A 144,179-nucleotide genomic window follows, 5' to 3' on the forward strand; every position below is an offset into this window, starting at 1 on the left:
TCGATGTAGTCTGAGCTGGGCAGCATTCGATTTTGTAAATACTTTTTAGTACTTATTCAAATCCTTTAAAGTATTCAAATACTTTGCAATTAAATACTTTTATGGAAGCAGTATTTGTATTTGTAACTCAAATACTTTCACAAATATTTAGTATTCGAATACTTCGCAAGGTATTTGAATACTTTGAGAACTATTCGAATACTTCGCATAGTATTTGAATACTTAACCTTCCTTTTTTACCAAAAATTGACTGCACCAAAATTTCTCGGAAAACACTTTTTCTTATTAATTTTGGTGCGTAGAATCCAAAACAATTCGTACTTTTTCGATCAGACTTCTCAATCAAAAGTTATAGACTAGAAACCAATTTCGAAAGAAAAGTCAAAGGGCTGTAATTTTTGAAATAGTAGCCCAATCTTGGAACTGTTTAAAATTATGGATTCTACAGGCCACATTCTATAAGAAAATTTTTTTCCGGGTCGATCTGAGACAATTTTTTTTTCGGGGCTCAAAAAAAGCAGTGTATACTGTGAAGTGGGGTAAGTGTAATCAAAATAACAATAGATGCATTTTAATCTCTTATAGCAAGAGAACCAAAAGAGATAGCGGGTCCGTTTTGTTTTTAAAACACAGCTTGATTCAGCGCTAAATAGTTATTGTATCTACCAATTTTTTACTAGCCTTAGTTGTTTTTGGAAAAAATAAAATAAAAATAAATGTCCGCTGATTACACTTGCCCCGGAAAATGGGGCAAATGTAATCACGGCTTGGCATCGCCATATGCATACTGTGCATATCGATCTGGGGCAAGTGTAATATAGAATGAAAAATTCTGGTTCGAACAAAACCAAAATGTGCATGATATCTTGATTTATAAGCAAGCTATGAACTTTTTTGTGGGGCAATGATGAGAAATAAAACTCAAATAGGTTTGTACGAATAGTATATTATGCGGATATTTGAACAAAATAGAATGGAAAACTATATTTTTTTTTATTTTACATTATATGAGGCAAAGGATATTGGAAAAATTAGTTCTCCTCTTCGTCCCAAAGTGGGTTCAGGTAAAACTATCTCTATATCCGATCCAGCTACTGTGTGATGATCCTCTTGTTCGGGCCATTGAAAAACTGAATTTTGCGACTTTCGGTCTGATTTTTTTAAAAACATAATGGTGGGTTGCGATTCTTCATCCAGCGATGTTATTTGGCCAACATAGAACATTATACTTTTCTTTCCTTTAAATGATACTAAAACCCAGCTTCCAACTTTAAGAGTTTTTGGTCCTTCATCTTCTTTTAAAGATTTCTCATCTTCCTCCAAACTTTGTACAAAGTCCTCAAAGGTGCCTTCGTCTGATTCACTGACTTAACATTTGCAGTTCATCTTCATCTGAAGAGCTCGATAAAATGGTAGTTTTTGCTGTTCTTTTACTGTTTTTTTTACTAAATCTTTTGCTTTCTGATCTTCATTTTTTGCTTTCTGTTCTTCATCTTTTGCTTTCTTTGCTTCATCTCTTGCTTTCTTTGCTTCATCTTTTGCTTTTTTTTCCTCTTCTTTTTCTTCCGCAGCTTTTTTCTGTCTTTCAATGTTGTCTTTCGCTGTAATAATTTCAGCTCCCGGAGCTACCCTTCTTCTTCTTTCTTTTTCATGAGGGCGGGGTGATTGTCTAACGGTATCTAGTAACAATTCCTCAAATGATACACGACAATGGTTACTTGGCCCTGCTATTTGTTCTGGTTGCGTTGCTGATGGTGCTTGCTGCAAATGTTGGTTGGTCTCTTGATTGGTCTTCATTATTACTGGGCTCATTACAATGTTCTTGTGTGGCAGATTGGGGATTTTTCATTTGTTCGTATCTTCTTAAAGCTTCTGGGTCGTATTTCGAACGATCTATAACGGATCTATTAAAAGGACAGATACCTCCTTTACGGAAGCCTGATGTTAATAAACCTGGTTCGGTATCTTTCCATATAGTGCTCACAAGTATCGAAAAATCTTTCTTGGGTATTTTAAGGCCTACATGTTTTCTCTGGTATTCTGCTAGTTTTGAATCCCACCGGGACTTAAGACTTTTGAAGACAGCTAGGTCCATGGGCTGCAATAGGTGACTCGAATGTGGAGGTAATTTTAGAACAATTATATCATTTTCAACTGCCGTCGCGATTAGTTTCTGATCTAGGTGCGTTGAATGTCCATCATACAGAAACAGGATTGGCCTTTCAAGTACTGCTTTGGGAATGAAAGTTTTTGTAAAATAATTTACAAAAATTTCGGTCTCCATCCAGCCATTTGGCGAGGCCGCGTATGAAGTGCCAGGAAAGGTGTATTCAGCGGGAGCCATCCAGGTATCCCAAATATGCTTCCCTTTGAAAACTATTAACGGAGGCAACTTATCACCATTGGCGTTGCCACCCATGAGTACTGTGGTACTTTCTCTTCCTGGTCCGGTAGTTATTCTTGAGGAAGGCGCATTTTTCTGTCCAACAATTTTAGTTTTGCCAGAACCAGTCCTCACCGGGGATGCCATCTTTAAATGGTGTTTTTATCTCATTTTTCTTAACATACTTTCCCACTAACTCTTGTCCTTTCGGGTCAGCCCCCAGCCCCACTTCTCCATAGTTTTTATAGCTTTGGCTAATTTTTCCTCATCAGCAGAAGGTATTGCGGTAGGTCTTCCTTTGGAGGTGGTTTTTGACCCTCGGGTTCCTCGTAGGTGTTTTTGCAGAGTAGAAAATGGGATTTGATACCTCTTGGAAGCACTACGAATACTGTTCGATGTTAGTAAGCGCCTCTTTTAAAAGTTCAGCACTATACGAAGGATCTAGTTTCTTTTTCTTGTACACTCTTACCATTTTGAATAAATAACTCACTAGAAACACTGTAACACTACAGTCTTGAGTCTTTGGTAAGTATTTACACTAATGGTTTAAACACTGCGGTTACTGCTCTTATAAGCGAGATTCAACAGACAATATGAGGTTATGTATAAACTGAAAGGTCAATGTGGGCGTGGAGACTGGGGCAAATGTAATCAGTGATTACATTTACCCCAGTCTCGTGATTACACTTACCCCATATGCGCATTTTGGTGGGGTAAATGTAATCGCTGGTAAAAAAAATCAAAATCAAAATGGAAATGCATTTCTGACGGCAGAATCAGATTCCTGGGCAAAAATTACCTAAGAGAGCAAACTATCACAACTATATTGTAATATATGCGGTAATAACAGGGAATTAAAAATCGTAGACGACACTCTCAAAATGAGTATAAATGCAGACACAATAAAAATGTTGTAAATATTTCTAAACTGGAACTAAAAGAGCTTGATAAAAAGTAATAAGGGTATAAAAAGGGTGATATTTTCGAATTTTAGACAATAAAAGTTCAAAATATTTATTTAAAAAAATACAGATCGCCTGATTACACTTGCCCCATGATTACAATTACCCCACTTCACCTGAAGTCACTTGTTTTTCTTCTGGTTCCTGATCAAGCCCCGACGCCATCCGGTATCTTTCGAATCTTTTAAACCATTTTTAACCTTCCTTTTTTACCAAAAATCGACTACACCAAAATTTCTCGGGAAAACACTTTTTCTTATTAATTTTGGTGCGTAGAATCCAAAACAATTCGTAATTTTTCGATCAGACCTCTCAATCAAAAGTTATAGACTAGAAACCAATTTCGAAAGAAAAGTCAAAGGGCTGTAACTTTTGAACTAGTAGCCTAATCTTGGAACTGTTTGAAATTATGGATTCTACAGGCCACATTCTATAAGAAAATTTTTTTTCCGGGTCGATCTGAGACAATTTTTTTTGCGGGTCTCAAAAAAAGACAGTGTTTAACCTTCCTTTTTTACCAAAAATCGACTACACCAAAATTTCTCGGGAAAACACTTTTTCTCATTAATTTTGGTGCGTAGAATCCAAAACAATTCGTACGTTTTCGATTAGACCTCTCAATAAAAGGTTATGGACAAAAAACAAATTTCGAAAAAAAATTCAAAGGGCTGTAACTTTTGATCTAGTAGCCCAATCTTCAAACTGTTTGAAATTATGGATTCTACGGGCCAAATTCTAAAAGAATATGTTTTTTCCCGGTCGATCTCAGACATTTTTTTTCGACCTCAAAAAAAGGCAGTACTTTTAAGTTAAGTATTCAAATATTTGAGAACTATTTAGAAATGTTTAGGAAAAGTTTCCATTGTCACAAAATCAAATATAAAAATCCGATACATCTGAATACCGAACTCGATAGTCTACATAACTTAAAAACAATAGGGACCTTTCTTATATCCTTAAAACCATGTGTACCAATTTTCAAAGCGATCGCACGTTTCTAAACAAGTTATCATGCACACGGACAAACGGATGGTCAAAAATGGATCTGTTCCAAAATCGCTAGGATTAATTTCAGAAAGGCGTACCATGTGCACGACGCTTTGAAAACTGGTACACGATTTCTTAAGGATATAACTGGTATAAGAAAGGTCCTGGTAGGTACCTCCTATATAATAATATAATAATAATAATACGCTTTTGCTCCCTTTAAATTTGTATATAACAATAGAAATATAAAAAAAGCTAACTCCATACAAAATATAACTTAATTTTTTAAATAGTATTAAGCCTTTTATCTAGAAAATTATTTTAAATTTTTAATGTATTTGAGTGAGTATACTTTTTACTGTATTCGAATACTTTTCAAAGTATTCGAATACTTTTGAAAGTATTCGAATACATTCTAAAGTATTTCAATACTTTTCAATGTATCTGTATCTAGTATTCGCTTGTGCTGGACGTAAAAGTATTTAGTATTCAAATACTTTTTGAAAGTATTCTGCCCAGCTCTGGATGTAGTCAATCAAAAAACAAGGTTTAACTTGACCATATTTCACTAAATTAAGTGTTCGCCGGTAAACATTTACTTTTTCAACTAAGGTTAATGCTAGAGCGGATTTTCTGTCAACGAATGAGACGAGACCTCCCTATTTTTTGCGTGAAATTCTTATCAAAATTGTGAGAGTTCTCAAACTAGGTTAATTTGTGCGACCTTTTCCAACAGACAGCTGCACGAATGCTCGATCAAAATTCTCGCCGAATTTACAAATTAAGACACTTCCACGTTTTCCCATGGGATTTTGTTTAGAGTTTTAGACTAAGCGCAGTCAGAAATATAACGAACGACTTTACGGCGTCTCGAAGACGGATTTAAGTTAATGGCCCGAGAGTAGTTCGACAATCTTGTTTACGTTTACGAGATCCATAACGTACGGGATGCTCGTATGGGTTAAATTAATTTCAGTTAGCTTCGTGCCTGTGAAATTTAATTAAGTTCGCTCTAAGACGTTACAATCCGTTTCGCTTTAAAAACCATAATCTCCAGCGCGTTGATGATTTGGCCGGATCAATACCACTTGCGTTTTCCAAATCCTCTGCGAGACGTGTACCTATAAAGTCGATAGCGCTAAAGAAAATATTAATGCGGCATGTGTTTCAAGTCACATCGTAGACAATGATGGCCTTTATTAAATAGGCCAAAGACATATGGAATATTTATTAGTGGAGACTAATGAATTTTTATAACGACGTTCGAGTTAATAACCACTTTGTTATAGTATCATCAAATTACACGTTTCGACGAGGAGGTTCTCTATCGGTTTACGAAGTTCGTAGAAAGTTTCGATTGAGTTTTATTAATTTTTAAAAAGTTGTCCGACGTTTAACTCGTCGCTTGAAAAACGGATTGTAGTAGCAAAATCGGAGACAGGTACTTACCATACAAGTTGATTACATCTAGATATTTTCAATGGACCAAATGTTGAAAAAAAGGTACTCGTTTTGGTACCCTCTACTTTTGTCACCAGTGTTGGGAGTGGGGGAGGAGATTCCCATCCGTCTAGGTGAGGTTTACCCACTAAAACCATCGTACTTTAAGAAGCTAGGTGACGTCGAGGGCCCCTCGCTCGAGAGGTAACTCGGAGACAGGTGGTTTATCCACGTTAATCCGCGTCGCGTCTCTGTCTCCCGGGCCCTCGCTCTTCCTTCTACTTCCATCACCAGTTTCTTCACGGCGTTCCACTCTTCCGGTGCACTGAATATCATGGGGACCACCGTTTCCATTGTCAGGCGTTCCCCTACTTCTACTTCGGCCGCGAGTCTGCGCGCGTGCCATCTCTCGCACTGCGTGTCCTGACTGGTCCAGATTTGCGCCGGATTGATTTTCCCGTTAAGGCAACTTGCATCTTCGCTGTAGTAAGGCAGAAACTGGGTTAATTCATTCCCTGACAACCGTTATCAAGGTGCTTGTCCTAGGTTCTCGCTTCTCCCATCTCTCCTGTAATGATCCCATCAAACCGCCAACGTCCCAAGTCTCCCCTCTCGCTTTCGCCGTGATCCCATCTGCTGGAGGTGCTTGATGTTGTTCAAATTTGTGTCGAGCATTATCCCTAGCACCTTGATATCGCACCTCTACCGTACCTTGCCTCCCCCCGTCCTCATCGCCACTTTTGGACTACCTTCAATTTCCGATATCTTGAAATATCGTGATGGCCAGCATTTCGAGCATTTGCGGCATTAAAAGCTTCTGATCTTCTGATCGATTCGATGTGAAAAATTTGGGTCAGCGGTACCGACCTGTTCATATTATACCTTCGATACTGCAATCATTCTAATGGAAAGCTCTTTGACATTAAGAATGGGATCGCTGCACGAAGTTGTACAGAGAAAGGAAAGAAAAATGAAAAAAAAGCGCGCGTTGTGTAATGGATTAGTTTTTCTCAAATTATTAAAATCGCTTCTACCTAACCTTAAATACAAAACATTATTTTCTGCCCGAGTACTTACTAAAGCAAATCGATCCCTTTTCAATTGTCATTTTTGATTATCAGGTTGAACATCGCTTATTATTAATATTTTAATAATTATTTTAAATTATTTATTATTATTAGGCAATATCATATTCAAATTACATTTATTACACGCCGGAGCCTCTATATTTGCCAGTTACATGACCATGATCCTTAACCCTGTATATCATTTCTCAAACTGTTTCTCGAACTTGTATAAATCACTATCAATTATTTATATGTAATGAAAACACGTCGTTCCCACCTATGCATAATGCAGGTGTTTCCCTTAGGTGGCGAAAACGGAGCATAACTCTACAGCAATTCCTCGGGCCTGCAATTTTCCATTGCACTATGTGTTGCAGATCGAGATCGCTGTCCTGATTCTGCCAAAGTGTTGCGGCAATCCAATCGTCATCAATTGCCCCGGCGCGTCTCACCTGAATATTCCTCTGCTTGTCGACCACATTGCCAACATATCACCGTGTGTCTGGGAGTATGAAACCCAGTACACGAAGGTTTTATGACGTAATGGACTTTAAATCCCTTTCGTTTTCCTGGGGGGGTATTCCATACACCCATGATCCCGCGGTTATATATTTTTTTCCGCACCCTTGCCACGTAACATTAGCATTTTTGGAAAGCGTCCTTATAGCTCAACGTTTTGGGGGAGAACCTATTACCCGTGGGCCTGGGGAGTATGGAATTCATTTCCTTCTCCTGTGGGGTTTTCCATACGCCCAGACCCCCCCGTTATATACATGTTTAGCACCCTTACCACATAACATCATGAATTTTGGGTTCTTATAGCTGAACGTTTTGGGGGTGAACATATCGCCGGGGGGATATCGCCGGGCTCTCGCTTTCGCCGTGATCCCATCTGCTAGAGGTGCTTGATGTTGTTCAAATTTGTGTCGAGCATTATCTCTAGTACCTTGATATCGCACCTCTACCGTACCTTGCCTCCCCCCGTCCTCACCGCCTCCTTTGGACTACTTTCAATTTCCGATATCTTGAGATGGCCATCATTTCGAGCATTTACAGCGGCATTAAAAGCTTACTTTTTTAAATCGATCCCCCTTAGGGCCACACATTATATAATAAAAATAATTCCGGAAAAATTAGCTTAAAAAAATAAAATTTTGAGGGTACAAAATTTTCTTTAGCCTAAATTTTAGGTTAGGAACAAGATATCGAGATGCGGTTTTCGCGAGCTTGTTTAAGCATCATTTAGCTACTTTTTCATGAAAAAAAAGCAAACCAACATATTTAATTTTTTTGAGAAAATTAACCATTTCTGTCGGAATGTTGAAAAAAGCCCTCAAGCGGCGATATGTGAAACTAACAAAACTTCAAATATTATAATATTTGTAGCCGAAGTATAACTCTTTTCAATTAACCCGAGTTTGTTAAAATCGGCTCAGTCGTTTCGAAGATACAGGGTGTTCTTTGCGGAAACCTTTGAATACCCACCACTTCATTTTTAGAGATACAGGAAAAATTGTCAAACAAAAAAGGTTCAAATTATCGTCAACTTCAAAGACCGGACATTTTTTTGTTAGGTTAATATAGCGGAATTCACAGAAAAATCAATTTTTTAGATTCCAGATTGCAGTTACGCCCCCTAGCGGCCATTGCAGAAGCTTAAAAATATTTTCCAGGTTTTTCTCGTGGCCGTTTTAGTAATAAATTTTTTTACCGCAAGCCTCTACGATGGACAGGTTCCCAGATACAGTACCTCGCATCCTTATTTGGCCACCCTGTACACCTAACTGGTCGAATGCGGCCGCTCGCGCGTTCCTTGCACGGCTAGGTCGTACACGTCCTTGCTGTTACTAATGTTTCTCTGAATCATTTCCACCATTGGTCGCAACGGTATCTGACTCACGTTATCCTCGCACAAGTTGTTACCCCGTTGCTCGCCATCGCTATGTTACGCCAGTGCCGCTTGCATCTTCGACATGTGGCTTCCACTCTACAGTCCCACGCGCAGTGTCCGGAGTTCCCGCAGTTAAAACACTAGTCGCTGCGGTCCACTCCTTTACATTGGTCCGAGACGTGTCCTGACTCACAGCATCTATCTGGTCCACGTTGATTTTCACCCCGCATGAGGTCAAGCCCAAGCCTGCATACTACCTCGGCTGCCTCTCTGTTAAGGTAAACAGATGCTGGCCCCTCCCTACCGTGGTCACATTCTTTATTCTGCACCTGGCATTGGCGGTTCTAGTGTACTCTCAATGAAGATATGCTGTACCCTGCGTCGGCTCCTTTGAGTACCACCCTTGCCTTAAGTAATTCATGCTCAAATGCCAGCCTTCTGGGTTAATTTAACCTGAAGTGCCGCTTGTCGTTCTTTTGTACTGCTTCAATAAATAAAGCTCCTTGCGGTAGCTTCCTGCGACAGGGCGTTATCCTGGTCCGCTGAATCCTGTATTTCGACCCTAGTCGTAAACGTTTCGACCTTTTTTGTTGGTTTCGGGGCGGAGTGGGCGATTATTTTTACCGCCTGGGTGAGGGAGGTCGATGAGGATGATTTGGCGTTTCTCCACTCGTTCTTTCAGGGAGGGAGGGGTCCGTACTGTCATCGAACTACGGGTAAAAACCTGTCTCGTCCTTGCCTCCCGTGTTCTTGTATCAAGTATAACGTCACACTAAAACAAATCAAAATTGTTGAGGATACTTCCTTTTGTTAACGGATCCAGTTAGTGCCGGATTTGTAGGGGGGAGGGGGGGGGGCTGTTAGCACCGACTGGGCTGGGGAAAATACTGAATCACTATTTATTGTCCTGTAACGTGAACTGGGGGAGGGGGAGGGATACTTTTTCTGCGTAACTTTGGATTTCAACTCATAATCGATTTTGTACCGTACAGATTGGTTGCATCTAGATACTTTCCCGGTCTTGTTTCCAAGAAACCGAGCGCTAGCGTAAATAATTCTTCCTAGTATTAAGTAATTTGTGTAATGAATACCTTACGACGACTACAGATTCAAAGAGTCAAAGATTCAAAGATTCAAAGGGCTGTAACTTTTGAACTAGTAGCCCAATCTTGGAATTGTTTGAAATTATGGATTCTACAGGTCACATTGTATAAGAACATTTTTTCCGGATCGATCTGAGACAATTTTTTCTTCGGGGCTCAAAAAAAGGCAATTACCTTCCTTTTTTACCAAAAATCGACTACACCAAAAATTCTCGGGAAAACACTTTTTCTTATTAATTTGGGTGCGTAGAATCCAAATCAATTTGAACTTTTTCGATCAGATTTCTCAATCAAAAGTTATAGACTAGAAAAGAATTCAAAGGGCTGTAACTTTTGAACTAGTAGCCCAATCTTGAAACTGTTTGAAATTATGGATTCTACAGGCCACATTCTATAAGAAAATTTTTTTTCCGGGTCGATCTGAGACAATTTTTTCTTCGGGGCTCAAAAAAAGGCAGTTATTACCTTCCTTTTTTACCAAAAATCGACTACACCAAAATTCTCGGGAAAACACTTTTTCTTATTAATTTGGGTGCGTAGAATCCAAATCAATTTCGTACTTTTTCGATCAGACTTCTCAATCAAAAGTTATAGACTAGAAAAAAATTCAAAGGGCTGTAACTTTTGAACTAGTAGCCCAATCTTGGAACTGTTTGAAATTATGGATTCTACAGGCCACATTCTATAAGAAAATTTTTTTCCGGATCGATCTGAGACAATTTTTTCTTCGGGGCTCAAAAAAAGGCAGTTAATTACCTTCCTTTTTTACCAAAAATCGACTACACCAAAAATTCTCGGGAAGATACTTTTTCTTATTAATTTGGGTGCGTAGACTCCAAATCAATTTGTACTTTTTCGATCATACCTCTCAATCAAAAGTTATAGACTAGACTAGAACAATATTCGAAGGGCTGTAACTTTTGAACTAGTAGCCCTATCTTGGAACTGTTTGAAATTATGGATTCTACAGGCCACATTCTATAAGAAAATCTTTATCCGGATCGGAGACAATTTTTTCTTCGGGGCTCAAAAAAAGGCAGTGTTTTACCTTCCTTTTTTACCAAAAATCGACTACACCAAAATTTCTCGGGAAAACACTTTTTCTTATTAATTTGGGTGCGTAGAATCCAAATCAATTTGTACTTTTTCGATCAGACTTCTCAAACAAAAGTTATAGACTAGAAAAAAATTCAAAGGGCTGTAACTTTTGAAATAGTAGCCCAATCTTGAAACTGTTTGAAATTGTGGATTCTTCAGGCCACATTCTATAAGATCATTTTTTTCCGGATCGATCTGAGACAATTTTTTCCTCGGGGCTCAAAAGAGGGCAGTTCCTTTTTTACCAAAAATCGACTTCACTTACGTAATAAAAACTTAAAATGAAAAAGCTATAACGAACGTAGGCCAGTTTGGCATTACGTGCGCGTATCTGATACAAACCCGGTTCAAAGCCTCCTTTTAGAACCTTCCCCGCTTTGTTACAGAGCAAATACCACTGAATAGATGAAATGACAGGCAATTTGTAGCGACAGATAGGCCCACGAATGCTTCCTTTGTTACATAAAGCGGGAAATGTCGATATCTTGAACGGTTTTACCGTCCCAACTGACCGCAATCTTTTGTTTCAGGAATTCAGATGACTCAACGAGAATGCGGTCCGAGCGTCAGGTCTAGGTGATCCCTGCTAGCTATGGCGACGCGGCGCTCAAGCCTGAGCCCGCGCGCTTACATAGCAAAGGGGCCGACCCGCTAGTGGTCATGTTTCGTGCGAGCGACACCTCTACTATGATCATACTCAGCGACGCCGACGACGACACGGAACTCGTGTTTACGCTGGAGTCCCTCACACAGGCCGGAATCATCTTCATCATGGGCATCGCGATCATCGTCACCAACGTTCTCATAATCGCCACGTTTCTCAACTTTAGAGGTGAGTGCGAGTGAGTCCATCCGTCACCGTCGGAGAGAGGTTTAATGGCTAATCGATCGGGGAGGTCGCGTGATTTGGCAATTTTTGTTCGCGGGGACGCTCGTAAATATGCTCACTTGGACCGTAACGTTCGTGATGATGTCCAAATCAACGGACACGCCCTTAACGTCGACAAACGTGACCTTTGATTTTAATTAATTTGGACACGAAGACGACTCACGCTAATTAGTTGTTGTAGCTTGTCGCTTTGAGTTAGACAAGCTCGATTAACAAAGGCAGTCATCCGCGTTCCAATTTGAAATGCTGTCTAGAACGAAATCCTGCTTAGTATCGATCGGGTACGGAGAATCCGGTGCTCGTAATTCAGCTATTTGTTTTCATAAACGGCGTGGGGATTTGTAAGGATTAAAATTTGTGCAATCGAACTTTGGCACGAAAATAAAAGTATTTTTTATCTTGTCCAATTTATTTTAAATAATCCGGATTTGCTGAAATTTATTCCTATACTCTAAAATTTTAATGGAAGAACTCTAACTTACCGAGGTACTTCACTTCGTGCGTTTTCTGAATGAAAATCCTGAGAGCCGCTTTTGCAGGATTAATTTTAAATTTTTTCTGCTAAGCACCACCGTTACTTTTAGGGGTGCAAATGAAGTGAAATAATTTTTGTAAGGTGGGGGGCACTCCTCCAAAGTGGAGGAGATGGAGGACCTCAAAATAGAGCAAATTTTGGCCTTCTTGACGTGTTTAATCATTTTTTCTAATTTAAAACTTTCGACTCAGTTAGAACATTCTCACTATTTAGTATTAAATTCAGAAAAAGAAAACAAAAAATTTATTTTTTTCTAACTGGGTTGGACGTAATATTGTGGGAAAATTCCCTTTCCCGTTAAGGTAGAATTTATCTTTACAAAAATACACGACAAAACTCTAAACCATCAAATTCCACAAAGGAAGCGGTATGTACTAATTACAATGGGAAGAAAAACTGTATACCTTATGTATGCAGCATTAAAACTACCCTTAGTTTCGTTCAATCTTGTGATTATGGGTCGCCTCCAACGCACAATGGAAATGAGAAGAGCGGGTCCGGAATTTTGACCCTTAAAAATCTGCTAACTTTTAAAAATCTAGATAATTTGACACTTCTCAGAAAACAAACAGCCTTAAATGACGCAAAAATCTGCAAAGTAGCTTTAAGGCTCTCCCCAATGTTCGTTCAATGTATAAAACTCGATTGCCTAAGCTTGTCACAAATCGGGAAAGAGATCCCAGTCGGTCAAACCACTAACGCCTTTCCCCCACCAGAAATTCTACGCTCTTAATCGCCTTGTACAGCGCGTAGTGAAAGAGGTAAAGAAAAAGAGACAGAGGCAGAGCTGGCCATATTAAAAACTAGGCTATTTTTTAAAAAAATGACAAATTATCCATTTCTAATTTTACAAGGAAGAAAAGCTAAATCGTTCAAGCAAAAGTTTTTCAGCTTTTCATTTAATGTCTAAGAATGTGTATACCAAATTTGGTTCAGTCGTTTAGCCGAAAATGAGAGCGCAGAGCGACAGACTGACAGATAGACCGACGGACCGACAGACATAATTGGGATTTTTGGTCCTTTAAACGTTACCCTTGGCCCCCCACTGAGAGATTTCATAGTCGTATTATTTTAAAATGAATGCGCTCGTTATGCGCTCATATGCGCCACCGATAATAACTCTTGCGCCATTATCGTTTTTTAGAAATCCGAAAAAACATTGGGGGGGGGCAAGTGAACGTAGCCCCCCCCAGTACGTATTTTGTCCCTTGTAACTAGGTCACCTGATACATTTGGTTATGCGCTCAATTGCGCCACTTGAATTAAAGCTAGCGCCATTACGGTTAAGCCATAAAAAATTTTTAAAAAGTGGAGGGTCTAACTTAGCGTTTTCAAAAGTTATTTCCGGAAGTGCGTCCATTTTGAAAATATTTTACATCGATTCGGCCTTCGGAGTAACTCCTAAATACAAATTTTTAAAAACCTACCTATTTTACTTTCTCAGAATCGTTTAACTAAAGCTCCCAAAAAAACACCCTGTATAGTGTTTCTGAAACACTATAATGGCGCCAAGATTTTTGTTTACGGCGCATTTTAGCGCATGATGAAAGGTACGATGTAGTAGAAAAAACATGTTAAAAAACGTAACTTTTGAAAACGTTAAGTTAGCCCCCCCCCCTTTTTAAAATTTTTTTATGGCTTAACCGTAATGGCGCTAGCTTTAATTCAAGTGGCGCAATTGAGCTCATAACCAGATGTATCAAGTGGCACAAATACCGGTAGCAAAATGCGTTATGGGGGATTCCGTTCACTTGCCCCCCCCCCCAAATATATTTAAGGATAACCAAAAAACAATAATGGCGCAAAGATATCTTTTTACGGCGCATTTCAGCGCATACCTGAGAGTACAATTTCGTATGAAAAGATGTTAAAAAAAAGTAACTTTTAAAAACGTTAAGTTGCCCCCCCCCCACTTTTTGAAAATTTGTCACGGCTTAACCGTAATGGCGCTAGCTTTAATTCAAGTGGCGCAATTGAGCGCATAACCAAATGTATCAGGTGACCTAGTTACAAGGGACAAAATACGTACGGGGGGGGGCTACGTTCACTTGCCCCCCCCCCCAAATGTTTTTTTCGGATTTCTAAAAAACGATAATGGCGCAAGAGTTATTATCGGTGGCGCCTATGAGCGCATAATGAGCGCATTCATTTCAAAATAATACGACTATGAAATCTCTCAGTGGGGGGGGGGGCAAGTTAACGAACCCCCCAATGCAATACCTCTCGTAGCAAAAACGGCATGCGAAATATTTATATCAGTCTCCTTGTTGTCACCAAAAACCCCCGTGTTCCATTTAAAACCCTAAAGGTCATAAGGGCAGAAAACTACGTGAACTGTTGTGCCCCTAATACAGGTACCACGGGCACATAAGCCATACACTTCCTATCGCATTGTCAATCCTGATAAAAATATGGTTTAGAGATTGTTGTGTGAAAATCACAGATACAAATTAAGAAAAATGCTGTTCTCCTGATAAACACCTTGAAAACTGTTCGATTAAGACCACATAAAGGTAAGGATGTTTATTAAATTCCATTGGCCCTTCGGTTACTTCCTTCTGACAAATTTTGGTGTAAAAACTATTGTAATCCTGTTAAACAAATTGCTATAAATCGTGGTATCAAGACCACGTTTATTGTGTTAGGGGAGGAGCTGTTAATGAAGATGCTTTTTCTTTCGAATGCGTTGGCGACAGTAGCGTGGTATTTGTTTCTGGTACACGGATAAAGTTTTAGTAGTAATAACTCAGTATCAGGAGCACATGTAAGTTCCAATGCCAACTGTCAATGAAATTGTCTTCTGTTTCAAATGCAATGGTGGCAGGAGCCTATAAGATACTAGAGGCAGGTAGGTATCACTACTATTGATGTGCTCCTGATACACGCATATATATGTGGAAACAATGTTAGTAAGAACATAAAGTGCCAGGAACGCATGTATGGGTTAGATCAGCTGCTAATAATAAATTGCCTTCATTTTCGAATGCGATGGTGACAGGAGGGTAAACAGTATGCTAGAATGTGCTCCTGATACATTTGTCGAAACAGTTTTAGTATAAAATTAAGCGGTTTAATATATAAGTTTGATGTATTTTCTCTTGATGTACACAACTATATTTTGTAAATTTGTCGAAAAAGTTTGAGTAGGAAAATAAACTACTATCAGGAGCGTATGTCTCCTTCTTGGTGCCTCCTTCACTTCCCCTTCAGATCTTTTTTACCCCTCCGCCAGGTTTCTCCTCATGTCTCAAAACAGACATAAATGTAGAGATGCCAAAATCATGTAGCAACGTAAAAACGTTCTTTACACTTCCTTCACTTTCCTTCCGGTTTCTTCTCACGCATCAGGTATTGGTTAAAGATCTTTCTTCGGTTTTTGAACCAAAGTCAAGGTCTACGGTTTTCCGGTTAAGTAAGTGAGGAGTGACCTTGTTTTGTGGTGCAAGTTCGTGGCCTGGATTTTCCTTAGCGACGTAACTAAGGAATGGCCCTGTTTGTGGTGCAAGGTCGTTCAAAATGAAGAAAAGGTTATTGCAATGAAATTAATTCAATTATATCTCACAGATCAAATATCGTGCGTTTCTGATTGCACAATATTTAAGTGATTTGATAAAAAAGAAGTGCGAGGGTCATAGGAAAAGAGCGAAGAACTAACAGAAAAAAAAGAAGGGGTTGGATCAAATGGGAAGAAGAAGAAAGGAGTAACGTCACAAACGAATGGCGAGTTCTAGAGAGGCAGTAGGGAAAATGATAAAATAAATACCATCAGAACTGGACAGGATGTAAAAAACGGCGTATCAGAGGAGTGGTCAGTGAGGACCAGAGGGGGCACAAAGAATAAATAAATGAAAGAGACCAAGGTTGTAAGAGGGCGAGGGAGCAAAAAATGAGCAAGGGGGCATAGTGTCACGAAAAGGCGAAAAAGAGAAAAACCGTTTCTATCCATTGGCGGAAAAAGGCAAAGGCAGAGCAAGGCGGGAGAAAGTACGAGCGCGGGAAGTGTATTGAAAATGTAATGAGGGAATAGAGGAGAGAAGGGCGTAAAGCATAAGGGAGGCGGAAGAATAAAAGGCGAGCGAAAAGAGTCAAAATCAAACGAACAAAGGAGAAAAAAGCTGAACCAAAAGGGGGCCATAGGGGTATAGAAATAGGGGATTAAATTAGGAGTACCAAAGTGGCAAAAAAATAAATGCGCCAGTGTGGCAGTAGAAAAAATGCCAAAAAAAGAAGAGGAGAGTACAGGGTTAAGAGCGAACGGCGAGCAGAAGAGGTAAAATAGGGGAAAACTGAAGATGAGCATTAAACATTAGACCAGTAAAGAAGGAAAAAGAAAGGCGCAATAGACATATTGGAGCAGAAGAGCAAGAGATGAAGAAAAGGAGACAAAAGTAGCAAAAAGTAGGAGGGGGAGAAGTGCGACATAGTACAAATAAAGGTCTAAAACGAGTCCAAAAAAAAAACCATAAAAGTGGCAATAATATGTGGACGTGGGCCGTACAGAAGAGGGTGAACGAGAAGTGGACAGGATAAGAAACCGAAGAGAAGAAGGATAAAAAAAGGCAGTTCCAAGATTGGGCTACTATTTCAAAAGTTACCGGCCTTTGAATTTTCTTTCGAAATTGGTTTCTAGTCTATAACTTTTGATCTACGCACCAAAATTAATAAGAAAAAGTGTTTTCCCGAGAAATTTTGGTGTAGTCGATTTTTGGTAAAAAAGGAAGGTTAAACCCTGTCTTTTTTTGAGGCCCGCAAAAAAAATTGTCTCATATCGACCCGGAAAAAATTTTCTTATAGAATGTGGCCTGTAGAATCCATAATTTCAAACAGTTCCAAGATTGGGCTACTAGTTCAAAAGTTACAGCCCTTTGAATTTTCTTTCGAAATTGGTTTCTAGTCTATAACTTTTGATTGAGAAGTCTGATCGAAAAAGTACGAATTGTTTTGGATTCTACGCACCAAAATTAATAAGAAAAAGTGTTTTCCCGAGAAATTTTGGTGTAGTCGATTTTTGGTAAAAAGGAAGGTTATACACTGCCTTTTTTTGAGGCCCGCAAAAAAAATTGTCTCAGATCGACCCGGAAAAAAAATTTTCTTATAGAATGTGGCCTGTAGAATCCATAATTTCAAACAGTTCCAAGATTGGGCTACTAGTTCAAAAGTTACAGCCCTTTGAATTTTCTTTCGAAATTGGTTTCTAGTCTATAACTTTTGATTGAGAAGTCTGATCGAAAAAGTACGAATTGTTTTGGATTCTACGCACCAAAATTAATAAGAAAAAGTGTTTTCCCGAGAAATTTTTGTGTAGTCGATTTTTGGTAAAAAAGGAAGGTTATACACTGCCTTTTTTTGAGCCCCGAAAAAAAAATTGTCTCAGATCGACCCGGAAAAAAAAATTTTCTTATAGAATGTGGCCTGTAGAATCCATAATTTCAAACAGTTCCAAGATTGGGCTACTATTTCAAAAGTTACAGGCCTTTGAATTTTCTTTCGAAATTGGTTTCTAGTCTATAACTTTTGATTGAGAAGTCTGATCGAAAAAGTACGAATTGTTTTGGATTCTACCCACCAAAATTAATAAGAAAAAGTGTTTTCCCGAGAAATTTTGGTGTAGTCGATTTTTGGTAAAAAAGGAAGGTTAAACCCTGTCTTTTTTTGAGGCCCGCAAAAAAAATTGTCTCAGATCGACCCGGAAAAAAAATTTTCTTATAGAATGTGGCCTGTAGAATCCATAATTTCAAACAGTTCCAAGATTGGGCTTCTAGTTCAAAAGTTACAGCCCTTTGAATTTTCTTTCGAAATTGGTTTCTAGTCCATAACTTTTGATTGAGAAGTTCGATCGAAAAAGTACGAATTGTTTTGGATTCTACGCACCAAAATTAATAAGAAAAAGTGTTTTCCCGAGAAATTTTGGTGCAGTCGATTTTTGTTAAAAAAAGGAAGGTTAAGTATTCAAATACTATGCGAAGTATTCGAATACTAAATATTTGTGAAAGTATTTGAGTTACAAATACAAATACAAAGTATTTAAATACAAAGTATTTGAATATTTTAAAGGATTTGAATACTAAAAAGTATTTACAAAATCGAATACTGCTCAGCTCTGAGCACAGCTGGGGCAGAGGATTAGCAGGGTAATGCATAAAAAAATGGAAAATCAGGAAAAGAAGACAAGGAGAGAAGTAGTCGAATAGCAGGAGAAGAATTAATAGGGAAAACTAAAGGGACATAAAGTAGAAGAAATGCGGTGACCGGATGAACGTGAGAGGAGCTCAAAAAAAACAAACGGAAACGTAAAAGAATCAGTTAATAAGTGGACGTAGGAAAGAGAAATGGAAGAACGGGTGTAGAAGATTAATGGGGAGTAGGTGGATAAAGATGGCAGACCATTGTAATGAGAACTTTTTTAGAATTTTTCTCAACAAAACAGGTAAATTCGAGTTTTCGTGTTTTCAAGGGTGAACACCTATTTTAGGAATGTTCAGAGATCGTACACACAGAAAAAAAACTATTCCTAAAATATCCGTCGCATTCTAAATCTGACTATTCGTAAGCGTTACTTTAGATTGTCCGCGATCAAAAAAAAATTATTTTTCCAACCTTTCTAATTGGCAACCTTCCACGAGACAATTCAACTGTGTTGACGCACATTGACCAAAGATTAATTACTCACGACCAGCGAACGAAAGTCGCATTTGTATTTTTTTTAGGCATTTTTTTTCTGTTTACAGCCCACAATATATCATCCCCTCAAGACAACGCCCTAAATCTATAATATACTGCACTAGTTTCGCGCCGATGGGAAGGGCGGCTGTTTATAAATTGAAATTAACTAATTCTATTGAATGGAAACTCAGTAAGTTTGCAGGTTGGTAATCTAAGAATAGACTTTAATTTCCTCTAGAGTCTTTACGGGAACGCCATCGGTTTAGGAATGAATACAAATGGCGAATAAGAAATTGCATTCTATTGCCATTAAATTGCAAATAAATGACAATTTATTTTAGGATTAGTTCGAACTATTCAACCGATAATTTCTTCTTAGTTTATTGGATAGATGCGTCTCGCATATTTTAGACCTGATGCTTTGATTTTAGCATCGGAAACACACCCTGCCGGCAATGATGGGTTGATTAATTGCAAAAAGCAAACTGAGAATAGGAACATGGATCGTTATATCAAAAGTTAGATCCTCTCCTTCTATTCCTCTTCTACTATTCGACTTCGTGCTTTTTTCGTTTTTTCTTTTCCTGGTCCTCTACTTTTTTAATTTTTTATGCTCTAACATCTGGTGCCTTTTTACTCATTGCTAAGGTTGCTCGTTTCTTTTTGTGATGTGATCTATTACTCTTGCAATTTTCTGCAGTTCTTCTGCTCTTTCCCTTTTCCTCCCCGCCACTCGTCTGCTACACTTCTCGTTTACCCTCTTCTGCTCGTTCTCCGCTCCCTCTGTTTTTTGTTATTTTTTTACACTTTATGCTCCTGCACAATCGCTCCTCTCACCATACACTGCGCTTCCTTCTTTTTATGTTGTTTTTTGCTCTTTTGTTTTGCGTTATTTTTCTGTATACTTCTTCTTGTCTGTGCTTCTACTCCCTTGTCTCTTCTTTCAAACACTATCCTATCCCCTGCTCCTACTTTGTTTTCCACTCATGTGCTTTCCTGTCCATTCTCTGTTTATTCTATGCTCTTCTTTAAGCTTTTGCTTTTCTTTTGATTTATTTGTACCCTGCTCCTTTATTCTTGTTTATTTGTCCTATGACCCACATCCACTTTTCTTTTGCACGCGTCTTAGACCTTTATTTTATCTCTTATTGCGTCACCTTTAATGTCCCTCGCTTCTTGTCCTATGTCGCACCTCTCCTTTTTTGCTTTTTGCTACTTTCCTCTTCCCCTTGCTCTTTTGCTCCAATATTATGTCTATGACTCCTCCCTTTTTCATTCTTGACTGGTCTTCTAATTTTTAAATACCCAATCCTCTGCTCCAGCTCTGTTCATAATGTGCCATCCTCATCATCTGATGCTTTTTCTGGGCGTTCCTTTTGCTCCTCTGCCATTTACATTAACCCTCCTCCATCGCACGCCGTCTCCTCCACTACTTTTCTTTGCCCATCCATGTAATATGGTCTGATCATCTACAGCTTTCCGCTATTTTGCCTCTTCTGCTCGTCGTTCGCTCTTCATCCTGTACTTTCCTTTTCTTTTTCGGTATTTTTTCTACTGCTACACTAGCGCCCTTATTTTTTTGCGACTTTGCTCCTCCTACTTTACGCCCGTAAGTCTCTGCGATTTCTGAACCCCTTATATGCTCCCCTTTCGGCTCAGCTTTTATCTCCTTTCTTCGTTTGATTTTGACTCTTTTCGCTCGCCTTTTATTCTTCTGTCTCCCTTATGCTTTACACCCCTCTCCACTCTTCCTGTGTTCCCCAATAGTATTGTCAATACACTTCCTATGCTCATACAATCTCCCGTATTGCTCTTCCTTTGCCTTTTTCCGCCAATGGATAGAAACGGTTCTTCTCTTCTTCGCCTTTTCCTGACACTATGCTCCCATACTCATTTTTTGTGCCATCAGAAGCACACGATATATTTTTATCTGTGAGATTTTACAATTGACTCGGGAATTAAAGTACTCGGCCCCAAAGGACCCTCGAACTTCAATATTTTCTCGCCAGTAATGTGTCATTTTCCTGACTTATGTAAATAACTATTTCTACTCAAACTGTTTCGACAAATGTAGAAAATATAATTCTGTATCAGGAGCACATCAAACTTTTACTTATCGAGGAAAACTTTATCGACAAAAATGTTAACGTATCAGGAGCGCAACAATAGAAAACGATACTTCTCTACTCATATCGTGTACCTACCCTCTCACCACACTATCCAAAATTTCATGAAGAGGTACATGTGCTCCTGATGCCAAATTTTTACTGCCTATTTCCTACTACAACTTTTTCGACAAATATGTTTGTATATTTGATGCCCATCAATGGAAAACTATACATTCTTACTCATATCGTCTACCTCCTATCACTATCCTGTCACCATCGCATTCGAAATTGAAGGCAACTTTCTTATTATAGCAGCTGCTCTAACCCATACCCTTTATGTTCTTACTAAGACTCTTTCGACATATATATTCGTGTATCAGGAGCACATCAATGATAGTGATACTTGCCTCTTAGACACTCCAGCCACCATTGCACTTGAAATAGAAGGTAATTTCATTAACAGCTGCCATTGGAACGTGCATGTGCTCCTGATACTGAGTTATTACTATTAAAGCTTTTTCCTTAAATTTATCCGTGTACCAGGAGCAAATGAGAAAAAATACGTGTTCACTTATATTGTCTGCGCCACTGTCACCAACGCATTCGAAAGAAAAGACAACTACATTAACAACTGGTCTCCTAACACAATAAATTTGGTCATGTTGGTGTATGCCAATAAATTATAACTTGCATTTATCTGGTCTTGACACCAGGATTCAAAGGAGAACAGTTTTTACACCAAAATTTATGGCAGAAGGAAGTAGCCTAAGCGCCAATGGATTTTAATAAACTTCCTTATCTTTATATGGTCTCAATCGAACAGTTTTCAAAAGAGAAGTCTATCAGGAGAATGTTAGCATTTTCTGAGACAAATTTTGTATCTCTTTCACATCCTTTCCGCGCTTCTTTTCCAATGATTTACATCTCCTTGAACACATCCACCCCTTTACATTTCCACCACTCCCATATAACCTTCCTTTTTTACCAAAAATCGACTGCACCAAAATTTCTCGGGAAAACACTTTTTCTTATTAATTTGGGTGCGTAGAATCCAAATCAATTCGTACTTTTTCGATCAGACCTCTCAATCAAAAGTTATAGACTAGAAACCAATTTCGAAAGAAAATTCAAAGGGCTGTAACTTTTGAAATAGTAGCCCAATCTTGGAACTGTTTGAAATTATGGATTCTACAGGCCACATTCTATAAGAAAAAATTGTTTCCGGGTCGATCTGAGACAATTTTTTTTCGGGGCTCACAAAAAAAGGCAGTGTATAACCTTCCTTTTTTTACCAAAAATCGACTACACCAAAATTTCTCGGGAAAACATTTTTTCTTATTAATTTGGGTGCGTCGAATCCAAATCAATTCGTACTTTTTCGATCAGACTTCTGAATCAAAAGTTATAGACTAGAAACCAATTTCGAAAAAAATTCAAAGGGCTGTAACTTTTGAACTAGTAGCCCTATCTTGTAACTGTTTTAAATTATGGATTCTACAGGCCACATTCTATAAGAAAATTTTTTTCCGGGTCGATCTGAGACAATTTTTTTTCGGGGCTCAAAAAAAGGCAGTGTATAACCTTCCTTTTTTACCAAAAATCGACTGCACCAAACTTTCTCGGGAAAACACTTTTTCTTATTAATTTTGGTGCGTAGAATCCAAAACAATTCGTACTTTTTCGATCAGACTTCTCAATCAAAAGTTATAGACTAGAAACCAATTTCGAAAAAATATTCAAAGGGCTGTAACTTTTGAACTAGTAGCCCACTCTTGGAACTAGTTGCCATCTACATCTCTTGATCTCCACACTATTTCACATTTCCCCTTAGGAGGCAACTTCTTTAACAAATTCCTCATCATCCTCGCCCCAACTCTTCCCGATTGATAATAGTCTTGCGCATTGCAGAACCATTGTTGGCCATAGATATCCCTTGCCAGCCGCTACTATAGAAATCGAGTCGCCATTGAAGCGCCATCCAGTTCATAAAAGATTAGTCACCGTCGACAAGGAAGGAAAGTGGATGTGACGCGTTCTTACCGAAAAATGTGATGTGCCTACATCGCAGGAAATTCTCGAGAACATTCCGTGATATTTCTAGAAACCTTCTATATTGCTGTGAGCAACAAACGGTCAATAAAGTCACTCGCAACAATAATATTAAGATGAAAGGATCGTAATTTGTGCTCAGTGATACAAAACTGTTCATTTAAACACAAAACGAATTTATTCGATAATTGCTGCAATAAAAAGGGACAAGTACCGCGCATGCAAGCGCTCGATCTAAGTTTTCTCTTATTACACTTTATAATCACAAAAGTCTTTAGCATCTACATTCGAAAACCCGGAAGCAGTGCTATAACCCGCGCGCACCTGCTTAATTAACCTTTAGCGATAAGCGCAACTCTTATCTACGACCGGAGAAAAACATGAGATACACTTTTTAAATATTACGTGTATTCAAAACCAGCGACCAAAATTACGCCGAAAACTCGAAGATTCTCTTATGGACTTTACTTTCAGGTCACGCCGAAGTAATCAACTGTTACCTGCTGTCGCTGGCCGTCGCCGATCTGCTATGCGGACTACTCGTCGTGCCGCTTTCGGTCTACCCGGCGCTGGTACAACGATGGGTCTACGGGGACATCCTCTGCAGCCTCGTCGGCTACCTGGAGGTAACGCTTTGGGCGGTGACCGTGTACACCTTCATGTGGATAAGCGTCGATCGGTACCTGGCCGTACGAAAACCGCTGAGGTACGAGACGATCCAGACGAAGACGCGCTGCCAGTGCTGGATGGCGTTCACGTGGATTTCGGCCGCGATGCTCTGCTGCCCGCCGCTGCTCGGTCTGGAGAAGCCCGTCTTCGATCACGACGGTCACATCTGCATGCTGGACTGGGGTACGATGGCCGCGTACACGGCGACGCTGGCGATCCTGGTCCTCGGTCCTAGCCTGATAACGATCGTCTACACGTACGGATACATCTTCAACACGATGAGAAAGCTGCGGAACGGCGCCCCGCTGCACGACAAAGAATACGTGACCGCGTTGTCGGAGAATCTGTCGAATCCTAGCCATATTATGTCATTTGTGCTCGTTGTGACATTTTGGTTCTCGTGGACTCCGTATTTAGGTGTGAAGTTGTACGAGTATTTTACCGGTATCAAATTTCAAGTGCCATTTTTACATTTCGGTATCGTATGGTTGGGTTTTTTGAATTCGTTTTGGAAGTCGCTGATCTTGGTATCGCTAAGTCCACAATTCCGTCTCGCTCTGCGAATATTTTGCATGTCGATCTGCTGTCGGTACAAGGGGGGACGCATGCAGGCCGAACTGATCGGAATGGACGTCGACGACTGACTACTCCTCTCCTCCATCAGTACATACTTGCCGCGTTTCCGCATACCGATCACTGGCGTCGCGGTGACCGACTACGAATTCATCTTGGACAAAGTGAGGGAGCAGTTGACCGGAAAGTCGAAGAGAGACTCGAATGGACAGTAGTAAGTGGGACGCTTTTAGTGCGATCTTGTGATAATTGCTGAGTATCAGTATTATAACTGAAGAAATGCTTAGCGCGTGCTTGTATTCCCTGCGACATTCCAGTAGACGAGATGTAGCGTTCGGGGTCCTTTCGTTGATCTTCCACGACTTTCAAAACTATACCAGATCCATCTAAAATTGGGCTCCGCTAACTTAGCACCACCATTTCACATTTTTGACTAAAGACAGATTGCGCTAGAATCTCTATGGCTAGCGCCACTTTGAGTTCAGCTAGCGCCAGCTAGCGGCACAAATTTTAGAGCTAGCGCCACCCCCCAATAGTGCAGGGGGCAATTTTTCCTAGCACCACCATTTTGTTTTTTCGGGTAAAATTTTGACGTTTTGTGTTCTGCTGACCTAGCGCCAGCTAGCGCCACAAATTTTAGAGCTGTCATCAGCCTCCAATAGTGTGGGGGGAGGGGGCACCACCATTTTGTCTTTTCGGGTAAAAATTTGATGTTTTCTGTTCTGTAGACCTAGCGCTCAAGTTAACCTAGCGCAATTATAAATTTTGCAAAAAGCCACTTTTGGGGGTGGTTTATTAGCCTCTAACACCACCATTGTGCTCGATGACGACCAAAAGCAAGCGCTGCGCTGTGTTCTTTAAACGTAGCGCAGAGCTGGCGCCCAATCCCCAACATTGTGGGGGTCCTTTTTTTTTTATAATACCACCGGTTTGTTTTTTCGTGTACAATTTTGCTGTTTTGTGTTTTGCCGATATCTCCAGATAGAGTCAAAATCTTAAGAGTAGGCGCCACACCCAAGTAGTCTGGGACAGTTTTTCCTAGCTTTATGACTTGGCACCACTGAAATATTTTGGATTAATTTTCTAGTAAAACGAGTGGTGTGGTAGCTGAATCTGCGGCAAGTATTAAAATAAGGAAATACACTTCAATTATTATAGAACAGAACCATATTTTTATACGTTTCGCAGTAGAGACATTGGGACCTTGGTGTAGAGAAGCTCGAAAATTTTGTGGAATACCTGGGAAAACGCATTACCAATATTACTGGGGAACCCAGAGCTACCACTTACTTACGACAAATTTAAGTATTGCCATACGTGCAGGTAACGTGGCCAGTCAGTGTAATGGGGACCACGATCCCCATGGAAGAAAATTATCATTTATTAACGAGCTCCTAGCGAGTTTATAATTTTGCGGTGTCTGTCCGTCTGTCCATCCGTTAGCACGATATCTCGATAACGAATGGAGCGATTACGATAAAATTTTGTAGGTGGATTCTTTATCAAATTTGTAGATCGGAGTTCGTGAACTGGCAATGTAACCCAAAAAATAAGGAAGGCCCTTTCGACATCTCCGTGAGTTATGAACCGAATTGCATGAAATTCAATATGCGTATAGCTTTAGCCATATAAAACGCAATTCCAAAAATTGAGCCTAATCGATCAACATTCACAATGCTCTTTTCGCATTTCGACGATTTATAAACCGAATTGCAAAGTTTTTTTTTTATGAAGGATTTAAATGAAATTTGACACATAACCACTTGGAATAAAAGCAAATATAACACTAGTTTCAAAATTTGGTTTTGCGCATGCGCAGTGTTAACTTTCTTATTTATGGAGGCATTCAAATGAAATTTGAAACATAACCGCTTGGAATAAAAGTAAACGTTGGAAAATTAGTAGTAAGTTTTTCTTAAATATTTAAAAAAACTATACTATTTAGCGCGAAATAAAATAAATAATCTACAGTAAATTGCGAACAAAAATGGCCTCATATATAATCTTGCTAAATTGAACCATTCCAGAGTTACGGAGGGTGTAACAGTAGAAATTTTTCATCTTTTTTTTTTAGATTCTTTTGGAAAAAATATGAGATTATCACTAAGGAAACTATTTTTTTTGTTAAAACCGGTTAAAACAAATTGCGCTTTAGTGACCGGTGGTATGTTACTGATAAGTCCTTGAAGGAACGATAACCTTACCACCTTCTCAAGGGGGGCAATTTTTTCAAGAGACTTCCACTATGAGGGATAGTAATTCCTGGGGAGTTGTAGGATGTGTTGTTATTGCTCTCGAGTGTTCCACAATCTTGCATTCCCACTTCATCGGGTTCTTCTTCTCATGCAGCCACTGCTGCACCTGATGGTAAGTTCTAAATGAATGTTCTACCTGGTAGCTGGTGAAGTGGGGAGAAGCGAAGCCAACTTGAACGTATAGGATGCTTTGAAATAGCTTGCAAGTAACACTGGTAACGAAAACAAGCCAGATCTTCAGTGTTCTGTACTTCAAACATGATTTCATTTGTCCAGAAAATCGAAAAAATACGAAAAATGCCTACTTTTACACCCTCCGTAACTCTGGGATCGTTGACTTGAGCAAGATTATACACAAGACCATTTTTATTCACAATTTAATGTAGACTATTTTGGATATGGTACTTTTCTCGCCAAACCCCATAGTTTTCTAAATATTTAAGAAAAACACCAAAAACTACTAATTTACCAACTGGTGTAACTTTTTACCAAACAATATGTGGACTGTATAGAACAATTTGCAGTTAATGGGAAACTTTTACTTTTGATGTTTAGGTTAAGCCGTTTTGTCGACTAATTGCACCGTACTATAGTATGAATTTTTAATTTTAATATTTCCATATTAGGTACTGTTTCTTGTGAAATTTTTCTGTTTTGTGCTCTACTCACTAAACAATTCTTTTTGTAAGTCACAGTATTAATTTCACTACCACAGTATCGCGAGCTAAATCGTTTAGAACACAGCGCAGTGCAAAATTTGAAAATGTCAACAAACGTACCTACTCATAACCTATATAAAGTCGTTAAATCAATCAGCATATTTGTTAATTCTGCTAAAAAACAAAGAAGTAGTTCTTATATACTTATGTGTAATTTCCGTAGCTAACTAATTTTTATGGTGGAAATAAGGCATATGTATTTTATATGATTAATACACTCCATTAATATACGACCAATCAGCTAGGTGATTGTTTCAAATTCTAACCAATCAGATGATTTTTTATCTGATTAAACGCCACGTAGCTTTTTAACAGCGATAAAAATGCGTGTAGGAATGCGTAAAATATGTAGTGGTTGTAAAATTTACTGTCTTTAATTAATCTCCCTAAAATACACTCGATCTTGGTCAGGATAATTTTATTTTTAATTCACTCAAATTTTGTTGTCTCCTGGAGAAAACTCTCGATCAAAAGCATAATATTAATAAAATCGCTCCAGCTAAAACTGTCGCGATTTTCTCACACTTTTGGTTTCGAGTTTTTTCCGTTGCAACAAAACTTTCGTGTAAAAATAAAATTATGCGATTAAAAATCAAGCTCTTGTGTATTTACTCTCGATAAATTATATACCTATGTACGTCACGTGGACTACTATCTAAAGGTGTTTTTTTAACAATACAGATTTACCAACATTCACACAATTGACGCGCCTGTAAACCCTTGATGTGACAAATAATTTACAACTTTTGGGCATTCATAGAGGATTTAAGTAAGTTTGTACCTGCATACCTCACCGTCAGTTTACTTAGAAATGAAGGGTTACAATCTTGCTACTTTATATACAAATTTTAGTATGTTTATTGGAACTTTTTACTTTAAACAGAACGATCAATCCAAAAAGTAAAGGATTTCAAATTGAAATAATTTGATTATTATTTCCGACCCTAAGAGGGACAGATTTGCACATTGGGGTTTAAAAAAGGTAAAGAGTTTGACCATCCCAAATGCGGTGTCTGTCCGTTAGCACAATAGTTCGATAACGAATGGACCGATTACGATGAAATGTTGTAGTTGGATTCTTTATCAAATTTGTAGATCGAAGTTCGTGAATTGGTAATGTATCCCAAAAAATAAGTAAGGCCCTTTTGACATCTGCGTGAGCTTAAGCTATATAACACACAATTCCAAAAATTGAGCCTAATCTATCAACATTCACAGTGCCCTTTTCGCATCGACGTGTAAATAAATATAGAAAACGAGCTCCTGGGTATGGCTACAGCATGTGCAAAACCAAATTTTGAACTTGGTGTTAGTTTTGCTTTTATTTAAAGTGTATATGAATGAAATTTCATTTAATTGCTTCCATAAATAAGAGAGTTTTCAATCCGGTTTGTAAATGGTCGAGATGCGAAAAGAGTACTGTGAATGTTGATCGATTAGGCTCAACTTTTGGAATTGCGTTTTATATGGCTAAAGCTATACACATATTGAATTTCATACAATTCGGTTCATAATCACAGAGATGTCAAAAGTGCCTACTTTATTTTTTGGTCTACATTGCCAATTTACGAACTCCGATCTACAAATTTGATAAAGAATCCATCTACAGAATTTCATCGTAAACGGTCAATTCGTTATCGTTATCAAGATATCGTGCTAACGGACAGACGGACAGACACCGCAAAATTATAAACTCGTTATAGGTTACACACAGGTTAACTTGAGCGCTAGGTCTACAGAACAGAAAACGTCAAATTTTTACCCGAAAAGACAAAATGGTGGTGCCCCCTCCCCCCACACTATTGGAGGGTGATGGCAGCTCTAAAATTTGTGGCGCTAGCTGGCGCTAGGTCAGCAGAACACAAAAAGTCAAAATTTTACCCGAAAAAACAAAATGGTGGTGCTAGGAAAAAATGCCCCCCGCACTATTGGGGGGTGGCGCTAGCTCTAAAATTTGTAGCACTAGCTGGCGCCAGCTCTGACGAACACAGCGCTTGCTTTTGGAAATGATCGGACGCAATGGTGGTGCTAGCGTTAATATAGCACCCCCCGAAACTCAAAGGCTTTTTTGTAAAATCTATAATGGCGCTAGCTGCACTCAAAGTGGCGCTAGCTGGCGCTAGCCATAGAGATTCTAGCGCAATCTGTCTTTAGTCAAAAATTTGAAATGGTGGTGCTAAGTTAACGGAGCCTCTAAATTGTGCAGGTATGTGTAGAGTTGCATTCCTATAGTGTAAATTTAAGAATATGTAATTACAATTGCAGTCAATTAAAGTAGGTTGTAATCCCATATAGCGAAAATAAATTAGTGGGCATCGAGTATTGTTGAATTAACGATTAAGCCTCCATGTAGAGCTTATAACACCAAAATTTTTCAGGTTTGCATTTGTGCAAACAATGTATTATAGCTGATTACATGTTTTTTTATATATAGTAACTACTTAGATATGTAGTTGTAAATGCAACGAATGTAAGCGCGACTGTGGAAGGCAAACAGTCAATCGTACGGCTCGCTATTGGACAGAGATTATGTACCACGGAAGCAATATAGTCACTTTAACGCCGGTGTCACGACGGAGGTGCATAATGTAGCCGAGCGAAAAACAATCACACAATTTTTGCGCAAGTTTAGCCTTTATAATAGTATTTTTATATGGTAGGTAGAGTGTAAGTATAAGATTTCACTTATTAAAATAGCAACTATTTGACGTTCCATTATACTAACGCTTTTGTATTCTGATGTATCTATAACACTTTCAACGAGCATTTGTACGTTATGTCTTTAAGAAGTTCGGCCACGCACCCCCTGCGCGATAAGTGGTGAATTTTGTAAAATGTATTATCCATGTAACAGACGGCAAGCCAACGCAAATTGGCTACCTTTACGCCGTCTTCGTATATTTCTCTCGATGTCTGTTTTTTAAAGTTATATTGCTTATCAACGTTTAGGTTAGTCTAATTGTTCTAGCCGTTCGCATAATGCAATCCATTATTATGTATCCAGTTGGGTAAAGTATCCTGCTGAATCTATGGTGCAGGCGGCGATGTTTCCAAATGGCCTATTTTCAACAAGATGGTGTAAACTTGCTTGCAGATGCGTAATAACAGCTCGCTTGCTTTGTACAAATCACGTCTTTGTTAATAGTTATCCATTGGCGAGATTATTTTTGGTTTTGGATAATATTAACTATCGACGCCCTGGCCAAAAGTTGTCGACTGTTCCCTCTGCAAGTTATGCTTTCATTGTACGGATTTAGAACAGTATCTAACAATTGTTTACCTACTATTATAATATTGTACGTAGGTTATTTATAATGAATTATATTGAAGTTGGATGATGTGTGTAGTACATATATGATAATACTAAGGTTGTTATGCTCACGACAGTCTAATTTTGTACGTAGTTTAATAGTTTTGTATAATAGTTTTATATTATGAGTATATATTGAATTATTAAAAAGGTGTTCACGTTGTGTAGTAGCTTCAAATAAATATTTTCAATAAAAGGACAACAGACCTTGGCGTTATAATCTACAATGAACTGTTTCCCATGTCCCCACCCACTCCTTTACAATGTTGATATAGAATTTGGTTCTTCCGTGACAATGAATTACCGGTGCCGCATCGTGTACATTGCAATCTCCTCGACGGTAACACGAACTTTCAAATGTTGAAAAACTTCACGAAATACTGTCTTTTCTGGTGTATCCTTGCATTTTAAAAAAGTTACGAGCAAACCACAAATTAATACAACTGTTTGAATTTTGTTTAATGCGTGAATTAGGATGATTTTACGATTACGAACAGTCACATCTACACAGCATGGCGACAGTCTAAAATCAAATTCCACCTGTTATTTAGTTGTACCTAACCGAGGTTGTAACTATAAGGGGAAGAGCCGGCCCTGGGCCATAAAATATTTGTATGGAGGCAAGTCGGGCTAACTCAATGGCTTTGTCGTTACCTTTCGTTCCAACGTGCCCTTTGACTTATGCAAGTTCAAGCGTGTTGCTGCTTGCTCTAGGGGGAAACAAGTACCATTTTTGGTGTACACCAAAAATTCAAATTCAAAATAATTCACGTAAATTCAAATTAATTTACGTTAATTCAAATTGATTCACGTTAATTGACATTAATTCACGTTAATTCTAATTAATTCACATTAGTTCAAATTAACACAGGGGGGTACACCAAACATTCAAAGTTGTTTCCATGTAGAATTTTTCCAAGGCAAATTTTTACCACGACTAGAGTTTGGGAGTAAAATATTTCAACGGCGGATTTTTTCTGGGGACAAATTTTTTACACAAGTATACCAGGGAAAAATTTTCCAAGAGCAATTTTATCAATCTTAAATTTTCAAGACGAGAATTTTTCCAGGGCGAATTTTTCGGAGACGAGATTTTAAGTGCCAAATATCCCAAGGCGGCCTATTTTATTGGAGGCTAAATTTTCCGTATGCGAATTTTTCCCCGACAAATATTCCCAAGACGAATTTTGAGGGGATAATTTTTGTGGGTCAAATATTTCAAGGGCGATTTTTTTACGTTTCTGGAGACAAGTTTTCCACGCAAGTTTCTTGGGCGAGTTTCCATCCAACGCAAATTTTTCTTTGACGATTTTTTGGGGACCAAATATTCGAAAGATGATTTTTTCAACATTTTCTGTAGACGAATTTCCCTCGGAATTTCCATTTTTGGACGAATCTTTCAAGGGTAATTTTGGGAGCCTACATTTTCCGTAGGTAAATTTTTTGGAAGAGAATTTTTCCATAGTGAATTTTCTTTTCTTTATTCGGTAGGCGAATTTTTTAGGAAAGAAGATTTCCAGGAAGAACCCTCCCGAAAATTGTTGGGGGTGAGGGCCGGCCCGTGTGGCGCAATTCAGTTAAAGCTGAACTGTGGTGCTAAGGGTCCTTGGTTCGAATCCGGGTTCGGGTATGGGCTTTGAAAATGTATAGTAGGTTGGGATGATAGAGCAGCCTCGGCTGAAACCCCTCCCACTAAAAAATAAAGGCAAAATAAAACTTAAAAAAAAAATTTACGCAAATATTACGAGAGGAAAATTCATAGAGGCGAATATTCCCTGTATCAATTTACGGGTTGAATCTTGCACAAAAGCAACTTAAAAAGGCAATTTTTTCATAGCGAATTTGTCTTCGTAAGTCTTTGTGGGTCAAATATTCCAACGGAGCTTTTTTCTGGGGGCAAATTTTTCACGCAAGCATTCCAGGGAAAAGTTTTCCAAGAACGATTTTTTCGTGTTTAAATTTTCAGGACAAGAATTCCATAGCGAATTTTTCCACGGCGAGACGTGTTTTTAATGTTAAATATTCCAAGGGCGATTTTTTCGGGGCTAAATTTCCAGGACAAAAATTTGTTATAAAATTATTCCAGGAAAGAATTTTTCGGTGCGCATATCCCCAAGGCGACTTTCAAGCCTACTTCCGGAAGCGAATTTTTCCATAGGGAATGTTCCCAGAAGAAATTTTCCGGGAACATGTCTTCGAAGATCAAATACAATAGTAATTTTTTCGAGGCTACACTTTCAGGATGAGAATTTTTCTATAGCGAATATCTCCAGTGAGAAACGTTTCCGGGAAGAAGCCTTTAGGGATGAAACATTCCAAGGGCGATTTTTTAAGCGCAACCAAATTTTCTGAAGCGAATTTTCTGGGGATTTATAAGGACATTTTTTTCACGAATGGATGATTTTTTATAAACGAATTTGTCTTAAGGGGAACAAGTACCATTTTTTGTGTACACCAAACATTCAAATTCAAATTAATTTATATTAATTCATGTTAAATTACGAATTAATTAACAGTAATTCAAATTAATTCACGATAATTCAAATTCATTCACATTAATTGTAATTAATTCACGTTAATTCTAATTAATTCAGGCTAATTCAAATTAATTCAGAGGAGTGTACACCAAAAATTCAAAGTTGTTTCCCCCTAGTGCTTGCTACTTTTCTTGTCTCGACATGCGGGCTCCATTAGTTAATCTACCTTCTATTCTTAATAGTCCCATTGCATCCAAAAAAGGGTTTAGCGTCTCACTGCCCGTAGTTCTCGTGTTTCTCAAACCTCATTGCGACAGGCTGTCTTCTTCAACTTATTTATTAACCCTTTACCCTAGCCTTTCGGCTTTGGGGACCCTTAGGTATGTATAGCATAATATATGATACTAAGTAAGTTTCGGTAGAAATAAATAAACTTTCTATTGCATTCTAATCCAACAACATCAGAAATAGTTTACTCTTATTCCTCTCTTTTCGCTTCCTCTCTTCTCTGCAACGTCCTTCTCATCCAGTCGATTCCTCTTCCATCTTCCTGTAATGTTTCCTTTAACGTTTTGCTCGTCTTGGCTTTTGCTGCATCTGTATATCACGTGTTCTATCGTCTCTGTTTCTTCCTTACATAGTCTGTACTTTTCTCTTCGTTTTCTCCTGTTCGTATTTAACTGCTCTATATCCCGCTTCTATCCTCATCTTATCTTGTTTGGTTTCCTCCAGAAGTATGTAAGTTGGGGCCAATCCTAGGATCTATCTTAGGTATTTGTTTTGTATCCGCTCGATGTCCTCTATCTCCTTCCACCCCCATATTTCTGCCCCGTACATCACTGTGCTCCTGATCAGGTAGTCGCACATCATTTTCTTGATTCTATAGTTGTTTTTGAATTTTCTTTCTGCTATGCTCCATATCTGAACTGGTTGCAGAGGACCGTCCCTCTTATTAGGCCATGAGATGGCGCTTTGCTGAAAGTTCAGAGGTACGTCCCGAGGGTAACCGAGGTGATGGCTGTGTTGTACGGGCTCCCGGATGGCACGGACACCATTTTGAAGCGCCTCCAGAGGCAAAATCCTGGTTTCAGGACGAGTCTATGGAGGACGTTCTTTTGCAGGGAGGAGCCTGGTAGGATTCTCCTCGCATTTGGTGTCGATGAGACGTCCTATCAGGCACTCCAGCGACAGAACTTTCAGGCGCACGCGGGGTGCTCCGGCTGCGCGAGGTAAGGGAGAGAGCTCCACCGAAGCAGCGGGACCTAGTTCCGTTGCGACGGGGGAAGGACTCAACCTCGCAGTGTTGATCTCGAAGAGGCGGCGGGATTGCTCCCGGCGCTTGAAGAGATCGAGAAAGATGTCAGCGAGCTTTTGGCTCGTGTGGCGGTTTTTGGCTCCGACCAGGGGTCGGAACCGTCGGCATCGCTAACGGAGGAGGGAACCTAGTACATCAGTGATGGACAAAGTAACTTTCTTACAGAGCAAATTTGCAGCAAGTAAGGGGGCGACCTGTCTAATAGGTCGTCAACTTGCTGTAAAGCAGACAGGCGTATGCCTCATACAAGAACCTTGGGTTTACAAGGGACGAGTAAGAGGTCTGGGCCAGGTGGAGGACTCTCTTTATTATAAGAGGGACAGCCAACTGAACCCGAGGACTTGCATTTATGTCGATAGACGAATCAAGTCTTATCTAATGGCTGATTTTTGTTTCAGGGAGCTCGTAGCTCTACGACTTCAGCTGAAAGATGACAGAGGACGGGGCAGGCACTTGGTGGTCTGCTCCGCCTATCTCCCGTACGACTCAGAAGGGGCTCCACCAACCAAGGAGCTGGCTGAGTTGATAGAGTACTGTCGAAGTAGTGGTTGGCTGTGATGCAAACGCGCACCATGTTGTGTGGGGCAGCACGGACACGAACACCACCTTCTGAAGTACTTGCAAACAACTGATTTGAATGTTTTAAATCAGGGAGCAGCCCCTACCTTCGTCACAGCGCGGAGGCAGGAGGTCATTGATCTGACGCTGGGCTCCTTTTCAATAGCTCACATGATCACGAATTGGAGAGTGTCTGATGAGCCGTCGCTTTCGGACCACAGGCACATTCTTTTCCAACTGAACCTGGCATTGCACTGCGGGCCCTGTAGGTTTCGGAATCCCCGATCCACTGACTGGGACTGCTATGTGGCAAAACTGTCGGACCGGTTGGATAGACCACCTTTGCTCTGTCGGAAAGCAGGGCAGGTGGAAGAGGCGGCCGCATTAGTAAGCGACGCCATAACAGCGTCCTATGAGGACAGCTGTAAACTGCGTGCCTTTCGAAGAAAGAAGAGAACACCTTGGTGGAACTCAGACCTTGAAAAGGCTCGTAAGGAGGTTCGCAGGCTCTTTAATAGGGCCATGTGAAGTAAGTTACCTGCGGACTGGGAAGATCTTAAGATCTCTCGGCGCAGGTATAAGGACCATATTCGGAGGTCGAAACGAGAATCTTGGAGGACTTTCTGTGGTAACATGGAAGATCTTCCTGTAGTTCAAAAACTTCGTAAGATCCTTTTGAAGGACCCGGGGCAAAAAGTGGGGACACTGAGGCTTCCATGCGGCAGATATACGTCTACCGCGGGTGAGGCTCTCACATGTCTCCTGGAAACACACTTTCCAGGCTCTGGGGACTACTTGGGTCGGTGTAAGGCCGATCGACTGGAAGGTAGCTTTCCGGGTGGTTACCGAGGGATCTCTGAGATGGGCGGTCAGCACGTTCAGCCCATTTAAGAGTGCAGGACCGGATGGGATATTCCCGGCTCTTCTACAGAAGGGCCTGGAGCCGCTGCTCTTACACTTGTTGCATCTCTTCAGAGCCTCCCTGGCTTTAGGGTATATCCCCGAAAGCTGGAGGAAGGTAAGGAGTTGTGTACCTACCTAAGCCGGGTCGTGCTAAATATGACGTGGCGAAGGACTATAGATAGGCCCTTCAGCCTGTCATCGTTTCTTCTAAAAACGGCGGAGAAGCTGGTGAATGCATACATAAGGAATGGCGTATTGGTTAGTAGACCACTACATCCGTTCCAACATGCTTACAGGGCTGGTATGTCCACGGAGACGACTCTACACAGCCTGGTGTGCAGGCTGGAAAAGGGAATGTCTTCCGGGGAGATAGCTCTGGGAGCGTTTTTTTAGATATCGAGGGTGCGTTTAACAACACCACGTTCGATTCGATTAGTGAGGCTGCTGAGAGCTTTGGTATTGATGGGTCGATCGTAAGATGGATTCGAGCCATGCTCGAAAGCAGAGTCATTATATCCTCAATTGAGATGACGGAGATGAGCTCATCGGTTACTAGAGGATGTCCGCAAGGTGGGGTGTTGTCTCCACGGCTGTGGTGCCTGGTACTAGATGGGCTCCTCCGCACCTTGAACGAGGGGGGAGCGTATACACAGGGATACGCGGACGATCTCGCGATCGTCATAACTGGGAAGTTTTGAAACACCGTGAAAGAGCTCATGCAGGGTGCTCTTGAACAGGTGGATACGTGGTGCAGTAGCAATGGCCTTTCCGTCAACCCGGAAAAGACCGAGGTTGTTTCATTCACGAATAGAAGGAGAGCGGATCTTGCTGTGCTCGCTCTTCGAGGACGTCAACTGGGTCTGACCAGGTCGGTGAAATACCTGGGATGTTATCATTGACTCCCGCCTGACCTGGAAAGGGCACATTGAGCGCATAAGCAAAAAGGCCACTGGATGTCTATGGGCATGTAGAAGGGCTTTTGTTTGTACATGGGGCTTGAACCCTCGACTGGTATACCGGCTTTACACTGCAGTGATAAGGCCAATAATACTGTATGGTGCACTTGTATCGTGGCCTGCCATGCGCAGGGTAACCTACAGGAAGCAGCTAGGAAAGGTCCAGCGACTCGCCTGTCTGGGAGTCAATGGAGCCCTAAAAACCACGCCAACCTTGGCCATGGAGGCACTTCTGGGACTAGAGCCTTTACACTTAGCTGTGGAGGCAGAGGCTCGGAAAGCTTCCATACGACTAAACGATTGGAACGAATGGAAGAATCGAGGCAGCCTTGGGCACGGCCGGATCTGGGAGGAAGCCCTCAGAACCGATCCCCTCCTCGCAAGAAGGGATGTGATCCGAGCTATCTTGGTTAGACCAAAGCGTTATAAAGTCATTCTCCCGGGCAGGGAGCAGTGGCTGAACTCGGATTGCCCGTTCCTCAAACCTGAGGGGATCGTGTGGTTTACAGACAGGTCCCTAACAGAAAGGAGAACGAGCATGGGTATATATGCTGATCGACCGAGAGCCAGCGTCAGCTTCTCCCTTGGTCAGCATATAGCACCGTGTTTAAGGCAGAGATGTTAGCCATTATGACCTGTGCACAGGAAAACCTCCCTAGAGGTTACTGTAATAAGCATATGCAGCGATAGTCAGGTGGCGTTGAGGGCCCTGTCGGTAGACAGGTTCCGATCGGCTACGGCTCTTGATTGCAGGCGAACTCTGGATAGATTAGGCGAGTCTAATAGGGTAGGTAACCTTAATTTGGGTGCCAGCGCACTGCGGAATAGGGGGCAACGGAAGGGCGGACGAGTTGGCTCGCGAAGGCAGCGGTGGGGTCTTCGTCGGGCCCGAGTCTACCCTAGGAATTGCTCCCTCCGCTGTTAGGGCCAGGATTAAAGACTGGTTGACCAGTCAATTCCAGGCTCAGTGGCAACAAGTAACCGGACTCCGACAGTCCAAGGCCTTTCTAACCGGGCCCCTTGGCAAATCGGGATCTTCTAAGCTTCTAAAACTGAATAGAAGCCAGATTAGGAAGATCACCGGTGTCCTTACGGGACACTGGATGGTCAACTATCACCTGCAGAACATTGGGCTCGCGGAGTCAACGTGCAGGTTCTGTGGCGAGGCAGATGAAACTACCGAGCATGTGGTCTGTCACTGTGACGCTTTGATCAGAGACAGATATCAACTCCTTGGAGACAGATACCTGGAACCGAGGAGGGTGAAGCAACTTAGGCTAAACAGAGTCCTATCCTTCATTGAGAGGAACGGGCTCTGAACTCAGTTGCGAAGAATGGGGGTAGGCACAATGGGCCTCTGGTGTGCCTAAGTGCTGCCCGGTCGGGCTCCTCTGCGAATAGAATAAGTTAAGCCACGCCATAACAGCGTCATATGAGGACGGCTGCAAACTGCGGACTTTTCGAGGAACGAAGAGAACACCTTGGCGGAACTCAGGTCAATACATTCAGCCTATGTAATAGTGCACGACGGAACGGGATATGCCCGGCTCTTCTGCGGCGGGCCTGGAACCGCTGCTCTTAACATTTGTTGCACGTCCAGAAAAGACATTCATATACGAATACAAGGAGAGCACACCTTTATGGGTTCACTCTTCGAGGAGTCCCAATCCCACCTGACCTAGAAGGTGCATATATTGACCAATAATGCTGTAGGACGCACTTGTGTAGGTACGTATGGTGGCCTGTCAAACAGAAGGCAGCCTACAGGAAGGAGCTGGGTAAGGACATAGTGATGTACCATTGTTTATTAATGAATAAGCAATGGTAATAGGTACATATAAAATGGTAGGGTACAGACTTGCCAGTCTGGGAGTTACTGGAGCCAACTTTCGTCATATGGAGGCAGTTCTGGGGCTAGAGCTGTGGAGACCAGGCCTGGAATTGGTTTTCATTGGTTGTGTGATTGGAACAAGTGGAGGGATTGAGGCAACCTTGGTATGGGAGGATATATTAGAAAATAGAGAATACTACAGGCAACATAAATGTCAATGGCAGCTGGTTTCCACAAAACAAATACAAAAAATACATTTATTACAAACTAGTTATTAAACGAAGAATACAAGCAATCATTTCGACTTCTTCTTATTCTTACGTTTCTTCTCATTTGTCCTCAGTAGCTTTTTCTTCTCCCTTATTCGTCGCTGGTTCATCCAGACTGGGTAATTTCCGAACTGATCGCGCATAGTCTTACGATTAAACTTGCGCTCGTTTGTCTCCATAGAATCTTCGCCGGCCTTCTTCTGTGCGCCCCGGACGATGTTCTCCTTATCGACGAGGGTGACCATATCGGCTAAGCCGGCGGATGACTGTTGACTTTCCGACGTGGAGGGTTTCATGTCGACGTCGTTCGGATCTTTGTAAAGCGGGTCGTTTTGTAACGTCTTCTTCAAGCGTTCCAGCTCGACCTTTCCGTAACGCACACGTTTCACGGCTCTGCATTTTCTCCTCCACTTGCTACGAAGACTTTTTGCCATTTTTTACGGGTGAAACGTAGAGGCTGAACAACCTAAAACGCAACGTGCAAAAAAACACAGAAAGAGAGGTTATGTTAAAATTCGCGTTGATCATAATGATTATTTTTGAGGCTAAATCTCACTGACTATGTTTTACTGTTAGAGCTAAAAATATACCGCAAAATATGCATATCTGTTGTTCTTGTTGCATAACTGCTCTGTAGTGCTTAGTGACATCAGTAGTAATCTCCAAGTTTATTTCATATTAATTTTGGAAGCAAAACTATTGTCCTTACTGTATTTTTTGGTACATTGTCCTCTGTGCCTCCCAAAGTAGCCTAGTTTTTCTCACTTTTGCCACTTCTTGTGTCTGTAAATGCTGTACTCCTTGAAACCCTGCAATCCAAGGCTTCGAAAGCCTTCCTGTACCCTTGTAGGGCTTCCTAGAAACTTTCAAGAAATTTCTAGGCCTGCAGGTACTTTGTAAGGACTTGCAGATGCGGTAGAGGGGCCCTAGTGCTATCTCTAGAGTTTTACACTACTTCAAATTCTTTATTGTAGGTCCCTTATGAAGCTTTGTAAGATTAAACTACACTATCATTTGCTTATAGCAGGATATGGAGCAGACAAAAGATGTTTAAAAGCTCTATAGCACTCTAAAAGAACCAACAGGGGCTGCGCTGAAGGTTTATGGTTGCTCATCTAGTTCAACAAAGTACCTACATTAGCAAATTGCGTTTAAGGATCTGGAGAAGACTTAAAAACTCAATTAAACCGTAAAAGAGGGAGCTAGGCCTTCCTGAAGAGCCTTTAGTTGCTCTGGATGTCACTAAATGACTCTCAAAAACGACAGAGACATACACAAAGTCTTTCAAATGCTTTTCAAGGCCATTCTGGCGCAATAGAAAGCGTTTGTGCAACCTTGTTGAATTTTTTATAGCCTTTGAAAGTGTTTATAGATACTGTCAGAACTCTGTAGACCTTTTCAAGAGCTTTTACGTTATTTCAAGTTCTGTGTAGGTCCTTTTTAAGGTTTTTTAAGCTCAACTACATCAGCAAAGTGCGTAGAAGGAGAAAACCCAGAAGGGTTTATACCTGCTTTGTAAATATTAAAAAAAGCGAGCTGGAAATCGCCAGAAGCTTTTCTGAGCCTTTGTCGAACCTGGCATTTATAAGTATTTTCAGAGCTTTGCATACGGTTTCAAGCACTTTTCCCGTATTTTAGTTCTTTGATATAACAAGGACGCGAATTTTCGAACGTGACAGCATTATACTGGGTGATCAAAAATAGATTCACCTCGAGTCGCCTTTGGAAGTTCAATCTCCCACGTAAACAAAAATTCCAAAGGTGACTTGACAGCGAGATCGCACGCATAGTATAATAGTAATAGTAGATAGTAGCAAGTGCGAGGGTGTCAATATGTACTGATCGCTCCGGAATCATCTCAGCAATCGCCCTGGGCCACAGCCAAAAGCATCATGGTAATCTTAGAAATTGATCAAATTTTGCAACGGAGTCCTTGCAAACGCATGGAAAACCCTCGCCTTTTAACTATGGAAAGGAAGTCTACCCGATAATTTCGGCGGTTTTCTAATCTCCCTACATTTTAACATAACAACAATAGCTCACCACATGAAAGGAAGTCGGATAAACTCATTAATTAACACAACATCACTCGTAAATACCTACCTACCTACGCTGTATTTGTTTGGAACCCGTTTCGCTGTGATATGTTTAAGGTGCTCTTCTTGTTCGCGTGTTTAGCGCAAGGTAAATTCAATTTCCTCCTGTACCATGGTAAAATGGCACTTTACAGGTACGTTCGCACAGTCCTCGTCGTCGGATGGGGGTGGGACTTGTCAAAATGCGACGGGTAAGACTAAGGTTGGAGTGGGACTTTGTAATTGCCGCGGTTTTATTTGCAGAAGAAATTAAGGCAGGTTTAACTACACAAGCGCCATCTATTGTTGGTAAGTAGCGCTTTCTATCTTAGAGACGGCACTTGCTCTTTTGATTATTAGACCCGCTTCGAAGTGTTTCTAGCCTCCCTTTTGCCACAGGATATCACCTACTCGTTTTCTTTTCGTGGAAGTTAACACCCGGTTTTTGAAAAATAACGAAACCGCAAAGCTCATGATAACGTATACCTAATTGAGAACTGAGACCTTATCAATTCTGACTGATTTTTATCTTGCTCTGACGGATGAACGTATTTTTCGTTTGATTCCTTAACATCAAGTCGGCAGGCAAATGAGAATCGCTTCTAAACAAAACCCTTGCGGGTGTTTGGCTTGTCGGACTGCATCCCGGTAGGCTAGTAAGAATAATGGGATGTGTTCGTCTCAGTCATCTTGATGGCTATCATCAACAATCCGAGGATGTTATTCTAGGTCTTTGTTGAACTTTTACACCCTTCAACCATCAAACTGTAGATGTAATGGTGTTGAAAACTCTTGGACACTACATGGATCAATAGATAGATATTTTCTACGACTACTTTTTGGTATAGAAATAATCGGACAATGAACTTTCTATTTATATCGTCTGCTGTCAACTAGCTTTTCGCTTTCACAATTAAGTTTTTATTAACACTAAATTAAAATAAAAGGTTAAACAAGTCCTTTGTCTCTTTTAAAAGTTTCGGTTTCGAATTGGAATTTTTTATTGACCGAGCCGTCACTGTAACTTTGATTTATGCGCGGGAAAAGTTCACTCGTACCTTTATAGCTTTTCAATAGTTTTGGACACGCAATCGACCACACCGGTTTTACCGAATGAGTTTATTTTTACTGAATTTTCAGAACAATCCCTTCCTGAAACGGTTAATTAAACTTCTTACAAAAAGTCTGCTTTCGTGATATCACTTAATCCTTTCTGACTGTTGTTTATTCCATGGCGGCAAATAAATTTTCGCGCACGGGTTTATTATCTTGTAAACTTATTTTTTTTTAATTAAACATTTTTGTTCAATCGGCAAAACTTCAGTGTTAATGATTTTCAGGGCTCTTTAAATGGGATTACCTACAGCCATTCGAATTTTTCAGGCGGTAGTGCATTTAATCAATTCGCTTTCTTTGACGACCCACATCGAATTAATTTTTCGTTACCCGTAATGTGATCTCTTTGACGGCTCAAAACGAATTAATTTTTTCTTTGACGAAGGTCTTAATGTCAGTTGTAGGAGAGGTTGTAGGTAAATGAAAAAGGACTTTCTTTCTCCTAGGGGGTGTTCCATACCCACCCGCTCTACATTCCTCCTCAAAATGTTTTGTGCCCTTAGCAATCAAGCCATCACTTTTAGAATGAATCTCTAGGGCTGAACGTTTTGAATGGGAACATATCACCGGGGGGTCTGGGGGGTATGGAATACCCCCCAGCTCACGAAGGTCTTAATATCAGATGTAGGAGAGGTTGTATGTAAATGAAAATGGACTTTATTTTTCCTAGGGGGTCCATACCCCTCCGATTCTACATTCCTCTTTAAAATGTGTTGTGCCCTTAGCACTCAAGTCATCAATTTTAAAATGAATCTCTAGGGCTGAACGTTTTGAATGGGAACATATCACCGGGGGGTTTGGGGGGTAGGGAATACCCCCCAGCTTACGAAGGTTTTAATATCAGATGTAGGAGAGTTTGTAGGTAAATGAAAATGGACTTTATTTTTCCTAGGGGGTCCATACCCCTCCGATTCTACATTCCTCTTTAAAATGTGTTGTGCCCTTAGCACTCAAGTCATCAATTTTAAAATGAATCTCTAGGGCTGAACGTTTTGAATGGGAACATATCACCGGGGGGTTTGGGGGGTAGGGAATACCCCCCAGCTTACGAAGGTTTTAATATCAGATGTAGGAGAGTTTGTAGGTAAATGAAAATGGACTTTATTTTTCCTAGGGGGTCCATACCCCTCCGATTCTACATTCCTCCTCAAAATGTTTTGTGCCCTTAGCAATAAAGCCATCAATTTTAAAATGAATCTCTAGGGCTGAACGTTTTGAATGGGAACATATCATCGGGGGCTCTGGGGGGTATGGAATACCCCCCAGCTCACGAAGGTCTTAATGTCAGTTGTAGGAGAGGTTGTAGGTTTGCCCTTCCGAGCTTTTGAACTGTAAAATTCACTTCATCAGAGCATGGTCGATCTTTATCAGGGATTTCTGTCCGATTTTTGACAATGTTGCAACGTCTTCACAATCACGAGCAGATGTCTCAGGTGTCGCCCTTGCAGAAGTAGTCACAATTTTATCCTGACCTCCATTACTATGCCTCCAAGCCCGATATTGCTGTCATCAGTGTCGAAAATCAATGGAATCAATGAATCAATTACAGCTTAGTGCTCTAAAAGGCTCTTTCCAAGTTTTCGAACTTTAACTTTAACTCTAAAGGCTTTGGGGACTCTTAGCGGTAACGGTAGCGCCAACACGGCCCCATAACCTGAGGCTGTAGGGTAAGCTACAGCTGAATCACATCCAGTAGCTTATAAAGAAGCTGGTCAGCTTAGAAAAATTCTCCCAATTTTGCTGAAGTGTAGGGAAGACCAGTTGATAACGGGTAGAACCGCGGTAGAACGTGTTTAGCTGGTTTCGAGGGAAAAAATCGTTTTGAGCCGTCGAAGGGAGCTTACGACGGGCAATAAAAAATTAATTCGTCAACTAAATCCTCCACAATACAAGATGTGTGTAAAAATGTGATTCCAAAATTGCCTCGAGAACCACACCAAATCCGGTTAATCGCCATAAAATAATAACAATACTACAATTACACGGTCACTGAATTTTTAGTGATGAACACAGACCTGCTTTGTGTGTAAAAATTTCAAATGGTGTTAATTGATTACAACTGCTTTGATGTACCTCTTCGGTGTCTGAAATATTTATTATACTCTATAACTATGTTCTTCCAGCAAACCCATCCACTAGCAGCCGACCCACTTCAAACGATGATGGTAGGTACTTACTCCATATCAAAACCCCCTCAATTTACTACCCCTGTCTCGATTTCAGATGTTACCGAGTTATTGCAGCCACTAGTCCACGTTATTAACGCATCACTTGAAAGTAAGTATGGGAGATGAGCACACGCGTTTCAATGCGTATTTACAGATGAAACGAGCTCTGCTCAGAACCAAACCGATGATGAAAGCGGTAAGTAGGTATTCTTAAGATTAAAGACATGCTGCAATTGCATTTTAGAGTCCCACGCGAGCTTCCCCCAGTCTTACGACGATATTGTGGGTAAGTCCCCGGATCGTTTTCATTATATCTTCCACTGACTTCGCTTTTCCAACAGAATACCTCAAAAACCTGGGATACACGGGAACGATAGGTAGGTGTCCGAGTTTGTGACCAGTCTGATGTTGGAGATTTTCAGTTGCAATAACACTCGCCACCCTCCTGATACTAGCCATCGGAATTTTAACGTCGTACGTCTGCTGGAAGGTAAGGGTCTGCCGAGAGACAAGAAGCCGATACAACAGAAGGCCCAAGTACGTCTCAGTACCCGGCGACCAATACGTTTACGACAAACTCATGCACGAGCCAGAAGCCGAAGATATTTAACTTTTACCTTGTTTAATTCACATTTGTAAATACCATTTTTGAATAAAAAAAAAACCCACGTCAGATAACTTTATATTTACGATCAGTCTTACCATCATGTAACATATAACAATCGAAAACTTACCTAAAATATAGAAGTACTTTGGTTAACAGTCACTCGCAATACCCAAAAAGGAATTTGTGCAAAATGGAGCACCGTTACAATAATCTACGTTCAGGTAATGCAAATATCACTCAGTTAACAACAACTATCTTTGGAATGTGTAAAAGTTTAGGTACGAAGTGTTGGACGTTTCTTGGTTGATTGTCAAAATTTCGCCTTCGGGACGTTGGCGGTAAACTGCGACAGGATGTTGCCGCGCGGGCTGTAGTTCGCGACGACGTAGGTCTGTCCCTTGGAGTTCTTCGCCATACCGACGCCGAGCTCGGCGGTGCTCCTCCAAACGACTTGCGTAAAATGGAGCGTGCTGAATTTGGTCGATTCGGTACCGAAGACGTGGTCCTTGACCTCGTCGTACCACGTCTTGACAACGTCCTTCGCTAATGGCACGTGACTAAAGTCGGACGAATACATGTAGAAGATGTTCTCCCCGTAGGAATTGTTTGGACGGTGAGCGATGCTCGCGCTTTTCGAGCAGTGTTCGGCCCATTCGGTTGCCAGTGAGCACACCTGAAAGATCATTAAAAATGAGATTCTTAATTATTTGACAATGGGAGGGCTTCCGACAAGGTATGAAAGGTGGGTTAAAATTCACCCAATAACGTACGACGCTTCATCCGCAACTACGCAGCTGCTACATAGCTACAGTAACGACGCACCCAAGCCACACTATGTGAACTACGCGCTTTCCTCCTCAGCTCTTGATACATGCCAAAAAGAGGGAATTGGGTCTATACCAGTTAATGTAGTGTAGTTAACTAGCAGAGCTAGGCAGTATTCGATTTTGTAAATACTTTTTAGTATTCAAATCCTTTAAAGTATTCAAATACTTTGTAACTCAAATACTTTCACAAATATTTAGTATTCGAATACTTCGCAAGGTATTTGAATACTTTGAGAAGTATTCGAATACTCCGCATAGTAATTTTTATTTTTATTTTCTTTAATTTTTAATTTTTCTTATTAATTTTGGTGCGTAGATCAAAAGTTATAGACTAGAAACCAATTTCGAAAGAAAATTCAAAGGGCTGTAACTTTTGAACTAGTAGCCCAATCTTGGAACTGTTTGAAATTATGGATTCTACAGGCCACATTCTATAAGAAAATTTTTTTTCCGGGTCGATCTGAGACATTTTTTTTTCGGGCCTCAAAAAAAGGCAGTGTATAACCTTCCTTTTTTACCAAAAATCGACTACACCAAAATTTCTCGGGAAAACACTTCTTCTTATTAATTTTGGTGCGTAGAATCCAAAACAATTCGTACTTTTTCGATCAGATTTCTCTATCAAAAGTTATAGACTAGAAACCAATTTCGAAAGAAAATTCAAAGGGCTGTAACTTTTGATCTAGTACCCCAATCGTCAAACTGTTTGAAATTATGGATTCTACGGGTCAAATTCTATAAGAAAATGTTTTTTCCCGGTCGATCTCAGACAATTTTTTTTCCGACCTCAAAAAAAGGCAGTACTTTTAAGTTATTCAAAGAAATGTCACGTTGTGGAATTTTCACAGCGGAGGATTCCAATGGAAGCAACTTAACAAGATTGCTATTAGATTTTTGTTAACGCATTTAAATCACGTGTTGTGTTGAAGCTGAATGTTGCGTAGAAACGTGATGCGGGTTTTCTATTGATTTCAAAGACACGCTAGACGCAGCAATTGCGTTGGTTCCTTTTTCAATTTTATATAAAGAGCTAAACGCAATAACTGAAGGAGGCACTTTGTGTGCGTGTGAAGGTGTAATGTACGTACGCGAATTTAATAGCCGAGGGAGACGCTTATTTTTGTGAATGTGTACACATCTTCGTACATGTAAATCTAATAGTTGCGAAGAGATACGTAACGTTTTTGAAATTGCGTACTTCCGGGTGTATTTTGTTACGAAGCACCCGTGTTCCGCCTTGAAGGTCGCCAGCTTTAATGACCACTCGGTATCTAGAGGCACTTCGTGTGAAAATAAGTATGCTTCTTTTAAGAGTTGGAGATAGAAGGTGCAAGTAATTGCTTTAATTTGTGGCATGGTCGATACAGAATTCAAGAGACTGTAATTAATATTTTCTCAACGTTCTCTTCGCGACGGTTTTGGTTGTAAAATACGGGAGAAAGTGTCCGTGAAAGGTAATTCGCCAAGGAAAATCGTAGATCCCTTCGTTGTGCAGTAAAATTTAACGAGGCTGTAGTAGCAGTAGCAACAATATAAGCGCGGCGCGGTTGCCATTGTGACGATGTAACAAAGAAAAATTAGAGTGTGCATTGTATCGAATATCTTGACTTTGTGGTACGCTTTCTCTATCGCAAAAATTATTTAGAAACTTTCTATAATTACTGTGAACACTGGTGGTTAGTATTTAAGACCACAAGGACGAGTTGTTTTGCATTTTTAAACACACTGAAGTTTTACTTTAGCCAAGATACAAACCCAACGACGCTAGGACTAGGATTCATTTAACTTTAACCAATAAAAGAACCACTCAAGATTAAGTTATTCGAGTTCAAATGCGTTAGGGGATCATCTTCCTAATTGCATTGTAAAGAACTACCTTCTAATTTCGGTTAGTATTCAATCGTCTACAGACGCATTAACATTAGCGTATTAGTTTACTTGTTATTAAATGCAGATCAAAATAATATTACAATTAAATTAATTCCACAAAAAGATCCAAGATGGCCACCAAAGTGGCAGTATTCTACTATTGTTACAAACTATTGACTCTATTGTCAGAGAAGTTTTCCTGAGTTTCCACATGTCTTACTGTGCAAGGTCATTGCCAGGTCTCATCGACCGCTGAGACGCGACACATTGAAAAATAAAAATGATGACTTTACAAAAATGGGGTCATTGACTTTTAATGACCTTGGGAGGAAAATGTGACACTGCACAAAAAGGGGTTGTTGACCTTTGGCAACCTTAAAAGTAAATATGACAACATTGGCCTCCGATGACCTTAAAAAACAATGCCCTTGGGTTCCGTGATCTACTTTCCAGTGGCCGACGAATTTCAGGTTTGCCCCTGTTACGCTTCCTCCCACGTTTGTATAAAACAATTGAAGAGGTCTTGGAAGAAAAATTCAGGAAAGGGGGGGGGCACTCTATAGCTTTGGAACAGAGCATGGAGAAGATCCTGGCGTTGACGCGGGTTAAAGAATGACAAAATTGTAATTGAATTTTCTGATTGTCCCCTCGTGTATTAGGGGCTGAAAAACCTCCTCGCACATTATAACCTCCTGATACCAAATTGGAAAAGATTTAAAACGAAATTTGGCTTCGCAATATTTTTGTGGGGGATTGGAAAAAACCTCCTCGACTATTATGTTCTTCTGGTAGCCAGACAAAATTTTGCAATAATTTTCTGATTTACACTTTGTGTATTAGGAGCTGAAACACCTCCTCGCACATTATAACTTCCTGATACCAAATTGGAAAAGATTTAAAACGAAATTTGGCTTCGAAATATTTTTGTGGGTGATGGGAAAAGACCTCCTCGACTATTATGTTCTCCTGGTAGCCAGACAAAACTTTAATTGAATTTTCTGATTGTCCCCTCATGTATTAGGAGCTGAAACACATCCTCGCACATTATAACTTCCTGATACCAAATTGGAAAAGATTTAAAACGAAATTTGGCTTCGAAATATTTTTGTGGGTGATGGGAAAAGACCTCCTCGACTATTATGTTCTCCTGATAGCCAGACAAAACTTTAATTGAATTTTCTGATTGTCCCCTCGTGTATTAGGAGCTGAAACACTCCCTCGCACATTATAACCTCCTGATATCAAATTAGAAAAGATTTAAAACGAAATTTGGCTTCGAAATATTTTTGTGGGTGATGGGAAAAGACCTCCTCGACAATTATGTCTTCCTGGTAGCCAGACAAAATTTTAATTGAATTTTCTGATTGTCCCCTCGTGTATAAGGGGCTGAAACACATCCTCGCACATTAAAACCTCCTGATACCAAATTGGAAAACATTTAAAACGACATTTGGCTTCGAAATATTTTGGTGGGTGATGGGAAAAGACCTCCTCGACTATTATGTTCTCCTGGTAGCCAGACAAAATTTTACAAAAATTTTTTGATTGTCCCCTCGTGTATTAGGGGCTTAAACACCTCCTCGCAAATTATAACCTCCTGATACCTACTTGGAAAAGATTTAAAACGAAATTTGGCTTCGAAATATTTTGGTGCGTGATGGGAAAAGACATTCTCGACTATTATGTTCTCCTGGTAACCAGACAAAATTTTAAAAGAATTTTCTGATTGTCCCCTCGTGTATTAGGAGCTGAAACACCTCCTCGCACATTATAACCTCCTGATACCAAATCGGAAAAGATTTAAAACGAAATTTGGCTTCGAAATATATTTGTGGGTGATGGGAAAAGACCTCCTCGACTATTACGTTCTCCTGGTAGCCAGACAAAATTGTAATTGAATTTTCTGATTGTCCCCTCGTGTATTAGGGGCTGAAACACCTCCTCACACATTATAACCTCCTGATACCAAATTGGAAAAGATTTAAAACGAAATGTGGCTTCGAAATATTTTGATGGGTGATGGGAAAAGACCTCCTCGACTATTATGTTCTCCTGGTAACCAGACAAAATTGTAATTGAATTTTCTGATTGTCCCCTCGTGTATTAGGGGCTGAAACACCTCCTCACACATTATAACCTCCTGATACCAAATTGGAAAAGATTTAAAACGAAATGTGGCTTCGAAATATTTTGGTGGGTGATGGGAAAAGACCTCCTCGACTATTATGTTCTCCTGGTAACCAGACAAAATTTTAAAAGAATTTTCTGATTGTCCCCTCGTGTATTAGGAGCTGAAACACCTCCTCGCACATTATAACCTCCTGATACCAAATTGGAAAGATTTTAAACGAAATTTGGCAAGATTTCCTTTGAGGTTCTTCAAACCATGCTGTTTCCTCGGCGAAACGTTTAGTTGCCTGTTTTCCTCTTTCAATTAGGAACAGTCCCATAGGTACTTACAGCGGCCCATGGGCGTGGGCGAGCGTTTATTAATTTGGTAATTTAGTGAGTGGCCTCTTCCAATTTAGGGTCTGAAGTTGAAATTTTTGCGGTTGCGCGGTTTTCAAATTTGGCTCATGGATTTCTAAAAATTTGCAAGATTTTTGAAATTTTTGACTGGTTTACGCGGGTGAGTGATTTTAAGTACGGTTCTGACTTTTTAATTGGGCATCGAAAGCTGAAGGCGCCTTGGAGTCGTGAGACACGACGTGATTGTCTAGGTAACTTTCTGTTTGTACGCCGCATTCGACTAAGGAAATTGATCCAATCCATTGGATCATCATCAAATTAAGACATAAAAAGATTACACTAAATCAAAATCCCTTAGTAACTCAATTTGGTCATCTGATGATCACTTATAAGTTCTTCAAGCCGAATAAAATCCGACAGCAAGCGTCGATCCATTGAGACAGTGAGAACGAAATGCATACTAACCTCTTTGTTTAACTTTAATTCAGGTACGCCGTGCTTTCTTCTGTACTCATTGTGGACCTTCAGCATGTCGAGAGAAAATTGATCAAATGTACTTTCCGGACTTAATCTAACCCGTCGCTCCGGGCTTTTAACGACGTCATCGCGCGGAGACAACAGCGGAGGCACGTTCTCGCCGAAGTGGCCGAGGAAATTTCCGGCGGGATTGTAATTGGCGACGACGTAAATGCGGCCCTGGCGGCTTTTCGCGACGCCGACGCCGAGCAGCTCGCTCGTCCGCCACACGAGCTGCGTGAAGTGTCCCGACTTGAGGTTGTGCGGCTCGCGACCGAACGGATGGTCCTTGATCTCCTGGTACCATTGGTCGACGGGCGCGCGTCCCGTCAGCGTGAAGTTGGGGTCGGTCGAGTACATGCAGAAGATGTTCTCGCCGTACGAGCAGTTCTTGCGGTGCTCCAGGTTGTTTTTGTTCGACAATATTTGGGCCCATTCCGTACTGTACTTGCTCAGCTTTCTGTCGAGTTTCAGCGGAGGCACGCCGTGGCGCTGTCTGTACTCGTTGTGCGCGTTGAGGAAGTCGATTTCGAAATTGGACTGGGTAGATTTGAGGGTGAGGTTCGACAGTTTGGGTGTCAAACCGTTGGTGGTTTCGGTTTTGAAACCGCCGAGAGGAGGGACGTTCTTGGTGAAGCAACCGACCACGTTTCCTGCGGGAAAGTAATTCGCGACCACTATGTAGCGGCCGTTGGTTTTGGCAAAGGCCACTCCGATCTCGGTGCTTTCCCTCCAGACCACCTGGGTGAAGTGCCCCGATGATAAGTACTTGGGTTCCACTCCAAAGGCGTGCACCTTGACCTCGTCGTACCAACTCTTGACGGCGTCGCTTCCTTTCGGTGCAAAATTCGGGCTGCTACTCGTCACGCAGTAAATGTTCTCGCCATACTTGTCGTTCCTGCTGTGCTCCAACGAGTGCCTCTTAATCAACGTGTTCGCCCAGTTTTGGCTGACCGCGCATATTTCCTTGTTCAGTTTGAGGGGCGCCACCCCGTGCCTTTGCCTGTACTCATTGTGCGCGGCGAGGCACTGCTGTTGAAATTCCATTATCGGCGACCTTTTCTAAAGCAGACACGTTTAGAAGAAATTAACCCAACGCTTATGACCTACCTTAACCCCGTTAGTATTTTTGATCTGTTCCAGTTTGTACACGAATTCGTTTGGGAGTTGATTTTGGCAGTCCTTCTTTTCGGTGGTGAATTTACATTCGGTTCGTTGCCCTCTAAATGTTTCAATCGTTTCTCTTGTTATTGTCTCCAATTTTGGTTCCTGCAAATTAGGATTGCGATGAAAGTGCCCGTTCCTCTTTAGTGAGTAAATGACAATTTTTTGGGGTCTATTAAGCACACTTTCTACGAGGTTTTGTCATTATGTAAGCTCGTTTAGAATATACTAGATACTAGCATTTTAGTGTGTCTTATAGGAAGAAAAACTATCGTACAACAGAAAATTCCATAAACAAATAACAACAATTAATACGTTTGCCTTTTTTTTTCGAAATTGGTTTCTAGTCTATAACCTTTGATACACTGCCTTTTTTTGAGCCACGAAAAAAAATTATCTCAGATCGACCCGGAAAAAATTTTTCTTATAGAACGTGGCCTGTAGAATCCATAATTTCAAACAGTTCCAAGGTTGAGATACTATTTAAAAAGTTACAGCCCTTTGATTTTTTTTCGAAATTGGTTTCTAGTCTATAATTTTTGATTGAGAAGTCTAATCGAAAAAGTACGAATTGTTTTGGATTCTACGCACCCAAATTAATAAGAAAAAATGTTTTCCCGAGAAATTTTGGTGCAGTCGATTTTTGGTGAAAAAGGAAGCCTTTTTTTGAGCCTCGAAAAAAAATCGTCTCAGATGTTCCAATTGCCGGACACTTAATAGGAACACCTGTTAGTTACTGTACTAAACTGATTTCAAGCCCAGTCCAGTAAATCCCCTTGAAAGATAGTCAACCTCAATCCCGAATGATTTGCAATGATTGGTTTGGTCTAAAAAATGAAAGGAACTGGAAGAACTTTTCATACATTTTGACTTCTACAAAACTATTAGACTCCTTAAGACTCCTTGAGACTCCTTAAGGCTCCTTAGACTCCTTAAGACTCTTTAAAACTCCTTAAGACTCCTCAAGATTCCTTAAGATTCTTTAAAATTCTTTAAGATTCTTTAAGATTCTTTAAAATCCTTCAAGATTCTTTGACTTGATGAACGTTCTCAAAGTTACCAAGGATCTGTTCTCAAGGGTAAGAAAAGTATAAAACCTTCTGGAAGGCTCTGTTTGAGGGTCTTTAACGCACTTGGTTTTTAAAGGCTGTTACAGAGTTAAACACATAAAATATCTATTTTCCCCCAAAACGTGCGGCTATAAAGGCTCCTTCCAAACATTATGGTGTAAGTGCTAAGACTCAACCTCTTAGGGAAGAACGTTAAACCGTGGGGTCCAAATCAATCTTCATTGCCCAACAACCTTCAGAAGATATTCGAATACTGGGAAGTGTTCCGTACCTTGGTGGAACTCAGACCTTGAAAAAAGTTAGTAGGGAGACTAGCAGGCTCTTGTGAACTAAACTGCCTGCGGACTGGGAAGATCTCAAGATCGTTCAGCGCTGGTATAAGGACCATATTTTAAGGTCTAACCGAGGATCATGGAGGACCTTATGTGCTAGCAAAGAGGGTCTTCCTGAAGTTCAAACACTTCGTAAGATCCTTTTGAAAGATCCGGGGGAAAAAGTGAGTACACTGAGGCAGATATGTTTACTACTCACACATCTCTCCTGAAATCACGCTTTCCACGCTCTGGGGACTATCTTGGACTCGCCAAAAAGGAGTTATCTGGGTCGGTGTAAGGACTACCGACTGGAGAGTAGCTGCCCGGATGGAGTTTCTCATTATGTCCTCAATCGTGACGACGGAGATGAGCTTCTTGGTTACCACTGCTGGGTGCCTGGTGCTCCTCCGCACTCTGAACAAGGACGGAACGTATACACAGTGGAAAGTTTAAATCCCCTTGAAAGATAGTCAATCTCAAACCCGAATGATTTGCAATGTTTGGTTTGATCTAAAAAATGAAAGGAATTGCTAGCTGACGAAGAGGATGTGGGTTGAGATAAAGTTTTTGATTCTAAAATCCATCGTCTTCCATCGATTGGAAGAGCTTTTCATACATTTTGACTTCTAGAAAGCTATTAGACTCCTTAAAACTACTTAAGACTCTTTAAAACTCTTTAAGACTCCTCAAAATTCCTTAAGATCCCTTAAGATTCTTTAAAATTCTTTAAGATTCTTTAAGATTCTTTAAAATTCTTTAAGATTCTTTAAGATTCTATAAGATTCTTTAAAATTCTTTAAGATTCTCTGATTCTTTAAGATTGATGAACGTTCTCAAAGTTACCAATGATCTGTTCTCAAAGGAAAGAATCTCAAGAAGTATAAAAGCTTCTGGAAGGCTCTGTTTGAGGGCCTTTAAAGCACTTGGCTTTTAAAGACTGTTACAGAGTTAAACACACAGAAAATGTTTATTTTCCCCCAAAACCTGCACCTACAAAGGCTCATTCCAAACATTATGGTGTAAGTACTAAGGACTCAACCCCTTAGGGAAAGAATGTAAAACCGTAAGGTCCAAAATCTTCGTTGCCCAACAACCTTCAAAAGATATTCGAATAGTGGGAGGTATTCCTGTGCTGCGTTTTCCCTCGAAACGTGCAGCTATAAAGACCCTTTATAAATATTCTGGTATAAGTGCTAAGGACTCTAATCCTCTGAACGAGAATGTCGAATCGGGGTTTCTGGGAGATATGGAACCCCCCCCCCCCTCCCAAGAAAAGACCGAATCAATCTTCATTGGTCCGTTCGGCCCTAAAGACTCTTCTTAGGGAATAATGTAGAACGGAGAGGCCTGGAGTGTAGGAAAAGAGTCGAATCGATCTTCATTGCCCTAAAACTGTCATAATATATTCGTATACTGGAGGGTATTTCATGCCCACCAGACATACCCCCAGACCCCAGGTGTAAGCGCTAAGGGTTGTAAACCTCTTAGACTGCTTTGAGAATAATGTGGAACCGAGGGGCCAGGGAGGTGTAGATACCCGAGATCGAATGTTCATCACCCTACACCCTCCATAAGGTATTCGTATACTGGGGGGTGTTCCAAACCCCCCGGTGCTGCGTTCTCTCTCGAAACGTGCAGTTATGAAGACCCTGCCCAAACATTATGGTGTAAGTGCCGAGGACTAAATCTCTTAGGAAAGAATGTAGAACCAGGGGTGTGGGGGGTATAAGATACTCCGAGAAAAGTACCAAATCAATCTTCATTCTCCTACATACTTCAGAATATTCTTCTGTATACGGGGGAGGGGGGGGGGGTTATAATAGCCCCAGGCCCCCGGTGCTGCGTTCTCCATCGAAACGTGTAGCTATAGACTCTTACCAAACAGTATGGTGTAAGCAATAAGGAGTCTGAAGGGTATGAAATACTCCCCAATTGTCATTTGTATACTGGGGGGTAGAATGTAGGTGTAGAACATGTGACTCTGGCGGAAAAACAAAGGGACAAGGATGGCTGGGACACGTGCAAGAAAAAGAAGGCCAAGAATTAAATGAAAGCAAAAAGTTTAACAAGACCACAACAGAACTAGGGATACTTAGATAGAAATAAGAAGGGAATAGCAGGAACAAATGAAGAAAGATATCCAATAAACCAATGAGGCTTCTAGGTCTAGGGTGCTAATATCCATCAATCCACAAACATTTTTTTATTCTGAAAAAGAACTACCGAAATGCTTCCTCGGTCTTTTTAGCACATTTTTTAAAGAATTAATGCTAATGTTTGCGTTTTGTCCGTCCGCCCGTCCGTCCGGACTAAACTACTACTAAACTGATTTTAAGCCCAGTCCAGTAAATCCCCTTGAAAGATAGTCAACCTCAATCCCGAATGATTTGCAATGATTAGTTTGGTCTAAAAAATGAAAGGAACTGGAAGAACTTTTCATACATTTTGACTTCTAGGAAGACTATACTCCTTAAGACTCCTTGAGACTCCTTAAGGCTCCTTAGGCTCCTTAAGACTCTTTAAAACTCCTTAAGACTCCTCAAGATTCCTTAAAATTCCTCAAGATTCGATAAGATTCTTTAAAATTCTTTAAGATTCTTTAAAATTCTTTAAGATTCTTTAAGATTATTTAAGATTCTACAAGATTCGTTAAAATTCTTCAAGATTCTTTGACTCTTTAAAATTGATGAACGTTCTCAAAGTTACTTTTAAGGGCTGTTACAGAGTTAAACACATAAAATGTCTATTTTCCCCCAAAACGTGCGGCTATAAAGGCTCCTCCCAAACATTATGATGTAAGTCCTAAGACTCAACCTCTTAGGGAAGAACGTAAAACCGTGGGGTCCAAATCAATCTTGATTGCCCTACAACCTTCAGAAGATATGCGAATACTGGGAAGTGTTCCGTACCTTGGTGGAACTCGGACCTTGAAAAAAGTTAATAGGGAGACGAGCAGGCACTTGTGAACTAAGCTGCCTGCGGACTGGGAAGATCTCAAGATCGTTCAGCGCTGGTATAAGGACCATATTTTAAGGTCTAACCGAGGATCATGGAGGACCTTATGTGCTAGCAAAGAGGGTCTTCCTGAAGTTCAAACACTTCGTAAGATCCTTTTGAAAGATCCGGGGGAAAAAGTGAGTACACTGAGGCAGATATGTTTACTACTCACACATCTCTCCTGAAATCACGCTTTCCACGCTCTGGGGACTATCTTGGACTCGCCAAAAAGGAGTTATCTGGGTCGGTGTAAGGACTACCGACTGGAGAGTAGCTGCCCGGATGGAGTTTCTCATTATGTTCTCAATCGTGACGACGGAGATGAGCTTCTTGGTTACCACTGCTGGGTGCCTGGTGCTCCTCCGCACTCTGAACAAGGACGGAACGTATACACAGTGGAAAGTTTAAATCCCCTTGAAAGATAGTCAATCTCAAACCCGAATGATTTGCAATGTTTGGTTTGATCTAAAAAATGAAAGGAATTGCTAGCTGACGAAGAGGATGTGGGTTGAGATAAAGTTTTTGACTCTAAAATCCATCGTCTTCGATCGATTGGAAGAACTTTTCATACATTTTGACTTCTAGAAGTTTCATCAAAATTCCCCAAGATTCCTTAAAATACTTTAAGATTCTTTAAGATGCTTTAAAAGTCTTTAAAATTCTTTAAGATTCTTTAAGATACTATAAGATTTTTTAAATTTCTTTAAGATTCTTTGATTCTTTAAGATTGATGAACGTTCTCAAAGTTACCAAGGATCTGTTCTCAAGGAAAAGAATCTCAAGAAATATAAAAGCTTCTGGAAGGCTCTGTTTGAGGGTCTTTAAAGCACTTGGCTTTTAAAGACACACAGAAAATGTTTATTTTCCCCCAAAACGTGCACCTATAAAGGCTCATTCCAAACATTATGGTGTAAGTACTAAGGCCTCAGTCTCTTAGGGAAAGAATGTAAAACCGTGGGGTCCAAAATCTTCGTTGCCCAACAACCTTCAGAAGATATTCGAATAGTGGGAGGTATTCGTGTGCTGCGTTTTCCCTCGAAACGTGCAGCTATAAAGACCCTTTCTAAATATTCTGGTGCTAAGTGCTAAGGACTCTAATCCTCTGAACGAGAATGTCGAATCGGGGTTTCTGGGAGATATGGAATCCCCCCCCCCCTCCCAAGAAAAGACCGAATCAATCTTCATTGGTCCGTTCGGCCCTAAAGACTCTTCTTAGGGAATAATGTAGAACGGAGAGGCCTGGGGTGTAGGAAAAGAGTCGAATCGATCTTCATTGCCCTAAAACTGTCATAATATGTTCGTATACTGGAGGGTATTCCATGCCCACCAGACATACCCCCAGACCCCAAGTGTAAGCGCTAAGGGTTGTAAACCTCTTAGACTTCTTTGAGAATAATGTGGAACCGAGGGGCCTGGGAGGTGTAGATACCCGAGACCGAATGTTCATCACCCTACACCCTCCATAAGGTATTCTTATACTGGGGGGTGTTCCAAACCCCCCGGTGCTGCGTTCTCTCTCGAAACGTGCAGTTATGAAGACCCTGCCCAAACATTATGGTGTAAGTGCCGAGGACTAAATCTCTTAGGAAAGAATGTAGAACCAGGGGTGTGGGGGGTATAAGATACTCCGAGAAAAGTACCAAATCAATCTTCATTCTCCTACATACTTCAGAATATTCTTCTGTATACGGGGGAGGGGGGGGGGGGTTATAATAGCCCCAGGCCCCCGGTGCTGCGTTCTCCATCGAAACGTGTAGCTATAGACTCTTACCAAACAGTATGGTGAAAACGATAAGGAGTCTGAAGGGTATGAAATACTCCCCAATTGTCATTTGTATACTGGGGGGTAGAATGTAGGTGTAGAACATGTGACTCTGGCGGAAAAACAAAGGGACAAGGATGGCTGGGACACGTGCAAGAAAAAGAAGGCCAAGAATTAGATGAAAGCAAAAAGTTTAACAAGACCACAACAGAACTAGGGATACTTAGATAGAAATAAGAATGGAATAGCAGGAACAAATGAAGAAAGATATCCAATAAACCAATGAGGCTTCTAGGTCTAGGGTGCTAATATCCATCAATCCACAAACATTTTTTTATTCTGAAAAAGAACTACTGAAATGCTTCCTCGGTCTTTTTAGCACATTTTTTAAAGAATTAATGCTAATGTTTGCGTTTTGTCCGTCCGTCCGGACTAAACTACTACTAAACTGATTTTAAGCCCAGTCCAGTAAATCCCCTTGAAAGATAGTCAACCTCAATCCCGAATGATTTGCAATGATTAGTTTGGTCTAAAAAATGAAAGGAACTGGAAGAACTTTTCATACATTTTGACTTCTAGGAAGACTATTAGACTCCTTAAGACTCCTTGAGACTCCTTAAGGCTCCTTAGACTCCTTAAGACTCTTTAAAACTCCTTAAGACTCCTCAAGATTCCTTAAAATTCCTCAAGATTCGATAAGATTCTTTAAAATTCTTTAAGATTCTTTAAGATTTTTTAAGATTCTTTAAGATTATTTAAGATTCTATAAGATTCGTTAAAATTCTTCAAGATTCTTTGACTCTTTAAAATTGATGAACGTTCTCAAAGTTACTTTTAAGGGCTGTTACAGAGTTAAACACATAAAATGTCTATTTTCCCCCAAAACGTGCGGCTATAAAGGCTCCTCCCAAACATTATGATGTAAGTCCTAAGACTCAACCTCTTAGGGAAGAACGTAAAACCGTGGGGTCCAAATCAATCTTGATTGCCCTACAACCTTCAGAAGATATGCGAATACTGGGAAGTGTTCCGTACCTTGGTGTAACTCAGACCTTGAAAAAAAGTTAATAGGGAGACGAGCAGGCACTTGTGAACTAAGCTGCCTGCGGACTGGGAAGATCTCAAGATCGTTCAGCGCTGGTATAAGGACCATATTTTAAGGTCTAACCGAGGATCATGGAGGACCTTATGTGCTAGCAAAGAGGGTCTTCCTGAAGTTCAAACACTTCGTAAGATCCTTTTGAAAGATCCGGGGGAAAAAGTGAGTACACTGAGGCAGATATGTTTACTACTCACACATCTCTCCTGAAATCACGCTTTCCACGCTCTGGGGACTATCTTGGACTCGCCAAAAAGGAGTTATCTGGGTCGGTGTAAGGACTACCGACTGGAGAGTAGCTGCCCGGATGGAGTTTCTCATTATGTCCTCAATCGTGACGACGGAGATGAGCTTCTTGGTTACCACTGCTGGGTGCCTGGTGCTCCTCCGCACTCTGAACAAGGACGGAACGTATACACAGTGGAAAGTTTAAATCCCCTTGAAAGATAGTCAATCTCAAACCCGAATGATTTGCAATGTTTGGTTTGATCTAAAAAATGAAAGGAATTGCTAGCTGACGAAGAGGATGTGGGTTGAGATAAAGTTTTTGATTCTAAAATCCATCGTCTTCCATCGATTGGAAGAGCTTTTCATACATTTTGACTTCTAGAAAGCTATTAGACTCCTTAAAACTACTTAAGACTCTTTAAAACTCTTTAAGACTCCTCAAGTTTCCTCAAAATTCCTTAAGATTCCTTAAGATTCTTTAAAATTCTTTAAGATTCTTTAAGATTCTATAAGATTCTTTAAAATTCTTTAAGATTCTCTGATTCTTTAAGATTGATGAACGTTCTCAAAGTTACCAATGATCTGTTCTCAAAGGAAAGAATCTCAAGAAGTATAAAAGCTTCTGGAAGGCTCTGTTTGAGGGCCTTTAAAGCACTTGGCTTTTAAAGACTGTTACAGAGTTAAACACACAGAAAATGTTTATTTTCCCCCAAAACCTGCACCTACAAAGGCTCATTCCAAACATTATGGTGTAAGTACTAAGGACTCAACCCCTTAGGGAAAGAATGTAAAACCGTAAGGTCCAAAATCTTCGTTGCCCAACAACCTTCAAAAGATATTCGAATAGTGGGAGGTATTCCTGTGCTGCGTTTTCCCTCGAAACGTGCAGCTATAAAGACCCTTTATAAATATTCTGGTATAAGTGCTAAGGACTCTAATCCTCTGAACGAGAATGTCGAATCGGGGTTTCTGGGAGATATGGAACCCCCCCCCCCCCCCAAGAAAAGACCGAATCAATCTTCATTGGTCCGTTCGGCCCTAAAGACTCTTCTTAGGGAAATAATGTAGAACGGAGAGGCCTGGGGTGTAGGAAAAGAGTCGAATCGATCTTCATTGCCCTAAAACTGTCATAATATGTTCGTATACTGGAGGGTATTCCATGCCCACCAGACATACCCCCAGACCCCAAGTGTAAGCGCTAAGGGTTGTAAACCTCTTAGACTTCTTTGAGAATAATGTGGAACCGAGGGGCCTGGGAGGTGTAGATACCCGAGACCGAATGTTCATCACCCTACACCCTCCATAAGGTATTCTTATACTGGGGGGTGTTCCAAACCCCCCGGTGCTGCGTTCTCTCTCGAAACGTGCAGCTATGAAGACCCTGCCCAAACATTATGGTGTAAGTGCCGAGGACTAAATCTCTTAGGAAAGAATGTAGAACCAGGGGCGGGGGTGGGGGGGGGGGTATAAGGTACTCCAGGGAAAGTACCAAATCAATCTTCATTCTCCTACAACCTTCAGAATATTCGTCTGTATTAATACTGGGATACTGGGGGCGGGGGTTATAATAGCCCCAGACCCCCCGATGCTGCGTTCTTCCTCGAAACGTGTAGCTATAGACTCTTACCAAACAGTATGGTGTAAGCAATAAGGAGTTTGAAGGGTATGAAATACCCCCCCAATTGTCATGTGTATACTGGGGGGTAGAATGTAGGTGTAGAACATGTGAGTCTGGCGGGAAAACAAAGGGACAAGGACGGCTTGGACACGTGCCAATAATTAGATGAAAGCAAAAAGTTTAACAAGACCACAACAGAACTAGGGGTACTTAGATAGAAATAAGAAGGGAATAACAGAAACAAATGGAAAAGGATAAGCAATAATCTAATGAGGCTTCTAGGTCTAGGGTGTTACTATCCATCAATCCACAAACATTTTTTTTATTCTGAAAAAGAACTACTGAAATGCTTCCACGCCCTTTTTAGCACATTTTTTAAAGAATTAATGCTAATGTTTGCGTTTTGCCCGTCCGGACCCACTTCTGCCGTTTCGAAGTACTTGTAGGGTAGGTAGCCTATACCTTGAAGTGTGTGGGGGGGGGGGGGCACACACGTTCTACCCTTCATGGTATTGTAATGAAAGGTCTCACCGGAACACATTGGTTTGTACAAACTATAACTTTCCCGCGCAACTCATTTTCGAGATCAGCGGGTGATGGGCCTGAAGGGGGGGGGGGGCTAGAAATAAATGTTATCTTTCCTGATATTCTAATTAAAGGTTTCAACAACAGGAACCATTTTCTATCAACTAACGCCCTTCTTTCTGACCCCTGATCAAATGAGGGGATTGGAGGGGGGGGGGTTGAACTAGTTTTATCCTTCATGGTACTCTAATGGAAGGTCTCAACGAAAAGAATTAATTTATGCCAGCCATAGTCCTCCTCATCGTCCCCTTGTAGTTATCGGATATATTCCCTTATATCTCCGGAATGGATACTGATTACAAATATATAATATTAAATTCATTCTTTAATGACTTTTGCACTATTCATTTACTACATATTTAGTCAATTACACCAATTCCCTAATGAAAGCACTAAGACAACGTTAAAATTACAATAGAAGGTGCTTCTAATACAAATTAGGCAAACAAGTTCAGAAGTTTCTCGAAACTTTGGAGTTCTTGCACTGCTACGATTGTGAATTGGAGTAGAATAATTAATCAGTTCACCATCATGTTTTTGAGGAGTTTATAGTAAATAATAAGAGGAGGGTTGTAGGGCAGCGGTAAAAATGCAAAGGTCACTCACCTGTCCGTTTTGTATAGACGTAAACGTCCTCTGATCGGTCTTCCTTACCATAACAATCCTACTGGAACCATCATGGCCGTGTATATTTTTGCCCAAACGATGCAGGTCCGTCAGCGAGGCGGGAAATTCGGGTCTCCTTCTGTACAAAGACATATTACTAGGATAGTCTCTCATTCTGGCACAAGTCACAATATAAAAATGTATGAGCGAGTAAATTTAAGAGTCTCTTAATTTATAAATTGTTGAACAGGTTGTGTGCGATACCGGCACGTAATGTGCACGAAGTGCAAACAAAACACGTTGCCTTTCAAATCTTCGTTCCATTTTGGCGACCATGTGTGACAAATGGAGAGAATATTATTCGTTAACCTGTCCAACCGTGATTGTTCCTCTACATTTCATTATTGTTGATCGGTCGATCTTGAGGGACCCATCTCGATTTTGTTGGAACAAGCGTACGCACCTTATGAGAAATTTGAATTTGCGGCCTTCTCATTGACAATTTGCAGGTTAATTAGGCCAGAACTGAAATACAACGCGGGCATAATGAAGTTAATATCGTTTTTAAGGACGATAAGTATTACTTGAACCAGTGAAAGCTGGATGCTGACTTTAATTACTTCAAACAAATCTCATTTTTGGATTCGCTTCAAATTTTCCCAACCAAATTGTCCACCTTGACCATTTCGACCAATGAATCTCCCATGGCAATTTTACTTACAATTTTGAGTGATATCTTCTTTGTTTCAGAACCCAAGCACGATCACGCTACCGCACCTTATTTGGCAAGCGGTTGCCTTCCCTTTTTCCACCATAGCTTTATCGGTCTTGCGATAGCTTTAATCCTGATCAAACAATTAGCAATAGCGATAACGAAAAAACCCTAATTAGACTTTTCCTGTCTGTCGCAAGGCACTGAAACATTCCGTTAGTATTACGGTACCGAGCTATTGATCATAAGATAAACAATTTAATATTATTTGAAATTGCGTTAGGTAGGTACAACGTTTTTAAGTACTTACTAACAAAATTTAGGAGCGTAACCATAGATTGTGGTCATTTTCTGGTTCCGTATATACTTTGAACGTTATTACGTTTACTGTAAGTGAAATAGTTAAAATTTGTATGTTCAAAGTTCGGTTTTCGAAAATGGCCCCCAAAGCGGATGTAAACAAGTATAAATTGTGCAGAACTCTTGTGCAGATAAAGCGCATTTTTTTAAACGAAATAGCTTTTGTTTTGACAACACCAATCGCCTTTTGTGAGTACCCTCTTCCGACAATCCGCTCTTGAGGTATAAGGAAATATACCCGATCACGATAAGAGGTCGAGGAGGAGAGGTATGGTTGGTAGAAATTAATTCCTTTCGTTGAGACCTTTCATTAGAGTACCATGAAGGATAAAACTAGCCCCCCCCCTTTCCACCCCGTACTTTGATAGGAGGCCAGAAAGAAGGCCCCATCGCTCACTGATCTCGAAAAATAGTCGCACGGAAAAATTATAGTTTGTACAAACCAATTTATTTCGATGAGACCTTTCATTAGAATACCATGAAGGGCAGAACATGTGTTTAGTCCCCCCCTCCTATCCATTTTCTAAAGTTTAACTTGGCACCACTAAAGGCATGCGTATGCAAAATCTGAGACCAATTGGTTGTCGTATGTAAAAGTTATGCACGTTTTACTTTCCAAAGGGGGGGGGGGGGCGCCCTGAAGTACGGTGAACCCGGAGCGCACTTGAAGATTTTATGAATCATGCAAGAAAATGAACATTGAATCTTTGTTTCCTGGAGGATATTCCCCTCCCCCCCTCTTCGGAATGCTCTTTGGGAAATGGGGATTCGGTTGTCCTTTATGAGAAAGTATCCAGAGGGCTGCATGTTTTGAGAAAGGTAAAAGCACTGGGGTTGGGAACGCTAGATTCGGTTGTCCTTTATGAAAAAACTATAACCGACTCCTTAGGGATGAACGTTTTCCGTTTATTCCATAGCCCCCAGACTCCTCGGTTGAGATGCGGCGTTTAGAGGAAGAATGAAAAACGGGGGGGGGGGGGGGAGTCTGAAAGTGTGGAATGGTCCCACCCCGCTTTAGGAGAGATTCAATACCCACTCACAGTCGGGTATACTAAGGGGTCTGGAGGTTTGGAAACCACCCACCACAGTTGAAGGTTTTATAATACATGGAAGCGAATAAACATTGAACTTTTGATTCCTGGCGGAGGGGGGGATTCAATACCCGTTCACAGTCGGGTATACTAACCCCCCACCACACCGGAAGAGGTTTTATGATACATGGAAGCGAATAAACATTGAACTTTTGTTTCCGGGGGGAGGGGGGGGAATTCAATACCCACTCACAGTCGGGTATACTAAGGAGTCTGGAGGTTTGAAAACCCCCCACCACAGTGGAAGGTTTTATGATACATGGAAGCGAATAATCATTGAACTTTTGTTTCCTGGGGGGGGGGATTCCATACCCACTCACAGTCGGGTATACTAAGGAGTCTGGAGGTTTGAAAACGCCCCACCACAGTGCCACAGTGGAAGGTTTTATATTACATGGAAGCGAATAAACATTGAACGTTTGTCTCCTGGGGGGAGGGGGGTATTCCATACTCACACACAGTCGGGTGTACTAAGGGGTCTGGAAGTTTGGAAACCCCCCACCGCAGGCGAAGATTTGATGATACATGGAAGCGAATAAACATTGAACTTTTGTTTCCGGGGTGAGGGGGAATGGATCCTTCGGTTGAGATGCTGTTTCCTGATGGGCATTCCTTAACCTCCGGAACCCACGGTTGGGATTCTCCTTAGGAAAAGCAGATTCGGTTGTCCTTTATGAGAAACTATGAGTCCTTAGGGATGAACGTTTTGAGGGAGAATGCTACACCGAGGAATCTGGGGAGTCTCCCCACACCGCACCCGAAGATTTTATGATACATTGAAGGGATTAATGTTGAACCTTTGTTTTCTGAGCCCAAACCCCCAATTGTGACGCTCCTTAAGTGTACCGCCAGCCCACATCAACATTGTTTATACGTGCAAGGAACTGATCATCTAATCTTTGTTTCCTTGTGGGAGAGGGGGGTGGTATTCTGTACGCTTCAGACGTCTCGGTTGGGATGCTCCTTAGCAATGGGAGATTGGTTGTCCCTTATGGGGAGGTATAACACAGGCCACAGAGCTGCACGTTTTGAGGAAGAATGCAGCACTGGGGGATTCTGAATAGCTCGCAGCGCACCCGAAGATTTTGTGATACGTACAAAGCAATGCGATCTTTGTTTCCTGGGAGGGGGGGGGGTACTCCATACTCCCTGACCTCCTGTTGGGATTGGTCTCAAAAGGAAAGGGAGGCCCCATTGTCCCATATGAGAAAGTATAACAGAGTCGATAGGGCTGAACGTTTTGAGCAAGAACGTTGAACCGGGGGGTCTGGGGAGTATGGAATACTCCCCCCCCCCCCAGCGTGCCCGAAGATTTTATGATACGTGCAAAAAAATGAACATCGAATCTTCGTTCCAACTCACTCAGATCCCACGGTAGGGATTGAGCCCAAAAGGAAAGGGAGATTCGTCCATGTAAAGAAAAAAAAAGGTAAGGCTTAGATTATCGGTATTTATTTGCAGGGAGGCGAGCAGTGCAAGACATTACGAATCAGGTCCGCAGGTGTCGTTAGCTGATATTCTAAAATACGAATCGACTGAAGATAGGCCGCCTTAGAGAAATACAAAGACAATATGGATTTTACATTACATTGTTTGCTAGTATAAAGTTAATTATCTGGCCAGTAAGGGTATTTTTGTAATTCCTTTTGGAGCACGTGTAATTGTTTTCACTATTTAACCATAATAAATGTATTCAGTTTGAAACAATTTCTTTGAATTTTTATCACGTTAATATCTCTTTCAAATCAGAAGGCACGCTATGTTAAATGGGTGATCTGTCCAGATATGCTGGAACGTCAAACATCTGAAAAATTCGCCAATAAATTTGAGTTAATTTAATAGAATGTAATTTCTAAGTCTCCCTGAGCTAGCCTGGAAGTAAAATAAGAACGGTAGGTCTGAAGGCAGAGAAGAAGAAATTTTCAAGATAAATTTAATAGAAAGAACCACGAATCCGAAGTCTTTATCAGCAAATGTAACTTCTATTTAAAAAAGTAGGAGAAATTGACGCACGTGTTGATAAAAGCCGCGACAAAAGGAATAATGAACAGAATCGAACATTTCAATTAAGAATTATAGGGTTGGAACATTAAAAAAATCGTTCTTTCTATTCCGGGTAATTAATTAATTTGGGCGCCCAACGTGGGGCCGAAAAAGTCGTAATTCCAGGCTAAATGATGGTTAATGCTCAAATTTGTTTACAAGTTCATTGAAAACGGTTAACAATTTGCAATCGAATACATAACTCGCAAGATCACAATCAGTAGATATTGACCTCATTATGTGTTTGTTTTTCTTCGTTTCTGCAGTTATTCAAACGACTGAAAACATATATCTAGACTTTGGGTGATTTCATCTGCGCATTTTCCTTCGGTGAAAAAAAAAGTTACGCAGGTACTCGAGCAACGAGCGAGGCAATTATCCAAACGAGGACCCATATATTGCAGTAATATGAGTGACAAGAAGAACAGTAAAAAATAAGTACAATTACCTTTGCTCGTTTTTTAAGATCATCGAGTGAACTTATCACTACTAAAATACATACACAACTGCTATAAATAGAATAAAAAAAAAGTTAATATAAACATAACTAATGCGCGACGTGATAAGAAATTTAAATCCATTTTCTATTTAGCTTACAATGAAGGTCAATGGCGAGTTTGAAAAAGGCAAACTTTTGCCACGCAAAAGGAGTTTTGGGTTAAAACGAATTTTGAATGTTTAATTTGCGATAATTTCAGCCCTGACGTGGGGAAAAGTCGTACCTAGCCGGTTTCATCGAGGACATGTCTCCAGTTGATATTGATCGTATTTGGGATGCGACACCGCGGCTGCACATTTTGCACTCGAGGAGCTTGCGAAATTTCGTATTTCAATCACACGCGCGTACTACCAAAACACACGGGGGTTGAATTTCAGCCGCTTTCGGCGAGCGCTACCCCCTTTTGTTTTTGAGACATGCGCCTTTGATTTGCGAGCGCCGATTTTTTTACGCGGAACGTTTGCATTTGTGCGCCAATTAAAGTCACGTTGCTCGTGGCATTTGGCAGGTTTCGGCTTTTCCACAAGCCATTAAAGCGTTTAGGGTCTTAGTCGGTAGACGCAATTCATTTTTATGATTGATCGTTCCGCTCCCTAATGACAGCTTAACTTAAAAGGCCTCCCATTTATTACGTTCGTAAACGGTGTATCTTTTCTTGTAAATAAATAGCTGCGATTGAGTGAGAAAGTAGCACGCGATCGGGTGGAAATAAATCATTTAGGTACACCATTAATTCCGTGGTTGACACCGAAGACATACCCCCTTCAAGTTCCAAAATTTCTCGGGAAAACAATTTTTCTTATTAATTTTGATGCGCAGAATCCAAAACAATGCGTACTTTTTCGATTAGACTTCTCAATCAAAAGTTACAGACTAGAACCAATTTCGAAAAAAAATTCAAAGGGCTGTAACTTTTGAACTAGTAGCCCAATCTTGGAACTGTTTGAAATTATGGATTCTACAGGCCACATTCTATAAGAAAATTTTTTTCCGGATCGATCTGAGACAATTTTTTTTTCTGGGCTCAAAAAAAGGCAGTGTATAACCTTCCTTTTTTACCAAAAATCGACTGCACCAAAATTTCTCGGGAAAACACTTTTTCTTATTAATTTTGGTGCGTAGAATCCAAAACAATTCGTACTTTTTCGATTAGACTTCTCAATCAAAAGTTACAGACTAGAAACCAATTTCGAAAAAAAATTCAAAGGGCTGTAACTTTTGAACTAGTAGCCCAATCTTGGAACTGTTTGAAATTATGGATTCTACAGGCCACATTCTATAAGAAAATTTTGTTTCCGGATCGATCTGAGACAATTTTTTTTTCGGGGCTCAAAAAAAGGCAGTGTATAACCTTCCTTTTTTACCAAAAATCGACTGCACCAAAATTTCTCGGGAAAACACTTTTTCTTATTAATTTTGGTGCGTAGAATCCAAAACAATTCGTACTTTTTCGATTAGACTTCTCAATCAAAAGTTATAGACTAGAAACCAATTTCGAAAAAAATTCAAAGGGCTGTAACTTTTGAACTAGTAGCCCAATCTTGGAACTGTTTGAAATTATGGATTCTACAGGCCACATTCTATAAGAAAATTTTTTTCCGGATCGATCTGAGACAATTTTTTTTTAGGGGCTCAAAAAAAGGCAGTGTATAACCTTCCTTTTTTACCAAAAATCGACTACACCAAAATTTCTCGGGAAAACACTTTCTTATTAATTTTGGTGCGTAGAATCCAAAACAATTCGTACTTTTTCGATTAGACTTCTCAATCAAAAGTTACAGACTAGAAACCAATTTCGAAAGAAAATTCAAAGGGCTGTAACTTTTGAACTAGTAGCCCAATCTTGGAACTGTTTGAAATTATGGATTCTACAGGCCACATTCTATAAGAAAATTTTTTTCCGGATCGATCTGAGACAATTTTTTTTCGGGGCTCAAAAAAAGGCAGTGTATAACCTTCCTTTTTTACCAAAAATCGACTGCACCAAAATTTCTCGGGAAAACACTTTTTCTTATTAATTTTGGTGCGTAGAATCCAAAACAATTCGTACTTTTTCGATTAGACTTCTCAATCAAAAGTTACAGACTAGAAACCAATTTCGAAAAAAAATTCAAAGGGCTGTAACTTTTGAACTAGTAGCCCAATCTTGGAACTGTTTGAAATTATGGATTCTACAGGCCACATTCTATAAGAAAATTTTGTTTCCGGATCGATCTGAGACAATTTTTTTTTTCGGGGCTCAAAAAAAGGCAGTGTATAACCTTCCTTTTTTACCAAAAATCGACTGCACCAAAATTTCTCGGAAAAACACTTTTTCTTATTAATTTTGGTGCGTAGAATCCAAAACGATTCATACTTTTTCGATTAGACTTCTCAATCAAAGGTTATGGACAAAAAACCTCTTACATATTATGCAGTCAATTTAACTTCCAATTATAGCCTCCATATGAGAGAAGTGTGTCGATTCCATAACGAAGACACGTCAGAAACAATTACGGATACGTGTGTTTCCAAATTGTAGTCTTTAATTAAAAGTCGACAAGTGGAGAAACAATTAGAACCAGGTTATTGTGCATTGAGCTAAAGTTCTAATTTACTGAAAGAAATGGCGGGTGTGTCTCTAATTTGTAAGAACCTACAGCTGGAGATTATCTCGGAAAATTACCAACATACTAGGGTGTCCATAAAACCGTGACTGCAATAGCCATCCAACTCGATCTGGCAAACTAAAATGCTGCCACCATTTGGTGACCCCTAAAAATTACATTATGCTACTGTGTCATAATAATATGCGTAACCTAATAGTGTTTTTGATGAGCTATAAATATTGTTGATTGCTGTCGTAAACGGAATTCTGGTAAATCGTTCATTGCGTGTGTAATTAATCGAAAGGTTAAAAAACTAATAACGGCGCGTAGCACATTACCTTAGAAGACACATCTTATTGTCACTTTTTCACCAATCCCTGCTCCGTTGTGAAATACAATCCCACAATCCTCGTAAATACATTCCTGAGAGGTCACCACAGAGCTAAACTAGTTCAGACGCCCATGACTACCAAAATATCCCAGGATTTTCACATCTAGGTTAGCTATCGCTACAGGATGGCAAATATTCGCTCTTAGTTTCCAAGTGTTATGCTACGCGTTACTTAATAGATCTACTTGCCAATTATTACATTTTTAGATTCAATTAATCAGTGGTAAATGAAAAGAAATTGCCTTGCAGAACTGTAACATTAGAATTTACTCATCAATGACCCATGACTTGCACAAAGTTTAGTTTCCCAAAGAGATTTAAAAGTCTTTAAGATATTCTGAAAGTCCTCAATAAACTTATATAGCCGTCAAGAGCAGCATTGAATCTTTTAAAACTGTTAAAAATCTTTATTAGTTCTTAAGGGTTTGTAAAGATCTTTAAAAACCATTAAATCTTTAGATCTTTGGGAATGTGTGAGATCCATAATGAGTCTTCAATTGTCTTTCTTCTACAGCTCGCCCTGTAGCCTTTAAAACGTTTAATAAGTCATTAAGAGTGCTTAAGAGTTAATCTTCAAGGGTATTCATAACAAGTAACAGTAACCCTTACACGTAGGTAAAGTTAGGATTTTTTGAAAGGTTAGAGAAGTTCACAAGGTCGAATTTTTCAATAAATTATATTTTCTAGCACCTGGATTTTATTCTGTTATCTTAATTAGAGTGCTACGTAATTAAAATTGCGAATTCGGCACGAGGTCATCTATGGATTGTGTGAAATGAAACGTGACATATTTTATTATAAATGTGGGATTAGTTTATTACTCTTAGCTCTCATTTAATTAGGTCATAAACGAAAAAAAAACGAATCAGTTATTAAAGATGCCAGCTGACGTTAATTAGTAGCTATTTTCTAGGCATCAATTAATTCAGTAAGAATAGGAATGGGTTGACCAGAGATGTGACGAGAGGATAGGTAACACAGCTTACGTACGCATGGCGTGCAATTTACATAGCTGTAATTAGGAAGGCTCATTAGTGAAGCGGCTGAGAGGGACGAATGCCTCCTACCTGTTGAGACGGTCAAGTCCCCAACGCGGCCGGGGATGAGTCTAGGGAGTAAAAAGAAGAAAGAAGCAAAAGAGGAAGAGTGGTTCGAAGTGTTTAGATGGAGCAAGAAAGTTATAAGATCAACGGGGCAAAGGAAAGCAGAATCGTAGACAAAGGAGAGAGAAAAGCGGAATAAAAAAAAGCAGAAGGGTGGGGAGGAGAAAAGAATAATGTGGAGGAAGTCAAGGGGGAACCAAGAGGGGCCGCTAAAGAGACAATGATACAAATAGATCAAATGAACGAGAAGATGATGGAGGAAATAGGAGGATTATGGGAAAAAATTAAAAGAAGGGAAAAGAAATGGAGTAAAAAAAGAACTTATGAGAAGATTAGAAAAATTGAAGAAGAAAATGATAGAAAAAAAAGAGAAGATATAGAGATAACATAACGGTAAACAGAGTAGTGATGAAAAGAAAACCTACAAGTAGAAGCTAATGTAAAAGGGGCGAGGTAAGGGGAAATAAAGCATTAATAGCGGAACTAACATGGGAAAAGAAGAGGGAGGTTATGGAGGGAAAGGGAAAGCGGGAGTTTGTAAGAGGATATAATGTCGTGGGGATGGTAGAATCAGGGGTAGAACACATGAATTGGGAAAAACACACACATAAAGTTCAAAGTGCTGCAACTTTTGATCTAGTAGTCCAATCTTGGAACTGTTTGAAATTATCGATTCTACGGGCCAAACTCTATAAAAAAACGTTTTTTCACGGTGGATTTCAGACAATTTTTTTTCCGGCCTCAAAAAAAGGCAGTGTTATACCTTCCTTTTTTTCCAAAAATCGACTGCTCCAAAATTTCTCGGGAAAACACTTTTTCTCATTAATTTTGGTGCGTAGAATCCAAAACGATTCGTACTTTTTCGATCAGACGTCTCAATCAAAAGTTATGGACCAAATACAAATTTCGAAAATATATATATATATACACATAAAGTTCAAAGGGCTGTAACTTTTGATCTAGTAGTCCAATCTTGGAACTGTTTGAAATTATCGATTCTACGGTCCAAACTCTATAAAAAAATGTTTTTTCCCGGTGGATTTCAGACAATTTTTTTTTCCGGCCTCAAAAAAAGGCAGTTATTACCTTCCTTTTTTACCAAAAATCGACTGCTTCAAAATTTCTCGGGAAAACACTTTTTCTCATTAATTTTGGTGCGTAGAATCCAAAACGTTTCGTACTTTTTCGATCAGACCTCTCAATCAAAAGTTATGGACTAAATACAAATTTCGACAATATATACACATATATATATAATATTTGCGAAGAGGGACTATATAGAGGGAGAAGCAAGATCTACATGCACAAATACAACAGATGAGGGTGAAAATAGAGAGGGATGCGGTTGTAGTATAGTTATAATGAGCTAATGGATAGGGTGGCTACCAACATATTTGTGGGAAGGCAGGAAAAATATTAAAACAATAGCCAGATTCCAATGCCGAAATGAAGAGAGATTGCAAGAGAAATGGAAACAAGAAGAAATAAACAAAACGTAGAATGTGCGGTTAGGAAGTAGAGGACATGCTATGGTGTCAATAAACAAAGAGGCGTTAATACCAAACCAATTCCACCAAGTAATTATCCATCTCATTATCTTTATATAGAGGCCGTTGCGAGCGTACTCTAAAAGGACAGTCTGTTTACGAGGCACAGTGATATTTACTTACTTATGCTAAATTAAAGTTTGAGTATCTTTAAAAATAATTGTCGTAATTGGTAGTTGCTGATGAAGTTTTAACAAATTTGTCAAATACAACCTTAGTCTGTGATTTCTTAAAGATATCAACCTTTGGGCGAATCTGAAGCCGTTTTGTATTGCATGTGTTTTCTGGCTGATGAACTGATAAAATAAATCAGTTCAGACTCATATTTTTTGACTTCCGAGGTTAAATTTTAAGCCGAACAACATGTGTTCCCCATGGAAATTAAAAGACAGCCGTGGACGTATCGTTGAATATACGCCATAAAGGACGATTCCAAGGATAAATTTCTCTGTAGTGCAACTTTTTCCATTTTTGGAAGTTAAAAGTACTCTGTACCGATCAAAGCAGTAATATTATTGTGACAGTAGACAATAAACTAGTCCGTATTGTATGAAAACCATCGTCTCCAAAGAACACTATGAGGTACTGTAATTTTTGATTTGTACAAAATTAGGGGTTAATTGGAAAATAAAGGTATTTTATTGATCTTAGTATTAAAAAAAATTTTCGTAAAGTAGAAGGGGTTGTACGATCCGTGAGATGCGAAATTTCCACGATTTTCAAATTTTAGATCCGCACTTTGGTTTAGTCGCTATTTGGGTCACATTTTAATGTGTATCAGTACTTCCTTGATGCTTTTTATCTAATGCAAACTCGGAGAGGAAGTGTTTATATAGTAATTTTACTAGATACTTAACCGCAATATCCTTGTTGCGATTCTTTGCCCTCTACCCCTCCAAATTGGATGAAAATCGCTTACCGTTTGCTTTTACAAGTGTCCATGGCACTGAGACGTGTGGACTATCAATGTAGATCGCACAAATTTGAATTGAAACCACCCCGAAAATATGAAACGGCACTAAGCACGGCTTCCACTGAAAGAGTTACGCCGCGAGCAAAAGGCGAGGAAAATCCAAATAGCCGCTTATCACGTGCGCGCTCGTTACAATTACATTAAATAACAATAATAACTTTATGTCATTAACGCCCGACCTTCGCGAATTTTTTCAACAATTTTCATAAAAAATGTCGTAGATGCAATTGTATTCGGGGTTTTTGCGTCATCCTTATCAGTGAAGTAATTTTTCAAACAATAGCCCATAAAATTACCGGTTGAGCAATCGCGTATTTTACCTACATATTATACGGGGGCCGGCTCGATATATTTCCTCGTGAAACTCGAGAAAATTTTAAGGCAAGCGGTCCACAAAATTGGCCTATATTAAAACGTAACAAGATAAAAAAAAGTTGACAATTTTAATTCGAATGAGGCTTGCGTGACGGTACGATATTTTAATGATGGCGTGCTTGCCCTTGGCCTTGCTATGCTTCGCATTTGTTTTCGTGTGCGATGGTGGAAATTAAGGATATCCGCACGTTTTTGGTTTACTAAACGGCGTGTAACGAAATAATTGCAAATCGATTTAATGTGTACCTCACCGCTTAAGACCCAATCAAGTGCCTAATATCGATTTTGTCATCTGACGTAGGTCACTTAATAAACACCCCCAATTATTCAATGGTAATATTTGGACCAAAGTCCATAGTCATTTTGTAACTAAGTAGCCTCATGAGTAGCCCTTTCAGTTCATCTACAATGATCTTGATCATCAAGCAACCGTAATTGTCGTGTTCCAGATCTTGGCATAGCAAATCTCATACGTTTCCAGCTTTTCCTTGACCTTCCCGAACCTTTTTTCTAATGGCTCTAAAGCGACATCTACATTTGCACTTGTGAAGAGAAGATTTTTCACATAGTCTTATGATAACAATTAAAACTTCTTTAATTTAATTACTCAGCCTTTGTTATCTGGGACCTGTCTTGAAATTCGTGTTATTTGTGTGAGCTTTCAAGATACCAAACACGACCTATTTTGATAACGTTTGCTGCAACACAATTAATTAACTACGTATAATTATACATACTTAAATAGCCGGATCAAAATTCCTAAATTTGTTAGTCCTGTAAGGGCCAGTTGTTAATTGAAATTTAAAGAGCTATTTTTTTAGACGTTTGATTGGGCAAGTTTTCTCCCATTTAACCAAATTTGTATCTTTCACCATCTCTAGAATGCTTATAGTGGCCCTCCTTATCTCGGACACAGCCTTTGCAGAGCAGTCAATTACATTGCCAGAACCATTTAGGCTGCTTCTAGTACTACAATAAGCACAGTTAACGCATTTTGAGAACATTGCATATATTTTTTTAACTAGTCCAACAAATGGAAACGATGCACATTTACGATTTAAAACGCCTTCATGCTAATAAATACTTATCCTTTTGAAAGGAAAATCACCCTCTTTGTTGAATAAATGAACGTAATTGAACGTTAGAACGTACCAAAACCACACGCCTGGATCCCGCGATTCAAGTAGAACCGGAAAAAAGGTCGAAATTCAAAAATGCTGATGTGAAAACTAGCAATTGACGTGTGGTGGACTCCAAGCGCCAAACTGATTGTTCTTATAGACAAAACTTCCTGGGATAAGCCCTCAGCCCTACGTGAACTTCACCAGAATGATGTTCAAACTCCTATCCAAGATCAGAGTTGGTTGGTCCCGCTCCCCGGACTCGGTTATGGTTCGAAACACACGGACCGACCAGAATTCTGAGCGCGTGGCTTCTCGTTAAGTGTTTCTTCGATGTGGAATTGAAATTGGCTTCCCAGGTGGGCTTTGCACGGACCAGTCACAGAATCCTCTGATTGTAACCACCCCGGACCCTGCGCTGCCTACAACCCCTCCCACAGGATTTGCGACACCCGACCCACTGGGGAAAAACATCGTTGGATATGTAAGTGCCAAGGTGAACCATGCACAAAGTCGGTACCACGGCAATGAACCAGGGTCAAGCACTTTTACGGTTCGATCAGACGAATGACGAGAGGAGACGCTGGAATCGGACTACAGGAGTGGTGCACTGCACGGGAAAAACCTCGGCTCTAACACCGTCACTGAAGAACATGCGGAACATACCACTAGCTACCCTCGCATTCCACCCTTCCCACCCACAAAAATATTTCGAAGCGAAATTTCGTTTTAAATCTTTTCCAATTTGGTATCAGGAGGTTATAATGTGCGAGGAGGTGTTTCAGCTCCTAATACACGAAGTGCCAATCAGAAAATTATTGTAAAATTTTGTTGGCTACCAGGAGAACATAATAGTCGAGGAGGTCTTTTCCCATCACCCACAAAATATTTCGAAGCCAAATTTCGTTTTAAATCTTTCCAATTTGGTATCAGGAGGTTATAATGTGCGAGGAGGTGTTTCAGCTCCTAATACACGAGGGGACAATCAGAAAATTCTTTTAAAATTTTGTCTGGCTACCAGGAGAACATAATAGTCGAGGAGGTCTTTTCCCATTACCCACAAAAATATTTCGAGCCAAATTTCGTTTTAAATCTTTTCCAATTTGGTATCAGGAGGTTATAATGCGCGAGGAGTTGTTTAAGCTCCTAATACACGAGGGAACAATCAGAAAATTCAATTAAAATTTTGTCTGGCTACCAGGAGAACGTAATAATCGAAGAGGTCCTTTCCCATCACCCACAAAAATATTTCGAAGCCAACTTTCGTTTTAAATCATTTCCAATTTAGTATCAGGAGGTTATAATGTGCGAGGAGGTGTTTAAGCTCCTAATACACGAAGGGACAATCAGAATTTTTTTTTTTAATTTTGTCTGGCTACCAGGAGAATATAATAGTCGAGGAGGTCTTTTCCCATCACCCACAAAAATATTTCAAAGCCAAATTTCGTTTTAAATCTTTTCCAATTTGGTATCAGGAGGTTATAATGTGCGAGGAGGTGTTTCAGCTCCTAATACACGAGGGGACAATCAGAAAATTCTTTTAAAATTTTGTCTGGCTACCAGGTGAACATAATAGTCGAGGAGTTCTTTTCCCATCACCCACAAATATATTTCGAAGACAAATTTCGTTTTAAATATTTTTCAATTTGGTATCAGGAGGTTATAATGTGCGAGGAGGTGTTTAAGCTCCTAATACACGAGGGGGCAATCAGAAAATTCTTTTAAAATTTTGTCGGCTACCAGGAGAACATAATAGTCGAGGAGGTCTTTTCCCATCACCCACAAAAATATTTCGAAGCCAAATTTCGTTTTAAATCTTTTCCAATTTGGTATCAGGAGGTTATAATGTGCGAGGAGGTGTTTCAGCTCCTAATACACGAAGAGCCAATCAGAAAATTATGTAAAATTTTGTCTGACTACCAGGAGAACATAATAGTCGAGGAGGTCGTTTCCCATCACCCACAAAAATATTTCGAAGCCAAATTGCTTTTTAAATTTTTCCAATTTGGTATCATGAGGTTAGAATGTGCGAGGAGGAGTTTCAGCTCCTAATACACGAGGGGACAATCAGAAAATTCTTTTAAAATTTTGTCTGGCTACCAGGAAAACATAATAGTCGAGGAGGTCGTTTCCCATCACCCACAGAAATATTTCGAAGCCAAATTGCTTTTTAAATTTTTCCAATTTGGTATCAGTAGGTTATAATGTGCGAGGAGGTGTTTCAGCTCCTAATACACGAGGAGACAATCAGAAAATTCTTTTAAAATTTTGTCTGGCTACCAGGGGAACATAATAGTCGAGGAGGTCTTTTCCCATCACCCACAAAAATATTTCGAAGCCAAATTTCGTTTTAAATCTTTTCCAATTTGGTATCAGGAGGTTATAATGTGCGAGGAGGTGTTTCAGCTCCTAATACACGAGGGGACAATCAGAAAATTCTTTTAAAATTTTGTCTGGCTACCAGGAGAACATAATAGTCGAGGAGGTCTTTTTCCTTCATCCCACAAAAATATTTCGAAGCCAAATTTCGTTTTAAATCTTTTCCAATTTGGTATCAGGAGGTTATAATGTGCGAGGAGGTGTTTCAGCTCCTAATACACGAAGTGCCAATCAGAAAATTCTTTTAAAATTTTGTCTGGCTACCAGGAGAACATAATAGTCGAGGAGGTCTTTTCCCATCACCCACAAAAAAATTTCGAAGCCAAATTTCGCTTTAAATTTTTCCAATTTGGTATCAGGAGGTTATAATGTGCGAGGAGGTGTTTAAGCTCCTAATACACGAGGGGACAATCAGAAAATTCTTTTAAAATTTTGTCTGGCTACCAGGAGAACATAATAGTCGAGGAGGTCTTTTCCCATCACCCACAAAAATATTTCGAAGCCAAATTTCGTTTTAAATATTTTCCAATTTGGTATCAGGAGGTTATAATGTGCGAGGAGGTGTTTAAGCTCCTAATACACTAGGGGATGATCAGAAAATTCTTTTAAAATTTTGTCTGGCTACCAGGAGAACATAATAGTCGAGGAGGTATTTTCCCATCACCCACAAAAATATTTCGAAGCCAAATTTCGCTTTAAATCTTTTCCAATTTGGTATCAGGAGGTTATAATGTGCGAGGAGGTGTTTCAGTCCCTAATACACGAAGTGCCAATCAGAAAATTCTTGTAAATTTTTGTATGGCTACCAGGAGAACATAATGGCTGAGGAGGGCTTTTCCCATCACCCACAAAAATATTTCGAAGCCCAATTTCGTTTTAAATCTTTTCCAATTTGGTATCAGGAGGATATAATGTGCGAGGAGGTTTTTCAGCTCCTAATACATGAAGTGCCAATCATAAAATTCATGTAAAATTTTGTCTGGCTACCAGGAGAACATAATAGTCCAGGAGGTCTTTTCCCATCACGCACAAAAATATTTCGAAACCAAATTTAGTTTTAAATCTTTTGCAATTTGGTATCAGGAGGTTATAATGTGCGAGGAGGTGTTTCAGCTCCTAATACACGAAGTGCCAATCAGAAAATTCTTGTAAAATTTTGTCTGGCTACCAGGAGAGCATAATGGTTGAGGAGGTCTTTTCCCATCACCCACAAAAATATTTCGAAGCCAAATTTCGTTTTAAATCTTTTCCAATTTGGTATCAGGAGGTTATAATGTGCGAGGAGGTGTTTCAGCTCCTAATACACGAGGGGATAATCAGAAAAATCTTTTAAAATTTTGTCTGGCTACCAGGAGAACATAATAGTCGAGGAGGCATTTTCCCATCACCCACAAAAATATTTCGAAGCCAAATTTCGTTTTAAATCTTTTCCAATTTGGTATCAGGAGGTTATAATGTGCGAGGAGGTGTTTAAGCTCCTAATACACGAAGTGCCAATCAGAAAATTATTGTAAAATTTTGTCTGGCTACCAGGGGAACATAATAGTCGAGGAGCTCTCTTTCCCATCACCCAAAAAATATTTCGAAGCCAAATTTCGTTTTAAATCTTTTCCAATTTGGTATCAGGAGGGTATAATGTGCGAGGAGGTGTTTAAGCTCCTAATACACGGAGTGCCAATCAGAAAATTATTGTAAAATTTTGTCTGGCTACCAGGAGAACATAATAGTCGAGGAGGTCTTTTCCCATCACCCACAAAAATATTTTGAAGCCAAATTTCGTTTTAAATCTTTTCCAATTTGGTATCAGGAGGTTACAATGTGCGAGGAGGTGTTTCAGCTCCTAATACACAAGGGGACAATCAGAAAATTCTTTTAAAATTTTGTCTGGCCACCAGGAGAACATAATAGTCGAGTAGGTCTTTTCCCACCACCAACAAAAATATTTCGAAGCAAAATTTCGTTTTAAATCTTTTCCAATTTGGCATCAGGAGGTTATAATGTGCGAGGAGGTGTTTAAGCTCCTAATACACGAAGTGCCAATCAGAAAATTATTGTAAAATTTTGACTGGCTACCAGGGAACATAATAGTCGAGGAGGTCTTTTCCCATCACCCACAAAAATATTTCAAAGCCAAATTTCGTTTTAAATCTTTTCCAATTTGGTATCAGGAGGTTATAATGTGCGAGGAGGTGTTTCAGCTCCTAATACACGAGGGGATAATCAGAAAAATCTTTTAAAATTTTGTCTGGCTACCAGGAGAACATAATATTCGAGGAGGTCTTTTCCCATCACCCACACAAATATTTCGAAGCCAAATTTCGTTTTAAATCTTTCCCAATTTAGTATCAGGAGGTTATAATGTGCGAGAAGGTGTTTCAGCTCCTAATACACGATGGGATAATCAGAAAAATCTTTTAAAATTTTGTCTGACTACTAGGAGCACATAATAGTCGAGGAGGTCTTTTCTCATCACCCACAAAAATATTTCGAAGCCAAATTTCGTTTTAAATCTTTTCCAATTTGGTATCAGGAGGTTATAATGTGCGAGGAGGTGTTTCAGCTCCTAATACACGAAGTGCCAATATATGCTTTGGTCATGATTGCTCAGCATACACTATCCATGACAACATTATTCGTTATGCATGAATGCGGGTGCTTTATATTTATATTTAAATCCCTGAGTAAAGTTTAAGTGCAAAATACATTTCCAAAGTCATTATTAGAAAGATAAATATAGCAACCATTTTCCGGGGCGAACGATTTAGGGATCAACGACTGATCGAACAAGGCTTTTACTCCGAAATCACTACGTTGCACCGTAGAGGGGGAAATATTTAGGGGCGAATGACCGAACGGTGTTTCACCTTGACCTACTTTTCAAGGTTACCGCCAAGCGTCGAACGCCCTTTGAAGTTTATCTTGACCTATGTGGTACCGCAAGAAATGGGGTTGTTAACCTTTGGTAACCTTGAAAGTAAAATATGCCAACACAGAAAATCGACCTCCTCCTTCACCATGATCCAAGGTCATCATCGGGTGGCGAGCGGTCCAGGTTGAATATTGTACCATCCACAATACTCCCCAGACTTAAACCCTTGTAATTTTGACTTAATTCCTAAGATGAAGGAACCACTTCGTGACATTTTCAGAGATACTTTTGAGGGAGTAGACGCTACTGAAGATTATTTTCCGAAACATGGTGGAGGTAGCAAACAATGATGAGAGCTTCTGTGATTTTGTAAGAGAATTCGAAGTAGTGGGATTGGTGGAAACGTGGAAGAAATGGATTATAGAATGCCGAAAGGATTCGCATGGAAGAAGTAATTCTGAAGAAAGAGAGAGCAAAAAATACGAAAGGTGGTTATGTAGGAATGGAAAGATTTAAGGAAGAAATAAGAAATGTGGCGGAGAAGAAAGGGGAAGAAGGAATTATAAGGGTACCTAAACGCTTGAATACGGAATAAAAGAAAGTGGGTAGCGATGGGAAAAGGCAAACAAGAGCGAAGATTGCTATTAGAAATGACAGAAAAAGGAGGATGGAGAATAGTGAACGAAGTGTGCGATAGAGACGGACGATACACTTGGAGAAATATGGAGATCGATGCTGGATTACATTATAGTAAGTGAAAAAGTGTAAAAAAGCAAAAGGATTTATGACAGGAACGTGGACGGAATGGCAGAAGAAGATAGAATAAAGAAGGTTACAAAAGTCTGGACGAATGAAAGAAGAATACAGCGGAAGCTATAGCATTACAATACCATGGAAACAGATAAAAATAGGAGGCGAGAAAGAAAAAAAAATGGTGGGAATTATAATAGAAACATAGATGCAGCATAGTGATGGAAAAAGATAGAAGGCGAGTAATTTGAGAAAACAAAAAATGTACAAAAACATGTAAAAGATAAATGGAATGTGGAAGAATAGCAATGGAATCGAAGCAGAGAAGGATTTCTGGAAAATGACAAAGAGCAGACTCACTCGATAAAGATGCTTTAAAAACAGAACAAATTACGAAGGAAATCAAGGGAGATGAAAAAATTATGAAATAGCTGGCGTTTGATAGGGTAGTAAACTAGTAACATGGCAAACGAGCTTCTGGGTCAGTGAAAATTTAATCAGTTATCCTTGGGTGATGATAAACAAAATACTGAAAACAGAATTGGAAAATTCGAAACCGCTCGCGAGTAATCATGCACGCAGACGGACGGACAGAAAGTCCGAAGTCATAGACTCGTATAGTATATTGAATATAAAATATAATACACTAGGGTTGATAAGAAGTGGTCCAAAAAGCTTCAAAAAAATTAAAAAAGAATTGAAAAAAGGTTCGCCCACTTGCATAACTCAATTCATTCGATTTGTTTGTTGAGTTTATCTTTTTCTAGACGAAATTGGTACATAAAACAGTGCTGCTCAAAAAAGTAAGAGTGTTTTCAAAACTAGAGGTGAGTGACAAACGGAACGTAACATGAGCCGTCCTCGTATTCCATATTCAAACCACTCCTTCAATTTTACAGAGATTTTTTGCATTCGAATTTGGATTAATACCAGCGCATTCCAAGTATGTTCTGTAGTGAACAAGAGTTTAGATTTACGTTTTGGCTTAACCTCCCATTTACATTTCAGTGACCGTAATTTCCGCCTTCGTCATCCTGACCATGCCCCGTAACAAGCAGAACGTTCCACCCGAAGACGTCTTACATCGCAACGTGTTCCCATGGGTGGCCATCGCCTCCACAGTGTTAAACGTGCTGCTGGCGAACACTCTGCTTTCGGAGGCATGGTTCGGCGTCATAATGTGGCTGTGTGGCGGACTCGTACTGTTTTGCCGCTGCGATTGCTGCAACTGCGAAGGTCTATACCCATCGTCGAAGGAGCGACTTAGATTGCAGCCGAAGAAGGAGTGCGCCCAATACAATGATCACATCGACGCGGTGCTGATAACGAGATGACACAACTGCTGCTGCGACGTCAATTGTTCCGCGGACACTCATGACGTGTACGAATCCTACTATTTTTGCGAAGAAGACGAGTGAACCGGCCTCCTCGCCCACCGAGTGTGCCATTTGTTCATCTGTTAATAAAAGTATATTTTCGTGAATTAAAATTTAATGAATTCTTGCAGGTACTATAACAACATAATTTTGTACCACCGATCTTTAATAGATAAGTACTAACAATTAAAAATCTACTCAAAGATTAATATTATGGCAGTGGTTTATTTGCTATTAGGAATGGGTCCCTTCAGAAATCATGGCCTTAATACATCACGAATTAGAACCTTTTCCCTTCCTCCCAGGTCCTGTATTTTATTAAGATGTTTTCAATTTTGCCCAATCTTTACCAAAGCTCCTCTGGAGCTCACTTCTGAAGTCCATCGTTATATTTTCCCAACGTTCCTCTCAAATTCCCTCTATGAGTTCAAATTACTATCACGGTGACTGCTCAATTTCTTCCTCCATTTTTTATTAAGACTAAAGTCAGATCGGATCTGAGGTTTTCTTCCCAAATATTCGCCCGTGCCCAAGATTTCCTCGATCCTTTCATTCCAAATCCCAATCGTTTAACCGCACGGAAGCCTCTCCAGCCCCCGCATGCACAGCCAAGTGCTCTAGTCACAGAAGTGCTTCCATTGCCAAAGTTGGCGTGTTTCCAGGGAAATATGGAAGCCTCAGTGTCTCCACTTTTTTCCCCGGATCTTTCAAAAAATCTTAAGAAAGATTCTGGACTTCTGGAAGCTCCCTTATGTAGCCATCACTTATATCTGTGCTGAACGATCTTGAAATCTTCCCAGTCCGTCATCAGGCAGCTTATTTCGCGTAGTGCGAACCTCGTTACGAACCTTTTTTAAGGTCTGAGTGTTCTCTCCGTTCCTCGAAAGGTCCGCAGGTTACAGCTGTCCTCATATGACGCTATTCTCACGTCGTTTACTAATGCGGCCAACTGTTTCCAACCAAAGGTAGCTTATCCAACAACTCTGACGGTTGCGCCACATAGCAGTCTCTAGCAGTGGGTCAGGGCTTACGAAGCCTACAGGGCCCGTAGAGGGATGTCAGGATTAATTAAAAATGTGCCTTTGGTACGAAACCCTCTCCAACTTGTGAAAAGAAGCCTACCGCAATATTCAGTCTTCAAGCCTTCCATCAATTAAGCATTCAAAGTTTCAAGCCTTTAAACCTTCAGCTTTAAACCCCTCAAGCCCCCAAGCCCTCAAGTCCTCAAGCCCTTACGCTGTGAGGCAGTCAATCCTTCAATCCTTGAATCCGTCAAGTCTTCAATTTTTCAAGCCCTTACGCTGTCAAGCCTTCACGCCTTCAGGCCTTCTTGCCTTTTTTTGAGCCCAGAAAAAAAAATTGTCTCAGACCGACCCGGAAAAAAATTTTCTTATAGAATGTGGCCTGTAGAATCCATCATTTCAAACAGTTCTAAGATTGGGCTACTAGTTCAAAAGTTACAGCCCTTTGAATTTTTTTTCGAAATTGGTCTATAACTTTTGATTGAGAAGTCTGATCGAAAAAGTACGAATTGATTTGGATTCTACGCACCCAAATTAATAAGAAAAAGTGTTTTCCCGAGAAATTTTGGTGTAGTCGATTTTTGGTAAAAAATGTAGGTTATATACTGCCTTTTTTTAGCCCCGAAAAATTTGTTTCTAGTCTATAACTTTTGATTGAGAAGTTTGATCGAAAAAGTACAAATTGATTTGGATTCTTCGCACTCAAATTAATAAGAAAAAGTGTTTTCCCGAGAAGTTTTGGTGTAATCGATTTTTGGTAAAAAATGATGGTTATACACTGCCTTTTTTTTGAGCCCCGAAGAAAAAATTGTCTCAGATTGATCCGGAAAAAAAGTTTTCTTATAGAATGCGGCCTGTAGAATCCATAATTTCAAACAGTTCCATGATTGGGATACTAGTTCAAAAGTTACAGCACTTTGAATTTTTTTTCGAAATTGGTTTCTAGTCTATAACATTTGATTGAGCAGTCTGATCGGAAAAGTACAAATTGATTTGGCTTCTACGCACTCAAATTAATAAGAAAAAGTGTTTTCCCGAGAAATTTTGGTGTAGTCGATTTTTGGTAAAAAAGGAAGGTTATACACTGCCTTTTTTTGAGCCCAGAAAAAAAAATTGTCTCAGATCGACCCGGAAAAAAAATTTTCTTATAGAATGTGGCCTGTAGAATCCATAATTTCAAACAGTTCCAAGATTGGGTTACTAGTTCAAAAGTTACAGCACTTTGAATTTTCTTTCGAAATTGGTTTCTAGTCTATAACTTTTGATTGAGAGGTCTGATCGAAAAAGTACGAATTGTTTTGGATTCTACGCACCCAAATTAATAAGAAAAAGTGTTTTCCCGAGAAATTTTGGTGTAGTCGATTTTTGGTAAAAAAGGAAGGTTATACACTGCCTTTTTTTGAGCCCCGAAAAAAAAATTGTCTCAGATCGACCCGGAAAAAAAATTTTCTTATAGAATGTGGCCTGTAGAATCCATAATTTCAAACAGTTCCAAGATTGGGCTACTAGTTCAAAAGTTACAGCCCTTTGAATTTTTTTTCGAAATTGGTTTCTAGTCTATAACTTTTGATTGAGAGGTCTGATCGAAAAAGTACGAATTGATTTGGATTCTACGCACCCAAATTAATAAGAAAAAGTGTTTTCCCAAGAAATTTTGGTGTAGTCAATTTTTGGTAAAAAAGGAGGTTATACACTGCCTTTTTTTGAGCCCCGAAGAAAAAATTGTATCGGATCGACCCGGAAAAAAAATTTTCTTATAGAATGTGGCCTGTAGAATCCATAATTTCAAAGAGTTCCAAGATTGGGCTACTGGTTTAAAAGTTAGAGCCCTTTGAATTTTTTTTCGAAATTGGTTTCTAGTCTATAACTTTTGATTAAGAGGTCTGATCGAAAAAGTACGAATTGATTTGGATTCTACGCACCCAAATTAATAAGAAAAAGTGTTTTCCCGAGAAATTTTGGTGTAGTCAATTTTTGGTAAAAAAGGAAGGTTATACACTGCCTTTTTTTGAGCCCCGAAGAAAAAATTGTCTCAGATCGACCCGGAAAAAAAATTTTCTTATAGAATGTGGCCTGTAGAATCCATAATTTCAAACAGTTCCAAGATTGGGCTACTAGTTCAAAAGTTACAGCCCTTTGAATTTTTTTTCGAAATTGGTTTCTAGTCTATAACTTTTGATTGAGAAGTCTGATCGAAAAAGTACGAATTGATTTGGATTCTACGCACCCAAATTAATAAGAAAAAGTGTTTTCCCGAGAAATTTTGGTGTAGTCGATTTTTGGTAAAAAAGGAAGGTTGTACACTGCCTTTTTTTGAGGCCCTCAAAAAAAATTGTCTCGGATCGACCCGGAAAAAAAAATTTTCTTATAGAATGTGGCCTGTAGAATCCATAATTTCAAACAGTTCCAAGATTGGGCTACTAGTTCAAAAGTTACAGCCCTTTGAATTTTCTTTCGAAATTGGTTTCTAGTCTATAACTTTTGATTGAGAAGTCTGATCGAAAAAGTACGAATTGATTTGGATTCTACGCACCCAAATTAATAAGAAAAAGTGTTTTCCCGAGAAATTTTGGTGTAGTCAATTTTTGGTAAAAAAGGAAGGTTATACACTGCCTTTTTTTGAGCCCCGAAAAAAAATTGTCTCAGATCGACCCGGAAAAAAATTTTTCTTATAGAATGTGACCTGTAGAATCCATAATTTCAAACAGTTCCAAGATTGGGCTACTAGTTCAAAAGTTACAGCCCTTTGAATTTTTTTTCGAAATTGGTTTCTAGTCTATAACTTTTGATTGAGAAGTCTGATCGAAAAAGTACGAATTGATTTGGATTCTACGCACCCAAATTAATAAGAAAAAGTGTTTTCCCGAGAAATTTTGGTGTAGTCGATTTTTGGTAAAAAATGAAGGTTATACACTGCCTTTTTTTAGCCCCGAAAAATTTGTTTCTAGTCTATAACTTTTGATTGAGAAGTTTGATCGAAAAAGTACAAATTGATTTGGATTCTTCGCACTCAAATTAATAAGAAAAAGTGTTTTCCCGAGAAGTTTTGGTGTAATCGATTTTTGGTAAAAAATGATGGTTATACACTGCCTTTTTTTTGAGCCCCGAAGAAAAAATTGTCTCAGATTGATCCGGAAAAAAAGTTTTCTTATAGAATGCGGCCTGTAGAATCCATAATTTCAAACAGTTCCAAGATTGGGATACTAGTTCAAAAGTTACAGCCCTTTGAATTTTCTTTCGAAATTGGTTTCTAGTCTATAACTTTTGATTGAGAAGTCTGATCGAAAAAGTACGAATTGATTTGGATTCTACGCACCCAAATTAATAAGAAAAAGTGTTTTCCCGAGAAATTTTGGTGTAGTCGATTTTTGGTAAAAAATGAAGGTTATACACTGCCTTTTTTTGAGCCCCGAAGAAAAAATTGTCTCAGATCGATCCGGAAAAAAAGTTTTTTTATAGAATGTGGCCTGTAGAATCCATAATTTCAAACAGTTCCAAGATTGGGCTACTAGTTCAAAAGTTACAGCCCTTTGAATTTTTTTTCGAAATTGGTTTCTAGTCTATAACATTTGATTGAGCAGTCTGATCGGAAAAGTACAAATTGATTTGGCTTCTACGCACTCAAATTAATAAGAAAAAGTGTTTTCCCGAGAAATTTTGGTGTAGTCGATTTTTGGTAAAAAAGGAAGGTTATACACTGCCTTTTTTTGAGCCCAGAAAAAGAAATTGTCTCAGATCGACCCGGAAAAAAAAATTTTCTTATAAAATGTGGCCTGTAGAATCCATAATTTCAAACAGTTCCAAGATTGGGCTACTAGTTTAAAAGTTAGAGCCCTTTGAATTTTTTTTCGAAATTGGTTTCAAGTCTATAACCTTTGATTGAGAAATCTGATCGAAAAAGTACAAATTGATTTGGATTCTACGCACCCAAATTAATAAGAACAAGTGTTTTCCCGAGAAATTTTGGTGTAGTCGATTTTTGGTATGGTCAACAGCAAATAAATTCTAAATCTAAAAACACCCTCGGAAACACAAAATGCAGTTGAAAGGGGCCAATTGACCCCTCGTGGGGCCCGTAGGGAGGTAACAAAGCTTGGGTCTTCTAGTGTGTCCAAATTCTTGATATAAGCGATTAGTTTGATTTTTATAGAAAGAGATGTCATTAAAGTGGCAAGGAGTTTACATCACCAATAGGCAAGTTAGTTCTGCACGCACCCAGGCCCAACGTACTCAACTATTGACTGTTTGTTATAAAAAGTCGACCTGTAAGATGTGGTGCCTAACACTAGGAGTATGTCATCACATTTTTTTTTTAAATTCTTAGGGGATTTTGAAACTTTTATCTCAGGTACGATGGATTTTAAAATGATTTTTAAGGAAGGGTTCAATCAATGAATAGGAGACTTGTTCAATTGAAACGTCCTTTCGGATGGTGTCATTTTGCATCAGGACAATGCTCGGCCTGATGACATAGTAATGAAAAATTTGCAGCAAATGTGAAGGATTTTACAGCATGCGTCCTCGTCACCTTTCGATTTCCTGATCTTTGAGCCATTGACAAAGATGTTAAAAGGCAACCGTTTTCAGGTAGACGCAGAAGCAGAATTCTATAAGCAAAGTATACATACTGTAAATATGAGTTTTTTAATTAAAATTTAATTTCTTGCAGGTACTACTTAACAACATAATTTTGTAACATCGATTTTTAATAAATAAGTGCTAACAATAAAAATCGACTCAAAGATCAATATGGCAGTAGTCATAATCTATGATTAACAAATATCACAATGGAATCACTTAAATAAAAATTGCACTATAAGAGGAATGTCCGATCACAACGTTCACCACAGACCATCATCGGGTGCTTTACTCGGTTTCAGTCTTGAAATACTCTTCTGAATTGGTGACACATTGCTAGACGAGCCATTTAAAAAATTCCTATGGCAAGTCGCGGTTTCTTCGCCTATTTGGTACGGGTACCTCCAAGACGACTTTGGAGTGGATAGCTCGAAAGCGGGACTGTCGATTCCCTGCTTCTCGGACTCGCGCGTCTTGGAGGACAGGCGCCTGAAGCACGACGTTTAAGCACGCGACTGTGGTAACTCGCATACTTGCCTTAAAATCCGCGAACTGAAGCCGGTTGGTTCCTCCAGCTTGCTGTTGTTGCTCGAACGTTTCTTTTGGAAACGTTTGCCGTGACTATCCTCGATGATAATGTGCCGATCGTAGGGGGTATCATAGTTAACCTCGAGAATCGTCGAGAAGCTGTGCGGATACACAATCTCTATAATTGTGATGATAACCCCGGTGAAAAGGCAGACACTTCCTGCAACCGCACCATCAACTACCACAACTTACTCAAGATCTAAGCGATTACCTGCAATGAACACTAACCAAAAGCACCACCCTAAATGGAGATAAATGGCACTACCCTCGAGGTGAATGATAAGCGGCGCCTCCGGTAGCATGCCGAAGTATCCGCACGCGGTCGCTAAAAGTAAAATACCACAAAATGTCATTAACAAAGCGCCATAGCGAGGAACTACGAGTATCATCAAGTTCATCAGCAGCCACGTCACCAGGGAAGCCCTAAAAGTGGAAATGTACACCGACCACGATAACATTTGGACGAACCACAGCATTACGGATCCAAAATAACCGGCGGCCCTATACTGCCCACCCCAGGAGAGACCTTCTTGTCCCAAGCTAAAGTACTCGGCGACTGTCAGTATTGGGAAAGGTAGGCCTCGTTTAATCGCCTCCTTGAACGTCGTGCCCATTTTATCCGAAGTCAGCCACATGAATTGTTCGTTGAAGTCAATTTCATAGGATGAGTTACCGTGAAGAGTGACGTTCACGTGCCTCAGTCCGATGTGCACCCCCAAACTGGCGTTGATTTTCTCCTTCGAGAACGCGCGGTACGTACTCGAAATAGCGGTACACCCCACGTGCCAGGCGGATCCGACCATGGTCACTACGACTCACCTTTTAGCGATTTGCGAGTTTAAAAACCGACCGCAACTTACCGACAATCGTACCTCCGACGAACAGGCTAAGGGTGACGAAGAAAAACGTCGTGAATCTCTGAAATGATATCGTCTATACCGTCTCATCCATTGCGCCACCAAACCTCACTTACCTCTTTGCGTATTCCGGGAAAGACGATTAGGAATGCCACGTATAGAGTGCAGAAGATCGCGAGGAAGGTGATCAGGGTTACGTCGCCGGTGACGGCCGTTCGATTGTTAAAGTTGTAAAGCGTCGGCCCGCCGTCATATCGGAACGCGTCGAACCAGCCCCTCATGGCCGTGCTCTTCCTGAAATTTGAAAGCGATCTCAGTCTCAACGTAATGCTTTTGATTTAAGTAGTAGCATAGAGGAAATACAATAAGAGTTACACAAACAAATAGCAAAAACTGGCATTGCTAATTTTCGCTCAGGAGATGCTGTCATCTGCTTTTAAAGGGGTGTAACTAACCAGGGGTAAGAACCCCCTCTGCATATATTGTCCCTTTGAGGTCGACTTAATGTGGTTCTAAGGGAATTGATATTGTTTTAATTTGTAAAGTAAGCGGTCGGGCAATCTGTCAATGAAACTCGGTAGAGCAAAGTAATTAAAAATGAGCAATATTCTTTGGCACCGTTAAGGAAGATCGAATCTCAGAGTGTTGCACGGTAAATTCTTTTCATTTAGCATCCATTAATTGAATTAAATACATAATAATCGTTCGTAGCCTTTATTATTCCCGCAACATGCGTGTGGTCTAGTTGCTTAGAAATAAAAGCATAATGCAGCAATTGGGGGAGTGATTTAGGAATATGACTTAATGAGAGTTAAGGTTGACACAATTGTATTTCTGTACTTGTTTGTGCCCACACTTAACTTTGTCCGTGCTCTTCCTGAAATTTGAAAGCGATCTTAGTCTCAACGTAATACAATATTGAAAGCATTTTAGCACCCCAACGAAAATTTGTTTCTAAAAATATGTTTTTTTACTTTTTACAAAAAAAGTGTTAATACGGTTTCTTTTCTCCGAATTTGCTCAGATTTTAATTTATTTAGTAGTAAAAACATTTTTTATATTAATTAAATAGTGTAGAATTATTTCCCAAATTTGGTTTTTGTGCCCCTAAAAATTTGCCGCTATGGGCCCAGGCCCACATAGCCCCATGCCCAATCCGAGCCTGCACGTAGGTACGAAAAACGCGCTTTCTTTAAAGAGGTCTCAAGATAATGGAATAAAAAATGTTTCCAACCGAATGTGGTTTTCGCTTCAGGTGTTTCATCCCCAAAATGACCCTCTAGGCTGAAATTATCCGCGATTCGGCCCAACGTGGGAAGTTAAAGTAGCAAGGTGGGGGAGAGCAGTGCTATGTTGGCAGTTTGGCACCCACCAAAAACATCACTTCAACAGAGACACCTCTCAACGTGTTACAAAGCACCTAAAGTCCACCCCAACAAGTAGATGGAAGTGTGGCCCGTGTGGCGCAGTTCAGATAAAGCTGAATTGTGGTACTAAGGGTCCCTGGTTCGAATCCGGGTTCGGGCATAGATATTTGTAAATGCATAGTGGGATCGGTTGGTAGAGCAGCCTTGGGTGAAACCCTGCCCACTCAAAAAAAAAATAAAAAAAATAAAAAAGACTTTAAAGGACAATAGTTAGTTGTCCTAACGGATCAGACCTGAGGGCACCTTGGGGAGGCCTGTGGGCATCGCCCACATCGTCAACTTCAAGACCATAAGGAAACCGAAGACAATGAAGATGACTATGAAGCCTCCAATAGCGATTTTGACACCTTTCAGTCAAAATAGGCATCGAAATACTCCGTTTAGTTGATTTTGCAATAAAATCGGCGATTATGATATTGACATGCCTAGGCCCAAATGCATGTGTTCATCAAACATGCACCACTTCCCCGACGAAATCGGTGTATAAATAAAGACTTTGACACCTCTAAATATAAAAACCAATTTCCCGGATGCCTGAGGGAGGGGGGTATTTACGAACTAAGTACAGAATTGGTTTGTTTCGGTATTTCTCCAGTCTTTTAGAATTGCTTGTAATTGCGTAATTGATGATTTAATTCTAAAACGTGAAATTGCGTGTTACAACGTAGGCACATCTGGTCTTTTGCGATAAGAGGTTTTATTATTGGACGAGAATTATTAACGCGCGTGTTTTTCCGCTTATAGCAGAGGGTTGCAGGAATTCAGAAATGTGTGCAATAGTTGGGCGTAAGTGGGGACGCGTTCTGTCGAAGCTGGGGTTATCAAGGCTAATTACGAATGGCGCTTTATTGTGAAAACCGGAAGGAGATTAAGTCTTTGTGTAAGTAGTGTTTCCTACTATACCAGGAATCAACGACAGGCTGCTGATAGGTGGGTTGCGACGGTTGGAAAGCGTACGTTTTTTCGCGCTATTCTTATTCATGCGTTCCATCCTATTTCATTGATTGAAGACGTAATCCGTCATTAGAACTGGGTGCCTTCTTAGATATTGGGAGAGGGAGGGGGACTTTGACAACAGAGCAGTACACGTGGTAGTCTGCAGCTAGTAGTCCTGCATGTTTAAAAATAGAAATATCCACGCTGCTTGTTAACCAGAATACCGTGGGGGTACGCACTATGATGGGGTGCCCGAAGGGACGGGTGTTATCCGCGTGTATCATTGTGGAAATGAAACTAAACAGAGTGCAATAGTTGACCTGCTTTGGAATAATAGAAACCCTTCTAAACCTACCGCCGCTACACTCGGTATTAAGGGGTAATGCATTGAAACTGGTTAAAGATAAACTCAGAATCAAAGGTCTAAATACAATTCATTGGAAATGATCCCTGAATAAAACATCAAAGTGCCATGAGGATGAAGAACCCCCTCTGTATATATTGTCCCTCTGAGGTGTACAACAGGTCAATGCATGTGATCGCTTTCAGTATACGATTCGACTTAATGTGGTTCTAAGGGAATGAATATTGTTTTAATATCTAAAGTAAGCCGTCGGGCAGTCTGTCAATGAAACTCGGTAAGTAAAAAAGAGCAATATTGTTTGACACTGTTAGGGAAAATCGAATCTCACAGTGTTGCACGGTAACTTCTTTTCATTTGACCCTCATTAATTGAAATAAATACATTTGGCGTAGCCTTTATTATTCCCGAAACATGCAACTGGGGGAGTGATCTAAGGATATGCTTTAATGAGAGTTAAGGTTGACACAATTGTATTTCTGTACTTTTATCAATTCATGAACATAAATTGGAGTATTTGAAAGAAATATGTGCTAGTTTAGTAGTTGTAAAACGTTTACTGCAGCTGTCAGTAATGCCAGAATTGAGCCTTAAATTCTGGTTCTGTAAACTGCAGGCCATTTCACTGCAGTTGTCGTGGAGTCTTAAACATTGGTTCAGTAAACCGCAAGCCATTTCAACCCTTAATACCAGGGCCTTTTACACAGTCCTACGTCAGTTCAGCTCTCGTTTCAGTTCGAAAAGGGTATGTTTTACACGATCCGTTAGTTCTCAGTATTTTCAGCCGTTTCAGTTCTTTGTAGCCCTGAACTGAGTGCATAACTGACTGACACACTTGTTTATACATAGGAATTTTAAGAACTGAAATGAAACGAACAGGTCTATCCCTCCCGTCAGTTCTCAGTCTCCGAAATGTTATACGTGTATGGGCTTCATAGTGAAAGAGATCGGAACTAATATGTAATAGAATGAAGCGCTTTTAGGTAAGAAACGAGTGTGCAAGCAGATAAGGGTCAACACGCCACAGTGTTACTGCTCTTAAAAACCGATCTTACGCAGGCACGGCTTTTCTGGTACCACTTTACATGTATAAAAAAGTAGCGGAAGTTTAATTTGCGTTGGGTCCGTTTCAGGTTTTTGAATTGGAGTGCATATTCGGAAAAATTAGGTGGGAGAGTTAATGACACGTGTAAAGAATTGACAGACCTGGTGCAGCACAAGATAAACACCGAGAAAGCACAACCAATTAGACACTCACCTAGACCTCTTCCAGCTAGCAAAACTGGAGGAAGCGGAAGAGACATGGAATCTGAAGGTGTTATCGAGTCATCTAATAGTCCTTGGGCTGCGCCTGTGGTATTGGTTAAAAAGAAGGATGGGCCAATACGACTGTCGATGATGGCCGCTTCAATGGCGTGACAACAAAAGATGGCTATCCACTTCCACTAATTTGCGACACGTTGATACGATATCCGGTTTTTTTCGACTTTTGATTTAAAAAGCAGTTATTGGCAAGTGGAGATGGAACCAGAAGATCGGGAGAAGACAGCATTTACGGTCGGATCGGGATTATGGCATTTGACGGGCATGCCGTTTGGATTGTGTAACGCGCCCGCGACGTTTGAACGTCTCATGGAAAATAATATGCTAAAAGGGTTATCGTGGAAGTTTGTTTAATCTACCTGGACGACATCATCACCAAGAATCTGCCAGAGGCTTCGATTGGCCGAAAAAGTAACATATTTTCCAAAGTAAGGTTCAATATTTCGGACGTGGTGTTACTCTAAGAAGTCAAGAGCCGTTAGAGAATGGCCAACCCCAATTGATAATTGGACCTTGAAATGCCCCTACTCGACATATTGACATTTTAAGGGAGAGAAATTGAAACTAGGGAGTACAATAGACCAATTTGCACCGTATGTACCACACCGTTTGATCATTAGCGAGTTATGTGCCAAGTGGAATGAAGGTTGGATCCCTTCACTTTCAAGAAATTTTACAGAAAAGTGCTCCAAAGGGAAGCTTGAATAATTACAATTTTGCTTCCACGTCCTCTCAAAGCAGAACCTCAAAGATTATGTATCGCGTTAACCAGAGCATAAATTTACAAATTTTACTTATCCTCGAGAAATTTAATTCAACCGTACCCGCGATTATATAATTGGAGTAAATAATAATTAAACGGGAAGTCTTATGGGCCAAAATCCGCCGGGAAAGGATGCAAATAGGCCGAAACATAAAAAATAATTAATTACTCATTCCGGTGGCAATAAAAAATCCGGAAAAATTAGTATCGCATTAAAACTTACCCAATCTTTTCATTAATTACGTTTAATTACGAATTTCCAATCCTCGCACAAAAGTAAACGCAATAAGTAGTACAATACCGACACATTAGTTTGCTAACAGCTTGTGAGCAACTGGAAGTGGTGTAGCGTAATTTTTAGTTTTAACATTTTATTATTATGGCTAATAAACGTTCACTTTGTCTTTTAATAGAAACTTGGACACGCATCGCCGACCACATCCGCCTTATGATTTGTTTATAATAAATCTTAGTACCTATATATCTGCTATCACGATTTCGTTGCAATACAATTATACATTAGCAACACCCGCCTTGAATTTAGTTATAAAATTTGAAATAGTAGGCACTTTCTCATCTATTAATTACAATACAAACAACTAAATAGATTTTTACTGAAGATACCATGCAATAAAAGCAATGTGTAATCAATCGTTTTTAATAAATTTAGCCATCAACATCATGTGGCGTCTGACCACCGAAAATAATTACGAAATACCCTGTATATGTATATTTATTTACGATTAAGCAAAGAATTGGTATATTTTACTTGAATTTGTATTTCCGTATTTGCGTTTCGTTTTAGAATCGTTTGTAATAGTATAATTTTTATTTTTATTTTATCAGTGTTGTACATTGTTTATCTAGATTTGCTTATTTAATTGTAAAATGTAGGTACATCTGGTCATTTGCAATAAGAGGTATTGTTATCGGACCAAATTTAATTAACGTGCGTGTTTTTATCGCATTTAGAAGAGATAACGGATTATGATTGGCACTTTATTTGTAAATACTGGAAGAAGCAGATTTGTGGAAGTGGTGGTTTGTAATAAGAGTAATGTTTCAATTTGTAGAGCAGTTTTAACCGCTGATAAGGAAAACCTGATGCCGAACATATTTATTCAGTTTTCTAATTGTTTAATTTTTGCAGCCTTCGAAAGCTCTCGTACTTTGGAAAACGTGAGAAAATTGCATGATTTCAGTTCCCTTCATTCATTCATAACCGATTTTAGTTTCCGAAGCGAAAACTAGGAACAAAACTGCAAGATCGTCCACTTTATTTCCATATCGCAGACCTTTTGCGATTGACCTGAAATTCCATGTTACAATGGAAATTATGGGATTACCGAATTTTGGAATTTTAATCCGGCCATTTAACCGTAGTTAATTAATTGTGTTGCAGTACACCTCGTCTGATTAGAAATTAGAAATTTCATTCTGGAAATTACAATAATTAAACGTAATTAGTTGAAAAGGTTACAGATAACAGCCTTCCATTAAATTGAGATTATATCCGTTAGGTGCGCCTCTGAACTTGAATTTTGACACCGGTCCCGCATTTTTAAGACGTCTGGGAAAGACGTCATTAATTAAAGAAGTTGTAATTTTTGGATGTACATAACCGCTGTGCCAGTTGGAAAAACCGTCGTTCTCCCCTATGGCATACCAGAATTTTTTATAAGGTGCATGCTTGTCTGCTTCCTGCATTTGCTTTCCCGTAGAAACCGCTAACCAATTCGATTGTTTACTGTTCCCGCATGAAGTTTTAGAATTCACCAGTAGCCGCCCACCACTTGCCCTCTATAATTGACCGCCGTTCTCCATTCGAATTACCTGGAGCTTGCCATCGCTGACCGCGTCTTGTGTGGAAGCAAGAGAAAGCAAAAACTTTTGGTGGCGCCCGAAGCACTCCAGTTCCGCCATTCCCTGCCGCCGTACCGTTTATATTTTTTTATGTATAGAAGAACCGAATCCAGCGAAAGTTCGTGGGATCGCCTCCCCCAAAGAAGTATCGGATTGTCCATTCAATGGGTCCTCCTAGAAGAACGACCGTCAGGAACTACGATCGCAATCGAGCTGAATGTGCAAGATATTATGATATTGGTAAAACTGTAAAATAAGGTAATTCTATCTAAAAGTAGTGTTTCCAATCCATTATCGTACCTTTAAGGGCAAAAAAGAATTAACCTAACAAAATTAATATTGAACCGATTTATTATTATGTACCAACTCTACCCATATTACAGGTGCAAGCATGTGACTGTTCCAAGGCGTCTATTTTAACCTGAATAAATTATTTTCTACTATAAAGTGATTACTTTCCAGTCCACTAGCAAATACTAGAAACTAACAAGTCAAAATCTTTGGGACAATAAGGTAATAGGTGTACAAACTACTGTTTGTGGGTGTTACTCACAATTAGCATTTAATTATGGGCAAAATGATTGTTACAACATAAACATAAAAAGTTATTTGGAGTGTGAAGTGTCCAATGTCACGCACCTTGAACTTTCCTGTATTTTGCGAAAAAACGAACCTACAGTCTTGGTTTGAATACGACGAAATGACGTTACGGACGAAATACTAACAATCCGAGAACATTAATCATGGTAAATTCCTTTGTTGACATTGACACTCGCCGACTTACCACACCAAATGTTTTAAGTGAAATCTAATTTGACCTTTCGCTTAAAGAAAATTCGCTCGTACTCATTAAAGACCTATTGGGCCCATTCTCTACCTACGTACTAATACTTTGTTCCGTTGATCAATGGGTGTGAAACGATTTGAATTTAAATTAAGTCCGGTTCGTGAATTGTTTTCGTGGGTTTGCTTGTATAAAAAGCTATAATAAAAGAAAATGTAGTTGACTGCGATATTCACCTCTTTAATAGTTCATTCTGCTTTCCTTATTGGTATATTTCCTCCAAAGATTTATTGTTCATTACTTTCTCTCTCGTTTCAGGGTAGTATCGAACAATGCGATCGATTGCAGTTTTACCTCTGAGTAGTGCCCCATCTAAATTAATTTTGGTGTGTGGTTTTCAAGTATTATCTGGGGAGTGTAATTGTAATGTGGTGTGTTATCTGTTATAAGATTATGTTTAAGAGCTAAGTTTTGCTGCTTGATGATATCGATGTTTGTATTATTTGTGTAAACCGTGTACATACCGATATTATGCGTTAGATTGTTTTCGATCTTAAATTTGATAAAATGTATTAATCCTAAACCGAACGGCTTTTGAAAATATATTGTTGTGTAAGCAGTAAACGTCAATTAATAGTTATTTATTATACGAGACGATAAAGGGATTTTTTTAACCATTGAGTGAAAGATGTTAATTCTGATCTATCTGAATTTAATTTAGAGACGTCAAAAATAAAAATAAGAATGACAGATGTCTATAGAATGCACAATCATCTGTTTCACTTTATCTATCCTTACGGTTAAAAAACGGCTTAGCCTACTCATTCAATCCTATTAAGATGTCATTTTAACATATGCTATAAAATAAACGTTATTTTGATACTACTAATAAAATAACAAGACACCTTGTATAAGAGAATACACACGAAGTTGGTTTATTTTATTTGAATTTGTTGCCTCGGTGTCTGTTTTTTTAGAATGCTTGTAGTTGCCCAATTTTTTTGTTTAATCGCTTCAATCACCTTTGCAAATTGTTTTAGTTGGTGTATGTAATTTTGAAACGTGATCGACCCGGAAAAAAAATTTTCTTATAGAATGTGGCCTGTAGAATCCATAATTTCAAACAGTTCCAAGATTGGGCTACTAGTTCAAAAGTTACACCCCTTTGAATTTTCTTTCGAAATTGGTTTCTAGTCTATAACTTTTGATTGAGAAGTCTGATCGAAAAAGTACGAATTGTTTTGGATTCTACGCACCAAAAATAATAAGAAAAAGTGTTTTCCCGAGAAATTTTGGTGTAGTCGATTTTTGGTAAAAAAGGAAGGTTATACACTGCCTTTTTTTGAGCCCCGAAAAAAAAATTGTCTCTGATCGACCCGGAAAAAATTTTCTTATAGAATGTGGCCTGTAGAATCCATAATTTCAAACAGTTCCAAGATTGGGCTACTAGTTCAAAAGTTACAGCCCTTTGAATTTTGTTTCGAAATTGGTTTCTAGTCTATAACTTTTGATTGAGAAGTCTGATCGAAAAAGTACGAATTGTTTTGGATTCTACGCACCAAAATTAATAAGAAAAAGTGTTTTCTCGAGAAATTTTGGTGCAGTCGATTTTTGGTAAAAAAGGAAGGTTGTACACTGCCTTTTTTTGAGGCCCTAAAAAAAATTGTCTCAGATCGACCCGGGAAAAAATTTTCTTATAGAATGTGGCCTGTAGAATCCATAATTTCAAACAGTTCCAAGATTAGGCTACTAGTTCAAAAGTTACAGCCCTTTGAATTTTCTTTCGAATTTGGTTTCTAGTCTATAACTTTTGATTGAGAAGTCTGATCGAAAAAGTACGAATTGTTTTGGATTCTACGCACCAAAATTAATAAGAAAAGGTGTTTTCCCGAGAAATCTTGGGGCAGTCGATTTTTGGTAAAAAAAAAGGAAGGTTATAACCTGCCTTTTTTTGAGCCACGAAAAAAAAATTGTCTCAGATCGACCCGGAAAAAAAATTTTCTTATAGAATGTGGCCTGTAGAATCCATAATTTCAAACAGTTCCCAGATTGGGCTACTAGTTCAAAAGTTACAGCCCTTTGAATTTTCTTTCGAAATTGGTTTCTAGTCTATAACTTTTGATTGAGTAGTCTGATCGAAAAAGTACGAATTGTTTTGGATTCTACGCACCAAAATTAATAAGAAAAAGTGTTTTCCCGAGAAATTTTGGTGTAGTCGATTTTTGGTAAAAAAAGGAAGGTTATGCACTGCCTTTTTTTTGAGGCCCGCAAAAAAAATTGTCTCAGATCGACCCGGAAATTCAAACCTATTAAGATGTCATTTTAACATATGCTATAAAATAATAAGACACCTTGTATAAGAGAATATTTCAATTTATTAAGTAAATCTTACGAATATACACTAAGTTGGTTTATTTTATTTGAATTTGTTGCCTCGGTGTCAGTTTTTTCTTTTAGAATGCTTGTAGTTGCATATTTTTTTTGTTTAATCGCTTCAATCACTTTTGCAAATTGTTTTAGTTGGTGTATGTAATTTTAAAACGTGAAATTACGTGTTAAAATGTAAGATACCTCTGGTCGTTTGCGATAAGGTGCTAATAACGAAGACGCAAGTGTTTCGAAGAATTGCGCGTTATTTCTGTGTAAGTTGGGACGCGTTATTTTGAAGCCGGCATTATCAATTGTGATTAGCGGTGTCTTTGACCCATCTTATTGCAGATGTGGTGCTTCCCTAAATACTGAAATCAACGTAAAATCGTGGCTGCCGCTGCTAGTTCCGTGACGGTAAAGGAGCGTGTAAATTCGCTTAGGTTAAATCTCGTTTTGATGAAGACGCAGTTCGTCTGTTTCGAAGTAAAGTAAATAAAAATCTCAATAGAATATTTAAGTTATTGTCAAGTGTGAAAGTAAAAAGTTTTCTACCGCACGAGGAGCCAACGAAAATTTTTCTCATTTTATTTAAGATACAGTGCAATAAAAGCTGTGGGCGAGTGATTTCTGTCTTTGATAAGTGCGACTGAATTCATTGGATCATTAGAGGAAAAAATGTAAGTAATTTAACATTTTTATTTTAATTATCGACCGCCTGCATGCGGGGTTTATTTCCAAACAGGCTTTGTAAGTTTTCTTTCTTTCAGGGATTTTGTTTAAATTCTTTCATGTGTATCCAAACAAATTTGTGTCATTGCCGATCCTGTCTATGAATCAGATTTCTTCCTTCCCAACGAATTCTTCATGTATGACATTAGTAGCTAGATAAATCAATAAACACTCCTCAAAATCACGTTATTGGTTTTATTTAGCTGACATTAGGTCAGGATACAGTATCTAAAGCACATCACAATAAGGAGAATATTTCTAGGTCGCGTAATTAAATGTATTACAGAAATTAGTTGTACATTCCTTGCAATTGCTGATTCCTGTATTTTTGCTTTCTAATTCTTGGCACAACGTACTTGGTCCCTCTTTGGCACGACACCCTCTTAAATAACCTAAGTAACTTTAAAGTGTAAATATCATTAACATATTATCTTGGTTACTTACGGCCTGGCATATCCAGCGAAAAGCAGAGCACTTCATAACTTGACCCGCATGTTACTTTTCTAGTGACAGTTCCATCTTCACAAACAGTTGAATTATCGTTGCAACTTACGCATGTTAAATCTAACGGTAAATGAAGGTTTGCAATGAAATACCTAAAGCCAGAGGTACTTACAGTTCTGGGATGAAGAAGAACTCCATAATAGTGTAAAGGTTGCTAACAAAAGTTTAAAATTCATTACGTGGCGAAAATAATATACACCTATTAGGACGCAGTTCATACCTTTATATACCTGTTGGTGAGTAGGAAGATTAGATTGGGCGCTATCAGGTAAATGATTTTGGAAAATTGCTTACGAAAACGTTATAATTTAAATTGTTACCTACGTTTCCCCTACATGTAGTCAAATTGGGAAAAATTACGGTCAAAAATGCTATTTCTCCAATGTCTTCATAATTTACAATACACCATAAACGTCAAGATAAGTACACAACAACGTGGTCGAATTATCGGTAGTAAAGTATCGGTATCTGCATCTTATCGGTACTTAAAATCAAGTCGCAATTCCAAATAGTTCTTGGGGAAAAAGAACTATAGGTATGCATTAATAGATCCACACAGAACTGTAAAATTACGACCAAGAATGCAGTTCTAAATTTCTAGTCCAGCCTTTCGCACGTTTCGAGCGTGGCATGGAAAAAACAATAAACAAAAGCAATACATCATAAACAACACGATAAGGAAAGAGCGTGATCGAATTATCTGTACTAGATTTGGGATGTATAGGTACTCAGCTTTATCTTATCTCTAGTCAAAAATAAGTACCTAATCAGTATCGCAATTGGGAATTATTTTTGGGGTAAGCACTAACACTCATTAAATGATCCTCACCATACAATTAAATTCGCGAAAAAATACATTGCCGTTTCCCTATGGAGCATTTTACCTGGGACACACTGTATGCCGTATAATATCCACCAGGGTGTCCCATTAATAATGGTCACGGGCCATATCTATGGAACCGTTAATTGCACAGCTTCGGGAAAAAAATATGTTAACAAATGGGGCCAAGAGAAATCGCTGGAAATTATTTTCAAGTGTCTAGCTTCGCCGCTAGGGGGCGTATGATTCATGGTTAAGTAGACAAATGACCCAACAAACATGCATAAAAAATACATGCATAGCAATCTTGTATCAATTTTGCAGCACATATTGCTCTATCTCATAAAATATGACGGGTGTGGGAAGGGAAACGTCCCTTTAAGGAATTGAATCTAAAGAAATTATGATATTCGTAAAACTGTAAAATAAGGTAATTCTTTCTAAATCCATTATCGTACCTTTAAGGGTAAAAAAGAAACTAATTAAATTAATATTTAACCGATTTATTATTATGTACCAACTCTCCCCCATTACAGGTGCAAGCATGTGACTGTCCCAAGGTGTCTATTTTAACCTGGATAATTCTTTTCTACCCTAAAATGATCATTCTCGGTTTCAGTTTTGACAGAATGAGAAGATTCACATGCCTCGTTTATGATTGGCATTACTTTACAGTCCACTAGCAAATACCAGAAAGTAACAGGTCAAAATCTTACAAATCTTTGGGTTAATAAGAAATAGGTTACTCACAATTAGCATTTAATTATGGGCAAAATGATTGTTACAACATAAACATAAAAAGTTATTATTAGACATTATTTCTGGTATCACTCGTGTGTGTTTAGTTTATTTATTTAGGCAACTAACTACGTTTCGGGGAACACTCTTTCCACTTTTCAAGTTTAGATTGACAATGATGTCTAAATGAAGTACGCTATCTTATGATAAATTAATTAAATTTAGAACGATTTCGTGTAGGTAGGTTAATTTAGATGTCAAACTGGGAGAATCTTCATCTGGAGAATTGGAATTTTGAAGGGTCCAAATGGGATCTAATTTAGGAGTTGAGCAATCTTCATCTGCAGAATTTGAATTTTGAAGGGTATAAACTAGTTCTAGTGTAGATGTCGAAAAGGTTAAATCTTCATCGGTGATGCCTTTTATATATGGAAGAATTAAGGGAATTTTCTTTTCATTGTTTAAATTCGTCGAGTTATTTGAATTTTCTTGAATTTTTTCTTTTATTTTGTGGATATTTATAGAGGAGTACCCACTTTGGATTAAAATCTTAGTAAGTTTCTTCATTTCTAGAATCTTGATTTGAAAGACTATGTGATCGAAAGAGTAATGATTTTATAACGCTCTGTAGATGACAGGGACGGTGGTGAGAAAGAGCGTTGAGGTATCTATTCGTATGTGTTGGTTTTTTGTAAACACTATGAAGAAATTTGCCTTTAGGGAGTTTTGTTATTAGGGTGTCCAAAAATGATAAAGAGTGGTTCTTTTCGATTTCCATTGTGAATTTGATGGATTTATGGATTCATGTACGTACATTTCACGTACACGGTACGTCATTTTTGCAATACGTACATTAGATGTAGTAATGTACTTACACTTCGAATAGTACATAGTACGTACGGCAATGTACGTACTTAGTATGTACAAAGTAGTACAAAAATAACGCACCATGTACATGTTATACTATCACCACTTTTATACTAATGAGCAATGGCTCACTCGTACCGTCCAGCTACAGAAATTAGAAAACTAAGTAAGAAGAGGCGGTTTTGGGACCTAAAAGAGCAAAGCGCGTGCTCATGTCATGATTACATGCAAAATTATCAGTTGACCGAAATGGCCGGTGTAACATGTACGTACGTTGTACGTTGTAGAGTTATAGTTTGTGATCGTACACAACTGTACGTACATCAGACGTACATATTTGTCACATGGGCGCACATACGTAAAAAGTACCCATAAAGAAGCTTTAATTTTTGTCCAGATCTTCTGGATTTGGAAACACTGTGAGACGGCAGGGATCAAGCATCTCAGATCGGAGGGACGAACTCCAGGATCTGGCTCAGGGCAGTCTGAAAAGCAGCCCAGAGGTTCTGGATCACCAACCTATTGACAAGTCGCTGCGGGAGGCTCAGGGTGGTTACTGTTCCGGAGGTAGACATCACTGAGGCGAAGTTCGAGAGGGCGGGGATTAGGTTGAATTTAGCTGAAAGTGCAGAAGCATATCCCTAAAGATTTTGACTGTGTTATACGGGCTCCCTTTGCTATTGAATACAGATTTAGCTATTTGTACATTTCATAGTTTTTTTCTTAAAACTTAATGTCACCTTTTCTCATACTGATTGTAAGGAATAACTCTCGGAACAACCTATAGTCGAACCAAATTTTGTTTTGTGATAGTCATTCGAATTGTTGATTCTTTTTAGTATTGATTGCAGTTCTACGTATATGAATAACCTCTCGTGTCAGACGTTAGACATTGTTTATGCGATATATTGTGCAACGCGAATCATTACCCCTCTTATTTGTTTGTTTGTGTGTCTGTCTGTTTACAGATACAGCACCCCACATATTCACCCCGATCCATCTCTGCTTTGCCTGAGCGTACAATGTGCCTAACTAAGGTAATTTTGCCCCAAGGGGTCCGTTAACTTGGCCCCCCCACTGAGAGATTTCATAGTCGTATTATTTTGAAATGAATGCGCTCGTTATGCGCTCATATGCGCCACCGATAATAACTCTTGCGCCATTATCGTTTTTTAGAAATCCGAAAAAACATTTGGGGGGGCCAAGTGAACGTAGCCCCCCCCCCCCAGTACGTATTTTGTCCCTTGTAACTAGGTCACCTGATACATTTGGTTATGCGCTCAATTGCGCCACTTGAATTAAAGCTAGCGCCATTACGGTTAAGCCGTGACAAATTTTCAAAAAGTGGGGGGGGGGCTAACTTAACGTCTTCAAAAGTTACGTTTTTTAACATGTCTTTTCTACTACATCGTACCTTTCATCATGCGCTAAAATGCGCCGTAAACAAAAATCTTGGCGCCATTATAGTGTTTCAGAAACATATACAGGGTGTTTTTTTGGGAGCTTTAGTTAAACGATTCTGGGAAAATAAAATAGGTAGGTTTTTAAAAATTTGTATTTAGGAGTTACTCCGAAGGCCGAATCGATGTAAAATATTTTCAAAATGGACGCACTTCCGGAAATAACTTTTGAAAACGCTAAGTTAGACCCTCCACTTTTTTAAATTTTTTTATGGCTTAACCGTAATGGCGCTAGCTTTAATTCAAGTGGCGCAATTGAGCTCATAACCAGATGTATCAAGTGGCACAAATACCGGTAGCAAAATGCGTTATGGGGGATTCCGTTCACTTGGCCCCCCCCCCAAATATATTTAAGGATATCCAAAAAACAATAATGGCGCAAAGATATCTTTTTACGGCGCATTTCAGCGCATACCTGAGAGTACAATTTCGTATGAAAAGATGTTAAAAAAAAGTAACTTTTAAAAACGTTAAGTTGGCCCCCCCACTTTATGAAAATTTGTCACGGCTTAACCGTAATGGCGCTAGCTCTAATTCAAGTGGCGCAATTGAGCGCATAACCAAATGTATCAGGTGACCTAGTTACAAGGGACAAAATACGTACTGGGGGGGCTACGTTCACTTGGCCCCCCCAAATGTTTTTTCGGATTTCTAAAAAACGATAATGGCGCAAGAGTTATTATCGGTGGCGCATATGAGCGCATAACGAGCGCATTCATTTCAAAATAATACGACTATGAAATCTCTCAGTGGGGGGGCCAAGTTAACGGACCCTGCCCCAAGTGAACGTAACGCAATGGTTGAAACAAACGAAATAAGGGTTATAAATATTGGCTATCAACCGCCGCAAGGAGTTTCGCAGGGCACTTTAGTGGAGCCTCTATTATTAGTAGCTTGTTCTAGTTTGTTATGGTGGCAGAAACTGTCATCAAGCACAAAAAAGTAACAAAGAATGCGAGAAGCAATTTATTTAGATACTAACGGAAGAGATGAAAGTGAAAAATGCACAAGTGAAAATAGAACGGTCGATAAATGCGAGAAATAAAATATGCAAATTCCATTTCAATGGCATAACACATATACAGTAGCGGCTAATAAATATTTACCCCAATACTTCCGCCCGTAATATGCGTTTAAGTCGGTTCTTATGTCTTGCATTCCATAGTATAATTTTTCAAAGAAAAACAAATTTGAAAGTAAAATTCCGTTTATTTAACACAAATCTATTTAACCTGTTTAATTTTGCATAAGAAATTGTTGTTCTATAATGCAATAACCGCGCGACTCACTTCGCTGCGATGTTTCCTAATTTTTTTCTTTATAATAATACAATGGGAAATTAAGACACATTTACAAATATGTAATACTAATACATATTAATGGAGGAAGGTAATTTTTTGTTAATTAGCCTTAATGTTTACGTTAAATTGTTCACGTAAGTTTCGCTCGTATTGTTCAATCGATTTGCGTTGAGAAAGCCAAGGACTTTAAATGCATAAACGAGCAGGAAGCGGACCTTGTCAAAGTCGTCTGGTATAAGCTGATGGTCACCAGCCTTTGCTCACAGAGAATCTGACAAACATTTTTTTCAAATAAAACGAGGCTCCAAAACCCTTCGCTTGGGAGCAAGACCTAAAATTTGGGTTGCGTCTTAAATTTTTTGATCACTAAGTTAAAACTGGCTTTATCTAAGTTCTTAGGTATGTTCTTTTCCGTGTTGTAATAATCCTACCCCCAAGATGGTGCCCCTTAAACGGAGGTGCGAAGGAAACTTCTTTTCCATATAATCAAACAGTTAATATTTGTCATTTAAAAAATGCATATTGAAGAATGAACTAATAAGAAAGAAAAAAAGGTACATTCACGAATAAAGGTAATCTTGTAGTATTCAAAATTTAATTTTTTAAATTAATAAGTTCCGGATATATAACCTGATAGCCACAGCTCTTGCTCTACCCGGATATCCGAATCCGAACCGAAAAGTAACAGATGTCGTTCGACTACAATACAAAGGCATTTAGTAGAGACTGTACTCTAAAACTTTCTTAGAAATATTCTTGAGTCTTCTTAAAAACCCTTAAAGAACGCAAGATCAAGATTTGAGTATCTTTACTTACTCACGGACAACACCATAGCGTGCTCTTTGAGTTCCAGAGTAACGTACAGTAAATTTTAGTAAGTCGATTGTGGTGGTTTCGGTTACATCACGTTCTATCCCGTGGATGCAGCCAACTGATGTATATGCATTACCAGAGCTTTTCATCGTAGCAGTTTCACCGGTGGTTTGTGATAAAAGACTTTATCGCGGCGTGGACTAATTAGTTTCAAGATAAGCACGTGTTATCGTTGAAGTAATCGGGTGTTAGTTCATTCGAAGGCGCAATTGTTAGATAAGGAAGAAGGAACGAAAGTGAAAAAGAAAGGGAAATTGTTTTAAATAGAAGAGGACGTTTGAAAACGTAGCAGTATTTGAGAGTATTTGAAAGGATTGTCTTGTTTAATTTTAAAGCTGTATAGAAGCAAGCTAGAGAGTGTTTAAAGAATTTTCTTTACCTCGTGATGAAAGTGAACGTTAAGACTTGTATTCTCGCTTACGAAATTTAGTCGAAGTGCTGTAAGAACAATTTAATTTGAAGATGGTAGCTGAAACAGTTTTGTGGTGGTTTCTTCCAGTCGCTGATTTAACAGTGCATACGATTGGTCTCATTGTGTGTGGGCCGTTTCCGATTTGCTGGTCGAATCGGGTTTCACATAGGAATTCTAGATTTCTGGTTGGAGAACGCATTAAACGTGTTTCGTTGGTTCCCTTTCGGATTTTCTAGCCGGCACTTTGGCGAAAACGGTAAAAAGGAGAAGAAAGCCCCCCAAGCGTGAACGTCGTCTAAAAATTACTCGCAAAGCATTTTTACTCTCAAAAATGTAAGAGCGTTATTTATTTGGCGCCCAACGTTGGGGCACTGCATTATTCATTTAGCGCCGAAACGTGGTTTTTTCGTAATTTAATATGGATGTGTGCAGTAGTATGCTGAAGACAAAACAACCTTTAAATTTAGAATTGTAATCAATTTCCTCAAAGATGTCAAGCTCCCTGTCACAATGAAAAATCTCAATGTTGACTTTAAATTAAAAATTTGGGAGACGCAGTAGCCATAATCAACTTCCAAAATTTCCAAAGAATTAACTACACCTGACACCAAAAAAATCTGACATCAATTCTGGTCGCACAATGGATCAGATAAACACATAATTAATTGATTAAAAATGAAGAACCTTAAAACGAAATCCCTGCGAGAAAGAAGCGCTTACAAAGCTTGTTTGGACATATTACCCCGCACCAGACGGTCGACAAATAAAATAAGAAATCTTAAAAGTACTTACAGTTTTTTTTAATAATCCAAATAATCTGGGTGGACAAGGTTTGCGATATTCAGGCGCACTTAAACAACACACAAACGCTGGCAGGTTCTGGAAACACGATACCCCCGAACTTGATGACAAACAAAACTGGGTCGATGAATGATGACAAATTTTTGGTAGTTGTTCGGACCGTAGAAAACTTTTAGCTTTCTAGGAAGAGAACCTTAAAAAAAGGCCTCACTGTACCACCTTTTTCAACTTAGTTAACATCGCAACGGAACGCACCAAACGTTCCCACTTCTCCAAACGAAAAGCCCAATTTTTTGTAAAATCTGCATCTCCCAATCAGGACCGGAACACGTACGTTAATTAAATTTCGCCTGATAATAAAACACCTTATTGCAAATTGAAATATTCTCATATACAGGATATTCCGTCATTATTTTACACCGAAATAATATATATACAGGGTGTAACTTAAAAAACGCCGCAAGCTGTAACGCGTACAGTTTTTATCAGAATTTAATGCACCAAAAACCATTAATTAATTTAATGACTGCAAAAATACTACAAAACGACCAAGCCATGTTTCGAACAAATTACTTTCGACTAATTAAGCTGTTTGATACGAATCCAATCATATGCACTTGAGAACCTTAGCCGCAATGACAGTTCTTCTTCCATGAACCCATTCGTGATGCATCCAACGTGATCAGTTTACTCAAACAAATGTAAATAAAGTAAGTTCCCTTGAATATCAAACACGTACGTCGGCCATCAAGGTAAATGGGCAAAATAACTAATTCCAATGACTAATTGCGCATTAATTTTTACGTTAAACTAGCAACGACGATGTCAATCCATTGATCAGCCGTTCTACCGGTTGATAAATGGGCAATAATAATGACAGGTATTAAGTAAACCACAGCTACGCATTACTGTAATTAGCGTTACGCGCACATCTAACCCATATTTTATTAATAAAGACATGACGATTTCTTGTACATGCTTAACCTTGTCGCCGTTTAAATATACTGCCGCCCTTAACCCGATTCTGTCCATATGATTACCTAATTAATAGCCGTCATTGTGCAAAATTTTGATGCCAATATTATTATTAATAGGCGTGGCTGATTGGTAGCCAAATAGGGAAGCTATCAATTAACTTATTGATTGGATTAATTACCTTGTGACAGGTTTGATATTCACCGAAATATGCTGAAGGTAAGGAACTGGAACAGAATACATACATTCATTTATTTGATGCCTTTCGGCAAAACGCATGCACCGGAATGTAATTCAAACAAAAACTCAATTCCAACTCCTTCTGTTTTTTTCTTTTTTTTCCTATGTTCATCCTGGTTCTTTTTCTCATCCTCATCTTCGTCTCTCTCTCTTCTAATATTTCTTTTCTGCTTTACTTCGTTTCGCTGTCACTAAGTTTCCGTATGTTATATATTTTCTTCTTCTTTCGCCATCTTTCACTTCTTCTCTCTTCATTTCCATATCTTAACTTTTCTATAGTCCTTCTTTCCGCATCCATTATCACATCCTTTTATCTTATTCCTCGGTAAACTCCAGATGTTTTTTCTTTGTAGTTGCAATTGTGTCTTGATCCCTTCTTACTAGTATTTTTTCTATCCTTATCTCGCCACTTTCATTCGTTATTTTCATGACTTTTTTGTTTGTTATCATTTTAATTTCGCGTCCACCCTTGTTTTTCTTTTCAGGTTCAATTGCCACTCGTAATGGTTTCCTTGTGTTCCTTCCAGCTGCGCCACATTTCTTCCAAACCCACATTTCGGTTTCTATATATCAATACTTCTCGAGTGGTATTTTCTAATTAATTACTGCATTGTATTTTTCTTATTCCCCATACTCTCATTTAACACTAAGTAGAACAACCTCGTTTCTTTCTTCTACCTCGTTCCCTTTCCTATCATTGATGGGCTAAAAAACCGAAACGGAACCAACCTCCGTTGCAGCCGCAAGACTTCGGTCGCTTCCGTCTCGCTTCTTCACCAACCGCAATCTACCATTATTATCTGAAATCGTTGTCGGGATAAAAAAACAGTAACGGAACCAACGTAAAATTGACGACTCACGTCTATTTTTATCGCAGACCATGTTAACCCAAACCCCTCTGGCTGTCCCGTTTAAATCTACTCAAGATTTCTATTAGCATGAAGCGGGACATGCGAGTACACAATCGAAAAAATGTAAATCGGAATCAAATGAAATAAAATGAGCTCGCAGGTTCCCTTTACAATATTATTTCCTATATAGGTCTAAAGTGGAGAAACGTCTTAATTATCATCATATGGTTAACCGGCTAAAAAACCGAAACAGGATCGGCCTCCGTTAGCAATCGCAAGACTTCGCCACGCTTTTCCATCACCTGCAATCTACCCTTTTCATATGTAATAGTTGCCGGGCTGAAAAACAGAAACGGAACCAACGTAAAATTGACGACTCACGTCTATTTTTATTGCAGACTATGTTAACCCTCTGGCTGTCGCGTTTAAATCTACTCAAGATTCCAAATCGTATGAAGCGACACTTGTGAGATTTTACGCTGTCGTTCTACACAAATTTAAATCGGATTCAAATCAAACAAAATGGGCTCGCGAGATCACTCTCCACAGGGTGCTTTGTATATATGTCTAAAGTGGAAAAACTTCCTAATTATTCAAATATTTCAGTTATTTTAAAATAGAACAACCTATAATATAGCTCTAGCTGTCGCGCTTCTTCTTCTAACTTCTTTCCTTTCCCATCGGCGACAGGTTAAAAAACCGAAACGGAAACGACCTCCGTTAGCAGTCTTGGTGCTTCCGCCACGTTTTTCAATCAACCGTAATCTACAATTCTTAACAGTAATTTTTGCCGTGCAAAAAAACTGAAACAGAACCAACGCAAAATTGACGATTCGCGTCACCCATTTTTTTGCTTTTATTCATTTTCCAGTAAATACTGGAACAATTAAATAGAAAACCTTCATTAAGCAGAAAGCCGAGTCAATGAAAAATATAAATAATTATAAATAATAATCTAAATTTGCGTGAATCGTTTGAGAAACTTCTCATAGAAACTTTAGGTTGGGGCAAACCGAACAGTGACGGATATTTCTTTTAAAACATTCTCCGCGTCTTGGAAGCCATGGGAAATATTTAAACAATTTGTAAATTGGGATTCGGAAAATCGGCGCCGAAATTATGTCCCTCAGGTTGATTTGCCCCAGGAAAGTTCGCTCAGATAGTCTCGATCTTGGAATTGTCGCTACCGCTATTAGATTAAAGATTATTTATCACACACTGGTACACAATTTCTAACATGTACATTCGAAGAAAGAATGCGTCGCCCTCGCTTTCATTCCTTATCGTCGGTGACACTCTTTTATCGACTTGTTGGCGCCCCGATGTCTGGGATACTCGCTACAATATATTCGCTTACCGAAAACGATGAAGAACTTGAGGGAAGTTTAAACGACAAAAAACGACAAACATTTGGGAAGCTAGGGAGAGTAAGACGGATTTCTGAAGAATCTTTCATTGTAATATTATGTTATTATTATTGTGAATAGTTATGTTATAATAGACCTTGAAAGTCTTCTTATAAAAATTCAAGGTGGCGAAGAAGGGGAACACCAACTCATTACATCCTAGTAGCAATCCGTATTTGTCTAGAAGACGAGATTAATTTAATTTTCTACACGAACACGAGTGTTTACCAACTTGATCCTTGAGGAACAGCACATTTTTAATTTGGAAGATCGTAACGCACGCGAAATAGCACTACTGTATTATCTAATTGCGCTTCGTCGCCTCAAGAGATATTAACATCTCATTTTGTTATTACGTAATCGCAATAAATAGCGTTCGTCATTTTCTGAAATAACAAAAAGTTTAATGATACGATACGTAATTGGTTGTTAACTACTCTTGCGATACCGCAAAGAAAACAAACAGGGCGACGTTTCGTAACTTCAAACCGATTTGTTGAATTTAAATAACAAAGGGAACACTTCCGCCACCGGCAAAAAAAAGAAATTGTGCATATTAATACGTTTACAAAATAGAAAGTGAGGCGCGACCGTCAATCTTTTTCAATTTCGTGCGGATATTTAAAAAGTGTTTACACCTGAAATGCTACAAATGATTGCTTTACGATGTTGTTTTCCTTGCTCTTTATTTTATAATCGGATATTCAGAAAGGTGATGCTTTTTGTAATATTTGTTTATTTTTTTTATTATTTATATGCAAATTAGTTTTAACCCAGATGTTTGGTCTTGCATTACATCTTATCAATCAAATTTGAAAAAAATGTTTCCAATTTGCGTGCCAAATAGAATGGAATGCACCTAAGGAAGATGCTTAGCAGGATAGATAGAACCCTAGAAATAAAAGCTATGGAGAAAGGTGTCTACTAAAATTGGTAGGGGGATGAAAAGGAAAAGGGAGATGTATAGATTTCAAGGGTTTCTAAAAAGGTTTTTATGGTAGTTCTATATTTTCCCGCTAGAGATCGTGCAGATGTTTCCGTGGTTCAAATTTTCTTCTGCATACGCACTACTACAACTATTCCCTGGACAGAACAGATTCGATCATGACTTGAAAAGAGATACACACCATATTTCCTTCAACTTTGCATCTTGCTTTAAATTACTAAGGTTGTTTTCATTTTGCTGTATTTATTCTTGTGTAAACTACGTCACGTAGACGTTATTTTGGTTTCGACATCTTCAATAAGGTTAGGACACTTTTCAAGTATCTGGTGTGTTAGTTACGAATAAGCGCGGGCTTGGTTCATTTTACTTGCATCGATCGAAGTGATTCTAATGGCTTTCTCCTTCAGGGATTGCAACACATTAATTAAGGCAGTCGATCGTTGATTGAAATACGGGTATTTTGGCTCCTTAAGCGATCATCATATCAATGGCCAAGGGTGTTGCTCATGTCTTTTCTTTGTTTTAGAAGCATCGGAATAAAGCTCTCTTCCAATGCCGCCTGTTTGTTCATTAATGGAATACTCGAGGGGTTGGTCACGGAGATTTTTCATCTCGAGGGAAGGCAATCCGAGGAGATCCTCGACCTAAAATGTTAAATTTATTTAAAATTAGGACTTGATGATGGTTTTTTGCCCGAAACATGTCGCCTTTTATATAAAATATTTGCCTCTAAATAATTTTCATTTTTGTGGGGTGTATCGTTTTACCTCATTTCGAGTCTCTCGGATAGAATGGATACCCAACAAGTCAAGTATTGCTAACTGAAAATATATATAGGGTTATGTAAACTATATGGGAGTGTCGTTTCTCTAGGTTGAAACAGTTCAAAACATGGGAGCGAGTCCGCCCTGTAGTGTACAAATACGTAATTTCGTTCGGAAAATCGGAAATGGTAGTCGGGGAATTTGTTTAAATTTCAAATAGAAACAGAATAGGAAAGTGTTATTGAATTGTCATTTTAAAATGTTAATTTCTTATTGTAGATTTAGTCTGTAATTGTTTAAATCATTTAATTCTATTTGTTGTATTTAGTTTGTACCATAAAATTAAAATGGCAAACTTAGAGAAGATTTAATGGAAATTTTTACGCGAGTTTAAAGTTTTATCTGGTTAGTTGTTGATAAAAAGTTGTTATCGGACAAGAATTAATTGTTGCTTCGACAAACAATGTCACGTGCGAGATAACTGATGCAGGTGGTTATCAGTTTTGGTGAAGTAGATGGAATTTCGAGTGTCGTCGGAAACAAGGATGTGGTTTTTGTGTAAATAGTAAGAATTAAGAGTAGACCAGGCTAATTTTTGGTACCGGCGGCAGTCCAGTCGGCTGTGCAATTTTAAAAATAGAAAACGTAATCGTTCTCATATTAGATAAAAAATACAGAAACATAATGTTGTGATGAAGTTTTCATTCATGGAATTCCGAATTTGAAAAGTGTGTGTTTATCAAGAATGAGGAAATATATGATGTAGTAAAGTACAAGAAAATTCTTACTATCTGAACAGTCACAAAGTTAATTGTTATTGTCTTCGAGCCAGTTGTGGTGTTTTAAACGTGAGCTGTTTTTGTTTCTGAGAAGAATCTGTTTTAATCGTGAATGGTTTTCTTTTGACACATTGTTTTTGAGTGCGATCGCCATATTGAATTTTTGTAAATAGCAAAATAAGTCATGTGATACGGCATTAGAAACCTCCTGCTTTTCTGTTTCTTACTACCTTAAATGAATGGTTTTTTGACACATTATGGAATTATTGCCATAAGAAATACATTGTAAACATTGAGGCAAAAATGTAAGGTTGATTCCAAATAAAATACTAAGTGTTTAATATCAGCGGTTTTGTAATTTTTTTCTATCGAGTGGCGTAAAAATCCAACATAGCGTCCATTTAAAATAAGGAAGTTGATGTCAATATCTCGGAAACCGCCATTTTAAATTTTTTTTCTACGTTCATTGAATTTATCCCATCCAATCTTGCAACTTTTATTTGGAACGTTTTTCGATAGCTCTCTTTGTTACGAAAATATTCCAACTTTTTAAAAATGGCGATTTTCACTTTTTTGAATTATCTACGAAACGATTTATTTTTTTCAAAATATCGCATCGGAATATCCATTACCATCAAAAACAACAGAACTTTGCCATTAACCGAATCTGTAAGTATAATAATAACACAGATAGTCATGTTATCCTACTCGATTTAAGACACCCGGTGTTGTAATGGAACCGAATTTGCCCGCTAAAATTCGGCCGCAACGAAAGAATTCAAGATTCCGTTTTGTTTCGTTTCCGTGGTACACGTGTTTTTTTTTCTCTGCGCTCCATTCAAATGGGCCATAATTTACAATAAAAGTGTCAAACATAACGCTAGATGAGAAAAGTTAATGATCTATATCGACCGACGACTGGGCGGTGCTTTTGTTAAGGACAGTGGTAATTTTTACGTTTCGAATACCGAGTTACTGTGAGTGTCTCAACTATTATTCAGGTGCGTATTTTTTTTCATCTTTACGTTTATTGCATCCATCTAGTAATTTTATGATCGTGCCAAATTAACGACGTTCCCGTACAGCATGGACATTGTCATTTATAGCACATTACAAATACAAATTGCTCTTTTATAATTATGCTGATTATACTTTGAATTAAATGCGAGATTCCATTAGGGTTTTTACGTAGATATATTGTTTGTTTCAATTTACAGTATCCCTTTGTCCTAGTGCTGGTTTTACCTGCCAACCGGCAATATGAATGTCTGACCGATTTACGTGTTGGTTGATTCCAAATAAAATACTAAGTGTTTAATATCAGCGGTTTTGTAATTTTTTTCTATCGAGTGGCGTAAAAATCCAACATAGCGTCCATTTAAAATAAGGAAGTTGATGTCAATATCTCGGAAACCGCCATTTTAAATTTTTTTTTCTACGTTCATTGAATTTATCCCATCCAATCTTGCAACTTTTATTTGGAACGTTTTTCGATAGCTCTCTTTGTTACGAAAATATTCCAACTTTTTAAAAATGGCGATTTTCACTTTTTTGAATTATCTACGAAACGATTTATTCTTTTCAGAATATCGCATCGGAATATCCATTACCATCAAAAACAACAGAACTTTGCCATTAACCGAATCTGTAAGTATAATAATAACAAAGATAGTCATGTTATCCTACTCGATTTAAGACACCCGGTGTTGTAATGGAACCGAATTTGCCCGCTAAAATTCGGCCGCAACGAAAGAATTCAAGATTCCGTTTTGTTTCGTTTCCGTGGTACACGTGTTTTTTTTTCTCTGCGCTCCATTCAAATGGGCCATAATTTACAATAAAAGTGTCAAACATAACGCTAGATGAGAAAAGTTAATGATCTATATCGACCGACGACTGGGCGGTGCTTTTGTTAAGGACAGTGGTAATTTTTACGTTTCGAATACCGAGTTACTGTGAGTGTCTCAACTATTATTCAGGTGCGTATTTTTTTTCATCTTTACGTTTATTGCATCCATCTAGTAATTTTATGATCGTGCCAAATTAACGACGTTCCCGTACAGCATGGACATTGTCATTTATAGCACATTACAAATACAAATTGCTCTTTTATAATTATGCTGATTATACTTTGAATTAAATGCGAGATTCCATTAGGGTTTTTACGTAGATATATTGTTTGTTTCAATTTACAGTATCCCTTTGTCCTAGTGCTGGTTTTACCTGCCAACCGGCAATATGAATGTCTGACCGATTTACGTGTTGGTTGATTCCAAATAAAATACTAAGTGTTTAATATCAGCGGTTTTGTAATTTTTTTCTATCGAGTGGCGTAAAAATCCAACATAGCGTCCATTTAAAATAAGGAAGTTGATGTCAATATCTCGGAAACCGCCATTTTAAATTTTTTTTCTACGTTCATTGAATTTATCCCATCCAATCTTGCAACTTTTATTTGGAACGTTTTTCGATAGCTCTCTTTGTTACGAAAATATTCCAACTTTTTAAAAATGGCGATTTTCACTTTTTTGAATTATCTACGAAACGATTTATTCTTTTCAGAATATCGCATCGGAATATCCATTACCATCAAAAACAACAGAACTTTGCCATTAACCGAATCTGTAAGTATAATAATAACAAAGATAGTCATGTTATCCTACTCGATTTAAGACACCCGGTGTTGTAATGGAACCGAATTTGCCCGCTAAAATTCGGCCGCAACGAAAGAATTCAAGATTCCGTTTAGTTTCGTTTCCGTGGTACACGTGTTTTTTTTTCTCTGCGCTCCATTCAAATGGGCCATAATTTACAATAAAAGTGTCAAACATAACGTTAGATGAGAAAAGTTAATGATCTATATCGACCGACGACTGGGCGGTGCTTTTGTTAAGGACAGTGGTAATTTTTACGTTTCGAATACCGAGTTACTGTGAGTGTCTCAACTATTATTCAGGTGCCGTATTTTTTTTTATCTTTACGTTTATTGCATCCATCTAGTAATTTTATGATCGTGCCAAATTAACGGCGTTCCCGTACAGCATGGACATTGTCATTTATAGCACATTACAAATACAAATTGCTCTTTTATAATTATGCTGATTATACTTTGAATTAAATGCGAGATTCCATTAGGGTTTTCACGTAGATATGTTGTTTTTTTCAATTTACAGTATCCCTTTGTCCTAGTGCCGATTTTACCTGCCAACCCGCAATATGAATGTCTGACCGATTTACGTGTTTTTATTTATATTTAGATACAGTATGTTCTCTTAGAGATTATATTCTATACGAGTATACAGAATGAAACGATGTCATAAATATTATAGCGATTCTGCGGTGCTGTATTTGGAAACATCGATGCTATATTCTTAATTTATAATTGAATTTCTTGCAACGCGCTTCCTTTCTTTTGCATGAATATGTTACTGTTTATTTACGGGGTGCTTCCTCTGGGGGCGAGTAGTGTACATTATGTCGTTGATTGTTACATTTTTCACTTGGAATTGAGAACTAATTACTTTATACTAATGTTGTTCCACGACATGTTCCTTTGTTTGGTTGTAATGTGATACTCAACATTATGCTCCTATGTATTTGAATCGGGTAATAATGATTATTATTTGGCAGGGTGACTTGTTTCTAATATGTATTGTGCTATATTTGATACCGATATTTAATCGCGATTTGACGTAGCAGAGGGTGGTCGACAACTGACATACGCAGAGAAAGTGTCTTAGAAAAGAGCCATCTTGCCGATTTTGCTAATCAATTCGTCTAGCTGACCCTTGACCTTTTGTTTTCTTGTTGTATCCAATGGGGTATCCTTTTGGAGTAAAATGCTCTCTGATCTGATCCAAACTTATGTGCATTTATTCCTAATGGCTTAATGATTGTTTTTTTATGTTATGTGTGTCAAATATTAATTCTTTAGGAATTCCAGTAGAGCCTATGATTAGACATTCTATTAATTAACTAGAAAACCATCATAATATGCATTTATGTCATTACAGACAACTAATTTTGCTCTAAAGCTTAATATTAATTTGTTGGCTGGTTTTTTCTTGGTCAGTTCTTTTTTTCCCAGCCTATTCTTATATTTGTGCTCGGTGAAATACCATTTTTCTAAATTTAATCTTGCAATGCTAATTATTTTGATTAAATCCCCGTTTTAAAGCATGTATTCGTTTTATTTGTATTCGTTACTTGATCCTCACTCCGACAGACAACAAATACGTCGTAGCGACTTTTAAAAAAACACAACGTAGTAAGTGGTCCTGGTATTTTGTTATTAAGGTTAAGTAGCTTTCGAGGTAGCGTTGTTTAGAGGAGATGCCATGGGGTTCAGTTAGCTTGGGAGGGAAAGTTTGCTGGCTAGCCTGGGTACTTCACAATATTAACACAAATCTAAAGAAATCCCGAAATCCAAATGAAATCCATGGAGATACAGAGAGTATATTGAGATTCAGAGGAAATTCGAAGTGATCCTAGGAGATTCGGAGGAAATCCGAGGACATTTTACGAGAAATAAAGGTGTAAACAAATATACCATACGAGCTCCTGGGTATGGCTATAGCCAGGGCTATTAGCATGCGCAAAACCAACTTTTGAACTTGGTATTAGAGTCGCTTTTGTACCAAGTGCAGATGTGCCAAATTTCATTTAAATACCTTCATAAATAAAAAAAAGTTTGCAATTAATAGTCAAGGTTTGGAAATGACACTGTGAATGTTGAATCGATTAGTCTTAACTTTTGGCATTGGGTATTATATGGCTAAAGCTATTCCATATTGAATTTCGTACAATTCGGATCATAACTAATGCAAACAAGAGGGCCTCCCTTATTTTTTGGCCTACATTCGCAATTCACGAACTCCTATCTACAAATTTGATAAATAATCCAACTGCAAAGTTTAATCGTAATCGGCGCATTCGTTTTTGAGTGCTAACGCACGGACGGACAGACGCCGCAAAATTACAAACTCGCTAGGGGTTCGTTAATAATGTGTAGTGAATAACCCATCACTTTACATGTTATCATCCCTGAGGGCCGAGCTTGAGAAAAATCAGTGCCATAATCCACGTCACAGTGTTTTTCCGTTTTCCGAGCGGAATTGATGCTCAGTCTTGCGTTTCCTTGCAGAACTGTGATTTGAAACATCGCATCCATATACAAAAAGCATCATGTACGTTGCTGGAAATAATAATCTCCCCAGAAAATGAATAATAAAAAAGTGAAATTATTTAAATTACCTTTGAACGATTAGAGAACACAATTTAAGCGCAAAGCCATATGCATTAAAAAGAAATCTGTCGTAAAATTTCTAATTTATTTTGTAAATTCAATTTCACTCTCAAGAGTTAATTGAGTTGAAAATATTGGAATAATTTCCTCCGGGCCTATTTTCCATTTTTCGCAACTGGTCACCGCTTTGGAGACGTTCAAAAATTAATTTAGGATCAGTCATTGGCCAAACAAAGCGAGTTTACATGTACAATGAAACTCAAAAGCGATAGTGAATGTAATCGCGTGCATATGCAAGAAAATAATACTTTTAGATTGTAAGCCTTACCTGTTCTTCGAAGTGGCGAAACGTATCCGTTAATCCAAATAGACAGTGGACACACAGAAAAAATAAATCACTCCTAATCACTTGCGAGAGCCGATTCATTTAGAACAGACCCGCATTCCGCGACTTGAACGTATGTTTGGACGTCTTTGGTTGGCCGTGAGTTCAACATGCACACAGGAAGGAAGGTGTCGAGAAGGGAGAGAAGCTTACGGCAAGGTTATACATGGTCACTTTCTGAGATGACCTTGCGTCCATGGTTATCGAATTGATACGGAATCTCTCCGGGTAGTAAGCAATTAACCAAGACCGAAAACGGTCCTTTTTTTGGAAAATTCCGCGATTCGTCACGCCCGCGTGACGAGCTTGCGTACTCGCGTCGGTTCCCACGTAACGGTTACGATGGTGCATTAGGATTAGACGTCCAGCAGGCGGGCGAATATAATCGGTTTTAGGTCAAACGTTATAGACAAAGAGATTTGCGCCGTTGCGAAACTCGAAACGGAAAGATCTGACGGCGATCGCTGCCGTTGTGATTCATGCTTGCAATTTTGCAATAGGAAATCTGAGTTGGTTACTCTTCGAATTGTACGCTTGCACAATGACCCATTCGCAGCTGATGAATGTGCAAATCATATCCACCACCTTCATCCTGAGGTAGTCTTCATCTTCTAATTCCTAGTTTGAGTGTTGCAGGTCCTACCACTGTAACGGCCCATAAACAATTTTACACATTCCTTCCACCTTGCAAGCCTCCCCTGACCAACGTTAAGCTCGTCATCTTACCCGAAACCGAAATCCTTAGGAAATCCACCCATCACCTGCACCCAACCGTCGGATCCAGACCTCGCAACCAGGCCACCAAAATTCAAGATGATGATGATGAGTTATACGCAGGTTCCATTTTGCCGTCTCACACTCCTTTCTGTCCCTTTCAATCGTCTACCACCTTCATTCTTCTTCCTCTTGTCCTTGTACCATCCACGGGTTCTTCGATCACGTTCTTCGGCAAGCTATTCCCTCTTAGCAAATGACCAGGACACATTCTTTTCCTTCTCAAATTTGTTTTGGACAAAGATCTTCCTTCTCGTACTCTTCCTTCTCTGGTACTGGTATCAGTAGGAGATTTGACATTTGGAGGTCCCACCAAGATAAATGGAAAATAAGTAAGAAGAACAACTATAAATTGTGCAGATAGTTTAGTAAATGGCTGCGTTATAAGGTAGCAGCATGCTATATTTATCGATGTTTTCTTTCTTTAATTAATGGGGACTTCTCCATTTTACATTTGTGGGTACTTTCCTCCGACAAAACGTTTTCAAGATATGCGCTCGTAAAGTTTTGATATCACCAATAGATTCCAGACGTCCCAATCGCCCTTTGTGAGTACCATTCTCCGACAATCTGTTCTTGAGATACCTATAAGGAACTAGCTGACCCGACGATCTTCGTACCGCCTTAGAATGAAAAATCCGATGCAACTGAATACATCATTTTTACAACACACCTAAAGGATTGATTCTGTCCCACCAGATGAGCATAGCTTGTAAAGCAAACTTTTGAATCGGTATTAGTTTTACTTTTATTCGAAGTGCCCACATACAACATTTCATTTAAATATCTCAACAAATAAACAAACGTACTGCGCATGCGCAAAACAATTTTTGGATTCGGCATTAGTTTAGTTTTATTCGAGGTGCTTATATACAACATTTCATTTAAATATCTTAACAAAAAAACTGGGATTGCACAAATACAAAAGTTTGGGTTGCGCATGCGCAATTTTTTCTTATTCATCTGATAAGTTACCTGAGGTTTAAGGAATATAATTACTTAACCCAAAATTATAAAATATGTATAAAAGAAACCCTTTTTTGGGCAGCTTTTGGGCATAGTCGAAAAACAATAGCGACCTTTCTTATATTCCTGAAGAACATGTGTAGGTATCAATTTTTAACGCGATCGGACGTTTCTACACCAAATTATCGTGCACACGGAAGACAGACGGGCAGACAAACAGCAATACAAAAATATAATTCAGAATTCTTTCCTGCATTTTTCGTAAGTATGTGTTAATATTCTACGTGCTATTCCCAGCGAAAATAAATCCAACACACCAAAAGTCATTAAAATCGGTACAGCCGTTCTTTAGTTAGAACGTCATTAACTCATTTAGATCTTTCTGTTTTATATATAATCGTGAATTTCCCATTTTTTGGTTAAATTTTCCCATGTTCTATTCCCAGGGAAGACTGATCGAACAAAATCATTCAAATCGGTGAAACCGTTCTTCAGTTATAAGATTACAAACACATTCAGTCTTTTATATATATATATATATATAAATTTTGGTGTAGTCGATTTTTGGTAAAAAAGGAAGGTTATACACTGCCTTTTTTTGAGCCCCGAAAAACAAATTGTCTCACATCGACCCGGAAAATAGTATATTAAGATACAAGTGTATAATCAAGTCTTTAAAGCACGCGCAACGAGTTTAAGGGCACGACGCAATGCGGAGTGCCTTTAACGTTGCAAGTGCTTTAAAGACCAATTATACACGTGTATCTTATAGTATTTTTTATTATACCTGCAGTATAATTTAAAAATAGGAAATACAATGAAATCATATTGACGTTATACTCGAATACATGTTTAATTAAGTGGGCTGGGTGTTCGAAATTCCACGATTGCCATGGAAATGTCACTTGACGTTTGCTTATAAAAATCATCGTCTTTGTAAATAAAACGATTTCCGTTGAAAAAGATAATACACCGTCCATTAAATCGCTTGTTATAAAATCTAAACAAACGTTGGTAGGCGTAAAATCCAAATCCAGCAAAGACTATTATAAAGAATTTGAAAAATTGTTTCCATGGATGAAAAGGAAGTTACTTACGAATAAAGTCTTAAATGCATCGATAATGCTGGGATATATGAAGGAAATGTCAAAGGTATTTAAATCTCCTATCTTTTGGTGCATTAACTCAAAACTTCAAACAATGCTGCGATTAAAAGTGGAACAGATTTGGAAGCACACCCTAAATTACGCGCGTTTGTGAAACCTTCAACCAAAGGATAGGTACAAGCCAAAGAAATGTTATGCATTTACAGAAAGCGACCTAAGAGGATTTTTTATTTCAGCCCCAGATGACAGTTTCAAAAGTCATACTTGAAGTATCGTTACTTAGCAACTTTAAAGCACGTGTGTTTTAAAGGCCTTTTTTCGCACGCATTTGAGTGTTTAAAACGGAGATTGTGATTCAGGTATAATAAAATAGTTATTTATATAACAAGAGCGCGAAGTTCAATTTCGCGCATTGAGACTGAAGGTATTTTGACGAGGCGAAGCCGAGTTAAAATATCAGTCAAATGCGCGAAATAACTTCGCGCTAGCGTTATATACAATATTTTTTCTACAACTGAACCGATTGTTAATTAAATTTGCTGTTTAAGTTCAACTTTGTCACGTGCGCGAAATACTTTTTTTCACTGTTGACGATTTCGCGCACGTTGGCAAGGGCAACCTTACTTATTAATTAACCGTTTAAAAATCTAGTACTTCGCGCTTCGAAATTCGTCAGAAAATGACAGGTTTTTTTGACAGTTGTAGAAAAAATTTTTTTTTATAGAATGTGGCCTGTAGAATCCATAATTTCAAACAGTTCCAATATTGGGATACTAGTTCAAAAGTTACAGCCCCTTGAATGTTCTTTCGAAATTGTTTTCTAGTCTATAACTTTTGATTGAGAAGTCTGATCGAAAAGTACGAATTGATTTCGATTCTACGCACCCAAATTAATAAGAAAAGGTGTTTTCCCGAGAAATTTTGGTGTAGTCGATTTTTGGTAAAAAAGGAAGGTTATACACTGCCTTTTTTTGAGCCCCGAAGAAAAAATTGTCTCAGATCGACCCGGAAAAAAATTTTCTTATAGAATGTGGCCTGTAGAATCCATAATTTCAAACAGTTCCAAGATTGGGCTACTAGTTCAAAAGTTACAGCCCTTTGAATTTTCTTTCGAAATTGGTTTCTAGTCTATAACTTTTGATTGAGAAGTCTGATCGAAAAAGTACGAATTGTTTTGGATTCTACGCACCAAAATTAATAAGAAAAAGTGTTTTCCCGAGAAATTTTGGTGCAGTCGATTTTTGGTAAAAAAGGAAGGTTATACACTGCCTTTTTTTGAGCCCCGAAAAAAAAAATTGTCTCAGATCGACCCGGAAAAAAAATTTTCTTATAGAATGTGGCCTGTAGAATCCATAATTTCAAACAGTTCCAAGATTGGGCTACTAGTTCAAAAGTTACAGCCCTTTGAATTTTTTTCGAAATTGGTTTCTAGTCTATAACTTTTGATTGAGAAGTCTGATCGAAAAAGTACGAATTGTTTTGGATTCTACGCACCAAAATTAATAAGAAAAAGTGTTTTGCCGAGAAATTTTGGTGTAGTCGATTTTTGGTAAAAAAGGAAGGTTATACACTGCCTTTTTTTTTGAGCCCCGAAAAAAAAATTGTCTCAGATCAACCCGGAAAAAAAATTTCTTGTAGAATGTGGCCTGTAGAATCCATAATTTCAAACATTTCTAAGATTGGGCTACTAGTTCAAAAGTTACAGCCCTTTGAATTTTTTTCGAAATTGGTTTCTAGTCTATAACATTTGATTAAGAGGTCGGATCGAAAAAGTACGGATTGATTTGGATTCTACCCACTCAAATTAATAAGAAAAAGTGTTTTCCCGAGAAATTTTGGTGTAGTCGATTTTTGGTAAAAAGGGAAGGTTATAATTGTACGGATTAAGATTCAAGCAACGTCAGTCGTATCTAAATCGACGTTTAGTTAATATGCGCACGGGTAGATGTCTCTGTAACTTGCTAACTTCAAGTTCAACTTTTAATCTGTCAAACTTCGAGGTTGCGTAGATTGATATGCGGATTCAAAACTAAAAGCACTTAAAGGGAACTGTTAAAGGGAACTGTTACTATTTAGTGAATTATTAAAATAGAAGAAATGGTTGTTATAATTATCTTCACTTATTTGAACCTATACTTAATGTAGGTAAACACACCGATCCTCTACATTCATTTATAACATGCATTTCAGGCAGAAAACTGGCAAATCAAATGCGTTATTCTAAAATGTTGAACATTAGCTACGAGCAAGGTTTCACAATATCGTATACAGTCCTCTTCTTTCGGCAAAGGTGATTTGGTAACGAGACATCTGTATCTGCACCATATCGTGCTTCAGCTTATGAGATTATGTCAAGAAGAAGTCAAAAACAATTTCGTTATACTTATAACGGATGTTCAGTTCTAGTTTAGATGCTACAAGATAATTATAAAGTTACGTCAATGGTTTTCACAATTTCATATGCAAGTTGTTACAATTTACCGATTAAACTCTCCACAAGTGCAAAGTAGTTTTTTAAAAAAACTGTTTCTTGATGTATTGAAGTAAAAACGTAAAAATAAATGTTAACCAGGTAAACACGAAATGACAGAAGAAAAGCTGAGGAATGCGCGACATACGTTTTAGACCGCCCGTATGAATTGTACAGCAGACTCAAGTTACGAAGTTCTATCCTTCTCTAGCAACCGTCAATCTGTGTGAGAGGCACCGTTCCATACGCTAATTATTGCAATACATAGCGATGAGTCATACCCAACTTAATTTGGCGTCAACTATATCTGGCCTTTTCCAGGCTAGCGCACGGAAAAACTTTTCCCGTTCCCTTTGATTCTTTCCGTGCGCTGAATATAAATACCCAAAATATTGCTTTAAAATACAAATTTACAGGGAAGTAAACTAATTTTCAGAAATTCTATATGCGTTGTAATGTTTCATATGTAAGTATTTTGCGTTTTAATTCGTAGATGTTTGAATATTTAGATAAACTTCTTTGAGATTTTGTGACATTTTTTGACGTTTCGTCAACCTTATCTGAAATAACCTAATTAAACAAATCGCCTTTGAAATGATTTGAGAGTAACCATGAAAACGCATTTTCTATAACTGTTACAAAATAACAATGTTGGCGGGTTTGTTGTTTTTTGTTATCGATTTAAAAGAAGTATAATAAAAAATATCGTTCATTACATGTCCAGAAATGCTTTTTCCGTGCTTGCATGACTTTCCGTGTTCGGCTACGCCTCACACGGGAATTTGTCACGCGCGCACGGAAAAAGCCTGCTTTCCGAACTCGTAATGAAATATACTATTTTTTTTATAGAATGTGGCCTGTAGAATCCATAATTTCAAACCGTTCCAAGATTGGGCTACTAGTTCAAAAGTTACAGTCCTTTGAATTTTCTTTCGAGATTGTTTTCTAGTCTATAACTTTTGATTGAGGAGTCTGATCGAAAAAGTACAAATTGAAGAGTTTACCACCTCAAATCGGCGGGTTATCCGAACGCCTTTCCAATATGTCGATTTGAACTGCGAGTGGATAATTCGGTGGTCCGTAACAGCTATTCTGCGTGGACCATAGGTATAGCGAAGTCAAAAGGAAAAGGGAAGGCAAGAGTATTAGTTTCCATAGCGTGTAATGCGGTTACGAAAAATAGTTACTAGAGAAGTTTGAAAGTTTGAGCTTTGAGATACGGACTTTTTGGGGAGAATTTTAACTGTGGTAGATAGGTACGTTGCAAAGAGTTAGTGTAATCGTGGCGAGTTAGGTGTAAACACTTTTATAAAAGTGAACCGTGAGCGCGGAGTCCAACTTCAGACAAGTGGCGTTAATATAAGGCTCGAATTTTAGGAAGGCATTGAATTGAAGAGAAGCGCCTTTCCAAACTCGCATTCGGCGTGACATGACGGTACGCGTTTCGAGTGCGTCGCAGTTCACGACTTTTATTTCCAAGTAATTAATCCATTATTCGACAAAGACGCACCTTGACATCAGGGAAGCTGACACAGTATAATTCCAAAGAGACGTATTCAATCTGGACAAGGCAAATCTATTACATTTTGTCCATTCCTGTACAGAACATTACACGAACACGAGCTAAATCCAGACAATTCTATGGGAATCGATGCAACTTTAGGAGAAGGGTAATTAGAGGCATGTATTTGTAGAAAAATTTGCTTATTCCATTGTTTTTCATTGACTTTGAATTCGATACTTTAAGGGTATGAGACTTAATTGGGAGTGTGTATTATCGACCAGATCAAATAGAGATTTCCGATGTTAAGGGAGGTCGGATGGAATCAGTGTCGAGAAGTACACAAAAGTTAGTTTTGATACCAGTGGAAATCATAATGTAAGTTCCAATTGTTCCCGTTCGATTGAGTTAGTCGGTGGAACCCATATTTTACTGTATTATTGGAGTTTTCAGCTGTGTGGTACTGGGCACTTTCAGATTCCCGACAATACCGTCACCGTTCTTGGTGAAATTTGCCTCCAGACAGGACAGAATCCTTGTTCTGAGTTATCAGCTTCCGGGACGTGAACTCATACACCAAGAATTGACTGAGTATATGCGGTTACAAGTGAAGTAGTGTAGGTTTCGACGAGACGCATCCTTCGGTGGGGTCAAGACTTCATGTGTGAGTAGCTCGAAAACGGAGTGTCGAAAGAGGGAAAATCATAAATGCCGACGAGACGCATCTGTCGATGGGGTCGAAACTTCAAATGTGAGTAACTCAAAGTGGATTGTCGGAAGAGGGTATTTACAAAAGGAAATTTCTTTGGTAATAGGTAATTGATACTCAAGTGGTCAGGATGCACCCCATTAATGGTGGGTACAACATCCACAGATCCGGGAAAGTATGTTTTAGGCAAGACAGTCGATTTATTACTCCTCTTAGCTCTCGTTCCCTATTTTCCAATAAATTAATCTGTTTGCTAATTACATAATTTAGGGGTCTATTATGTATATTGTCGTTAACAAACGATATCGTAATGGTAACGAGAAACGAGATTATTTAATGTCTAATTAGATATGAACTATTTCAGGACTGACAATAATGAATGACGCGACCACTTATGACTCATTTTGTGAAATATGACTCGGGTGGCCAGGTGTCGTCCCACTGGCTGAAGAGTATAGAGGGTTGTCACGAAAATCCCTCGTTTGCTGGTAGGACCACTGCAAAAGAGAGCAAGTACTTGTATCGTATGTATTCCAGAAGCTCCAGTACAATCTAGGACAGGACATTTTTGAGATAGTCCATGCTCACATGCTGGGAGAACCTTGACCAGGTATATGATTTTTTTCTCCCATACCCTGAACCAGTTTGCAGCTTCGACTTTTCAGATCACAATCGCTGCACTTGATCAAACATACCAAAAGCAAAGTCCAACCCATGGAAGAGACAATGGTCAAAAGTTTGAATTAGAATTAAGGCCGCAGCGAGGACGATCCAACACGCCTTTGGTCACGTTCGGACGTGCACGTAAAAAGAAACTCCGCAGTTAATTCAGGCGTTAAGGATTTGCCTATTCAAGTTATAATCGCGTGGAATTACTTAATGACCGCAATAAGTTAAAAAAAAAATTGTTAAGATCATTTATGTGTCGTAACTCTTGCATGAACGACCCATGACCTCTTGACCAATAGCGAATGTAACAATAGCCGTGCTTGTTTGGTAATTGGATTGAGCCTGGGTAGGTGTTTCGCGATCACCTTCGCTAATTAAACTCTATTCTAGTTCACTCTACGCGATTTGGCGCCTAGCCGGCAAGGTCAAGTACGCCCTTCTCCTAAAATGATGGGCGCCAGAAGATGAGAAATTGAATAAGATTTATGGTCGCATCCCAATTGAGGTCACTTTCTTTACTGGTGCAAAAGCAGTTATTGTCTTAATGGTAGTGAAACCGATAACCTCATTACCATGAGAATGCTCCTCGTTTGTTTAAACTGGAACTGGAAATTTGCATAGGTACCGATAGTAAAATTATTGGAAAGTTGCTAATTTACCTCCCAGTCCTCAGTCCAGAGCTATTGATCTCGTGACCGATGTTTCTGATTGTTTATCCCCCTTGCACATTGTCACTCAAATTACTGGTCAGCGCGCGGCCTTTTTCACCAAACCATCGAGAGAAACTAGGTGCAAGTTATTGCTGCGAAGAGTTACGACCGGAATCGGTGAAAGTCGGTTTAGTTATAAATTACTTTGAGATAAATTTTTCCATTATTAAATATTCTAAAGTAAAAGTAACCGCAATTTCTACAAACAACCCGCAGAAGTGGCACGGCGTAACTTACCGGTTGTTAAAAAAATCCGCGATAAGCGGGCGCTCGTGGGAAAGTGGTCGGGACCGACGATGAGGAAGCCATAAATTACACAAATTCCAAACTCGTTCGGTAATCAAGGGTCATTGCCGTTTTGGCGGGAAACGGTCATGACGTTCCAAATCGTAACCTACGTCAATGGATCGAGTTGCTCCATTACATTGCAGTCACAGAATTATTCGCCTGCACATCTCAACAATTGGAAACGGAGCCCGGAACTACCCAAAGAATTTTGACATGGTGGATCCCAACAAAGAATCTTTTTCTAGTTGAAGCTTATTTGCAATGAAACCACCGCAAAAAATCTTGTTTGACAAAACTGGACGTAGGAAAAGCTACCAAAATGAATTTCTTTGGCATTTATTACAGAGATTTTCTCTGGGCCAGTCATCAAAATACTTACAAAACGTACTGGTGACGGTAAAAAGGCAAAAGATAATCGACTTACTTACGGCAAATAAAATATAAAAAGATACTTCCAAAATTGGGCGTTTAACTTATGAAGAAAACCCAATTTGGAGGAAGTGGAACAGGGAAATTCCAGTTCCTCGCTGTATTTGCTCCAAATGCGATGCAAATTAATTCGGTTTCATTTTGATAGAACTCTGGACGCCGCCTCTTGGTTTTTTCTCATTAGAACGTCATTCATTATACTAGACAGTTTCGGGGACCAATTTCCACCAAATTTAGAAGAACTATCGCTGATTATTATGGACAATGCTAAATGGAAAACAACTACAGGCATCGCTACAGCACAAAAATTTTGAGTTTCCAATGCAAATGTGGTTTATTCGTAGTAATACTTCTAGTATCGAGGCTAAATGTGCTATTTTAGCAACAAACCTTCAAAACGGTGTGCTGCTGATGACATGGAATTAGAAAATGGACATGCAGTACTACGGTTGCCTCCCTACCAATGCGTTTTTAATCCCATCGAAAATATTGAGATATATGTATACCTTCGACATCCTATTTTGATTTGTTTGAGGTTTTCATTTGATTTTTAAAACTCATTTAGATTAGTGCGTTACGAATCAGTCTCCTTTTTACCGCGCAGAGGGAAATGCCAAAGTGATATAGATATTTAGCGGCATTCACATTCAACTTCAGTCAAAGGTTATCGTATCCAGGGCTGGGCAGAATATTTTCAAAAAGTATTTGAATACTAAATAGTAAATACTTTACACAAATCAAAGGTATTTGAATACTAAATACTTTTACGTCCAGCACAAGCGAATACTAGAAATAGTCCATGGGCCAGTCGACATGACGGTATAATTTGGGGGTACCAATTTTCCTTTTTACAGTGGTTATACGTGTTTACTAGGATGCCATAAAAACAATGATTGCCATCTCAAAGCGGTAGCTAATAGAAATGGCGGTCAATCAAAGATGGCGGATGTTGAGTTTTATAAAATCAACTATATCTCTGGAATTATTGATCCAATTTCACTATTCTTTTTTTTTCATGAAAGCTCTTTATATGTGCTATAAATATTGTTATAAGTAGGTACTTTTTCGATAAAATCAACTGTTAATAAGTAATTTAAAAAAATGTTTTTTTAAAAATTTGTTTCCGAATTTTCTTTACTACTTGTATCCTGTATTAATCAACAATAAATGGTAAAATATGCGCATATATATGCAGAATATTAGTGAAAAATATGCAAACAGTTTTGATGTATATGCACACATATGCAAAATTATTATATGTTGCATAATTTCTAATAAAAATGGAATTACGATAAACACTAACAATAAGATGTTTTCTGCACGAAATGATTGCCTCATGTCGCTAAGAATTAATTTATAAGCACTAAGCAGAGAAACTTCTCTTTACATCAACAAAAGTAATAGGTGCATTAGAAAACGACAAACTATTGGGAACAATTTCCAAACCTTCCACAATATCACCCATCAACACGGTAGAGAAAGAGAAAGATAAAATAGTTTGGAAATGATGAAATTAAACATCAATTAAATCAATAAATCTTCCTTCCAGCTATTGCAGTATGTTTCATGATCGCGTCCGTTATAAAAATCCGCAAAAATGTACTAAAAATTCAAATTAAAATCGATTATCTCTATCAAAAATTTAAATACATCCTAAAATATGCAAAAATAAATTTGGTTTAATCGCAAATGTTGCAAACCGAAAATACACAAAATCTCATAAGAAGTACAACCAAAAATAAACGATATTCATTTTGCATATAAGTATTCACAGCTTTAGCTGATCAACAAATTGAATTAAAATTAAAATAAAATAAGTGCTTCCAAACATCAAGAAGATGGTGAAAATATGCAAAAATATATGTATCATATGTGGAGAGATTTCACCTTTTAGTGAATTGCACTCTCCAAAATACAGGCAATCTTAGGCAGTGTTATACAACGTTGCATTACAAGAATTTTCACCTCTTACTAAACTAGGAGATACATCGGATAACCTGTTGTACACTGTGAAGGCTCTTTAATGGTGAAAAAACTCCCTTTAACGAGTACTGGGAAAACCTTAAAGAAACGCGTCAGATGAGCGACGCCTGCTCGATAAGCACAGCAAAAACGTGAAACACGTTTCCGCTTAACTTTAAACAAGAACTTTACAACTGACAAGACTGACTGTCTTGCAATAAATACGATCAAATACGGCTTTTAGCCATAACGTCTGCGAAGAGTTTGTTAATATTGATGGGAAGGTGTATATTGTGCCAGATAATTGGACATACATTATGTGAAAACAAAAAATACATTGGAAAATTGTACGTCAAAATCAAAGAGATGCTATTCCGGAAACAGCAAAAATATGAAAGATAACCCTAAGTTTGGCTTCCAGATCGCCTCACGTAGAATTACCAAGCTGGCTCTTGGCAACTACCATTATGTAATGCTAATAACTTAAAGTGCACAAGCGCATGCAAACTGCCAACTTGTGAAAACGTCACTGAAGAAGAGGAAGAAGTAGCAGATTTTAGTGTATATGAAACTTTTGAAAGTAACGAAGTAAGAGTTAAAAAAAATTCAGTTCGTTTACTTCATGTATTAGTTACTAATTGGTTGATTTTATCGAAAAAGGTAGTTATGACAATATTGTAGCACACACAAAAGCTTATTCATTTAAGAAAATGATGAAATCGGACCAGTAGCTCTAGAGATATAGTTGATTTTATAAAACTCAACATCCGCCATCTTGGATTGGCCGCCATTTCTATTAGCTACCACTTTGAGATGGCAATCATGGTTTTTTTACTTCCTAATATATGTGTCTAACCGTGGTAAAAAGGAAAATTGGTACCCCCAAATTATACCATTTCCTTAAATTTAGCCAATCAGGAAGGTCGTTTGCTTTTGGCAGATAGATTAGTATATGGTCAGCAAACGCATAAACCGAGGTTGATCATTGACGTTACGTCTATGACCGAGGGGACCACAAAATCGCTAGGATCAGGAGCTACCGCAGTGTTCTGTAACTAAAACTAGCGATTTTGGAACAGATCCATTTTTGACCATCCGTTTGTCCGTGTGCATGATAACTTGTTTAGAAACGTGCGATCGCTTTGAAAATTGGTACACATGGTCTTAAGGATATAAGAAAGGTCCCTATTGTTTTTAAGTTACGTAGACTTTCGAGTTTGGTATTCATATGTATCGGATTTTTATATTTGATTTTGTGACAATGGAAACTTTCCCTAAACCGACCGGCATTATAGCTCAGTGGTATAGAGCATTGGGGTATAAATCCGGAGGTCGGATGTTCGAACCTGGTTTGAGGTGAATTTTTCATCTGTGGCAGAGATGGGAATTTCCTTAGATCAGTTTCGAGCATTCTGCCGGCTACTCCGAATTAGGTTTTTCTGCAGTTTTCCTAACTCGTAAGGTAAATACCGGAGTAGTATAGAACAACTTAAGACCTTCTGCAGGGGCACCTCTAAAAAGCATTATGCGGGTTACTCTGTAATTGGTCGTAAGCCTGTTGAGGGCCTAGAACAAGAGGGACAATAAATAAATAAAATAAAAAATAAGTAAACATTTCTAAATTGCTCTCAAATATTTGAATAACTTAAAAGTACTGCCTTTTTTTGAGGCCCACAAAGAAAATTGTCCCAGATCCACCCGGAAAAAAAACATTTTCTTATAGAATTTGGCCCGTAGAATCCATAATTTTAAACAGTGTGAAGATTGGGCTACTAGATCAAAAGTTGCAGCCCTTTGAATTTTTTTTCGAAATTTGTTTTTTGTCCATAATCTTTTATTGAGAGGTCTAATCGAAAACGTACGAATTGTTTTGGATTCTACGCACCAAAATTAATAAGAAAAAGTGTTTTCTCGAGAAATTTTGGTGTAGTCGATTTTTGGCAAAAAAGGAAGGTTATACACTGCGTTTTTTTGAGGCACGCAAAAAACATTGTCTCAGATCGACCCTGAAAAAAATTTTCTTATAGAATGTGGCCTGTAGAATCCATAACTTCAAACAGTTCCAAGATTGGGCTACTGATTCAAAAGTTACAGCCCTTTGAATTTTCTTTCGAAATTAGTTTCTAGTCTATAACTTTTGATTGAGAAGTTTGATCGAAAAAGTGCGAATTTTTTGGATTCTACGCACCAAAATTAATAAGAAAAAGTGTTTTCCCGAGAAATTTTGGTGTAGTCGATTTTTTGTAAAAAAGGAAGGTTATACACTGCCTTTTTTTGAGGCCCGCAAAAAAAAATTGTCTCAGATCGACACAGAAAAAAATTTTCTTATAGAATGTGGCCTGTAGAATCCATAATTTCAAACAGTTCCAAGACTGCGCTACTAGTTCAAAAGTAACAGCCCTTTGAACTTTCTTTAAAGCCTCCAGCCTTGCGTTTGTTGCGTAAGTAGAGTAAGAAAAAAAGTATACACAATGTGAAACCATTTAATATTCTGCTAAGTTGGTACACTAACCCATGTATCCTCGAGTCCAATCGATGTAAGACGAAATCCTTGTGAAAACATCTGGCATGCCAACGGCGCAAGGTGATCCATACGAGACGAGTCCAACTAATCTTCCGTTCGCGGCCAATGGACCGCCGGAATCGCCGAAGCACGTGCCTTGGCCTTCACTTAGGAACGTGCACAATTGCGACTCGGTCTTCATAGGCCAGGACTCTTTGCATTTCTCGTCGGAGATGCTGTACAGGTACACGTACTTCAAGTCATCGGTGGGGTGTCCGGGGTAGGTGTCACCCCAACCACTGGCGGTGCAAGGAATTCCTTCCGATAGTCTGGTTTGCTCCAAATCAATTATGCTGACCGTACTGCTAAACTGAATCGACTGCCTTAGCTTGAGAATGGCAATGTCGTTTGCTTTCGAGTACGAGTCGTACAGGTGGTGATTTATGATCCTTTCAACGTCGTACACTTGGGCCGACTCATCCTTTAAGTTGATGATACCGGCGGCCACGGTTAAATGCGACGGGCTGCTTCTAGAAGGACAAAGTAAAGAAACCCGCTCGCTAATGATACTGACACTTACTGTTGAAAGCAATGTGCCGCAGAGATTATAGTGTATTTGTCAATGATGGAACCTCCGCATAAATGGATTCCTGCCGATCTTATCGATACTTGGTAGGGAAGTTGGCCTTGTGGCACGTAGCCTCCACCAACAATGCGGGGGAGAGCAGGAACGGCTGTATTTAAAAATAGACCTTAGCGATATTTTATAAATGAAAGTGGACTTACCTAAAGCGCTCGCAGCGAGAAGGACAATACCAAGTGCGATCATACTGATCAAAAAGTGGCCCTTACCATGGTAAGAAACTGTTTTATACCTTACCTTTATCTTTTTAACAGGCACTCAAAGATTATGAGCTCATTACTTTTTTGGATATCTATTGTACATGGTAACGGGGTTCGATTGTTCAGATAAATGATATGAGACGTAGTTATAATGCGCACGAATCATTTGGTAGAAAGAAACAGTTGCCATAATGCGAAAAGGCTAATTCTCACATTGATCTGCTACTGTTTTTAAATAAATGACAAAGTTTAAAAATTTCTGGTTTCGCGGGAAATTCAAACTGCCCGCACTACCTTTGGATCACCCGGTATATCTTTTCCACTATTTTATAGGTACCGTTATAAAAACAATGGAATGGTACCCTTCTAACTTCGTTAATTTGAAGGAAGCCTGAGACGAATCTATGAAAATGATACGACTTCTTTCTGAATATCTTTAACAATTTCGAAAACGTTTTTGAAGTGTTTTTAGATCCGACATATTGAACGTTTTATGTATAATCTACATTTTGTTAGTCTAAGAACCTTGGAAGATTCTCCTGGGTATCTTTAATGAAACTGTCTTAATCTATCATGAATTTTGAAGATTTAAAAAAAGGCCCTTCTGGAATCTAGTCTTTCCTGTACTTCACATACCATACATACACAGAATGGTACTGTTTGGAAGGGCCGCGGCGTGTGTATAACTCGGTGTATAAAGGGTGCGTCTTTGGAGAAGTATTGGGGTTATGGTGGCAAAAGTGACCCGTTCCAAAAATAGTTAAAGGAAATATATACTGACGCAATTGTAATAAAATTCTTTGAGGAGTCTAATTTAGGTTTACGGTCTCGGCTTGAAAATTGTCCCCTCTTAGGTGACATCAACGGTACCCGTATATAAGAATATTTCAATATAATTAGTGTAAATCTGGGGGATTATTTAGGAACAAAGAGAACGTTGGTTTATGTTACCTAATTTTTCCTTTTGGAATTGTTTTTAATTACTTGTTTTATCGCTTTTGTAATTTATTCAATTTAGATAAGGTGTTAGTTAGAAGTGAGACCCATCTGTTCGTTTGCGATAAGGAATTTTATCAAGCGAAAATTAATTAACGTACGTCTGGTGCTGACAACGAACACGCAAGTGTGTGTTTCATATTGGAGAACTGGGGATTTTTGGTGAAGTCCGTCGTTGATTGGCAGGTTCAAGTTAACCAAAGTTGTGTTATTCGTTACGGAAAAAGTTTTGTCGATTTGAAAAAGGAAGCAGTTGTAGTATAGTGAGGTCTTCGTATTTAAACTTTCTACCATCCGAACAGCTACCGAAATTTTGTGGTTTTATTCATCAAAGCAGATTCAGTGTTATTAAAAAGAAGTAAGTTTCCTTAAGCTGTCAGCGAGCATTTCTGTGTCTTTGATAAGTGCGCTTGGTTATCGCAAACTTTTTACGACCAGATTATTCGGATTATTTAGAAAAACGGCAAGTAATTTAAGATTTTTTCTTAAATTTAATTGTCGACCGTCTGCGTGCGGAGCAATATGTATAAACAAGCATTGTAAGCGTTGTTTTCTTTCAGGGAATTTGATTTCTTGTGTTTCGGAATAAATTGTGTTTATTAGAATCCATTGTACAACTCGGATGGTTTCCATGTCAGATATTTCTATTCACGCCCAAGATTTCATATGCGAATCAAAATTTGGATCCTATCCTGCCCTGGCATTTTCCCCTTTTTCAGTCTTCCTAGTACCTCCATCATTTTTTCCCTCGTGGGTGGTGGCTGGAGTGGCCAGTAATCGTTCTCTTCCATTAGAGTTCCTCCTTCAGAAGCTTCTCCCATGCTGTCATTGTTACATATGTTTTGGTTTCCCCTTTTTTCCTATGTGCTTATAGATTGGGCTAAGCTTAGCGATGTTCTTTGCAAACTCGGCGAATTCCTTGATATCATGTTGTTCAAATGCTCTTTTTTTCTCTTCTCTGGCCTACCGGAGCTCTTTCTTTGCTTCAGGTTTGCGTAGGTTTCGCCCAAACCTCTTCAGTGCTCTGCTTTGGTTGTCCACGGCTGGCTTCCTGTTCGGTGGCATGGACAGCTTATGTCTTCTGAGTGTGTTTCCTGCCGCTTCCTTGAGCATTTCGGCGATCGTGTTCCAAGATGGTCTCCCTTCCACCTTTTTGTTCCTGACCTCGTCCTGCTCCTTTATATATTCATCCCTTTTCCTCTCCCTTGTCAGAACTTGTACATCCGATCATTCAGTTCACCCGCTTTGCTCTCTTTCCTTTCCGACTTCTTCGCGTGAAGCATATTCTTCAAGGGGGAGGGGGTGGCATTTCGATCCAGAAAACATAACATGAAATTCCTTTGGTTTACGATGACAAACGTGAAACTGAACTGCGTAGTAATCAATCAAGTTGAATTGCCTTTTCCTGTCGAATTATAGATTAGATTACCTATTTTTGGAAGGTACAGACACGTACACCAAGTATGCACTGTAGATATAATACGTATACAGAGTACGTTAGTAACAGCGCGATATAGAATCAAAAACCCGTGCAAAGCTATGCATGAGCATTTGATTTGATTTGAAATGTCAAAGTGGTATAAGCTATTATGAGAAGGGCCGGATGTTCAGATATTTTGAAGTTTTTGATAAAGTAGCTGCTCAAGATATCATGATTATGATTCTCACGCTTCTTGATGAATATTTCTACTATGAACTATTTGCGCAATTTCCAGTTGATCCCAGTTTAACATTTTGTATTTTGAAAAAAGGATTATCTCGATTTTTTGTTATTGCTATTACAGAACGACGAACGTACCGACACTATTGTAGAATAAAAGTGCTATGACGGCCGATATGTCCAAATATCCAGTGAACCTCTAAGCGATATTATCACTCTTTGTGGATATAGAGGTATTACCCACTTTCAAATTCCGTTTGTAAGTGCTTTCCCCTGATACTTCGACTTTTCCTTGACAAGTATCTTCTTTTCGACCCCTGGTTCACTACATATTAGTATGTGAAATTTTGACTTCACTAACAAATCGGTCCCGTTCAAGTCTTCGCCTTCGACTTTGCAAATATTTTCTCATTTTGTTCTGCCGAAAATATTTGTGTTGGTTCTAGTAGTTGAAGATAGTAGGTAAAAGTACCTAGTTGATTTAATTTCTAGAGTTGTGTTTTAGCCGCCGTTACCGTAAACAAAAGCTGTATATATATCGAGTTTGCAACCGTTCCCGTCAAGATATTTCAATTACATTTGCTGCGTCCGCAAGCTCTTGTCATTTAGAAGATGAGGACGAATTAATATATTACAATTCCTCTTGTATATAAATATTTCTCCTGTCTCTGTATATATTTCCACTTATTAAGTGCGGCCCGCGAGCCGCCGGAGTTAGAATCAGCCTGAACTGCATTCATCGAACAACGATCGAACAAGAATCAAGATCTCGCCGTACAACCATCAATAATGAACGTGTTTTGTTAAGAAGCAGCACGCCATTTTCGTCGAACCACATCATGGTTATTTAACCAGTTACTGCTACTACAAACGCCATCGCCCTCATCGGATACCGAATGTTGGAATTGAATCTTGCCCATTGAAATGAGCATAATTAACAGTGGCTATTTAAATGAGTTGCAGTTAATCTTATCCGAAAACCTCGTCGTGAGTGGCTTCATTAGAAGCGCAACTAATTGATTTTTTGGAAATCGTAGTACGTGACGTTCGTAAACCTCTCGGGTAGGATCATGAAATTAATAAAAATGGCGAGAGGGCACCTTTTCAACAGAAAAAGTCGCGACAGAAGCCCTAATTTTTTCACAATTAAAACAAAAGTTCACTTTATTTCGTCCAAAATGTGAGGTTGTCTTACTCCAAATTTAATAATTACTTTTAAGTTGGTAAGAGTGTGCGTACCAATGCCAACTTCAATTTCTATCGATGGTTTGTTTTTTTTATTTAAAGTAAATTTAGACCATTATTAGATACAAATGCGAAATTATTGCTTTTATTTAAATAGATAAGACATTGTAAAATGATGATGTTTCATTATCTTTTTCTATAAAAATTTTTTATCTTTAAAAATTATTTGTAAGGTTTTACTTTCGTGTGTGTTCAATTTAATTTCTGTTGTTTAAGTGATAAGACAGATGTTTTAGAAGAAGCAGGAGAGATCTTCTTTGTCCTTGACGCTCTATTGCACTCTAGAACTTTGAGCTTCTACCACAGTATTCAACATCTCTACAAAAAGGAAACCGCATAACGTCCAGTCAAGTGCGTTCCGGTTAGATTTAATTGAAGTAGTATTGGGAATGGTGCTTGTAATAGGTTTTTAAATTTTGTCACCAGTAAATTTATCATCTTGTGTAATTAGGGTAAGTCGAGTGTGTGATTTGAAAGTTGTTTGTGAAAAAAGATGCACTGTTTGTAAATGTAGCTCTTGTGGCATTTTGAAGTCATTTTCAGTGACGAATAGCGGGGCAACATTCATTTTTTAGCACATATTTTAAGTGTTTGCGTTTTGTCCGCCCGTCCGCCTGTCCGTCCGGACCCACTTTTGCCGTTTCGAACTACTTTTAGGGAAATGGTCCTAGAGTCCTGGATTTTTTTGCAGTAGGTAGCCTATAGCTTGAAAGTGTGCCAGACGGCCATCAAAATTTGCTTTTTTAAAAGGCCCCCCCCCCCACGGATTATTTCCTGAGATGCTGTTTTGTAAAACGTGCATAACTTTTACATACGACAACCAATTGGTCTCAGATTTTACATACACATGCCTTTAGTGGTGTCAAGTTAAACTTCAGAAAATTGGGGAGGGGGGCGGAGGTAAACACATGTTCTACGACGGGGCCTGAGGGGGGAGGGGGGTGGTGGTTAAAAATTATTGTTATCTCTCATTGTATTCTAATTAAAAGTCTCAACGAAAGCTACCGTTTTCTACCAACTACTGCCCTTCTTTCTGTCCTCTTATAAAAGTACGGGGTGGAGGGCGAGGAGGGCAGTGGAACTAGTTTTATCCTTCATGGTACTCTAATGAAAGGTCTCAACGAAAGGAACTAATTTTTACCAACCATAGCCCTCCCCCTCGGCCTCTTATCGTGATCGGGTATATTCCCTTATACCTCAAGCACGGATTGTCTGAAGAGGGTACCCACAAAGGGCAATTGAGATGTCTGCACGAAATATATCCATTGGTGATGTCAAAACAAAAGCTATTGCGGTTAAAAAATATTAGCCCTGTTCTGCGTGATATTTCAGTACCTTGTATTGATGTGTGGGCCATACTGGGCAACCAGGTGGTTCAGACAGCAATATCTATATCATGAGTAGAGATGGTAGAAGGAAAAGAGAGAGAAAAACATAGAGGAATGGATGGAAGACATGTTACAGGTAGAGCTAAGGTAAAAGACGCGCAATCAAATAGTAGGGCGTAATAAGAATATTGATCACTAAATTAACATTGGAGATTTGGGGTGTCAAGTTTGTGACGTCATTGAATTTGACCCATTTTCAATAGGGGTATTACTCTTGACAGTGTTCACGGACAGACGAACAGGGGGACAGACGGACACCATCGACTGCCCTATAAAGCTTGCATTGCTTTTCTCTTCCGCTAAATAATGGATAAGGAAAAATAAGAGAAACGCAACAGAGAGGGGAATTGCTATTCAACCTGATAGAAAAAAGAGGATGGGCCATGAACAAGAGAAAGATGGAGAGACATTACACACATACGGTAAAACAGTGAAGTCGCTAATTTATGGTAGGAACAAAGACGGAATCGGACCAACAGCTGGTAGAGTTAATTTTAAAAATTAAAATAGGAAGTGCAAGAGCAGGGTATGCAAAAAAGGAAAATAGAAATAGATAGCCCGCCAAGAAGAAGAACCATCTTGGATCGACGTTTTACAACTTACGATACTCCACGTGAATTCTAGTTTGGGAAAATAACCTACCGCGTGGTAACTTTAAGTTTGGTATCAAGACCATATCAAGAACAGGAAGAACCGACAAGAAACTTCTAATTATTTTCTCGTTGTTTAACAGTCTTGCAATAATAGCCTCTGATAACCTTAAAATGTCCCATTTGATTTTACTTATAATAGTAACCCTCAAGGATTATGGGGGAGGCAAATAATAGCCTATTAAGGGCAATTATATTCCAAACGATGGTAGGAGGTCTGGAAACATTATCTACAATGAAACGAGTTGTCAGGTAAGACTAGCACTTCCGAAAAACCCGGAGCAAGGTACATTCACAAAGGTTCCGCTTTATTTGAAGAATATGAGCGATTCATCGCCTGGCGGGGCTGCATGTTAACGCACTCCCTGCAAGTTTGCAAAATACCGTTCATACAACACACATTAACGATACATCTTGATAGTGGGACCTTTTATTTGGTAATCTACCACGTAAAACCAATGTCGATATTACCATCAACTTATTAGCATCATTAATTGCCGTGAAGAGGGAAAGAGGATTTCCAGAATAAACTTTGCACCAAGCTATCTACGAACAAATGACGATGGATTAGACAGACAAAAGAATGAAACCATTACCTAAAATAGAAGGTACAAGAAACGTGTAAAAATAGATATAGTTCATATAGTCATAGTATATTATAGTTTAGAAATATAATTAGAGGAAACGCCATCAAGGAAAATAGGAGAAGATATGATTTTTTTACTGTTTGGCAGTACGAAATTAACCGCAAATTTCTACAAGTGTATTTAGAACAGGAAAATGTCTTTTTCGTCGACTAGCTCTTCTCTTTTTGGAAAATGCAACCCAATACCCTGGCTATATTGGCGGGGGGGTTAAACAAGCAGAATCTAGAATTGGTTAAACTCAATTCCGACGATGGGATTCCAAACCAAACAAAAATTCGAAAAATATATTGATCTACGTATCACAATAACGCTCCTCATAATAGAAAAAGTAATTTATGTACAAATTTTCATTAAAAAACATCTAAGTATTGTATATTATGTACAAACAATAAATAAATCAAACTAAACTACAAATATAAAAAGGCAGTCTAACCAAAATTCTCAAAGTGATGTATGAAATATGGGTACTTCCTACTCTTGTTGACGTCATCACACGCTGACATCACGCTCTTCGTCAAAGGCCTCGGACCACAACTGAAGACTCCGATTTTGCTGACCTAAAATACAGCGATTAACGTCATGCTTATCGTCCAGCAATCTTACGTAGCTGTGCTTCTTTTGCACGAACTTTAGGAACGACGTCATGTCGGGGCGACCGAAGTGATTAACGGCCTTGAGGCCGGTAAACATTGAGGTCTTTGACAGTCTTTGGAAGTGATTCTCGCAAATGTACTACAAAGCGACCATTAATGGTTATGTAGCAGAGCGTAATACTCACCAGCATGGTGGTCCTCAAGTCGAATTTGTGGAAGAATTGTGTTATAAATATGTGTATCTCCAAAACGCTTGTAACGTCCTTCTTCTCCACGTCCCTCAGCACGTCAATGAACCACTCGAAGTGCTTGTGAGAGGGACAAATCCACAAGAAGTACACCTTCTTGCACGCGACCCCAGAGTAGCGGTTCGTGGACGTTCCAAAGACCAAATCGTTCAAAATGGAAGCGTAAGGCGTCACACCGATACCACCACCGACCATTACTGCAACCTCAAACTTGTACCAATCCTGGTTACCTCCGCCAAACGGCCCTTCGAGTAGTATCTTCGGGGTATTCTCCGGATTATAGTTGCACGGGTCGAAGTAATTCCTCAGCTTCCACGTCCACGGCCCGTGCGCCTTGATGTGACACGACAGGAAGTTCTCGTGCGGCGCCGACGTCAGCGTGAACGAGTGGAACTCTTGAGGCTTGAAGGCCGTGCACGCTAAACGCACCCACTGGCCGGACAGGTACTTCAAATTAGGCGGACGGTAGAACTTGATCTTGATGACGTCCGAGGGAAGCAGTTCGGTCTCGATTACGTCCAGCGGAATGTAGCGCGTTCTGAAGCTGACCACCTTGTCGAGAATGAAAAGCGCGCCGGGTCCCATGAAGAAGATCCAAAAGCGAGGTTCGCCGGTCAACTTCGCGAGACCGTGAATGAGACAGAGCAAGTACAGGGGGATGTACAACGTGTGGGTGGCCCAGAAAAACTTGTAAGCCTTCTTTCTGATGACTGGGTGCGCGAAGACTACGATAATGCACATGATTATGAAAAGCATTATTCCGGTAACACCTGCAAGAGCGATTAGTGTGCTAATGAGCTGGTGGCAGCTTACCGGTGATGGTCTGGAAGAGCCAGAAGGTGATGCTGGGTTTGTAGTCTGAGGGGAATCGCACTTCGTTTGTTAAGCACTTGAGATTTTCGACTGGCTGCGTGGAAACGTGGTAGAAGTTTACTATGTGCCCAACCGTGTGCAGCAAAGAGAAGAATAGGGCGGTGCAGGCGGCTATCTTGTGGAATTGAATGTGGGAGTCTAGGGGGATGTACTGTTGAACGGAGAACTCTTTCAGTTTGGTTAGAAAATTGCGCGACATCGTCAGAAGTAGGATGCAGTAGCAGAACGACAGAGAAGCTGCGGAGCCTCGGGTGATTGCGATTCCCACACCCATGATATGGCGCAGGTCAGTGTGCTCCGCCATGAAGGAGTAATCTGCAAGTGGTTTACTGGAGATTCAACTTCCTCGTGGTGTACTTACGAATAAATCTCTCAACGAATAGCGCAATTGTAATGACGTAAAACAAGAAAAGATAGAAGATGTTTTGGCGGTTTTCTTCTAGGAAGGTCGTGACGCTGTTCCATTTCTTTTGCAGGTAGTTCTGCTCGGTTTCCCAGGATGGTTCAATATGAAAGCTGGTCATTCTAAAAAAACTAATAGTCGACTGGGTAACATGGAATGGCAACTCACCTTGCTATGTTGGTAGATGTGTCCAGGAAATTTTGTTTGGCCCCCTTGCAATCTAAGCCAATAGCGACAAAATCCCCCTTGTACTCTTTCATCATTTCTTTAAAATCGGCGTACGTCAGTACATCTTTCCGCTCCAATCCGGCGTCTTGGAACATTCCATCGATTAACTCAGTGACGTGCTCGTCCGAGAGACTCGTGGTCCTAGCGATTTCCACGAGTGACCTTAGCATCTCTGACAGTTCGCCTTTATCGATGACCCCGTTACTGTCGTTATCGCACATATCAAAGATTATGCGAAGTTTGTCTTCAGTTTTGCCACGTGAAAATAGGACCACAGTGTCTAGGAATTCCTACGGAAGATCTTACAATATGGAATCAAAGTAAGCTAAAGTAGGTACCTGGAACGATATTCGCAGGTCCCCGTCCTTATCGACGATGTTAAACATTTTCCGAACAAAAACGGCGTCAGCCTTCATTCCCAAAGCACTTGCGAACTCAGTTTTAGACAAAGAGGTACGCATCACGGTCACCACCTCCTCATCAACGCTGGCATCTGAACGTCTGCGACGCTCCCCCGGTCGTAAGCCGAAGGTGAGCGCGTAGGCCTCGCGAAAGAAATGCTCCAACTTCCTCTGCCTTCGCTCTTTGGTTTCAGCTTTGGCCAGCATTATTTCGCGTGCCACCTAAAAGAGTAATTACATACCACCAGCCGCATCAGCGTCACCCTCACCTCTGTGCAAATCAAATTCTTCTTATACGAATTCAAAAACACCTCAAACTTCCCGATGAACTTCTTTCGGGAACCAACGCTGTCAAATTCCAAAACAAGATCGTAATCCTTCGGAATACGAATGAGCAGGAAGGGCTTCTTCTTCCCTCGCGTCGTGTCGTGCGACTCCTCGACCGTAATCGCGTCGGCCCCTTTCAGCTCGATCGTGCGCAACTTTTCGCCCTTGCGCCCCACTATACTGAGCACCGCGTCCGGCCCGAACTTGATCTTCACCAGGCGCTTGTGATTCGCGTGCAACCACTCCTGGACCATGATGTTATCGTAGGGCAGTTTTCCTTCGGCCCGTTGCCGCAACTCCTCCTGCTCAATTTTCAGCCTCCTGCGACGCTTGTTTTGCAACTTG

The 144,179-nt window shown here is 39.1% G+C and overlaps 8 protein-coding genes across 11 annotated transcripts in view; 3 read left to right on the forward strand and 5 right to left on the reverse strand.

The window, feature by feature from the left end:
- The first annotated feature begins 11,466 nt into the window (after positions 1-11,466).
- Positions 11,467-30,895, forward strand: LOC116181214 (G-protein coupled receptor 52). 2 transcript variants are annotated; one of them, XR_004147216.1, is made up of 3 exons: positions 11,467-11,763; positions 23,650-24,631; positions 29,687-30,895. XR_004147216.1 is itself a non-coding variant. In XM_031501511.1 (2 exons), the coding sequence occupies exons 1-2, from the start codon at positions 11,592-11,594 to the stop codon at positions 24,486-24,488; spliced, it is 1,011 nt and encodes a 336-aa protein (XP_031357371.1). In that variant the 5' UTR covers positions 11,467-11,591; the 3' UTR covers positions 24,489-24,917. The 2 variants fall into 2 exon arrangements, 1 of the variants encoding a protein (XP_031357371.1); XM_031501511.1 differs by lacking the exon at positions 29,687-30,895 and having other exon boundaries at positions 23,650-24,917.
- Positions 30,896-38,984: 8,089 nt separating this feature from the next.
- LOC116180601 (protein LLP homolog) lies at positions 38,985-39,523 on the reverse strand. Its single transcript, XM_031500680.1, has one exon. It carries the CDS (start codon positions 39,442-39,444, stop codon positions 39,037-39,039), a length of 408 nt encoding a protein of 135 aa, XP_031356540.1. The 5' UTR covers positions 39,445-39,523; the 3' UTR covers positions 38,985-39,036.
- Positions 39,524-41,078: 1,555 nt separating this feature from the next.
- LOC116180370 lies at positions 41,079-45,042 on the forward strand. Its single transcript, XM_031500328.1, has 9 exons — positions 41,079-41,194; positions 41,241-41,297; positions 41,350-41,394; positions 44,325-44,366; positions 44,425-44,478; positions 44,524-44,565; positions 44,614-44,655; positions 44,711-44,746; positions 44,792-45,042. Exons 1-9 carry the CDS (start codon positions 41,155-41,157, stop codon positions 44,977-44,979), a joined length of 546 nt encoding a protein of 181 aa, XP_031356188.1. The 5' UTR covers positions 41,079-41,154; the 3' UTR covers positions 44,980-45,042.
- LOC116180369 lies at positions 45,036-67,175 on the reverse strand. Of its 2 annotated transcripts, none has more exons than XM_031500326.1 (5): positions 67,029-67,175; positions 62,101-62,239; positions 51,768-51,926; positions 50,607-51,719; positions 45,036-45,649 (listed from the first exon to the last, which is right to left on the reverse strand). In XM_031500326.1, exons 1-5 carry the CDS (start codon positions 67,100-67,102, stop codon positions 45,287-45,289), a joined length of 1,848 nt encoding a protein of 615 aa, XP_031356186.1. In that variant the 5' UTR covers positions 67,103-67,175; the 3' UTR covers positions 45,036-45,286. The 2 variants fall into 2 exon arrangements, with proteins under 2 accessions (XP_031356186.1, XP_031356187.1); XM_031500327.1 differs by lacking the exon at positions 67,029-67,175 and adding an exon at positions 62,822-62,889.
- Positions 67,176-81,514: 14,339 nt separating this feature from the next.
- LOC116181165 lies at positions 81,515-82,480 on the forward strand. The gene is made up of 2 exons (XM_031501442.1): positions 81,515-81,844; positions 81,910-82,480. Coding segments are annotated over exons 1-2 (327 nt in total). The 5' UTR covers positions 81,515-81,843; the 3' UTR covers positions 82,236-82,480.
- Positions 82,481-87,929: 5,449 nt separating this feature from the next.
- Positions 87,930-119,537, reverse strand: LOC116180425 (dual oxidase maturation factor 1). Of its 2 annotated transcripts, none has more exons than XM_031500394.1 (7): positions 119,189-119,537; positions 89,439-89,616; positions 89,326-89,383; positions 88,934-89,273; positions 88,677-88,888; positions 88,415-88,625; positions 87,930-88,366 (listed from the first exon to the last, which is right to left on the reverse strand). In XM_031500394.1, exons 2-7 carry the CDS (start codon positions 89,601-89,603, stop codon positions 88,141-88,143), a joined length of 1,212 nt encoding a protein of 403 aa, XP_031356254.1. In that variant the 5' UTR covers positions 89,604-89,616; positions 119,189-119,537; the 3' UTR covers positions 87,930-88,140. The 2 variants fall into 2 exon arrangements, with proteins under 2 accessions (XP_031356254.1, XP_031356256.1); XM_031500396.1 differs by lacking the exon at positions 119,189-119,537 and adding an exon at positions 94,356-94,465.
- Positions 119,538-133,296: 13,759 nt separating this feature from the next.
- Positions 133,297-134,169, reverse strand: LOC116181010 (chymotrypsin-2-like). Its single transcript, XM_031501223.1, has 3 exons — positions 134,119-134,169; positions 133,913-134,066; positions 133,297-133,862 (listed from the first exon to the last, which is right to left on the reverse strand). The coding sequence occupies exons 1-3, from the start codon at positions 134,159-134,161 to the stop codon at positions 133,337-133,339; spliced, it is 723 nt and encodes a 240-aa protein (XP_031357083.1). The 5' UTR covers positions 134,162-134,169; the 3' UTR covers positions 133,297-133,336.
- Positions 134,170-141,078: 6,909 nt separating this feature from the next.
- LOC116181099 (dual oxidase) overlaps positions 141,079-144,179 on the reverse strand; it is an 18,019-nt gene continuing 14,918 nt past the window's right edge. The window contains exons 6-13 of the mRNA XM_031501366.1: positions 143,777-144,179; positions 143,445-143,729; positions 143,047-143,396; positions 142,837-143,000; positions 142,416-142,790; positions 141,540-142,372; positions 141,365-141,493; positions 141,079-141,318 (exon numbers count right to left, since the gene is read on the reverse strand). The exon at positions 143,777-144,179 is cut by the window's right edge and continues 83 nt beyond it. Of these exons, the coding sequence (XP_031357226.1) occupies positions 141,190-141,318; positions 141,365-141,493; positions 141,540-142,372; positions 142,416-142,790; positions 142,837-143,000; positions 143,047-143,396; positions 143,445-143,729; positions 143,777-144,179 (2,668 nt within the window). The 3' untranslated portion in view covers positions 141,079-141,189. The remainder of the gene's footprint in view (positions 141,319-141,364; positions 141,494-141,539; positions 142,373-142,415; positions 142,791-142,836; positions 143,001-143,046; positions 143,397-143,444; positions 143,730-143,776) is intronic.

This window comes from Photinus pyralis, unplaced genomic scaffold, assembly GCF_008802855.1.
Source record: "Photinus pyralis isolate 1611_PpyrPB1 unplaced genomic scaffold, Ppyr1.3 Ppyr1.4_LG9, whole genome shotgun sequence".
NCBI lineage: Eukaryota > Metazoa > Arthropoda > Insecta > Coleoptera > Lampyridae > Photinus > Photinus pyralis.

Bases quoted from the DNA above. Each gene is read 5' to 3' on its own strand.
- LOC116181214 (XM_031501511.1), top strand. From the start codon at position 11,592: ATGTTTCGTGCGAGCGACACCTCTACTATGATCATACTCAGCGACGCC. The intron at 11,764-23,649 runs GTGAGTGCGAGT...CTTTACTTTCAG, and splicing joins CACGTTTCTCAACTTTAGAG to GTCACGCCGAAGTAATCAAC.
- LOC116180601 (XM_031500680.1), bottom strand. From the start codon at position 39,444: ATGGCAAAAAGTCTTCGTAGCAAGTGGAGGAGAAAATGCAGAGCCGTG.
- LOC116180370 (XM_031500328.1), top strand. From the start codon at position 41,155: ATGTTTAAGGTGCTCTTCTTGTTCGCGTGTTTAGCGCAAG. The intron at 41,395-44,324 runs GTAAGTAGCGCT...ATGTTCTTCCAG, and splicing joins ACAAGCGCCATCTATTGTTG to CAAACCCATCCACTAGCAGC. The intron at 44,566-44,613 runs GTAAGTAGGTAT...ATTGCATTTTAG, and splicing joins CCAAACCGATGATGAAAGCG to AGTCCCACGCGAGCTTCCCC.
- LOC116180369 (XM_031500326.1), bottom strand. From the start codon at position 67,102: ATGTGCAGCCGCGGTGTCGCATCCCAAATACGATCAATATCAACTGGA. The intron at 62,240-67,028 runs GTACGACTTTTC...GTCTTTGTACAG, and splicing joins TCCTCGATGAAACCGGCTAG to AAGGAGACCCGAATTTCCCG. The intron at 45,650-50,606 runs GTTAGTATGCAT...ATGATCTTTCAG, and splicing joins AATTAAAGTTAAACAAAGAG to GTGTGCTCACTGGCAACCGA.
- LOC116180425 (XM_031500394.1), bottom strand. From the start codon at position 89,603: ATGAGGGGCTGGTTCGACGCGTTCCGATATGACGGCGGGCCGACGCTT. The intron at 89,274-89,325 runs GTAAGTTGCGGT...GGTGAGTCGTAG, and splicing joins CGTCGGAGGTACGATTGTCG to TGACCATGGTCGGATCCGCC. The intron at 88,626-88,676 runs GTAATCGCTTAG...GTGCGGTTGCAG, and splicing joins TTGGTTAGTGTTCATTGCAG to GAAGTGTCTGCCTTTTCACC.
- LOC116181010 (XM_031501223.1), bottom strand. From the start codon at position 134,161: ATGATCGCACTTGGTATTGTCCTTCTCGCTGCGAGCGCTTTAG. The intron at 134,067-134,118 runs GTAAGTCCACTT...TTTTAAATACAG, and splicing joins TCTCGCTGCGAGCGCTTTAG to CCGTTCCTGCTCTCCCCCGC. The intron at 133,863-133,912 runs GTAAGTGTCAGT...TTGTCCTTCTAG, and splicing joins GCGGCACATTGCTTTCAACA to AAGCAGCCCGTCGCATTTAA.